The following is a 110,943-nucleotide window of genomic DNA, read 5'->3' as shown; positions in this document are numbered from 1 at the left end:
TTGCACTGATTTCTTGCTGTAGTGTCAGCTCAGGAAGTTTTGATTACAACTAATCTAGAGAAAAGGTGGGGCGGGGGGGGTGGGGGGGCGGAATCTGTGTTTGGAATGCGTATAACTCAAATATTTGGCTTGGAAGGGAAACAATAGAGCAAAATGAGACACAAGGGCAAGAGCAGAGGAGTTGTAGCTTGTGAAACAGCGACCACAGGTTTAGATCCTCTTGCATGCACTTGTCTGGTTCTTTTCCAGATCAGGTCTTACCTGATAATCAGCACCATTTTACTTGTGCTAATCTTTGTTTCACAGAATCACAGAATGTTAGGGGTTGGAAGGAACATTGAAAGATCACCTAGTCCAAACTATGTTTCTATCACAGCAACTTAATATTCCCCCTTCCTCTCCCGCAGGAGGCTGTTTGCTTTATCAGTCAACACACCTCACCCATGAAGGTCTCTCACTTCATGAACAGGTGGAGCACTGCTCCTCCACTACAGTGCACCCAAGACCACTTCATTAAAACAAGCAGAGCTTGTTCTACTGACCTTGCTTAACAGATTCAAATTAACCACTAAACACAATGTGAATTAAGTACAGAGCTACACTACATACAGCAGAGATGAAGGACAAATCTAGCAGCTTCTCCTTGATTTTACTAATGCATACAGAAGTTATTCCTTTAGCGTAATACTCCTAATGTGGTCTTGAAAGCGTATTATTTTAAGCAGAAAGCTGAGATGACATTCCAAGAATTAGTGAAAGATAAACTAGAAAAAGAGACACAGAGAACAAAATCTCCTCAAAGAGCGAGGACAGGTCACCTTTCTAGAATCAAAAATTAATAAGCATTTAAAAACTTCTAGTTGTTAGGGGCTTTGGCAGGAGCAACAAGTTCAAGAGCTTCTCTCCCAAATTCAGCTCCCAAAAACATAGCTAACCCAGCACTGTTTTCAGGAGAAAATTATGAGGAACTTGCTTTTGGAAATGTGGTGACAGGAGAAGCACAATATGGTCATGGTCTCCACCTGCCCCTTACTCAGTAAAACTCTGAACGAAAACATGGTAACAGAATCCCTTTTACCAGCAAATCATGGAAACTCTGACCTGGGCTGTGTTAGAAGAAACCACAGCATGCTGTTATGCATTATTTATTTTAAGTACTCTTAGGTCTGATTAGAAGAGGTAAAGGAAATTTTAGATTTAGAGTTTAAAACCAGTTCAGTATGTATATTATAGAAACTTTTATTTACATAAGGCATCAAAATTGCCCTTTTAAACAAAAGGGTCATTTCCCTTTTACCAATACTTTGGTGAAAGAAATGTCACATTTAGTACGCTAATATTCACTGGTATACTTGTCCTGAACGAGCAGGTATAATCTAACATACACGAACAAAAAACAAAGACAAAAGAACTAAACACACTATTTCATGAATGACTCTGTAGAACAAAGAATTAAGGCTTGTTTGCATCACAATGATGATCAACCATGCATCTTTTATTCCAATAAAGAATAAAATTCATTTCCAACTGGAGCAGAAATAGCAAAAGAAGAGGTCAGATATAATCCCCATATTGCCTACATCAAAAAAAACAGTTTGGCATCTTAGAAATCAGATCGAAAAATAAGAGGAAAGAGAGGAAACAGAAAATTGCCCTTCCTTCATAACCTTTTATAAGCATTTCCAGTGTTCATTTGCAGGAACGCCTCAGTTTAATAATGGAAAACCAGGACTTTCAAGGACTGATCTAGAAACATTTTCAGAAAAGACTTTCAGTTCCACTGATCATGAACATAAAATACGGAGAGAAAATACATTGGATTTGTGAATTCTACACTGAGATCCCCAAGTAAATGGCATATACACACTGAGCTGAGCCAGTTTAATAGGTCTGATTTATAAAAATGGTAAACCTGTATTATTTTTCAGCCTGATTTAATAATTCCTGAGGTTTTGATCACTGCTGAGCCACAGCAGACAAAACTCTGAATGATGTAGTGAAAAGTTCTGTAGTGAAAAGTTCTGCAAATGACTTTCAACATTAGCACAGATTTGGTTCAGCAACTTTCAGTCGTCGATAAAAGTCAGCCTTCCAGGTCCTTCGTTCTTCATCCACCGCCGGTATCTCTTCCATCGAGGATCCATAGCCATCTTCTTCTTCAACTCCTCCTCTTGTTCTCGTTTATAGACCTGAAAGACAGACAAAAGTTTTCAGTAAGGCTAAGGAAACACCTTAAGTAAACCTCAACAGGGGTATATGTGTTTGTAGTCCAACCATTCACCATTTTACTGTTTTTACAGAAGACTGAATTCCAACATAGAAGCAGACTTTGTCCAACAAAGTGCAGGAGTACCTTCAGCATAGGAGTATCTTCATCAGAGGCTACTGGTTGTAGTTGTGATGCTTTGCATTTTTGCTGAGAGAACTACCTCCTTGTAAGAGTGCTGCAAGCTCTAGAACTTTTTTTTTCCTTGCTAAAGCACTAGATGCTTATTTATTTTACAAAATAAAATTTACAGTAAAGAACTGATAATGCTCAGAAAGCTGAATTTTGAGTCCCTTCTCAGCACAGGTATTGCTCAATATTGTTAAGCCTCTCTGCTCGTTTCCACATTTCAGTCATCTTCTAGATAGAACACCACAGTGGAACTTTTTATTCCTAATGAAGTTTCTCAACTGTTTGCATTAAGTATTGTCAGTATAAAATGATAACTAACCACAATCTGTCAAGAAATGCTGCCACTGTAGTGAAATCTACAATTATTGGCAAACTCCAATATCTGGAGAAAGAAACAGCATCTGTGTTTGTATTCTAGAAGGCAGTTTATGCAGACACAGACAGCGTAAATCTCGGCAGCATATAGGTTTATGTCATCTTGGTGTCATCTGATTTATTCCTGGAAGGGAATTAAATTTACAGTTCTGCTATGCATGAACAAGATTCTAAAAATATTATAGATGGCTTTATAAATACACAGCTTGATGTTCAGTGATCACAGAGGTTTTAAGGTCATTAGAAAAGCAACAGAGGGGAGGAAAAAAACTCAGCCATTGTAGAGCTGCATGATATATCTGTGTATTGAATTCTTGGTCTTTCCAATTATAAAAAGATAAGACTCAACAGTATGCAGATAGGCATCTCCAGTGATCACAGAGCAGAGAAACTTTGGAGGAGAAACACCTAGGCATATTTTTCAGCCTAGAAAAGACATGACTAAATTTCATGTAAGGGTACAGTAGTGGTACACAGGAACACAGGTTGCCCAAGAGAAAAACCAAAACCAAACAAAACCCACCAAAACAACAATAACAAACCAAACCAAACCAAACCAAACAAAAAAAAAAAAAACACTCAATAAAGCATGATTATTATCCATTTCCAGTAATACAGGAACCAGCAGATGTCTGGGTGGTTTCAAAAAGACCATCTCCTACTTGGACTGCTGAACTTATGACCAGATGGCACAGCAGAGAGTGACAGTTTTAATGCACTCAAGGAGTGACTATATAAACCCATTATAAAAAAGAACTCATTAAAGAAAAGCTCATTAAAGCAATTACCTGCAAAGTCACCATTTCCTTTTCAGGAAATCACCAAGCTGTGAATTATACTGGATAAACACTGCTTACAAAGATGCAACTTTCATGTAGTCTTCACTAACAATCGACTGCTGCCTACGACAAATGAGTCCGAGCTCAACAAACTTCTGTTCACATAAATACAGCTCTTTTACATTCAGTGACCAAACCCTCACTAGCCAGAAACACCATGGTTCCCAAACCAGGTAATTCTTTCTCTACAACAGGATATCCACTCTGTCTCACTCTTTCAAGTGTAACATCAGCTTCACTTAGTAACATTGTCGTCTTTGGACTTCCCGACTGTTTTCTAGAAAATGTAGCATAATTCAATCCTACATTCAACCTGCTGGCTAATATTTTTCTTGTATTAGCATTGATTTCATTATTTTCCTCTTCAAGTTTCTAGATGAATCCACTCTTGTCTACCCTTAAAAGAAGCATTCTCTTATCTTTGGTGCCCTGCCAGCAGCAAAGGCAGTTCTGCCGCCAACCCATTTATTTTTCCAGTGTATGCAGAGCAGCAACAACATCTCCTTTTCCTCTTAAGCAGGCCAAGTTCATATTCTCAGCTTCTGCTCTATAAACCTCACACCCAGATGGCCCACAGACGAGCTTCTGTGGAACAATCAAAGTCTTTTGTCAATTTACCACCTCTCAGCATCCCAAGTCATTTTGGACTGCAAATTCCATGCTGTGGCTAACTTTCTCTCACTGCTCTCACAGAAAGTTTCAAAGAAAAATTTACATATTGACTGTCTACCCATGTCAAGAATAGCAGTTATGCCCATGGGTATTTCATATGCCATCTTTACTTGAATAGGCCTACAGCACAGCAAGAACAGCCTCTGGCACTCTGAAGGCCAAAGAACTACCAAGGGACAGATTAAAAATGAGATGTGCTAGGAGTTGATGGCTTAGAAGGCTGATAAAATAGGAGTTTCAGATGATCCAGGCAATTATTAATAAAAAATATTAATGTTCAAAGTCTTCAACCTACTACAACTTTGCCATATCACGTTGTTATAGAAAGCCTTTAATCAGCTTCGACTACACCTTGTACACAAAGATTCCCTAGCACAGGAGGGTGTTCCCTGACCAAGCAGAAGTTCCTTCCTATATCCATGGCATGATCAGGAGCTGCTGTCTACCATTCCATGTACATCAGCAGTTGAAGAAAAGACACCAAGTGGCTGTCAAACAGTTTTCAATTTAGAAAGCAACAGCTAAATTTGAAGCAATGCTTCACATAGCCCTGTCCCAAGCACCTTCACAAAATAGTTGCAGTCCACGTTCTTAGTCCGTGAGTGCTGGACAACAAACATTGGCTTTTCCACCAGAGCTACCCACCTCATAGTTCTCTCGTACCCACAGCTGCCGTTCAAGAAAGGTCTCTTTTTGATGATCTTCTAGGCTGTCAAACTGAGACTGAGACATTTTCATGTACCTTCGTATGATATACAGCTTCTCTTCTACACCATACTCTTGCCCTTTAATATGGAAGCAATAAATCCACCAACAGGACCAAGCTACGTATTTGCACAGATAAAAAGGAAATAGGAGGATCTGAAATAGAAGTATATCATAGATTTTGGGCTTCTGATATCCACCTTTTATATCTATTTTATTTTTAATAATGTCTTTGATGATTTCTTCCTCTTCTTCACGAATTTCTTCTTTAGACCGCCTGTTCTTGCCTTTTTCTTTAGTCTTGTTGAGTAAACCTTGCTGCCTGGCAATCTCAGTAGCTTGTATACGGTATTTTGGCACTGTAGCTAGGTAGTTGATAGCTTCATTGTAACTACTCCACCAGCTGAAGAACTGTAATTCAAAAACAGCAAAAGTAAAAACATAGAGAGCTTCATTGTAGCTACTCCACCAGCTGAAGAACCGTAACTCAAGAACAGTAAAAAATAAAAGCCATGTTTTTATACAGGCACATTCTTATCTGGAGGCTTCCCAGGAAAAAAGTAATAATGCTGTCATACACCTTTAACAGCAATTACATTACAGCAAGGATAAAACTCGAAGGTAATGGTCCTCCAGATGTATTACAGAAGTTCTAACTATTCCTCCACACTTAATAATGCACCTGGAAAATAGATGTATAGATCTCACATCAACACACAGTGATAAGGAGGGACAAGCGGATGCTGTTCACACTGGTTTTGTTCCCAGGAAGATGTTAAACTCCTGAAGCCACCATTTTCAGAAGCTTCTTTAGATTTATAAATAAAGTAGCGGGCATATGAACACTTTATTATGAAATCATTACCTATTTAAAACAGTTAATTAAACAAGGATTAAGTATGTAACAATCTCATTAGCCTGACAGGATTCACTTTACAAGATTCAACATCTCTCCATAATCTTCAGCTATCCTCTGAATGGATTTCAAATAAACAAGGAAAAAAACCACCAGAACAACAAACCAGAAATACATGGTACCCCTCTTAACCTCTTAATGGGGCAACTTGATTAAAAAAAAACCAGCATTTGACACCATTCACCAAGACAAAGGGTAGAGGTTTATGCACTGTACAACCTCAACAAAGGCCAAGAGGCAGAAACAACAGAAAGGGAGAGAGAGGCAAATCAGTTCACACAGACGTTTACACAGAATGTGCAGTCATCTGGCAGCTGGACTGCAGGGAAGTAGCTCCACATACAGCCAAAATAAGAAATGAGGTGAAATGGAAGTCTGTCATTAGAAGTAATTTTGACAAAAAGGTCAGTACTTGGCTGGATATGCCAATGGAATTTCTTATTTCAAGCTCTCAAATTCTGATCCACATATTTTAACTTCCAATATCCCACTAAAATAATGTGTTATTTGCACCACAGAATGAGCTGTTATCTTAATTGCTTGCACTTTTGGGTATTTTTAGTAATGTTTTGAACCACTAATCAAAGAGATCCTGAAAAAGAAAAAAAAGTTAACATCTTCTTCCACTTAAAATATTTGTCAGCAATAGCACAAGTTTTCTTTAATGAAAACATATGCTGGTTTCTTGACCTGGGATCTACCACCTCCTGAGCAAAATTTGCTGAACCAAATTCACTTCTCTCTTGACTTCTCCGTGGTGTTTAAAATACACTGCAGTGTAAGATCCAGACATTAATAAACTCCTGAAATTCAGTCCTGTCACTTGAATTGGGTCTTGAATTTAGCTTGGAATTAGTCTATTAAAAAAAAAAAAATCACTTCTGCAGCTTAACAAACTGACACACACTTATTTGGAGCAGGAGTCCTGTCTGTGAATCCGAACACACTAACCCAAGACTGCCATGAATAATAATTAAGTAACTTCTTCAGAAATTCTGCACTTGTCTCTACGAAATACCTACTAGCTAAAGAACCTAGTCTCTACCTTTGTCCAAGTTACCAAGGGCAGTCAAAAATCTGCTCAGTACATTCTGACTGCATATTTGTTATGGACACCACAGAGAATTTTACCACAGCAAATATGAATGGGCCTTCTCCCTGACACTGTTTAACATCTGGCATGTTCTAAGAGCTGCAAATGCTTCTTTTTCCATTCAGAAATTCACTGAGCAGTGTCATGTAAAGATGAAATCTTACCTGAAACACTGAGATGGCACATACTGTAACCAGAATCACGATTCTAACATCCACTTTAGGTGCCAGTCTCCTGCTGTAGTAGTGATAGTAATGCCTGTAATACTCTTCAGGATGATCTAACATGTAGTCATAATCTTTACGAGTCTCTTCATCCTGTAAAATGAGATGAAAAACATGCATAGGCTCAGATTCCTGTTTTCACAGATTCCTGTTACAACTGTGTTTTACAACCCACTAATAATCATGCTGCTATAAAACTGGCAATAGCTTGAGCAAGTACGAAGCAGAGAGGAAAATCCTTGGTCCTTTCCTCATATTCCCTGTTAATCTGTTGTCACATTCACCTGCCCACACACATCTGACATATGTGGTCTTTAAATCCACAGGATGCATGAAGACATTTGATACCGAAATAAAGACAGGCAACTGAAATACACATATTAAACTACTTACAGGTTTCCTTCTTCCACTCCTGAGTTTCATCTTTGCCAAGCCACACATATTTTGCCCTGATAAGCCTCCCTAACAGATCCCACATGCTGTTCCAGTCACCATTACTGCACTGTTTAAAGGTATAACTCTAGGATAAACCCCAGTCACTTTATTTTAAATAGGAAGGTATTTTCAAGAGAACACATTCTGAGTAAAAAGGGTTTTAAAGATAACTGTATCCTCCCTTCCACCTGCCACACTTTTGGACTGGCCTCTGAAGGTTTTTTTTTCCCCCTCCCTGACTGCTGGTAGGAAGTAAGCCGGCCACGATCACACAAAGGGATGCAAACCCCAAGAGGCAGAGCCCGCTGCGACGCACTCAAGTGTAAACCCGAGGCTCTGATCCTCCTCCAGGGAAGGGCCACCTGCGAGAGGGGCACGGCCGCAGGCGGAGCGCATCCCGGTGTTTAAGCCAGACCTCTTTTGAAGGACGCTACAGATACAGGTGCCGCAGACGAGTCGCAGCCGTAGAGCAAGATGTGGAGGGGAGTATGTACCCTGAAGCGCCTTTTCTTCTCGTAACATGTGATTGCTTAATTTTGCTGCCTGCTGTCAAGGTGCGGAGGGGAGGACGGGTAATTCAAGCACCGGCAAAGAAGCGGGGCGAAGCGTGCCCCCGACTGCCTCCGCCCCAGACTCGCCGGGACGCCGCCTCCGCTCCCGAAAACAGACGGCCGAGGGACGCGGCGGCGCGGGCAGACGCGACGCGGGGCCGGGTGCCCGGTCTGCCCGCTGCCTGCTCGCCGCCTGCCCCGCTCCCCGGCCCGCCGCCTGCCCCGCTGCCGGCCCGCCGCCGATCCCCGCGCATCTGCCCCCGGGGCGTCTCTTACCGGAGCGGCTCCGGCCGCGGCGGCGGTCCCGCTCTCTCACCTTGAGGGTCTCGTAGGCGGTGGCGATGAGGAGGAACTTCTCGTGCGCCGCCTGAGGGCCGCCGCCGCCCGGCGAGGCCGGCTCCCCGCGGTAACGGTCGGGGTGGTACTTGCGGGCCAGCTGCCGGTAGGCGCGGGCGATCTCCGCCTTGCTGGCCTGCCGGCTGACGCCCAGCACATCGTAGCAGACGCGGCGCCCGCAGTACAGGCCCTCTGTCAGGCCCCACGCCGCACGAGAGAGCAGCAGAAGCAGCGCCGCGTACAGCAGCCACCGCCGGCCCGGGCAGGCGCCGCCGCCCACCGCCATCTCGCTGCCGCCGCCAGGGCCTGCGCTCTGCGCAAGCGCGAGTAGGGGCGGGCAAGAACGGAGGGAAGAAGGCGGAAACCGAGTGCGCCGGCGTAGTTCCCTCTGAGGGGCGCGGCGGAGAGGGCGTTGTGAGGCACCTTGGGCTTCGAATTGCGGGATTGAATTGCGACGGAAAAGTGCTCGTGATAGAGCGCGGGTTTGAAGTTCCAGCCTTATGAATCGTGACAGAAAAGCAGTTGTGACAGAGTCTGGGCTTGACATTCTAACTTCCTTTTTCCAATTTCTGAGGAAAAAAAAAAACGCTTGTGACAGAGCTGGGACTTGACATTTCAACTTTTCCCCCCAATTTGTGACAAAAAGGGCAGTTGCAACAGAACCCACATTTGAAATTCCAGTGATACTTCCTTTAATAGCAACAGAAAACTGTGACAGAGCCTGGGTTTGAAACTTCAACTTTTTTTTCCCCTCCCAATTTGTGACCAAACATAAATTGTGACACAGCCTGTGCTTGAAATTCCAATGTTTTTGCTGAACAGCAACAGAAAAACCAACCATGACAGAACCTGGGCATGAAATTACAACTGGTTTTGCTAATTTGCATTAGAAAAGTGGTCATGACAGGTCCCAAGCTTGAAATTCCATCCTCTTTCCCAAACTGCAAAAGAAAAGCAGTTGTGACAGAGCCTGGACTTGAAATTCCAACTGTTTTACCAGTTTGCAACAGAAAAGTAGTCATGACAGAGCCCATGACAGAATAGTGATCAGGCTTGAAATCCCAACTTTTTTCCTGATATCTTGCAATCTGTTTCTGCTTGTTTGTTCTTCTTGGGACTATCCGTCTGAGGCACTCCTCAGAAGTTGTGGAAGTGCCAGAATGGATGTTTAGTTGAAGCTCCTCTCCTGGAGTTGGGGTGTCACTGCTTGTCTGTATGGGGTCCCATCACCTGAATGGTACCTACATACAGCTTGCGCTCTGTGGAAGGTGCACTGGGGAACACTCCTCCTCCCACTCTTTTCTGTACATCTGCCCTTGGTAATGGTGGCAAAGAAAAGGGAGGGAAAGTCCTTTAAAGGGGCAATTTGGCTTCACAGCTGCTCTGGCAGTCTTGCTGCCTAAGGTTGTTTGTTTACCCAAATGCTTGTTTTGGAAATGGAGATTACATCTATGCTTCAGCGTGACAGGCGGGAACTTCACCTCAATGTTGGACTTTTCCCAGAATAATCAGTTTTGATTGATGCTAGAAATAGCTATGAGAAAAATACTCAGCTCATCAAAGAACAGATGCTGTTCTTCTGCTAGAAATGAGAATGTGTTGTGCACTTCTGGCCTCCTCTGTCTTCTGTCTCTTCTTTGCATTAACCAATGTCTACAATTTCTTTGAGAGCTGGATGAGTCCCAAATGTGCTTCCTCAAAAATTCCATCTCTATACAGCTCATTGGAGTGCAGCCTCTCAGCATAGGAAGCTGACGTTGAAGCAGGCCTTGAGCTTAACAAATAAAGCAAAAATTTTCCACAGATAATTTTGTCACTTACCCCTGCCCCGCCGCAGGAAAGAAGGCAGTGTTGTAAGTGCCTTACCTGAACCTCATTTCTTGGCATGGAACTGCTCTGGAGTGGTTGGGAGAAGTCACCAGCTGTCCCCATGCCACCTACAAGGCAGTGTGAGAAATGCTGGCACTGCCTGCTGTTGGTAACATCCAGGGTGGTAGTGGTGTTTCAGTGTTTGTGCAATGTGCTCCTTACAGAGATCACGCATAGCACTGACGAGCTCGGGAGAAGATGCTGTGTATGGTCAGGTCTTTCTCCCACAGCCTTAGCGGGTCCAAAGCAGCACAGAGGGCATTAACAGGGCATCTTTCTCCATTTGGTGAATGACTTTGGAATACAATAGCTCAGCAGCCATGGCACCTTGCTTCTGCCAAAAGAATAAAAAGTGTTTCTAAATGTGTGTCTGTCATGCATGCTGATCCACTGCCACCTCAGTGTGGGAAACAGGGATACCAGGGAAAGTGCTTAGAGGACATGGTGCCCACATGTTTTTGCACTGGCACCGAAGCAGCCACAGTCTGGGAGGTGGGTGAGGAGGGCTGTCAGTGGCATGCAGCAGTGGGGGCACAGGGCTGCTCTGGGATGCAGGCTGGGATGCACCGTTATTGTGCCAACGCCCGCAGGGCTGTGCCAGGCTGAAGGTGGGGCTGCGCCAGAGCTTGCGGGGCTGGGCTGTGGGAGGAGCTGTGCCATTGTCAGGGCAGGGCAGTGCCGAAGCGTGGGAAGGGCTTTGCCAGACCCTGGGTGGGGCTGTGCTAGGCTGCAGGCTGGGCTGTGCCAGGCTGTGGGCGGGGCTGTGCCAGGCTGCAGGCTGGGCTGCGCCAGGCTGTGGGCGGGGCTGTGCCAGGCTGTGGGCAGGGCTCTCTGCCCACGAGCTGCTGGTGGCATCTGCGGCCGACAGGGGGCGCAGCTGCGCTGCCCGCGGCACCGGGTCGTTCACCTCCGCTCCTGCTGGGAGTGCAAACCGCGTCTCGGCCGTCATGGAGGTCAGCGCGGACTCCGGTCAGTGTGCTTTCCCTCGCCATCCCTCTTTTTGGCACCCACCGAGATCCACGGGCGAGGGGTGTGTGGGTGTTGGTAAAGACCTTTCCGCGCCCGAGAGGCGCCGACGGGCTGGTCAATGTGCGTGGTAGGGGCGGGCTGGCGGCGGGGACGATGGCTCAGCTCTTTCTAAATATAAAACGGCGGTGACGGGAGGGCGGGCGCTCCTGGGTTCTGTCGTCCCTCACGGTGGTTGGCGTTGGGGGGGAGCCGCAGAGAGGAAAAGGAGGAGGAGGAGAAGACCAAGGAGGCGGCCGCGGCCGCTGGCGGCGGCCTGCTGCCTGTGTCGTGTCGTGCCGTGCCGTGCCGCGGCGCCGGCGGAGGAGGAGCGGGGGGGCGGGAGCGGGAGGCGGGGAGCGGCTTGGGCCGGGCGGCTGCGGCGCGACTCTTACCGCCTCCTCTCCCTTCTCAGCTGACAACATGGCTGCGGCCGCCGCAGCTGCTCAGGACGAACTCAGTAAGTGGCCGCGGCGCTAGGGGCTCTCGATCGGGCGTTGTCGTGGCCGGGCGTGGGCAGGCAGGCGCGGGGGAGCGGCGGGGCCAGGCCGGGGTCTGTCATCGGCGGCGCCCCTGCTGCGACGGGGTCCGGCTCCCGGCCCAGGAAGGTGGTAACGGCGGCGGGGCCGGGCCCAGCCCTGGGCAGCCATGTCGGGAAGCGGAAACTGAAGGCAGGGGTGGCCTCCCTCAGCCCCGGCCCCACTGCGGGCAGGGCAGGCTGGCCGCGGCCTGCCCTGGGCCTGCGCCCGCTCCTGCCAGTAGCTGGCTGCGTGACCTTGCGGAGCCGCCCCGCTACTCCGTGGGGAGGAGGCGGTAGTGGTGGTTCCACGCCAAGGGAGAGCCCGCAGGGACGGCCACTAACGTGGCTGAGGGCAGTGAGGTGTAGTGGCAGCGGACCCTCAGCTGCCGCTGGGCGCACGCTCCCGTAAAAAGGGCAGCTCTCGCCTGCCGCGCTCGCTCTGCTTTGTCTCGGCACTGGGGTTTAACTACAGAACCGGTGTGAAAATAAAGTATGCTGAAACAGCACTGGATTCACGCAGACTGCTTACTACGTACGGACAGCGCAGTGCTGAGCCTCGCAGTAGGTGTGCAGGCACGTCCCCAGCCTCTGCAGCTTTCGGCACATGATCAGAGCAGCCAGGATCACAGGTGCGGCGAGCTTCTGCCGGGAAGCCTAGCGCTGCGTTCCTGTCACCTGCAATTCCCTTTTGCAGTCCAGTGCAGTAAAAAGATCAGCTTCTCTTTGGAGAAGCCTACGAAACTTTAAAAAGGGGTTTCTTTTCCCTGCTTTTCTTGTCTCGGAGCTGAGCTAGTTCTGAAACGGCCGTGAAGAGTTAATAGCAAGATTACGTATGACTCAGCCAAGTGAGAAGGGCCTTTGGTTGCCCTGAAATAGTACTTGGCAACCACCAGAGAGGAAGGGCAGAAGAAATACTTTGAGCATATTTATGCTATTGGCTTTCAGTTCTAAGGCATTTCTATGTGATGTGTCACTTGGAATTTTTTGTTATTCTCGGTGTGCCGCTGTGTAGAGGACATCCTTGTTCTGCTCTTTGTTAGGTGTTACTGGAACTAGGCTGAATGGAATAAGGCATATGTTAATGGTGGGGATATCTTTTATGTAGCCAAAGAGCCAGGGTCTCATGGTGAAGCGAGAAGAATCTTTCAGTTACCTGGATCCTTGAACTGAAGGACACAAATGCCAAGCTGTTTATTCCATTGACAACTGGGATAAATTGTAATGATGACTGTGCAAGACCTCACTGCTGCTGTCATCCAAAAGATTCTTTTGTCCATTTTACAATGCTAACATGATTCCCTTTGGTGAAACCAGTCAGTGTGAGATCTCTTGCTTGTAACTCCTTGTCATTTATCTTTGTGTAATCCAGCCTTCCAGCTTCTAAATCCTATCCAGCAAGAAATTGTTCTTGCTGTGCAGGCCTTTGTGTTAAGCTGCACTAAAGGGACAAATACCCTTAGACTGTGGTTCATGTGCATAATTATGTGATGTTGTTTAACCACTACATTCTACAGAATTCAGGGATTTTTATTTATGTGGTTAGAAATGTTTTTTTTGAGGAAAGAGGGGGGGTTTGTTTTGGTTTATCTTCTTCCTTAATATGTCACCTGTCACTGAGTAGAAAGTAATGTAAACTTAAATTAAAAAAAAAATACAGCTAATGTTTCATGCAGAGAAGGGGAAACTAAACAGCTTCCATGTGGTCTTTTAATAAATTTAAATAGTTAACATTTCAACATATTTGGAAAGAAATCTGTTCCTTTTTAAGATGATGAATCCCAAAATAAGAATTACTACTACTAGTTTTAGATAGGAAAACCTGTTCTCCTTGCTTTATATATGAAGGAAGCTTTGATCTATAGCTCCAGTAAAACAGATAACTCTTACTGTTTGTTTAAACTCTGTAATGGTGCTTTCCATTTCAGAGTACAAATTGCTTGAAGGCAGCTTAAGAATGGCAGTTTAAAAAATAATGCAAAATCAGTGAGTTGGCCCTGAAGCCATGAGAGTTCAGATGCAAAAGAAAGGAAAGTTAATCTGCAGTAACACTAGTCAGCCACTTGAATGGAGAACCTAAGCCTGGCATATTGCAGATAGTTGTATGTCAGTATGCTGTTCAAACTTCTGTATAAGCTTTTCTATAAAGTGGAAGAATAGGGTGAAAAAATATAACATACACCCCTCCCTCAGACCTTTCCAGCCACTTCCAGTCAGATCTTGTAAAATAACGTGGTGACTGGCCTACTTTTACAAATGCCCCCTTAAATGATTTGGCTGTAGGCACACAGTGGGTTACTGGTAGAGCCAGGAATAGCACCAGCAAATCCTGACTCACTGTTTGCTACTGTAATCATGCTATATATGTTTTTTTCTCAGAGTCCAATGGCAGTTCAACAAGAATGTGACTCCTATTTTAGTAGTGGCACGACAGACAAGAACTTTTATGTTTCTTCTGTGTACAGAGTAGTGCAGGAGCAATTGTTTAGCTCTGAAGGAACTGAAGGGTGCATTTGAACTTTTGCTCAAACCCTTGCCATGCAGGCAGTGAAGTTGTAACACTCGTGCATCCAGGATTTTTTATTTGGTATAGGGCTTTTTAGTGAAAATGGGCATGCTGGCGTAATGTAATGGTGCTGCAGAGGTCAGGTAATGGAGGAGAGGTTGGTTTGTTTGATTTATTGAAACAGTTGTAGAAATGCCTTAATCCCATTAACATGCCAAACAGACTCTTTTCAGGAAAGATACATTGTGGCTTTATGCACAGGACTTCGCTGTCCCACTCTGCTCTGTTTTGCTGGGGACTTGGGTTGTCTTTGTGGTTCGTGGGATGCTTTTGTGGTGATCAGGTAAATTACGAATGACAGTTAGCATGACATGTCCTAGCCCCAGTAGTTCAGTCAGTCAGTTTTCATAAAAAGAAGGGGGTGTGTTTTACTTGATACTCAACTACACAAATACATGTTGCTGCGGGATTTGGGCAGGACAGCTGATGTGCTGTGTGTAATACCAATGAATGCTAGAGGGACCTAATTAGTTTTTCTTGTGTGAGGATGAGAGCCTGGGAACATTCACTTAGCTGAACCAAGAGGAGATTCCTTTGATGAAAAGATGGATCAACAGTAAACTACAGTAAGGTTATTCAGAGTTCACAGATTTTAATTAAAAAAAAAAACAAACTCTGTTAATGGAAGGAAAACATGAGGCTGTTTATTTGTTTACTTCATCCTTTTCCTTTCTCTCCTTCCCTTGGCAAGCTATTCTACAGTAAAACAGGAAGAAGGGGCATGTTGTTCCAGTGAGCATGCTGGAGTTTTGCTGTTGGCTTGGGATACTGCAAGATCAGTTCTGAAGTAGAAGGACTTAGAAACAGCTCTAAGCCTTTTATTGCCAGTGTTACAGAATTTGGAAGTTTGTAAAACACAGTTAGAGCCTTGTTAATCTGACTTTCTTGTGATATTTGTATTCATTGTCTGTTTTGAATTCTATGCCTTTGCTCTTTTTGTGAGGCATGGTTGTAAGTGCTGAAACCTGTATCTCTCCTGTAGTCTTATGTGGAGACCAGAAAGAAACAGAAGTGAAACATGCATTTTCTCACAGATAGGTAACTGCATTACCATGGTAACTTGGGGATTTCAGATTCCAGATACACCATGCCTGTTGACACAATTGGACACTGCTACTGGGAACAGGGATACAAAGATGCTTTTTGTTTTCCTGCCACTTTGGTTCTTTTACATCTCTTCATATACAGTGTCTGTTGTTAAATTCTACATATTTGTATTCATCCTCTTACAAACACTTCATAATTATTTTTTAAAATTTATTTTTATTTTAAGAAAAGACCACAAACAATGAAATACCGTGTGAAAACACTACACCACACAATGGGAAGAAGTTCTGATTGTGCCAAAATACATGAATATCTGTTGCAGATTTTGCATGGACTTAATTGTATGTATTTTACAGATAAAACCTGCCTGGTGCTACTTTTTCTACTCATGCAGTTCATTCTTGGTTGTGGGTTGTTTTTTTTTCTGATCTGTAGTAAAATGTTGATTGTCGTAGCTGTGGCACACATCACATGTTTCTCAGGCTTTTTATTAAACCTGATAATTTCTCAGGTGCTTTCTCATGTAGAGGGCAAGTCTGACAGAGACTATGGTTGGCATGTAGCTCATAAGCAGATTCTGGGTGCCATAGCAATCATTTTTCGAGAACTTGTTGCCAATTTTCATGTTTATAAAGGGAAACTTACATAAGAGTATCTAAAAAATACTGATCCTAGCGATGTACTGGAGGGTTGTAGTGCCAAAACTGCCATAGCCCAATCTTATTTGGGTTATTCCTTTCAGTATTCCTTGGTTAAAGTAAGAAGCTCTCCCCAGTGGGATGGCTCCGGAAGGCTCACAGTGACATTGGTGTACCCTATACTTTTCCATTGCTTTCAACATGCAAGTTTGTTCCTGGAGCAGTTTTTGTAGGGCCCTGCAAAACTGAGCACAGTTTTCCAGTTGTGTTTCTAGTGAAGTCTCTGTACTTTCCTCCTTTCTCTCTTTCACTTTGACTTCCTCACCGGTGTAAATAAATAATGACAATCTTTTGGATTGTTGAGGTTTGTTTTAATGAAATCTCTGGACTGCATTAAAAGTTGTTCATTTGCCTCTGACAGCATTTTCTTTTCCCAGCCCCATGTTCGCCAGAGTTGAACTGCAGAAGATTGACTATAGAAATAATTTTCAATATACATATATATAAAATTAGCTAATATGGAGAGTGCTATAGGTGGGAACCACTACCAAGGAAATATCACAGTCCTAAATTTGAGATGAGGTTTAATGTGAGGCTGAGGAAGGAGAAGCTTTGTAAAATCTCAGGTCTCTTAAATACTAGTTTTTCAGATCAAGATAAAGATATACTTTACTAAATGTCAACCATTTCTTGCTTCTATCTTCCAGTGCATCCAGAAAACTTTAAAAATTCTCTTTAACTGCATTAGTCAAATTTCAAAAGGAAAAACTATAAGAAATGTGTCCTTGGAGATACTGCATTTTCAGTTCAGTGTTGGCTGGCAAAGGTAGAGACTGAGGTACATAAAGCTTTCTAATGGGAATTCAGTGCTCTTACTGTCAAGTCGTAGTAAGATTGTTGTAGTAGTCATTTCAGTTGCTAAGGCTTATTCAAACCAGTTTTTGTAATCTTTTTTTCCTATGGTATGTATCAAAGCAAAATTCAACATCTTGTTAATAAAAACAACATGTTTTAATTATTGTGTAGCTTAGCTGTCCCTCCCTCAAATCACAACTGTGCAGTTTAACAGCCAACAGCAGGGAGTGTAGAACTAGCTGGAGAAAGTTTTGGCTTCATTCTTAACAACCATGTGGGGATGTGAGATGGGCTGGGAGCAAACCCTTCATGTTGTGCTGTATCTGATGATGCACAGTGGTCTGCTTGCCGACGCAGGCTGGACACGGAGGCTAGATGAAGGCTGTGAGAAGACATAAGGCAGAGAGGGAATGGAGCTTGGCTGCCCCATGCCAGCCAGCAGGTCTGCAACACGCACAAAGGTAGGACACAGTCCCAGATACTGTGTCCCTAGCTCTTCTCGTGGACCATTGTGTGCGGTACTTTGTATCACCAGGATTTATGCTTTTCCATAATGAATGCTGTCAGCTTGAAAGATGGTCTTAATTGTTAGTAGAACAAAAACTTGGGAGAAACTGGTTGATACGCAATACTTGGGAGGGTTTATGGCTCTGTTTTTCTGCCCTGCTGCTATGGGTGCAGCCTGCATTGGCAGCACCGGAGATTTCTGACAAACTCCTCACCAGTTTCTTAACTAAAGCCAGGAGACTAGTCTCTTTGAATTTGCTGGGTTGTCATGTTGTGCTTATGGCTGGCAGCAAGATACCTGACAGCAATATTAGGGCTTAACTGACCAGGCAGCAGAGATTAAGGGGAAAGCAATAAATGTTACAGGCAGTATAAGCAAGGGGGTAGTTTTTTTCCTCTTGACCTTTATTACTATAATTCTGGTTGTTGCTTGTAACAACAAATGGAAGCTGCAGATGGAGTAGAAGCTTAGACTAGAAAATGGAGTAGATTCTTACACTAGCTTTGCTGCATGTCCTGTGGGTATGTGTGGAGTGGTTTCTGGGCTTTATAAAGAACAGCTTTAGAAATAATCAATCGTGTTTTCTTAAACTTGAATCTGATCTGTTGCCACGTGAAGGAACGTGTTGTTGGGGAGGTTTCTCAGTTGGCTGGCTTTGGCATGGTGTGTCTGCAGTGATCTCCTGGAGTTCCAGGTCTGAGGTCAAAGATTTGATTCATTGCTTGGGTTATTTTGGCTGCTTAGTGTGGTGATCTTTGCTGGGGCGGGGGATAAGTAAGACATGAAAAGGAAAGGTGAAGAGAAAAATCATTAAGACTTATTTTTAAAAAAATTTGAATACGAGATAAACACCATGAAGTCATTAACCAGCTGACAGCCTGATTGTTCCATGAAATTTCTCTGAAAAAAAGAAAATGACTCGCAAGTCAGTTTGCATTTTAGGTATTGCAGAGTTTTGGCTTGTAATTTCTCTGACAGTAAAATGTCATAGTCTGTCTTTTCAGATACCTGTCATACTCACTCAGCAGAAAATAAAATGTTGGAGCTGATATGTTCATGTTTAACCTGCAGCTGGCAGAGGAGAAACGGTGCTGTGAGAACTCTTAGTGCGGGAATAGCACAGATTTGAAAAATAGCACAGTATAGGCTTCTGCAGCCACATCATGATAGGTTTTCTAGCTAAAGCTGCATTTGTATTTTAACATCCTTTTTGTTTACTTAAGTTCCATCCTTATCAATTCACCCCAGCCTACTTTTCTGCCCTCTACCAGTGCTTTTTTCTTTTTTGGCTCTATAGTCCTTTACAACCAGCTCAGTGGTTCTCCTTGGTCTCCACCTTATCTCAGTTTGCAGCATGTCACTTTAGGGGAAGAGTGATTTCTTCCCTGTAAGGTGTCTGAAGAGCTGTATTTCCTGCAAAAGCCCTGGATGTTGCTCCCTGTGGATCTGGCTGCAGTGCAGAGAAAAGGCACCGCTGATGGTGTGCACAACTCTTGGTCAGGCCAGCAGGAATGCTGTTGTGCCAGTGATGCTTTGCTTTGGCTGTGGTTTAGCTGTCAGGGCAGCTACATACTGGCACTTAAAACATGGACTCTTCCAGTCTTTTTACAAAGACAGATGGTCATCTACCCTTGTGCTTGAGCTACTGACAGAAGATTTAGGTTTCTTCTGTTTCCTTGAAATGATCTGATAACTTACTGAATAACAGATATTACTGCTTCCCTCCTTCCCCTCCATTCTTTTGCTTTCCATAGAGTTGCAGCTTTCACCTCTTTGCAGGTGCTAAAAAATATATTCTTGTGTTCTTTCCTGGGTTGGAGAAGACCTGCTGGCTAGAAGAAGGTCAATTTATTACTACACTCCACTCTTTTTGCAGAGTGATAATAGGAGCTTTGTGTTTTAATTTGGAGCGGTATGTTGTGAGTTTCACACTTGCTGTCTTACTCCTGTTGATCGTAATGCTAGTTTTGGGAAAAAAAGATCCAAAAACTTGTAACAAATCAGTAACTGGTTCAGTCAACATTTGTACAGCTTTGTAAAGATTTTTCTGGAAGACCTAAGTGGCTTAAAGTTGTGGGCAGAGCAGGTCAAGATGTCCTATTTATACTCCAGTGAGTATCAAATTTATCCTGGAATAGTAGTTCCAAGCTTTCAAAGAACTTGTTTGTCACTTCATAGCTTGTTTCCTTGTGCTTTCAGGTGTGCAGCGTGTTTATTTGTATGCAGCTTCCATGGTGTGGCTTGCCTCAAGCTTTTAACGTGTGCTTTGCCTAGACTCTTGCATCTCTTCCATACTGTCTTGGGACTTTTGTTGTCTTGACGTAACAGCTACAACGATGGGATTCTTGTGTATGACTGGAACCCTAGGTTTAACAAGAAAGATAGCAAGAATTGGCCAGATCTTTTTGCCCTCTGATTCACTGGTAGAGATAGAGGACATCATGCTGATCACAGCAAACATACTTAAAAAAAAAATGGCAGCCCTGAAGCTGCACACCTTTGATGTCAAAGAAGAAAGGACAGGGAGGGACTAGGAGACCTTAACCTTCCATTTCACCTTTAGAGATGGCCTAGCCTCTATTTGAAACACAGCATGAGGCAAAGGATATTGTAATTTTTTCTGTCTTTAACAGGAATGATCTTCCCATCATTGTGGACACTAGTACTGGAAGCTCTCAGGCTGATTTCTGCCATCAACAGTTTGTTCAGCGTTAAAAATACTAGATGGATCTATTCTCAGTGCTGTTGAGGTGGAAGTACTTCAAGAATTGTGTGCAACATTTTTTACAAGCCCATTAGGGGATATTCAGAAAAAAATATTTTCTTGTGATGGCAATTTTGATGGCACTTTCTCTCTTTTCCTATTTTTTTTCCTCTCCTCCCAACTGCAGATCAACTTGAACGTGTGTTCTTGCGTCTTGGCCATGCAGAAACAGATGAGCAGTTACAGAACATTATTTCCAAATTCCTGCCCCCTGTTCTCCTCAAGCTGTCCAGCACACAGGAAGGAGTTCGTAAAAAGGTAAGGGTGCAATTTACCATGATGGTGTGTTGTCCCTGATCAGGGAGAAGGAAATGTTTCTGGTCTATCATGATTTACTACACTTTGATGTCCCCTCTGTAGAAATTTACTCTTTGAGGAAAAGTTGTCATGAGCCTGATAGAGAATGGGCTTATTACAACTGTTAGGGCTTAAAGAAAACAATAATTGCTTTTATCAGCAGGGTCTTTGTACGTGTGTGGAGGCTGCATTTGTTTCCCCTTGAGACCACCTAGTTGTGAGTGTGAGACTAAGACTTACTGCCACAGAGGCAGTTGCTGTCGCTGCCACGTTAGGGCTGTTCTGCATCCACCCGATTTGTAAGTCAAGCTTATTGTGTGCTAGAAACTATGAAGGCATGTTCATTGATGCTATTCACTTGTCTGGTGACAGAAATAGGAACAAGGACCCAACAGTTTCAGAGATATGAGTTTGATGCCTACCTGAAGGAATTCAGTTTTCTTGTACAGAAGGCAGCTTTATCATGGAATTGATTCAGGTACATATTAAATTGAACCTCCAAACCTGTTTGGTCGTGACCTAGTTACAGGTGTAGGAGCCAAGTACCAAGCTGTTTTGGAGATGGAATTCAGTATGTACCTGAGGAGTTCAGTACCCTGTATTAGGTTAAAGGATAAAAGCTCATCTTGAAGAGATGAAAAGGAGTACAGACGCAATAGCAAGTGGAAAAATCTGTGTAACACCCTGCTCTAGTTACTTCCAGACCCATCTTTGGAGCCATCAGCCCATCAAAGAACCATCTCCACAAGCCAGGGTAACACAGAGGCACCACAGCAAGCAGGAACCCAAGTTAAGGACTTGGAGGAGGTGGCACTCTCAGGGTGTCTCGGTTTGGAGAGGGAGAAAGACTCAGTTCTTTTTTTGAATATTCCTGTGTTGTGAAATTAAAGGCACAAACAAGGCCAAATAACAAAAGCGCAGCTATTTATTGACAGAGTAAAGTGGATGGAACAGAAGGAGGGAGACAGAGGAAAAACGGAGAAAGAGAGAGAGAGCAGGAAAGAGGAAGAATTATATTACCATCCCCTCACTCCCGCCTGGCCCAAGACGATTTAGGTCCAAGGAGGTCTGAGGAAGGGTGCTGCCGCTTTGGCCTGGAGGAGATGTCATCCTTGGCTTGTGCTGTCCTCCCTGGAGGAGGGCAGGGAGAGCCCAAAGTCCAAGTCCCTCTCTGAGCAGCCTTCAACATGTGGTATCTTCAGTAAAGATGTCTCTTTGTTTCTCCAGGAATTCTTCTTTTCTTCTGACAGTGGGCAAAACTTAGGGTATGGCTTTGCTGGTGGTGGAGAGGGTTCCTGGACTGCTTTCAGGCTGGATGTTCCATGGTGGTGGTTTTTCTCTCTGTCCCAGCTGCTAAGGCTCAGTGTCTTTTATTCAGTTAATCACAGCTTCCCCTGGCCCACACCCGGGTCACATTAATGCGTTACTGCCAGGTGTGCTATCAGTAGGTAGAGCTGACCCATCAGGCTGGTCCTTCACAGCAGTGTTATCTTTTGCTGGGGCTTTCCAGAGAGTCTTTTCACCATCCCCTCCCTGGGCAGCTGTTGCCTGGGCAGGGAGCAAAGGTGATTTTATCTTCCTTGATTCGCATCAAGAGAGACAAGATTTAGTCTCTTACATAGGGCTGGCTCAGATGCATTGTCTGGGACTTTTTGAGTGCTGAGAGATTCAGGAAGGGGGAGGACTACTCATTTGAAAACTGAATTTTAAGAGACCTCTCAAAACCACACAGCATTCTTACAATGTATTATTTTTGTGTTAGAACGAAGATTGAAATTAAGCTCATTCCTTCTTCTTTCTTCTACTTGTTTAAATTATAGATTTTTATCTATACAAGATAATGATAAGCAATTACAGCACTTCCCTGTACTTCTTAGCATTTGTTGGATCCATTGAAGCCAAGGATATTGACTTGAATTCTGCTCTTGCCACACCAGTGAAGGGAAGTTGACTCTCCTCAGTATTCTAGTTTCATAATAAATTCAAAATGGAATAAGAATGCTCTGTATGTATTAGTTTTATTGATGTTTGTATTTTTTACATATAGTACACAACATAAAATTTACAAATTATTTGTAGTTTTTGCCTTTAGAGAACATTGGTGAAGGTTTACTGTGGAGTGTGTAACTTGCAATTAAACCTGTACAATGTACAACGTCCCTTTTCCTGTTACACCAGAACTCAGGTTTTCCGTTTTCTACTTGCCCTTGCTTGGCCATTAATGTGGTCGAAAACTATCTGAAGAAATCTGCTGTACTTTCAAATGCTATTGACATCTGAACACAAACACCCTAACTTTCCAATACTAATTTTTTCCTGGTGGACCACAAATAATATGCCTGTTGTTCAGCTCCAGCCTGAAAATCATCTTCAGACAATCTAAATAAAATAAAAATACAGGTTATTTTTACATGAGCACTCAGATTTTCAGAAAAGTGTTCTAATAGAGGCTTATACAGTAGGTGAAACAGGGTGGAAAGAGAAGACTCTTTATTCACCCACTAACTGATCATAGGCAGTGACAGAGCTCTGCCACCCCGTGTTGTATTTTTCTCCCTCAATTATTGTATTGGTCAAAAAAACCCCACAATGGGAACAACAAAAAAAATATGCCAGCATAGTCAATTGTGGTTTGAAAACTTACACCATTTTAGTTGAACTGACAGTATAGCTTTTGATAGGATAGGTACATGAACAAAAATAAACACCTGTGTTAATAGTTTGCTGCTGAAGCAATCAATACAATTGTTCAGCTTCCTCTCACCCAGCTTTAGAAGCACAGTGTAGTTCAGTACATTCGGATTTTGCTCTGACTTCTCAAACTTCTCAAGATTATAGTGCTAGAATGAAAACGGGAAATGAAAACTCCATTTTTCTTCCTACTGCCTTAACATTGCTTTATTGGTCTCCTCTGTGCCCTTAATTTTGTGACTGTCAGAGCAATGTTACTGCAACATGCAGTAATTTGAGCTCCTTGTCCTCATGCATGCTCAAATGTAGAGTGCAGTATAGCTATGTGGATAAGCTTGTAATGTCTATACCTTCTTAATCCGTTTACTCTTAAAAGGTAATCCCCCTCAAACAGGTTTAATGTGTTAAATTCAGCTCTAGCATGTCTTCTGCCAAATCAGGTTCCCCTAACAGTGTCACAGAAAGAACTAACCCAAGGTGAATTCCCTCTGCTGGGTCAGAAGTGCTTATAGAAGTATTGATGCACTGGCATCACATTGGGCAGCCCGCTTGAAGCCAGCAAAAACATAAGAAGCAGTCAGTCATACTTGGAAGTGCAGGCATGTGCCTGATTCAGGTCAGAAGAGTACTGCTAGATGACATCTGGAGTGGACTGATGTTATATTGGTCATTAGAGAAGTGGGACATGAGCTAAGCCCTCACACATACCCAAATCCAGCTATGTCTGTTTTTCACCAACCACCATGGGTAATTTGAACAGGCTCCTCAAATGCTCTCATAGTCATGTGTTTCTCTTCCTTCACGAAAGAAGTGGGCACACAGATGGTGTTTGGTTTTTTATTCCTCCCTAAAATAATAGGAATTCTGGACTGCTATTACAGTAATTTTGCAGCAGCAAAATTTGATAGCTGTCAGCATGGCTTGTTTGTCATCTCATTGATGGTCTCAAGCACCTGCTTGTGGTCAGGTATGCAGTTTCTCTGTGTTATAGCTGGACTTTATTTTGTCCATGGAGGGAGCTTTTGCAAAGGTGATGTTGTAGCTCATATGCAGCTCAGCCAAGTATATGGTTCTGTGGTTTCCATGATTTCAGTGACTACAGTTTAGCTGCTTTTTTCTCCATACTGTCTATGAGCCATCAAAAGCACAGGACAGCATGCTTACCCTGGTCTTTTTGATCTAGATTGCTTGAAGCCCACATGCAGCTAGGACTGTTTCTGATTTTGCTGGAGCTGAGCTGACTCCACTTAATGTCATTTAGGTTTCTGCACCACCTTGTTTGACAATCTGATAGTTTGTTAACGAGATGTAGATGTTCAGTTCAGACTTTTCAGAACCTCTTGTTCCAGCGTGGAGATTGTAGTTTTTGAAGTTCCTCTGTTGAGCTATGGCATCTCGTTTACTGGATTTATAATTTATACTTTGCTGATGCTATGCTAGGAATCTTCTTCATAGGACTGTAGAATCATGGATTCATCTTAGAAGGGACCTCGAAAGGTCTCCAGACCAAGCTCCTGCTTAAAATGATCCAGTAAAAATTCAGACCAGGATGCTGAAGGTTTTACTGGCATTGGTCTTTTAAACCCTCTGAGCATAGAGACTGCACGAATTTTTGAACCCCCACTCCACTACTTGAGTCCTTGTCACAAGAAGGTACCACTCTGCACTTCTCTTATTTTAATACACTGTGGCCCCTGCTCAGTTTGCTGTCCACCAGAGCCCAAGACCATGCCCTTAGGGCAGGGATTCTACCTGTCCAGGACAGGGCTGCACTTTGCTCCTGCCTGACATTCACAGGACTCCTGTTACCTTCACTTGCTTGAAGGATATCAGGTCTGTATTGTTCCACTCCAAACACAGACTTGCTGTTCTTATTTGAAAAGCTGTTTAGGGGTGAGGCTTTTTTTCATTGCATGGTTTTTTTTGTATGTTTGTTCTGTGTTGCGAGTTGGGAGTTACTTGGCAGCCACAAGATAGAGCAACGATGCAGATTTCCAAGCCAGGCTCAAATTGAAACAACTGTGTAGAAAGAACTGGTCATCCTCAGTAATCATTTCTCTTCCTCATGAATTTTCTTCAGTTGATGGAGGTTATCAGTTGTGGCATGGATAGGACCTTCGATGTGATTGTCTTAACAGTGGCTTAAGACATGTCAGAACTGTTTCAAGGTAATACAATAAATTATGGCTATCGTGTTCTTAAGAGGTCAAATAAATAATCAGGAAACTCAGGCCTGATTTGTTTGTAATAGGCCAGCCTAGTGAACTGAGGGTGATGTGTGGAGTCCAAAGTAGTAAAATTAATAGTAGTTCTTTCACGTGGGTTTTTTTGGTTTCTTCCTGTAAGGTCATGGAGCTGCTGGTTCATCTGAATAAACGCATCAAAAGTCGTCCAAAAATTCAGCTTCCAGTAGAGACGTTGCTTGTTCAATATCAAGATCCTTCTGCAGTGTCTTTTGTCACTGTAAGTGTCTGGTCTTCCAAGAATGGTTGCTGATTTACTGGTAACAAGCAAAATACTCTTTAAAGTCCCTGTGTTTAGCTTTGTCAGTTTTCCTAGCTATGATGTTATTGTCAAGATGTTAATGTTGAGAGATGCTTTTAAACTAAGAATTAGTCTGCTGTGGGTGAAACTTAGTTTCATAAATGAAGTACAGTATTGATTCTATTCAAATTACTGATAGTTACTCATTATTGCTTGTTTTGTAGCGGGTCTGTTCATTGTTAGAAGCTCCATTTTGCAAGCAACTACAAGTCCTTGAAATGTGCTGGATCAGACTTTTAAAATATCTCTATTTCTCTGTACATGTGAGAAGCTGTGTTTTTATATGTTTTTAGGGTCAGGATCTTACTTGAGCAAGAAAAGATGAGAAAGCCTTGTTCGGTAGATGAAGAAACTTTAATAAATGTTTTCATTCAATGTGGTTTGAAAAGTGCAGAAAGTTTAAAAATGTTTTTGTGAAACTATGAAGTAAATTTTCATTCAACTGTGGTCGATCTATTGCAAATAGTCATTATTTAAGAAAGTGATAAAATCAGAGGGAAACTTTCTGTCCTTCTCATTTGACTACTCACTTGTGTGGCATAAATACAGGATTGTAGAAACTGATAGAGAAATATATTTAGACTTCAAGTAGCAGTAATATAGAAATAATCTCAAATTGTCTTTAATCAAGTGGGATTATCTGGAGTGCTCCCTTTAGAAGTAGTCAGGGGCTCAGAGAGTACATGTGTTCTGCAGAACAGTAGAAGAGTCATCTTGTTGGACATCAACTGTGCTATTGGCTGAGCACATCAAAACCCCGTGTATCTGAGTGATGCCTGTTGTTTTGTGCCACGAAGCTTCATAAAATTATAACAAATACAGTCTAGTAAAGTGTAATGCTTTCCATTTCAACACTTCTTTCAGCCAGGTCATTGAGCACATAAATCTTACTGCTACTGCTCTTGGCTGGATTTGACACATCATAGCAGTTAGTCCAGCATTCAGTATTGCTCTGATGTGCTGTCCTGTTGCTGGACTCCTGATTGCATTTGCAGCTTTTAATCGTGATTATTGAGAAACGTGCTTTCAAAAGAAACCTTGCCTATTGATGCTGATTTTGTATTTATTCAGTGTTGCTTTCTATTTTATTTCAGAAATAGGTAAGAGAGAACATGATATTTACTTTCCTTGAAGCTATTGCTCAGGTAAAGCTGCTTTTGGTGAAATTGGCAACAAATGAGAGAAGCTAGAGAGGTTTTTTTTTTTTTTTTTCTTCTTAAAGTAGAGCCTCAGCAAGACCTACTGCGAAGGGATTTTAATAGCTCCCTTTTAACAGCTGTCAGTCCAATAAGCCTTAGAATTAAAAAAATCAGTCTTCCAAAACATATGTTGTTTCTGACACCCAGTTGCATGCCACAATATACCACAAAAGTCTAAAGAACAGACGTTCCTTTTGCAGTGTGCTATAGTGTGGTTTTTTCCCTACTCCTTTAGAATTTTACCATAATTTATGTTAAGATGGGATACCCCCGTCTGCCTGTGGAAAAACAATGTGAATTGGCTCCAACTCTTCTCACTGCAATGGAAGGAAAACCTCAACCACAGCAGGACAGGTATAACTACTTATTCTTGGAATTCTGTTGGTATTGTTTTAGTCAAATTATTTTTACTGGTTTTCAAAGATTTTTATTTTTCTTAAGGATATCTTCATTGCTTAGAATGTTCTTGTCTTGCACAATTTGGATTAGTAATTCAAGTAGTTTGGATGGTACAAAGAATTCGTGTAGTCTAATGCTTTAATGATACGGAGGATCTGTAGCAGCAGACTCCCTGTATGATAAGAGGCCTGTGTTTTGATGGGTATACTTGTCCATATCCCCCATACGTCTTCATCAAATTCTGGTTTCCAGCTTAAGGACAGACCTTCAGTGAATATCCTCTGTCCCATAGCAGGAACAGGAGTAAATGTTTTATATTTAGCACTCTAAATAGTTAGATAACCAACATTCCGACTAACTTGAAACACTGAAATTGTAGTAAATAGATAAATTTTTACAAAGACTGGTATTGGGAACTGCTGTTTATTAAGAACTTCTAGAAAACTCTTAATAATGGAATTCCTTCTTATTTACATTGAAATGGGTTCCTCTGTACTGGCACTGGAAAATGGCTTTAAAATTATGTCTTCATTCATTCTACATCACTGTGACAGTGCAGAGATATTTTAAAAGTGCCTTTAAAAGTCTTAACAGTGAGGAGTTGCTTCAGTTAATGAGATCAGTGTGCCAATACTTGATTCTCTTCTCTGGGACCATGATTTTGCCCTGTCCAAAAAGTACATGAAAGAAGTGAGCTTTAGAGGGTCTGCCTTTACTGATACACATTGTATAAAAAATTTGTCTGTGTGCTCTCTTTGGTGAAGGTGAACAATGTTGGTCAGCTTCTGCTCTAGGCAGACTCAGATTTAAAACCTGAAATTTTTGACTGATGAGACAGTCCTGGACTATCTTTTGTGGTGTAATTACAAAACATTAAGAGTCTGGACAAAGGCAGTGACTTTATCACTCGAGATAGGTGTGTATACATGAACAGAAGACATTTATTTGTAAGTATAAATCCTAATTTGTCTTCTGGTTTCCATTTTTAAGTGCCTTCTGGGGCAAATAAAGGCCACTGGACTTCAGTTTAACTTTTGTTAATTTTTTTTCCCTGTTAAGGAGCAGGTTTGTTAAAGTTTGTTTTTTTTTTCTTGAATGTTAATGAACAGGTGTGTTGTTTGGTTTTTTTTAATGGTTGCAGTAAATATAATTGTTTTTCAGCCTAATGCATCTTCTAATACCAACCCTTTTTCACATGAAATACCCTGCTGAACCGCTGAAAGCAGCAGCTTCTCCATTTAATCTTGCTGAAAAACCAAAGACTGTACAGCTGCTTTTGGACTTTATGTTGGATGTTCTTCTTATGCCTTATGGGTAAGTAAGAGTTAATACCAGTGTTCTCTAGTACTTTACAAACTGCACTCTTGAAACTCATTTAAAATATTCTGTTATTTCCTAGTTTGAGTGAAGCCAGTTACAGGTATAAAGCAGGGTTCTAATTTTAAGAATGGGATTGCTCTCTTCCTTGTTTAACAAAACATTTTTTTTCCCCTACTTAATTAGGTGTTATGTTATTCTGTCCTTGACCTCTTTTGGGATCAAAGCGAAGCTATGAGACGTGTAAGCTATTTGTTAAATAACCAAAAGTTTAAAATAGAAGCCAGATCAAAATGTGTATTCATCTTCCTGCAGATGAGTTTTAAGATTTATTCCTCCAAGGTCGTAAGCAAGCATAATGTCTGAAAACTGTTACTTTCATGAATTGAATCATTAATAACAAGATTTGTCTTTCATCTGTCTTCTGATGAAAAATGTTTTCACTGTGATGGCATGTCTAGGTATAAGCACTGTTTCTGAGAGCAAGAACGATTTACAGAGCAACCTGAATTTACTGATCACTGCTTGTTAGGAGCCTTCTAGCATTTAAAATCAATACTTTCTCAAAATCTGTTTTTCACTATCTTTTTATTGCTAGGGAAGCTTTTGCTTTAAAAGCAAACAAATAATTTTAACAGTAGAACACATTTATTTGTTCTGACTGTTCATTGATTCTTGTAGGATTTTTCTGAGCACTTAACTCTCACTCACCCAAGTGGATTGTTAACCTAAAGGAAACATTACTCCTAAAATAATGTTTCTCCATATAGCTTTGCTGGAGGTCATGCTCCCATCAGATGTTTTGGGCACTACTTACTTACCATTCAAGTGTGTAGAGTCTTACAGCTTATCGTTTAAAGTGTCTAGCCTCCTCCCCTGTTCACAGATCACACACTTCAGCTGGCCCAGGTTTATGCTCTTAGCTTCAGCCCCACGTTGCTGTAGATGTAGCTTCAGCAAATTAATTCCTTGTGCTCTGCAATGAGACTTCACATTTTTCCATTTTTCTGTGCTCTGGCCAAACATATTTTAAATGCTGAGGCAGCAAAGATAGGAGTGAAGCTTTAATTTTCTTAGAAGGTGCTTCTGAGAGAGGGTCTTGAGCCATCCTGTGGGTCAGGATATCTTACTCCCTGAGGTGAGACCATTTGCAGTGGTTCACAGCTAATGTATGCCTGGTAAAACTTACCCTGTCATCATCCAGTTATGAATTAGCTTTGCCAGTCTGCATGCAGTAAAACACCCAGAAAGCCTAACTGTAGGGCTTAAAGCTTATAATTAAGTTCAAACGTTTGGAGTTTTAACTAGTGAGACGTGGGATGAACATTTATCCTTCTTGTTGAGTCTGTTTACTTCCTCTGTTGCTTCTGTGCTGAATGCAGAACAGATTATGGTTGTCTGGAACAAAGTAATTCTTGGTCTCTGCGCTACAGTTTTTGATGCATTTATGTCTGGACCATTCTTTGAAAAGACTAATATCTGTAAACTTAACCTCTGTGGTTTTTGCTTTCTTTCCCTGCCCAGCACTAAAACTGACATTTTCTGAGACACTTATTTTTTCATAAAGTTCATTGTATTGCATATACTTGGTTATTTTCCTTGCTAGGTTTACATTTTTCATAGAAATCAATCAAACATTGTTAAAGCTTTTAAAAAATACAAGTTTCTTGAATGTAATATTATCTGAGTTTTCACTTCTAATACAAAAGAGATCATTCTTTGTGGTTCATAATGCTTTTCAGAAGTTCCAGTGGATCCTTCCCTTTCCTGAGGTTTGTTTTCAAACAGATATAATGAGGTTTGTGTGGCTCTTGCAGAATATACTGGGATAAGTGGTATCTGAGTCTCAACTGAGTATAATTCTGTCTTAAGTCACCATCATGGGATTAATTAAAGAAGAATATGGGAAGTCGGACAGATTATGTTTATTGCTCCATTCCAGCATCTAATTCAGCTGGCAATGTGAGTTGGTAAAGCCTCTAATGAGACTTCTTTCCCACCTGCTTAGGTTTGTACTGAACGAGTCTCAGAGTCGACAAAATATGCCATCAGCCCAGGGCTCTTCATCGAGTAGTGTGGGAGGACCTGGAATCCCTCAGCCGCCTCCAGGGATGAGCTTTTATGCAGCCAAAAGGGTAATTGGAGATAGCCCATGGACGCCAGAGCTGCTAGAACAGGTACTTGAAGCCGCAGGGCTGATCCTCAGTGCACCAGGTGTGGTGGTAGTGACAACTAGGAACAGACGAATGGAAGGCTGGAGAGAAAATATGTAACTAATTCTGACCATGTCGTTGGTTGCCCCGAGGGAGTTCATACCATACTTTGAGGAGCTTTGCAGTGCCAGGAGGTGCCAGCAGCTCTCAGAGCTGGTTAGGAAGCAACCATGACTGCAGCCTAGTCTTGCATTTCCCTCCTAAAAAATAAGAGTGTTGCAAAACTCCTAATGTTGATGCGGTGTCCCTTTTTAGCAGAGAGATAATAGAGTATCCCGAGTTGTAGTGCTGGTAAGTTTGCTGCAAGTGACTACTTTGACAGAAAGCAAGAGTATGGTGCTGCTAAAGAGACAGCTGAACTCCTTAACAAGTTGAAGCCTTCATTTCAGACAGTCCAACTGCTACAGTTATTGTAATTTAGGATTTCTTGTCAGTAACACTTACCTTACTTTTCCCACTGTTGAGCAGTGTAAGCTGGGGATAGTGAAATTCATTGAGGCTGAGCAAGTGCCAGAACTTGAAGCTGTTATACACCTGGTTGTAGCCTCCAGTGATACAAGACACAGTGTTGCCACTGCAGCAGACCTTGAACTGAAGAGTAAACAAAGGTAAAAGTTTGGATGTTTGGAATAAGTGGCTCTAGTGTTCCTGACAGTACTAGCTGCAGTTAATATGTTGCTCCAGAGAGGCTGTGCTCTGAAAGGAGGACGGTTGTGACTCCCACGTGCTTGTGAAGCTTCAGTGTATTCACAGGGCTGGGGATTGTCTGGCTCACTGTCTTGTAGCTAGGAACATCATTTGGCTCCAGAGGTGACATCTTTGCTGTTCGTTTTCCATCATCTTTGGTATTGTTTTTTAGCTATTTTCTTACTCCTTTGGATTAAATTAATAAGGCAGGAATTACAAAAATATAGTTATCTTAATTTTCCCAAAAACCCTGCCCCAAAATTATGTACAAAACTACTTAAATTTATTTACAGGTTCTATTTGGTCACAAATTCTACAAGGATGCTTATGGACAGCTTTAGTACAATTTAGGTAATTCAGAAAATGGAAAAAAGGCTAAGCCACAAAATAGCTTTACCCCACTTACAAAATCAGAGGCAAGCCAGGACCCCAGGGAAAGCCAATGAGTCAGATTTTATTCACGAGGACAGAGCAGGAATTTGAAGATAGTCCTAGGTCTGCTCGGTGGTGGGCTCCAGAACTGGAGTTTGTAATCCAATTTATGAATCACGTGGCACAAATCCAAAGGTAAAAGGGACCCGCCAAAAGCTCCCATGAGGCAAAACTCATGGAGCAGCACTGTCTGAGCAGTGCAAGCTGGGTTCCATTTAACAGCCACAATTTTACAGCAGGCAGGGTAACTCCAGCACGAGTCAGGGAGCAGGACCCCAGGGTAGGCAGGTCAGGGGAGAAGCCAGGTCCGGGTGCTCTCCAATTTTGCCACGAATGTAGCACAAATCCCAGAAAACTGAGTCCAGAGTGAGTGCAGAGTTCCAAAAGTGAGTCCAAAAATGAGTGCCCAGACCACTTTCTGGTCACTCTATTTAAGATTTCACTAAACAATGTGTCCGGTGCCAGTATATAGTGGGTGTGAAGAACCTGGCCAATCACAATTCCAAATCCCAGCACGGGCTTCTCCCACAGGTGAGTACATGTGAGGGACTTCAGCTCCCAGTGGAAAGAATGGGTGCCTATTTTACGTTTCCCGCCCAAGCCTCCCAGGGGAGAGGAAGGCAATTTCTTGCCTTTGTCTTCCCCCATTCAAACCTCTGCTGATGGAGGTGGGAGAAGGGGTGTTTGGAGCACCCCGTAATACTTAGTTTCTTAATTGCCCTCTGCGGGTTATCAATGGTCAATAAGGCAGTAGTTAGTCAATCACAGATGGTTTATGTACCTATGTTGTCTTTCCCAGAAAAGTATTTTTAACTTGGACCTCATTAAGTTTTATATATATGTGAAGGGCAAGTGTCAGCAGGACGGAGCTGGGCTCTTCTCAGAGATGCCCGATGATAAGACGAAGGGCGGTGGGTGCAAGGTGGAGCATAAGAGGTTCCATATGAACATCGGGAAAAACCTTTTTCACTGGGAGGCTGACAAAACATTGGAACAGGCTACCCAGACATTGTCCTTCTCTGGAGACATTCAAAACCTGCCTGGATGTGTTCCTGTGTCACCTACTCTAGGTGATCTTGCTCTGGCAGGGGGTTAGACTAGATGATCTTCTGAGGTCCCTTCTAAGCCCTAACATTCTGTGTTCCTGTGATTTAATTTGTTCAGGGAGTAAAGACACAGTAATTGTGAACTATAATCTAGGAAGCATGGCAGCCACCATTTTTTGCATTATTAAATGTTTTGCTCATCTGCAGTCCACCTTTCATCATCTAAAGACGTTGCTTCTGTCTTTATCCCATTAAGAGGCCAGAGTAATTGCTGCTGGTACTATTTGCTGACTCATTGATCATGATAAATTTGCTAGCTCATGTAGGAGATTTGGTGTAACAGAGTCCTATCTCTGAAATGTGTAGGTGACTTCTGTTTTACTAGAGATGTATTTAACTTGAAGTCATACATGTAATACAAAACTTTCTCCATTTGAGTCTATTCATGTGCCTCAGTTATGGCAGGGCAGGTGATTCTAGCCAGTGATGACAGCCTGGTTAAGGAGAAGCTTGGCTGCTTCTCTTTCCTTTGTGTTGGTATTCTTTGCCTGGAGAGCAGAATATTGTGTAGACAAAATACATGTTAATATGCATTATTAAATGTCTTTTATGAGGAATATATGTATTTAGTAAAGCAGTTGCTTTACTAAAAGAAAGAGGTGGTTCAATCTCTTTCACTTTTCTGAAGCATGAATGTTTAACTTCATATGTTCTGCACTGTGTTTTTTGGGGATGTGTTTGTGTTTCGGGTATGTGTTCCAAACAGTCCCATCAACAGCTAGCGTTATGCGGTTATTGTGGGCAGACAAGTTTATCTGAGAGACCAAGAGGAAATAGTCCTAGAATTAAAAATACCCTTTTCTCTAGTGAAATGCCAAAGCACTAAGGTTGAAGAATGTGGAGAAACTTGCTAGCAGATAACCATTGTGTGTTCAGCTGGTAGACCACCATGGTTTGTATGTCTTATTTCAGTGTAGGTTTATCACAAATTATTTGCAATTTCATTGTCAGAATTTGTAGGTGAAATTTGTAATCACTTCGCATTCTTCATGGTTACACATTATGTGGTTGTGGGAAGGAGTGACTAGAAGTCAAACCAGATCTATTAATACTCTGGGAATAACATGAATATGATGCAGAATGCTGTAAAACATGTCTTAAAAAAATAACTGAAGGTTGGAATTATAACGTGTTGGTTTTCAATGTGTTTTTTTCTTTAGTTTAATTGACTGGAACAATCCTGCAATTGTCAACAAAATGTATAAAGTGTATCTTGGGGATATACCACTGAAAACCAAGGAGGTAAGATTTGTCATCAAAGTTGCATACCTGCTAAGTTTCTGAAGCTGTAATTATAGTTGCCATATTTTATTTGCAGAAGACATACATATCTTTTGTTCTTAAATACATCACATCCTTTGATCTTTGCTTTCAGTGAACATTTTTGCTATTGAATAGTTTTTCTCTCTGCCTCAGTATGTTCTACTTTGCAGTAGAAGGTAATTTAGCTAACTTGAAAGTACATCTGTCCAAAGTTGCACTGTATGATTTGAGCTCTGTTTCTGACAGGGATCTGTTCTGAAACCAGAAATGAAACGAGAGTCAGTCAGCACCCGTGTTAAACTAAAGATAGTTCCTCATCTTCTGCGATCCAGGCAAGCTGCAGAAACCTTCCCAGCTAACATTCAGGTAATGCTCGTGTTCCAAATCTGCTCTTCCTACTGAGATTGATAACATAGTTCCTTTGGTAGTTAGGGAAAGCAGAGCACTGTTACTGATGACAGTGTTTAAAGAAGAAGGGAAATTGGAAAACCTTTGAAAGTGAAGCCAGACACCCTCTGATCTGCTTTTTTATTTCTTTTGGCCAGGTGGTTTATGATGGACTCTTTGGTGCCAACACAAATGCAAAACTGAGAAGTCTGTCCTTGCAGTTTGTGCATCATATTTGTATCATGTAAGTAATTCAGGGTGAGCACACTGGTTTTTAGCTATTTGCCTAAAAGCCACTAAACTGAGGGCAAAGACAAAAACTCAGAGAAAGCAGGTTTAATCCTGGAATTTGCTTGTGTGTGCTTGCACATACAGAGCTGTACTTTCTCATCTTAACCAAACTGAGAAAAAGTACTGAGAGAAGGTACTTTGAAGGGATACAAAAGATAATATTTTGGTTTTTGGTGTCTCTGATTGCAGTTGTCCAGAAAGTAAAATAAAGCCATTAGGCCCAATGCTTTTAAATGGACTTACAAAGCTGATCAATGAATACAAAGAGGTAAGCTGAAAGTTTCTTTACTCTAGAGCTTTAATTCTTCATAGAATTACAAGCAAAAGGCACATGCCTTTATGATAGTAAAGTAAAAGTAAAACTGATAAATACCTTATTTGTAGTTGCCTGAGATAGCTATTAAAGGATACTTTTAAAGAAATTAAAAGTGGTTTATTAAATAAAACGGAATTGACTGAAACCAGAAGATTTAAATTTTGTCACCATTCCTAATTTTCTGTTTGTTGTGGAAAAGCATGCTCCCTCTGTTCTATATAATACTTTTATTCTTGGATATGATTTATGTTGCAGGATCCTTTATCCATGAAAGCCTGTTTGAGCATTTTGGAGACAAGATTTAAAGTCACTGTTTAATGTAAAAGATGTGCCTTTATGTATTTTCGTTTGCTGAATGTTATTTATTGTTTTGCCTTTCAAGGATTCAAAACTGCTGTCAATGGCTTATTCAGCGGTTGGAAAGCTCTCCAGGTAACTGAAGTGCCATTTCAGCAATGGGGCACTGAATAATTTTTCTAATGTAATCTGTTAATTTATCAGCAACAAGCTTTATGCTGCCTGCCAATTTTGCAATTAAGTCTTGTGACCTCTCTAGAGGTGTAAAAAGAAATATGTTTTTAGCCAATAGCTTCTCTAGCAGTGATTAACAGCAGCTCAAGAATTATGCACAGAATTTGAGATGCACTTTCTGGGTTGCCAGAAACATAAATTTAAGGAATGTATGGAAAAGACCAGAGGGCATGAAGCTAGAAAAGTGATATGTTCAGTGGTATGCTGGTCATCTAAATGATTTTTCCAAACTATGTTAAGGGGTGGGCTGCTGCTCCATGGTGGAAATGGATATGGCAGAGCAAACTTTCTGTTCTGGCTCTGTGTTGTTTGACAGTTAAAATGTGAGATGAGGGGAAAAGCAGTGAACAGTTAAGCATTTCACTTTAAACCCCCCAAAACTTCATGAATTGAAATATTTCATTTCAGCCGAATGCCTCAGCTCTTTACCAAGGATATAGCATTGGTTCAGCAATTTTTTGAAGCTTTATGCAAGGTGGGTGCTCATGGGGCCTTGGGAAATTGTATGTTGGTTTTATTTAATTTTTGTCAGTGCACATTGTAAGGTGAAAACTCTTGGTTTTGTACTGCAGGAAGATGCTGATACTAGGCTTGCCATTCAGGAGGCCTTGTCTATGATGGTTGGAGCATACAGTAACTTGGAAGGAGCTCAGCGTACCCTGATGGAAGCTCTTGTAGCTTCTTATTTAATAAAGGTATTTTCAGTGTAGAAAAAAAAAAGGAGCTATTTATTTTCTGGTTTGTGACACTTCCTGTTGTACACTTCTGGAACAGGTCTCCCTTTTCTTACTCAATGTACTGGCCTGTTTGGAAGAAGGGGGGAATGTATGCTCAGAAAAAATATTTTTAATGTGGTACAGTGCCTGCATGAAGAGTGACAAAATAGTTTTCTATTTGTGTTCTAGTTTACAAAGAAGGAAAGTTGTTGTAATTGTGATGCGCTTTTCTCATAGTTTCCTCCCAGGAAAACTCTGTCAAGGACAATGTCTGGTAAAAAGCTTTGTGAAGGCAAGAGGTTGGTAGGAAGGATCACTCACTGCTAAGTGGGGATTTCAGTGTGTGCTGTGTGATTTCTAAAATTACAAGGCACCAGGGAACCTTCCAAGGAACGCAGCCTCAAGACACAAATCCAGAGAAAACCACACTTCAGTGACTCTCTACTGAGTATCTTGTTTGTGTTCAGAATTCTCCAGAGATCTGGCTTTTCAGAAAGAGTGTTCTTGTTTACTCTGTGTTTGCATGGGTACTCAGGGTTGCAATAGTAATCGTGTAAGAAACTATATTTATGCTGATGACTCTTCTCCAGAGATCTAGGTCTCCAGGGAATAGTATTTTGGGACTATCTGAACCCAGCAGAGAGAATGACCTGGCTGTGCTTCTCCTAAGCACATCTCTGTTTTGTGTGGATAGGTGATGTGTGTTGTTCTTCATTTCAAATGTGCCTGGGTGGGGCAGTTAAGATGTTGCAGAATTAGTGATAACTCTGATTTATGATTCTCAAAAATATGCATTTATTTAGTTAAACATTTAATCTTCCATTTGTGTATGTATGAGAAGCCAGCTTTTTTTTCCCTGTCTCCCACTGTATGAAGAGTTAGCAAGAGCAGTGTCTCAAAATGTCTTAAATGCTTTGAGTCAGATGATGAAACAGATGACTTACGATTTACAGGTGGTGAGTGCAGGTCATTGGTTTGTTCCTTTAAAACTCAACCATATGTTTGTGTCTCTTCTCTTCAAGCCTGAAGTTCAAGTACGTCAAGTGGCTGTGAAATTTGCTAGCACAGTATTCCCTCCAGATCATATCCCTTCCAGATACTTACTCTTGTTAGCTGCAGGAGACCCGTAAGTTGTTTTCAAGTTATTTTCTTACACACACACATATGTGTTTGTATCCAAGATATATTCAGAGGAAATAGAAATACATCTGTATGTGCATAGAATCATAGAATCATATAATCAGTCAGGGTTGGAAGGGACCACAAGGATCATCTAGTTCCAACCCCCCTGCCATGGGCAGGGACACTTCACAATACATCAGGCTGGCCAGAGCCTCATGCAGCCTGGCCTTAAACACCTCCAGGGATGGGGCCTCAACCACCTCCCTGGACAACCCATTCCAGGGTCTCACCACTCTCATGGGGAAGAACTTCCTCCTCACGTCCAGCCTGAATCTCCCCACTTCCAGCTTTATTCCATTCCCCCTAGTCATATCACTACCTGATAGCCTATGTATGCATATGTATGTACATAAAAAAATACTGAAAATCAAGTATGATAATTTGGAAGTCAGCCTTTACATAGGGGCATTCTTGACAGCTCTGTGGAGAACTATTACTGTGCCTCACAGTAGATTTTGGCTTGGATTCTTCTGTTTCAAGTCAGCTAAAGCATTTCATGTTAATGATCAGTTAAAATTGCACAGTAAAAATGCATCAAAAATGCATTGACTGAAATCAGCTTTACAGTGGCTAGAAGTTATGTTTTCCTAGCAAATTCTATCATTGTTTTTAGCATGTGTTTGTAAAGAGGAACATGCACTTTTGAGATCTGCAACTTTCTGCTGAGGGGTGGTTGACTCATTAAATCACAGTAATCATGTCACTTGCGATTTTCTGTTACTGCAGTTTAAGTAGTGAGTTTTTTCCAGCTTTGAGTGCTTGATTCTTTATGTAAGTAGCCATTATAGTAACCAAGGAAAGCTAAATCAATTGCAACAAAAAGCTCTGTTACTGCAGCATCACCACTGTTTCAAGGGTTGATCTTCTGCTAACTATATAGCAATAAAGCTGATAGGTGTGAGCTGAAGCTTGAATATAGGAAGTGATGGGGAGGAGGAGCCAACAGGGAAACAAGGATGTGGGAACCAAGAACTGGTGGTGAAAATTAGCAGGATGTAAGAGGAGGAGAAGTGGGCTAATCCAGACTGTGAGGCAGAGGCCACTCATCACTATACTTTTTCTTCCCCCTCTGTAAAATAAACAAATCATTAAAGTTCTAGTGCAAGCTTTTTTTCATCCCTTCCTCTCAAAAAACTTAGTTCTCATTTAAAAACTGTTCATTCTCCTTCAGCTTTCCAAGATACTGTGTTGCTCATTAAAGGTCATTTATTCTGCTCAAGTAATGTCTGTCTCTCATCTTTTCCTCTGAAAGGCGAGAGGAGGTGCATGGAGAAGCCCAGCGGGTGCTAAGAACATTTCCTGGTAAAAATGAAAAGGAGAGCTCTGGGAAGCAGATGCCTTCCTTCCCTGAAATGGTCCATTATATTCAAGACAAGGTACAGTGCTTTTGTCCCAGTAACTGACAAATGTACCACTGGTACTCAGTCATGTAATAAGTGTGGTCTTCCCTTCCCTGTGTCCCTCGCCTCCCCCAAGGAGTAAAACTAGCTAAAATCACAGTGCAGTCCACAGGTACTATTGCATGGCCCAGGTGAGCACTCACCATTACCTTCTGCTGGAAGTGGAGATCAAACTGTTAAGTAACAAGGAGGCAGATGCTCTGAAAAGGGTTTATTTTGCTTTGATGCTGTTTGTGCATAAGATGTGGGGAGTGAAGAATCCAGTGTTCAAGCATGATACTCCAGCATGTTTAACACAGTTCTCTCACAAATGTGTTCTTGTAAGGACAGAAAGATCACTGCTGGGGCTGGTGAAGAACAGTCTCGTGTGTAAAATCGACAAAAGATTACAGCTTAGGAAAGGAAATACTGAACAAGGGAAGAAGTCTGATTTGTTGATTTGAGGGCTTCATTGTTCTACTTCGTTGCTATCTGTGGAAATAATGGCCATGTAAATAACCTTTCACAGGTCAAGGTGTGTTGTGCCCAAACCAGTATCACTGAGTTCACCCTTACTGTTTGCACCGAGAGATCATCTAGTCTGTGTACACATCTGTATTTACAAACTATTATGTGGAGGGTCACTAGCAATACTTTGTGGTTTGTTTTTTTTCCCTCCAGTACTCTGCTTAAAGGAAAAATGTCAGAAGTATATTATGTTGGAGCACATCTGGTTTTGTGAGAGCGGAACTCTTGTATCTTGTAAAGTGTGTACTCCACTGGTATACTCTGCTAATGTGCAGTGTTTGAAGCTTTATAAAAAAGCTTACTTTGTAAAAAATGCTGATTATTCAAATAGATGTAAAAAAATAAGAAAGTTTGAGTTTTAGATAACACTATTAAATGTGGTTTACTTTAAATTTACTTGTAGTAAATTTAAGTTTTCCTTGACTTCTCTAGTGTCACTACAGTGTAGCTTAATCGCCACTGAGAAAAATGAGATTCCCTCACTCCTTGATGAATTTGAGCACTTTTCAGATCTTTCTTACATGTCCTGAAGGACATATAGGTACATTTCTTTAGTTAGTTATCTCGAAGTGCCAATTTTCACCTGTTATAATAATCTGTGAGTACGGGAGGTGTTTGAGAGGTTTGTATGCATCGCTTGGCATAGCAAGCTAAGATCCAAAATAGCTTTCCTGCAGAAGTTAGGATGATCCTTCTTTCCCTCAGTAAGAAGGCATGTGTGAAAGAGTAGAATCTAATCTACTGGATATGGATGGGAATCCGCTCTTCAAGGGAGTCATCCTATTCATTAGTTTTAAATTTTCACTAGTGATTCTGAACATTATTGAAGTCACGGTGCACCAAAAGACCTAGGTTTGAGCATGTTAAGAGATGTGATGCTCTGTTGGCTTCTGTGCAACTGCCTTGTGTGTCTAGGTACAAGGCTGCTTTGATGAGTCCAGCCTAGCTTGCTGGATGTGCTTTTCTGAACTGTTTACAAAGGGTTTTACCAGAAACTTTCTGTGGGGATGTTTTTCTGTAGGAATATTCCTGCTTGTCAGAGCTAACATTTTCATAGAGAAGTGTTGCTCACTTGCTGCAGCAGCCTGCTGCGTAGCAGGCAGCAGGGTCTGAGAGAGTTCCTTGGTTTGGTTGGTACAGCACAAGCTGCCCACCTTCTAGTACTAGGGAGGCCTGGCTACTCTGCAGCCTCTCCAGGCACAGCTGCCATCTCTAAGCTTCCTGGCTGCCTGTCAGCTGGGATGCTTCTGAATTTGGAAGATTATGAGGTATTTTGTGTTTAAATTCTAAAGCACTTCTTTGTTCCCGAGGGGGAAGAAAGAATGTTGTCCTCCTTCAGCCTCCCCTGTAGTTCCCTCTCATGAAGTCAGAGTTCTCACTTTCTGAGTTGATAAGGTCATAAAGTTGATGGATCTAATCAGTACTATTAGCAAGTGCACTGTGCCTTCTTGTTATGGAACTGTTGTACATTTTCAGTTGCTAAGTGGAGGATAAACATAGTTGCATCAGCAAAATTTTGTTGACCTTTCCACCATCTCTGCTCTTCATGTGTCTGAATGTTCCACTCTTAATATACTCTGTTGTTTAGGCCTCTCACCGAATGAAAACCCCAGCTAAATATATGACTGGAACTGCTGCATTGCCTTTCAATCCTGCCACATTTGGAGAGGTAATTGTCTGGATTTAGTTCCTTGGGTATGTGTACCGTTATTTATTTAGAGGACAGTGTAAGAAGCTAACAGTTACCCTAAGTCACCCTAGATTCTAAAATTGCTCTTCCAAACAGATGTTTGGATTAATTATCCATCCTTTATCTGTCTGTCCTTAAAGAGCAATCTTTATGAACAGGATTTTCATAGGGGAAGGGCTTGGGAGGAATTTTCCTGAGAGGACTGTTCCACTGCTTTCTGCAGCATACTTAAAAGTAGCAGTTTGTCAGAGGGAGAAACTAGCAATCCGTGCAAGAGTCCTATTCTGCTTCCTGAGGCTGTTCTTTTCATAGCAGATCCCCTGGCTTCAGCCATCTGTAAACAAACACAGATGTGACGCAAGGTCTGCAGTAGCAATGCACTGAGTTGCATTTGTACTTGTGCCAAATTAGTATAGGGTACTACAGGCTGAACTGCCTGCAAGGAGGTTGCATCAGCAGGTGATAACCAGAGGTCTGTGAAGGATTTTATCTTTTGAGAGTGATGCAGGTGCTGGAAGGTTTTCTGCTTACACAGGCATGTTGCAGAAAGTGTTCCTAGGATTTGTTACACTTTGTGTTTGTTCCTGTCTTCACTTTTCTGGCTAGATGTCATTGAAGAGGAAACTGCCTTGTTTAGGTTACATTAAATGGAGTATATTCCCTGCTCTTCTGTCTCCTCCATGGCTTTCCAAGTGCTCATGCACTCGATATCCTATGTTTTTCTCTCCTTAGATAGTTCTGTATCTGCGGATGTGTCTTGCTCACAGTGCAGGTGTGGTGCCAACCTCACAGAGCTTGGCAGATATGCAAGATCATGCTCCAGCCATTGGACGCTACATAAGAAATCTCATGTCTGGCAACCACATATCTTTCTCTTCCTCCTCCTCTTCAAAAAGTGCAGAAACCAACCCTGTGCATGTATATATTGCCCTGCTTCAGCAGCTGTTAGCTGGTGTTGGAGGTAAGAAGTTTTGTGTAGCAGCAGCTTGAAGAAATAAAAAGTCTTGTCTGACTAGAAATGGGTTGCCACTCCCAGTACTTTGAAATTGGCTGCACTAATGAGAGTTGCATGATGGACTATATACTCTTCAGTTCCAACTTGTTCTCTTCTGTGCTATGGTGTAGGTGGGAGAAAGCAGGACAGTAAAATTGAAGCATCAGTTGACATATGCTTTAAAATTTGGAGGCTGTAGTTCTGTAACGCTTTTCTCACCAATGAATGCTGTGTTGTCCTTATCCTGATAACAGTGTATCTGTGATGTGTAGTCCTAAAGTACTTGAATGTCTTTAGAACAAATGGCTACCAGAATGCTTGATTCTATTAATTCTCTAATATTTCTGAGAAATACTGTCGTATTATTTTGTTTTGTTTGTTATCCCTACTGAATTGCAAATGAATGCTTTGAAATGCCTGATGCTTCTTAACCTCTTTTTGTCACTAATGGTTGGAATGTTGTAAATACTGCAGTTGTTTAATAACCTGATTCTTCATTACACTCTAGGTTTGCCAGTCATGTATTGCCTTCTGGAAGTTGTTTCAGTATATCCAGAAAAACTAGCCACTAGATTTGTAGACAAAATGGATTGGATAAAGGTATGCTAAAACCCTTTTCTTTGGTTTCTTCTTTGTTTTTTTGGGGTGGAGGGATTTTGACATTTGTAAAAGCTGGCATTTTGCCATGGTGAAATAGAGTGTTATTTCCAAGTAGGCGCCTAATTTAAAATCTAATGTTTCTACTTAGAGTCAACACATCATGTGATATGTATAGCAGAATTGGGAAAACTGTTTTTTGATTCCTTTATGTTAACTGATTTTTGTTAATTGACCTACATGTTCTGGTTAATCTGTGTTGTTGATCCTATTGGTATAGTCAGTCAATTATTCCCCTCAATCAGAAGACCTGTAAACAGCTAATGAAAAATGAAAACAAAAGTCTGCAAATCTTTTAAGGAATTGTTTAGCAATGGGAACATTCCACTGGGAAGATGTGAGTGGCTTCTCATAAAACAAGATTAATTAGATTGTAATTATTTTATTTTAGAGCCCCCTTTCTTTTTTTGTTTAATGGCCTCAAACAAAAAAAACCCCAAACCATATAAATGGAGCCTGCTTTGGAGTAAGACAAAGAGAATTCTGCTTTCCTTAGATTCTTTCCTCAGGCAGCTTTCTACTTTTTCAGTATTTGCTTCAAGCACCCAAGATTTTCTAAGCTCTTACAAGTTGCCTACCCTTTCACTAGGGAATCTGTCAAAAAAACCCAAAAAACAACAACTTGGTGAAGTTACAGAAAAACTATGTGTTCTGTTAATTTCTCCTGCTGATATCTGTGGTGCCTTACACTGTATACAGTTTACTGCATCTCATTTAAGTCCAGGTATGAACCTCAAAGGAGAGGGCTTCAAAACATTCTTCTTTTCAGTATTGTTTATCTGCAGAAAAACCTTCTTTGGCCTGTTGTCCATTTGCAAAATTAAGCCTCTAGGGGTTGCAATGGATACTACCTAGTTCCAGAAATACTGTTGTAATTTATCCTTTGTGTGATTATTGCTTTGCCAGGCAGAAGGAATAGGTCTAGAGGTTTGTTAAAATTCAGCTATATCATCTGATGCAAGTTGAGTTGGAGTTGTGTTTTATGAGCCTGACAGATTTTGTTTCTTGTTTATTTGGCTCATTTTTGCTGCCTTTGTGGTCGCCCAAGCCTTTAAAAGATTTGGCTATGGATTTTTCATGTGTTGCATTACACATCAAATCAATGGCAGAGGTAATACTGCATCTTAACAAATGATTTGAGGCTTCCTAAATTCAGCTTTTTTAATGATTTAAATAATAGAAGATCTCTGATATGAATTGAATAAATCTGCACTGAGAGCTGTGATTTCCTGGACATTTTGGGGGTTTTGCCCCCATTGGACTTAACTGGTTTAACCTTTTGAAGTTTCGGAGGGTTTTGTCTCTTTGATTAATAAAAAAGGAAATACAAGCTTCTATTAGCTCAAAAATAGTGTCTTTAGGGTTTTTATTACTTCAGTATGGATACAGAATAAGGCAGCACTTCTCTGAAGACAAAATTTGGCAAGTATTCAATCGTTCCGTTTAATGCAGAAGCAATCACTAGCCCACTTGTGAGCAATGATAATTGTACTTTGCTGAACTGAGTGCTTTGTTTCTTAATAAATGATGATGATGTTGAAGGGTGGTTTCTGAGTTAACTACTACTTACACAGCTGCATGACAGTTGTGATTGTATATTGAAGCTGTGTGTGAATAGACTGAGCAGACTGTATGAGAAGTTGCTTCATATTTTATGTTTCTTTTTAAAACATCCCTCAGAGCCTGATGAACACAAACAAAGAAGAAATGCGTGAGCTTGCAGCCCTGTTTTATTCTGTAGTGCTGTCTACCATGTCTGGAGATGAGCTGAAGGCCTCCTTGGAGCAGCTGATCAAGATGACAAAAGACAGCCATGTAACTACCCTCCTTTGCTGCTGCTTGTTTTTTTCATGTGTCATTTAACTGATAGGAAGTCCAAATCTTACAGTGTGTCCAGGATGTATGATCTTTAATCTGAGTGTAAAATTAACTGGCCGACTTCCAGTTGGACAGTGAGAAAGGATTTTTGTGTAGGTGAGTGTAACAGATCTTTAAATAAATAAATCCCCAAAGCAGTTAAGGTCAGTAGGATGGTTTCCTTGAGGTACTTCCCAAGCAAAGCCAGCACAGTCATGTATTTAACAGGGTTTTAGCCAGCTAAATTTTCCTCATCCTGTTGAGTGAAAACAGGCCACAGTATCTACCCTAAACTTATTAATGAACAGCTACAGATACCTGTGGAACCAAGAAAACGTTCTTCTTATTAAATCATGGAATCATAGAACTGTTTCAGATGGAAAAGTATTCTGTGATTGAGTCCAACCATCAACCTGACACCACCATGGCTGTTAAATGATGTCCTGAAGTGTTTTTTGAACACATGCACGGATGGTGGTTCCACACCTCCCTGGGCAGCCTATTCCAGTGCCTCAGCACTCCTTCAGTAAAGAAATTTTTCCTAATATGCAACCTAAGCCTCCTTGGCACAATTTCAGTCCATTTTCTCTCATTCTGTCACTTGATACTAGGGAGAAGAGACCAGCACACACCTCTCTACGACCTCCTTTCAGTTAGCTGTAGAGAGCAATGTCATCTTCCCTAAGCCTCCTCTTTGCCAGACTAAACAATCCCAGTTCCCTCATTAGATTTGTTCTCCAAGCCCTTTGGGGACTTTGTTGCCCTTCTCTGGGCATGCTTCGGTACTTTGATGTCCTCCTTTAGTGGGGGGCCTGAAAGTGAATGTGGCATTCAAAGCGTGGCCTCACCAGTGCCAAGTATATGGGCATGATCACTTCCCTGCTCCTGCTGACCACACTATTCCTGATACAGGCTAGGATGCTGTTGGTGTTCTTGGCCACGTGAGCACACTGCTGGCTCGTGTTTAACCAGTTGGCAACCAGCAACTCCACGTTGTTTCCTGCTGGGCAGCTTTCCAGCCAGTCAGCCCCAAGCCTGTAGCACTGCATGGGGTTGTTGTGACCCAAGTGCTTGACCTGGCACTTGGCCTTGTTAAGCCTCATACAGTTGTCTTGAGCCCACTGATCCAGCCTGTCCAGTTTCCCCTTCCCTTTCTGATCCATAGCATCCCTCTGGCTCGTCATGGTCTCACACTCTTGTCTGACCAGTAGGCTTTGCTAGGTGTGGGCTGGCTTCTTTTCTTCCATACCCCATCAGCAGCTCTCAGCTGTTGGTGTCACTATATGCTGGATTTGCCTACGTTTCATCCTCCCATTATCCTTATATCTGTAGTTGCCTCTAGGAGCATGGAGGAGTTCTGAAAACAAATTGGGCAGGTTTCTGGGCTGGTGAATCTTGAAAGGGAAGGAAACTAGTATTTTTAGATTGTATTTCCCAAGATGTTTTTTACAGCAGTCTTTCTGAAGGACTTGATGGGTCACTATGCTACATTGCAGGTAGCAGTCTCATACTGATTCATTCATGTTGTAATTAACAAACATGATTTTTTTGGTTTTTTTAATCTGTGAAGGATGTATCTGTAAGCCAAAGCCTTGTCATTGCTCAGTTTTATGGAGGGTGCACTTTATTCAGTCACAAAGCCAGCATGGACAGGTTCCAGCCCTGCACTGCTGCTTTTGCCCCCAGTCACCCCTGAAGCTATGATGGACCTTTTGCAGAGTCTGGCTGAGAATAGAGGGATGTGAACCATTAAAACAAATGAAAGCAAGATGTTGCCATGCATTTTTGAGTTTGAGTCAGTTAGTGCTCTGGTTTGCTGCAAATGTACAAGACCAGCTGAATCAGTACAGCTGCTGAGAGATCACAACACAGTCAGTTGCACTGATGTAACTTTTTTCACATACATGAACAAATCTGAGTTTTAGCCCTGGCTTTTTTCTTTTCTATTTTTTTTAAGGGAACATTTCAGTCTCAGTTTTATTTCTGCACAAAATCCTTTTGTTAAGAGTTTACCTGTGGGAATGAGTACTGTCATTAGATGGCTTTAGCTCTAGATTAGTGTTGGAGAAATCAGTGTTCTTGACATTTAATTATAATGGGATTATACAGCAGAATCATAGAACACATTGGGTTGGAAGGAACCTTTAAAAGTCATCTCGTTCAACCCCCCTCAGTGAGCAGACACATTCCCAACTATATGACGTTGCTCAGAGTCCCCTCAAGCCTGACCTTGAATGTCTTCAGGGTTGGGGTCTACACCACCTTCCTGGACAACATGTACCAGTGTTCCACCCTTGATAATTCTGTTTCACAGTCTGTGGCCTATCAAACTATGTAGACCCATTCTTAGCAGTGCAAATCTAGAGTAATTCCCTTTTAGCAAGCACTTCAGATAACTTTTGTCCCCTAAGTCTGAATACACCCAATTTTCAAGTAGAGACAGCATGGTATTATCTTAGTTCACCTTCATAAATCTGTACTTACAAATCAGATGAGTTGGAGAGAGACTTTTTACAAAGGCCTGTAGTGATAGGTTGAAAGGCAATGGTTTCAGCTAGAGAAGAGCAGATTTAGATTGGATGTTAGGAACAAGTTCTTTACTATGAGGGTAGTGGAACACTGGAAAATGTTGCCTGGGGAGGTAGTTGAGGCCCCATCCCTGGAAATGTTCAAAATGAGACTTGACAGGGCTCTGGGCAACCTGATCTGGTTGAGGATGCCCCTGCGTACTGCAGAGGGGCTTGGACTAGACGACCTTTAGAGGTCCCTTCCAACCCACACCATTCTATGATTTTTTTTTTAAATAGTTTTTTTTTTTTTAGGCTAGCTACTAAGAGGTAGACTTGAATGTGAATGCTGGGGATAGATTATCAAATCCTGCCTCCTAAGCCTCTTCTGAGTTTTGCTGATTTATATTAAAGGACCTCATCCATCAGAGAGCACTAGGAACACCCAGTTGTTCCCTGTTGTGGGATTACGTGTTAGAACTATGCGTGCTTCCGAATGTCTTCTCATCTGGCTTGTCCATGTCTGTTTTTAAGTCAGTGCTTTGTGCAAAGTGTTGCTTACTTTGAAAATGAGATTTTCTGCACTGTTGGTGTTGTCTGTAGAGCCCGGAGGTCCAGCATGGATCCTTGTTGGCTTTGGGATTTACAGTAGGAAGGTACTTGGCCAAAAAGAAAATCAGAACAATGGAGCTACATGACATAGAACAGCCAAACACTGGAGTCATGCCGGAACAGGAACAGCTCATAAAGTCAACGACAGAAACAATAGGTAACTACCTGCCTAAAATTTTGCTGCATGTTACAGTTGGTTTTTCAACTACCTCAGGCTGACTTTTCTAAGATACTCAACCCCTAGATACTGTAATCCTGACTTCACTTTCTGTAGAAATGCCATCTGGTTGGATGTGTGGATGTAAGCCTTTTCAACACGAATTAGGTGGACCCTTAGGTAATAGACCAACAGAGCACATTTAGGAGCACTGCCACTGCCTAGACCCCTCTCAGGGTCTCCTTTGACTTTGATTGTGTTCCAGCATAATGCTTCCCACTAGCTGTAGAGAACATAAATGCCTTGCTTCTTGCATGGGTAAAATAGAAGTGCGTGCCTGCTTGCTGCTAATTAATAACACCACAAAATCTGGTTTTCCTTTTTGTGGTAGGTTCTTTTCTGGACAGCACGTCTCCCTTCCTTGTGGTGGCTGCTTGTACTGCTCTTGGTGAGATTGGTAGGAACGGTCCCTTGCCAATCCCCAGCGAAGGAACAGGATTTACAAAGCTGCAACTTGTTGAAAGTTTATTGGCCCGAATCCCTTCTAGCAAGGAAACAAATAAGGCAAGATTTTATACTGCAACTATGATTCTTGTTCACTTTTTGAATGCTCCATCCCCAGGTTTATATATTGCCTGACAAACTCAACCTTGCTTTTGGAAAGAAATTAGGGTTATGTTTTGCTTTAGTGAGGCAGAATAGTGCTGAACATTTTCAGGATTAATCTAGGAGTTTTTCCAGTGTTGTCTAGCAGTTGATCTCTTATGCTTCCACAATCAAAAGTATAAGGGATGAAAAATATGAATAATTATAATTTTAATTAAAGAAAATGGTAGTATCATCTTTTACCTGGAAATAATCCTCAAAGGCAACAGGATATTCATTTCAGTCATGTCTTTTGGAGAAGAGGTGCACTGATGGGTTTAATAAGTCACTTGCATGTCTAACTTCTGGTATCTTAATTGAAACTTCCCTAACAGTGAGAAAGAGTGGTTTTGAAGTGTGTCTTCTGGATTTACAGGGAGGTTATGTGATGGTGTTGGTTTTTTCTTTATATTTAAGATGAAGGAACGAGCAATACAAACATTAGGTTACTTCCCAGTGGGAGATGAAGATTTTCCCCACCAGAAGCTACTGCTGCAAGGTTTAATGGATTCTGTAGAGGTGAGACACTCTGAATTTATTATTCTTTATACTGCAATGGGTGTTTCTATTTAAATGCTTTTTATATACTCCAGAGACAGGTTTACAGAGGGAGATGTCTTCTTGTAACAGTGCTTCTAGCTTTTTTAAAACTGCCTGGAAATAGAGAGGTGGTTTCGGGCTTGTAAAATGTTTTATGCCACATTTAAAAAACCTACCATCTGAGGTTTTTTTCCTCAGTCTCTGAGATGAATATATGTTCCCCTTCGAGGGTTACCTGTATGTGTAAGATCTTACGAGCTTAAAGTAATGAAAACATAGGTCTTCAAAAGTACCCTACAAGTAGATAAATGCATTTTCTTTTTCATCTGAACTCTATCAATTGATAAAACTCACTTGGAATTAGAAGCTTTATAGTAATATGTGTGTCTGTTGTCAATCTAAATGCATCATTGTAGTGCATTGCATTTTTTAGCAAGACTTCGGAGCTGCTACGCATATTGAAATACACCAGACAGCAAAACTGTATAGTCACAGAGCTTTTGTAGTGTTGTTCATTTACAGCTCATTTTATCTTCCTTATTCATATTGACATAGCTGCATCTACAATGCTGAATCCTAGTATCAGACAGGCTGTTTTTGCTGAGTCCTCCAATCTGAGGTGATCAAATAAGGAAGAATAGTAACGTTGTGTACACAAACATAAAATGTCTGAGTGCCATGTTTATCTCTTGTAGCTGTTTAGGGACATTACAGCTTCCCTTATGAAATACATGCTTGAAAAAAAGACAATTTATCTTAGATTGTAGGAAGCTAAGGACTTACTTCTCTAAATGCCTGAACATTTTGTGCTTCCAGCAAGTAAGGCAAGCAGTCTCGAAGGTATTCAGTAGGTATGGAAATCAGTTCTTATGCGTCAAGATTTATCATAAAAAATGCTGAAAATGTGGCAGGGTTCTGCACATTCTTTCCTGAGGGCCTAGAGAATAGTGGAAAGAGGACAGAGAAGCAAAGCAAAGTATAGTCTGAATCATTTTAATGTGAAAACAAATGTGTGTATCACTTAGAAATGATCAGTTTCTGGGTGGTGTTCTATAAGAATCTTCTTTCACTGCATACTACTATGCAGCCACAGTACTTTTTGTTAATGACTGTCAGTCTTGTTTTAAGTGTTTTATTTTCATCCTGTCTCTCCAGTTCTTTCTGTTCACTGAATTGAACTTTAGCAGAGACTAGTAAATGCATTGTAGGAGGAATACTTTATAAATAAGTGTGGAAATTTTAGCTCTTATTCATTTGAAAAGTTTGACATTGGCTCAGTTTCCGTCAATTTCAGTGAGTCTGAGGTGCCATATAGTCTCACAAGCTCACCAAAAGAGTATTCCTACTGCAAATTGGTACTGAAAATGGGGTTGGTAGAGACTGTGGTTTTGTGGAGTTAAGTGCCAAAAAATTTTGGTGTGTGTTTAATTAGTCCTGTCAATGAGGCTCTGTTATGTTTTGCAGGCCAAACAAATAGAACTGCAATTCACTGTTGGTGAAGCTATTACCAGTGCTGCTGTAGGAACCACCTCGGTGGCTGCACGTGATGCATGGACAGTCACAGAGGAGGAATATATTCCTCCTTCAGGTAGGACTTTCTACTACAGGGTCTGGGTTGAGAAACATAAACACTGGACTCCACAACTTTACTTCAGTGGTGTTTGATTTACAGCCGTAGAAGCAAGAGATACTTTGTTAATGCACTGCTCAGTGTTCTGCAATGCTGATTATGTACAGGTTGCTTCACATCTTCCAAGTCCATCTACTCAGGGCAGAAGGCTTTGTTTCATGTGCTGTTTAAATAGCTTATTGATGAAATCTTAACTCATTGCCCATTGCCACTTGGCACTGCATTTGTTTTATTTTTTTTATTTTGGTTTGTGTGTTGATTAGTTTCAGGTTTAGCATGCACAAACCTTTGAAAATAGCTCTTGAAGCCTGCGGTGAAAAATAAGGTTATAAAATCAAATTGCAAGTTCTTTTTCCAACAATTTGGACTGACATGATTAAGTGACATTTACATCCAGTAAATGCACAATTTTTATTTAAGGACTAGGATTCTATACTCTCTGAAACACATGCATGACTAATTGCAGTCTTCAGGACAGGCAGTTATAAATACCAGCCTCAGACCGGCAGACAGATGTTTGTGTTGTATGAGAGGTACCACTTTGATGAAGCGGTGGGGGAACTCTTATTAATTGTTTCTATTAGAAGTAGTATGTTCCCAGGGACTCCAGTGAAGGCTTTTCCTAAATAAGCAAAGGTTAAGGGGTTACTCATGGGCTGATTAGGTTTGTCATTGCTGCTGTACATGATATTGAAAGTAAAAATGGGTGTGGACAATTCTCAAAGCTGCTCCCCTCCACCTTCCTTCTTCCTTTCTTTGTCTCGTATAGATTTGAAAGCGAATGATGTAGTTCCCTGGGTCCTGGACCTTATTTTGAACAAGCACATTATCAGCCCCAACCCACACATTAGACAGGCAGCTTGCATTTGGCTACTGTCAATGGTGAAGAAGCTGAGCACACACAAAGCAATTAAGGTAAGAAATATACCTTTTCCTAATACAGGTTCCTTGTCCCTAGTTTTGCTTTTCACTTCCTTTTTGTTGTTTTCTTTCCTTTCACGTTTCCATTGCTCTTTTTCCCAAGTGCTGCTGCATTCCTTACTGAGTTTTTTTGAGACATGGGTTATCTTTTGTTACTTGGGGAACGTACTAGCTATCAGATGGGTGAAGCTGTTTGGCACCTTTGTAAACATCTCACATTCAGGTTAGAGTGAGTTTAGCCTAAACAGGTATTGTAAGATGAAGCAGCAGTACATCTTCCCTTGGGAAGAAGAGGTTGGTGTCTGTATAGTTTTTAGGATTTATTTTTTGAAAATACTAAAAGGAGATCTATGAGAGAAATAAAGGGGAGAACTGGATGGAATTCCTGGTACTCGTTTACGTCACAGAATTTATCACAGTTTTGATACCAAGGAGCACTTACGTGCATTTTGGGTGTGCTTTGATGAAAACCTTGTATTTAGGGCGCTTGTCTGTAGTGAGAGAATGTGAAAGGTCTTCTATCTATGAGGACTTAGTAAAGCAGTCCAAACCAAAATGTCCTCTCGCTGCATAGCAGTACTATAGACTCTGATGGGACCATGTAACCATTTTGTGCTGTCCAGGTAGTAATAAAGAGCTGTGAGACAGTAGGTGCTTTGAAGATGTAAGTTGTTACATGTAAAACCTTGCCACATACTACACTCATCTCAACAATTGACTTTGTGAGAGGTGGCAAAATCCATGAGTTTGGGGATGAAGGAATGACATCTCCACACAGAGGATAGCCTATCTGGCTGCAAGCCAGGTTTATGATGCTTTACTGCAACATATTAAGGAAAATGAAATATATGGTTTACTAATGGTAGGTATAGAATGGTGCTGAAGAAATAACTTTCATCTTTTGTGAGGGCATTCTGTTGATAAAATATCCTCTGCCCTGAGACCAGACACAGGAAACAAAACCTGAGATAAAAGTAATGCCTTTTTTTTTTTTTTCAATCTTACAGTCTCATCTCAAGGATATTCAAAGTGCATTTGTTTCAATTCTATCCGATAGTGATGGTAAGTATTATCTTAAGAGTTGTGTCTGTTGGTGAGCTTTTAGCAGAATGGAGGAAATCTGAACAAAGTCGTGTTCACCCTCTTCTGTCAGTCAGCATTCAAAGATGACTTGTAGAAAGGTCCCATTTCTGACATCGTAGGAGTGATTTCTTTTTTAGGAGATAAGAAGCACAGTTTTTTTCTCTGCTTTCCTCACCAAGGACAAATCTTTTTCTGCATTTGCCTCTCTACACTGTAATAACAGAAACCATACTCTGCTTTGGGCAGCAGAAGGCATATGACAGAGTTCTTAGCCCTCTAACAGATTATGGCTTAGGGGTCTGCTCATGGCAGCTAGTGGAAAGAGTGGCATCCATCAGCCTGTCCAAAGCTCACTAAGTTGAAGAGAATACTGCTATTAACTTTGCTGGACTTCAGGGGACAGCCATGTGTCAGAATACCTGTGGCTCTTGGAACACCATTTGCTATTTGAAAACCTGTAGGGACAATATTAGCATGAAGAGGTCACATAATTTGGTGGGATATACCTTCAGAACAGATTGATGCTTCAGAATGCAAAGTTTGTGTCTTGCCAGACTAAATCTGCTCTGAAATGGAGAGCTGTGAACTGTAGCATAGAGCTGTGTTTGCCAGATCATAATTTTGTTGACTTGGTTTTGAAATTTTTGTGTTGCATAATTACATGCTTATCTCTAATTTTACTTTGTAAAATGTCTTGCAGAGCTTAGTCAAGATGTTGCTTCGAAAGGTCTTGGGCTGATATACGAACTGGGAAGTGAACAGGATCAGCACGAGCTCGTCACCACACTTGTTGATACCCTTATGACTGGGAAAAGGTACAGTGAGCTCAGAACTCTGTGAAAGAATACTCTGAGCTGTGTTTCTGATGGAAACAAAAATGTGCCTCTCTTGTGTGTGGAAAGAGATTTTTGTGGCCAAGGGCAGGCAAATACCCATATATTCCCCATGGGTCAAGCTGGGACATTTCTTAATTCAGCTTAGAGTTTGTTGTGATTGATTTTGTTCTGATTTTGTTCCATTCAACAAAGTTTCAGAAAATTCAGTCCACATTCAAGCAGTTCAAAGCAGTCAGGGTTTGGTTAGAGTCCAGCTTGCTGCATTGTATAATTGAAAAGGACAATAACCTCTTGCAGCAACTCTGCACAATGTAGATGTTGCACAAGGGGACTTGCTTGTGCCTGAAATACACCTTTTGCTGAAAAAGTGTTATTAATGGTCCCTTGTCAGAGTTACTGTGAAAGATTCTGATGTTACAGGGCTTCTGGCTAGTAATTATGTCAATCAGTGGTGGAAATGCTCCTGACTAACCTGCTGTGGATGTGGCTACTGTGAAGGACAAAAACCTAGGCTGGGAGTGTGAGGATCCAGTGGTGGTAAATAGCAAGAGATTAGATGAACGGAAATTTGGAGGTTTTTAATTTTGAAGTGGAAATCTGCTGTCCATTATATGTCTTGTGTCTTGGAATAAATGTGTTTTGACTTTTTACCTTGTGACTGCACAGTCAGATGCTCACTTTCTGCTGTGTCTCCTTAACATGACACATGAAGCAGGTTAATGAGATTCCTTGCAGTGTGAGTAGCTTTGCGTGTCTCTGTGTGGAGCTGGAACTGAAAGAATGGGGATTTACAGAGTTGTTAGAACAGAAAAAACCCACTTGTTCTATAGCATTTAAATAGAGTTTGTTAAAGCTAATACTGGACCTCTTTTCTACCAGAGCCAAACATGAGATGACTGGAGAAACTGTGGTGTTTCAGGGTGGCCTGAGCAAAACCCCAGATGGGTAAGTTTACTTGACAGTCTTGATGGCAGACACAGTGCTGAAACAGTGTTCTCATGCTTGCAAATCTACTTCTTGAGCTCTTCAGTCCTTGTTCTCTAAGTTACCATAACTATTTTCTTGTAGTATAGACAGGGTATTAACTTCTCTTTGCTTTAGGCTGTGATTTGACTGTAGTTTTAGCTATTATGGCATTCACATAGGCTAAAAATAGTGATGCTAATTTCCTCTCTGCTTTCCAAAGTCAAGGACTTTCTACCTACAAGGAGCTTTGTTCGCTGGCTAGTGATCTCAATCAGCCAGACCTGGTGTACAAGTTCATGAATTTGGCCAACCATCATGCCATGTGGAATTCTCGGAAGGTAATTTGCTGCTTTCGTTCCACTTCCACTCCCGCTTTAAACTCTGTGAGGAATAACAGTGTTTCTTTAGCTCTGATGATGTGATCTATGGATAGCAGTACGTGAAGAGAGTATGTTGAGGCTTTGGTGTCAGGTCAAATGCAAATGTATCAGCTTGAGAAACTAATTTAGCATTACTTGAAATTCTTATAGCATTAGTATCACAGAGTTCATAACATTCTACATGTCCCCCTGAATCAGCTGGTATCCTTTCCTTTTAATTTTGAGTGTACTTACAGGACAGATCTGGCTGTGTTCAAACAATAAGATAATATTTTCAAAATTGGATGAATTTTCAGATGCCAGAGGAAGTGACCTTTGTTGTGTAAAAAGGGGAAGTGACCTTTGTGGTGTAAAAAGGGGAAGTGACCTTTGTAGTGTAAAAAGGCAGAACAAAAAGCATTCTTCAAGAAGTTGCTAAAAAGCTAGTTGACAAGTACAGCAGTTTAGTCACTGTTTTCAAAAGTGTCCTTTTTTAACTCAAGTTACTGAGGCTTTTAGCGAGGCCAAAATAATATTGCATCCACATCCTGCTGAAAAAAAAGTAGCATCATAGATTTGAAGATCAAAGCATAGTTTTCAGCACATTAACTGTGTGACTTTTTCACTGGGGGAACAGAACCAAGGAAGAACTTGTTTTGTCCCTGGGAGCAGCTGGAGCACCTTTCATGTGCTTTCATGCAGAAGAAACAAGCAGCAGCTGTATTGTACGCTTTGTGCAGTTTCATGTTTGTTACCTTAGGTTTAGGGTCTCTGGCAGCACCACTTGGTGTGAAAAACAAGCGCCAGCATTAACTTCCAAGTCATCATGTCTATCACTAATTCCATCTCTTTGCATTAGGGCTTCAAAAGTACAAGAACGTAGTTAGGTTCCTGGCCCTGGTGGAATTTCACCAGTCAGAAGGAGTCAGGCAAATCCACTCATCAGCCATAGGCTGAGCTTTGGCATTTGGCAAATTTGCAGAATCATGTAAGTTGAAGGGTACATCAGGAAGTCTGTGCCCCAGACAAGAGATAGACAGAACAAGCTGTTCAGGGTCTTGCAGAGGATGCCTCCAGTTTCCTTTCTGCAGGGTCTTTTGTCCTCACAGCATTGATCCTAAGTGAGAATGTCTTTATTGCTCTCCACTTTCTAGACTAACCCAGACAGCACATCCTGTCCTGTGAAATAGCTAGCGTGGGGTTTTGAGTGGCAGCTGTTGACACAGCAAGTCAGGAAACATTACAGACAGTCACTGCACTGCCAGTATTGAGCAATTTATTTTTAGGCTATGCTGCCAATCCTATGGGACTTCATGTGTGAGCATCAGTTCCACTGTGTTGGAACTGTCAGCCTGGAGGAATACTTGAGTTTAAAGTAAAGATGGAAAGATGCAAGATGATAATCCCCAGAAATTCCAGGTTGCAGAGCTAAGGCAGAGTTGTTTTAGTTTTTCAGCCATAAGATATTCTTGTTCTTCTAAATGCAGCAGTTACAGGGAAGCACTGGCCCGGAGTTGCCAGTTTTTCCAAGAAAGAACCTCTCTGAGGGACATACTCAGATCTTCAATTCTCCCCTGACACTTTTGCACATGGTGTCAATTGTTACATTGAAATGAAGGTTGGAGAGCAGAAAGTTCTGAAGCAGTATGTTGTCTTTTGAGTGTCTTTCTATGTTTTAGATCATTGTGGTACTGTTGAATAGATGGGGGGGCTAATTCTGGTATCATTCCAGTCCTTTTCATTAGTCTAAATCTAAACTATGTCAGTCATAACTCTGGTGTGCCCAGGACAAATACTTGAGTGAGTGAGCAGATTGTTTTGACAAATACTCTTTTGTCATCATTTCAGGGAGCAGCTTTTGGTTTCAATGTGATAGCTGCCAAGGCTGGGGAGCAGCTGGCTCCATTTTTGCCTCAGCTTCTTCCCCGGCTGTACCGTTACCAGTTTGACCCCAACCTGGGCATTCGACAGGCGATGACCAGCATTTGGAACGCCTTAGTCACTGACAAGTCAATGGTGAGTGCATAGCAAAGTGCATAGTGGTGGGTTTGCTGCTAGCCAGCAGCATCTGAGAGCTCCTTTTATGGGGTATCTTGTGAAAGGAGGGACTGTGTTACCCTATGAAGAAAGAGGTGCTTGAGTCCATGGATGAGCTGGAGGATGCACAGAGGTTTTGCACTGCCTTTTACACATGAAAGGATACTGCATACCTTCTTTGTGTGGCCACTGTTAGAGTTCATGATTTACTTTACTTAAAATGGGGTCTTTCTACACTTTGCTAGTGCTTTGAAATTGCTTGTGAAAAGCTCTTCAGGAATTTGTATGGCCTGAAAAGCCCTTCCTAGAGCAAGAGTATCTAAATATAGTTCCTCAGTTTTTAACTGGGAGGAAGACCATGAGAGGCCTTTCCTTCAGTATGAGGATGACTCCTCCCAGGCAAGTTTCAAGAGTAAGTGATTTTCATGAGACACCCTTGTTCTGGTTCTGAAATGTCTGGAACTGGGTTTACAAATCTATCCTCCTAGCAAAGCTGATCTTAGTATGAAGTCGTTTACTCTGATGCCTCATCACAGCACAGCTGCTCTTCTGAAAATGTGTGTTTGGTGCTGCATCTAAATAATTGCATTGATAAAGGGCTGAGGGACTTTCTTCTTTTCTTGTAGTCCCTGTCACAGCCTTGATGCAGTGTCTAAAACAAAGTCAGAGTAAGTTTGTGCTGGGTTGGCTCTGGCTAGGCTTAGTTCACCTGCTGTGGCTGAAAGCAAGTTGTATTGTCCAAAAGGACCTTTTTTTTTCTATAGAGTACAGGACAAGGATGCATGGTCCATGCTTGTTTCATGATTTTTTCCTTTTTTTAATAATAGGTTGATAAGTACATGAAGGAAATTCTTGAGGATTTGATCAGTAACCTAACCAGCAGTCTGTGGAGGATCAGGGAATCCAGGTATTGATAGGACAATTAACAGCTTTTTCTTTGAATACTCTTCTTTTCTTCACCATAAACTTGTTAACCTCAAGAAACTGAGGAGGTAAAGAGGACACATCCTTTCATGAGGGTATGCCCAGTCTTCTAGTCTGCACTTGAAGTGTGGTGCAGTCTTGAAGCTGTTTGCTTCATTGGCCCTGAATTTTTTTTATTGCATGTAGATTGAGCATGATACTAAACAACATTCTCTGAAGGAGGATTTTTCTGGGCACATAGTTGTTGCCTGTGCTTGGACCCAAAATACTGCTTAATGTTAGAAAATCTCGGTAGTCTAACTGTATACATACTTGATGGCAGCATGCCACTCAGTATGGCATTTTTAATAAGTTATTTTTTAGTTTATAACGGGTTTGTGGTTATGTTGTATCGAAAACCTCCATTTAAATTTCAATTCCAGACTTCAGATGTTTTTTTTTTCCCGTTGTTATTATTCTTTACTTACAGAAAAGAAACCTTGAAACAGTTTTGTAACTGAAATGTTTGCAATAGCAGTTTACCCCACAGCAGCCTTTCTCAGTTGCTGACACCATTTTGAGATTTCACCTGACTGGGTGAACACTTTTTGCTCTGCTAAACGTGATGTTCTTATGACAGATTAGATTTAGAGTTTGAGGACAGTAAGGAATGTGAAATAATTCTTAGGTTTTTTAACCATTTACTTACAAAAGTATCTGTATATACCCCTACAGCAAATAAGTATACCATGTGAAAGAAATAAAATTCCTTATTTGCAGCTGTCTGGCACTGAATGACTTACTAAGAGGAAGACCTTTGGATGACATTATAGACAAGCTTCCAGAGATCTGGGAAATACTTTTCAGAGTGCAAGATGACATTAAGGTAATGTTACTGGTAATTGAGAAGGAATCCTCATCAGAAGGTACAGTGATTGAGCTCTGAGATGTTTAAAGAGAGATGCTCTGAGCAGTCAGGCTGAAGCCAGTGGGAGTTTTAGGTACTAATCAGATTAGAAATTGAGGCCTTTTGTAGTTAAAATTTACACACTGCCTTGGAAATTCTTGGTGTATGTTTCTCATGTTTTTAAGTGTTGGTTTTCATACCTGCTGTGCTTGTCCTTGGTGGTTCAGCATTTTTCCCCTATATAAAAGAATTCCCAAGTATTTGCTTAATTCTCAAGTATAGAGACATTTATTGTATGCTGCTTGTGTTCTTAAATGACTTGCATATATGAAGTCGGAGTCCTCAAGTTCTCCCAGGTTTGAAGTGAATTCTCTTTGGATCCAAGTTTCTCTGCTCAAGCCTAACCAAGACTGAGCTGTTTTCCAAAGTGCGCTGTGCACCAGAAAGTTTGTTCCTTACTAGTAGATGCAGTATGTTCAGAAATATCCCTGAGCACTGAAACCAACTGAGTGGTTTTGCCTCAATTCAAATGAGCTTTATTAGCCTCTAGGACAGAGCAGCAGCTTGCAACTTGCCTTTTGAGAAGGGTCTAATTCCTGAATTTACCTGGATATGGTTTGGAAAGCTCTACTTGTGTCAGGGCATGTTTTTTCCATGAGTGTCCTAAGACCTTACAAGTCCAGGTCATTGTGTTTGAGTGCACAGGAGTATTGCTAGATACTGCTTAATTCGTCAATAAAGGTAAAGATAGAATCTGGTTGGTGGTGACGTCCTGTGCTACTGGAGCAGCTGCACGAATGGCTGCTTGTGGCCAGGATGAGCATACAGTTTGCTGGGTAAAAAATTGGCTGGATGACCAGACCTAAAGAGTGGTTGTGCGTGGAGTTCAATTCAGTTGGTGACCAGTCACGAGTGGTGTTCTCCAGAGCTCAGTACTAGGGTCAGTTTTGTTTACATCTTTATCAGTGGTCTGGATTGAGGAGATCAAGTGCACTCTCAGTAAGTTTGAAGGTGACCTCAAGCTGGGTGGAAGTGTTGATCAGCTTAAGGGTAGGGAGGCTCTGCAGGGGGATCTGGTCAGGCTAGATAGATGGCCCAAGACCAGATGTGTGAGTTTCAGTAAGGCCAAATGCCAGGTCCTGCACTTTGGCCACAACCACCCCTGGCAGCGCTACAGGATTAGGGAGGAGTGGCTGGAAAGCCGCTCAGCAGGGACTTGGGGGTGCTGGTTGACAGCCACCTGAACATAAGCCAACAGTGTGCTCAGGTGGCCAAGAAGGCCAACAGCATCCTGGCCTGTATCAGGAATAATGTGGCCAGCAGGACCAGGACAATAACCATGCCTACATACTTGGCCATGGTGACCCTGCACCTTGCCTGCTGTGTTCAGTTTTGGGCCCCTCGCTACAAGAACAACTTTGAGGTGCGGGAGCATGTCCATAGAAGGGCAACAAAGCTGGTGAAGATTCTAGAGAACAGGTCTTATGAGGAGGGACTGGGAGAGCTGGGATTGTTAAGCATAGAGAAAAGGGTGCTCTGGGGAGACCTTACTGCTCTCTACATCTACCCAAAAGGAGGCTGTAGAGAGGTGGTAGTTGAACTGTTGAACCAAGTAACAAATGATGGCACATAGAGGAAATTGCCTTGAGCTGCACCAAGGGAAGTTTAGGTTGGATATGAGGAAGAATTTCTTCACTTGAAAGGTTAACAGGCTTTGGAGCAGCTTGCATGGGGCAGTGGTGGTGTCCCCTTCCCTGGAGGTATTTAAGAGTCACATAGATACAGGTTTAGTATGGGATATGGTTTAGGGATATGGTTTAGTCAAGGTATAGGCAGTTCTGTGATTCTGTAATTTTAGTTTGCTTTTTGTCCATCTTTCTCTAAGACACTCAGTTGAGCAAAGCTCAGTAAGCAACAGACATTATATTGAGGAGGGAATAAAGCATTCCGAAAGCACTATATATTTGGTTTTGCAGTAAAACGTTCTGCTGGGTTTTGGGGATTTGTTTTTGGGTGTGGGTGTGTGTTTAGCTTGTTTGGTTTTGTTTGTTTGCTTTTAAAAAGAACAGCAAATAATGCGGTATCACAGAGACAAACGTGAAGAGAAGCACAGAGAACCTGGTGGTGTCAGGCATGATTGTTAGATTGTCTTTGTCATTGAATAGAGCAGATACTCAGGTATCTGCAAAAATTTCTTTGACAGATACTATATTAAGCATTAGCCATGAGTATAGCCTTGTCAGTACCAGTGTTGTACTTTCCAATCAATATGAATCAATCTGTAGAAGATACAAAAATAGTAACAACGGATTGTTGACTTCTTTTTTTTTTTTTTAGGAGACTGTGCGAAAAGCAGCAGAACTAGCCCTAAAAACTTTAAGCAAGGTAAAACGCTTAATTTCTTCATTTGCTAATGGAGACATGTTTGGCTTTTGATGTCAGGTAATCTCTATCTGCAAAGGTGACCAGCCTATTACTGTAGTCTGTGCTCTTAAAAAGATCTCTAGGGTAAGGCGCAGCTGTGAAAGATAGTACAGCCCCTTAGAAAGCAGCCACAGTAATCTTGACCACATATTCTTCTGTGCTTTTGTTGATGATGGTGAATTTCTGCTGCTTGAGGATGATATAATGTTAAGATCTATACAACCAAAGGAGGGAATATGATGAACTGGATTTTTTCCTGTGATGTCCTATTTTTGCCCCACTTAAGGGTGGGATTTAATGAAACTTTCTGTAACCTCATCAGCTGGCCAAGCCTAGTGGAACCTTATTGGTGTGAAACAAAATAACCCACTTCCTGGTGCTGTTACTGACACAAGAATTTCTGGATATGTAGTGACATATCACTTAACATTTTGTTTGGTGTTCCTCTGAAAAAGTCCCATTTGTGGAATTGGAAACAGATATTAAGAGCTGTGCTTGAGACCACAATCTTCACAATGCATACAGCATGATATTTCAGTGGCATGAGTGGTCTCAAAAAATGTTCTTGCAGTTGTAGAATCTGTTCTGATGAATGGTTGAATCCATATGGTTGAGATGGGCTGCCCTTAATCTGAGAGGTTGTTTGGTCCATCTCTCTCTTCTTCCAGATGCAGTTTAAGGCCTGCTAGGCCTACCTTTTCTGGAAGCTGACCTTAGCTGAAACTCCTTTTAGGAATTTGTCTCAGGGCTTAAGTACCTCGTGGAGAAGAGAAGGAAGCTGTAACAGAGCCTGGGTTTGCCTGTGAGCAATTGCTCAAGTTGGCTTCTTCTGTCTGACAGACAAAGTGCTTTAATGTAATCTGAGCATGAGGTTTGTTTGCAACACTGATTATAATTTGTCCCCAGGTCTGTGTGAAAATGTGTGACCCCTCTAAAGGAGCAGCTGGTCAGAAGACGATAGCTGTGTTGCTTCCTTGCCTCCTAGACAAAGGAATAGTAAGCACAGTTGCTGAAGTCCGATCTCTCAGGTTTGTTTTGCATCATGAAAGCATCCTGGGGGTCAGATCTTGGTTTATCCCAAAGAGACCCAGTTTATTCACCTGAGTTACAGAATTTTCTGTGTTTGAAGTGACAAGCTTTCTCCTCAAAATAGATTTCCTGCTGAGTCCAACAGCAGCCCTGGGACCTCTCCCGGTCTTTTGGGAGTAGCTGGCCTCCCTGCAAATGCCCAGGTTCAGTTCCCAGCAGGAAGTTCTTTTCTCCTTACACAGCTGGCAACCTGATCTGCAATCAGTTCGCTGTGCTTAAGGCTGTCCTCTTGAGGATTGGCATATCTCTTCTGCTTGTAAACAATATCCCATGGTAGTTCTTGAAACAACCAGGTCTCATTTTGTGATGGGTTGTGAATAATGACAATTCACATCCCAGAGGTGACTCTGTTTGGTCACACTGTTCAAATACATTTTACCTTATGTCACAGTTCTATATCACTTCATATGTAGGGACTTCATATGTTTGTCATTTTGTAGCCTTGTTTATTCCTTCATTTACTTGAAAAACAGACAAGCTGGAAAATTCAGATGTGGAGTGTAGCTTGCCTTTGTGAAAACAGTTTTATTGAGCGTGATTATCCGGGAAGGCTAGAAAGTGCCTAACAAATTGGTGAATATTTCTTTTAATTATTTTCTTGCCTTTGAAGATATTAAAACCTCTTACCAAAATGCAGTCTGAGAGATGTGGTCAGTCTTAAACTGACAGGTGGGATTTGAACAGATCATTGTAATTTGTTTTTTTCTCATGCAGAAACAATGCGTGTCCCTGGGGTGACTTATCAGAGCTTCTTTAAAACATGATACTTCTTCCTACACCTGTGTAATAGTACTGCCAGTACTAATACTACTGGCCTTTTTGTTGTTACTGTATTAGAGAAGACCAGCCAAGTCTTGTGTGTTTCTGTGTTGACTTCCCTTTTGATCTTTTTCCAGCATTAACACTCTTGTGAAGATCAGTAAAAGTGCTGGATCTATGCTGAAATCTCATGCACCAAAACTTATCCCAGCCCTGCTGGAATCCTTGAGTGTGCTGGAGCCTCAAGTCCTCAATTACCTGAGTCTTTCTGCAACTGATCAGGAGAAAGTAAGTGCAAGTATAATAGGAAAGTATCAAAAGAACAGAGATAACAAAGTATAAGCTTCATTCAGTGAATAAAAAAACAGCAGATTTGATTGAGAGGTATCCGAAGATGCAAAGAGAAATAGCTAATAAGTGGTCATTGGAATGTGACTGGACAAATGTGTTTGTTTTTGTTGGTTTTTTTTGTTTTTTTTTTTTTTTCTGAAGGGTTGGGATTTTTTATTCACTAGACCACCACAGATTTCAGAAAGTGAAGAACAATCTTAATAAGGACTGTTGCTATTGTCACTTTAGCTCCATGTACTGCTTTGAAACAGGTGAAGAGAGAGTCTGTAACAATTTCCTGGAATGCACCTGTGCTGTCAAACTTTGCTGCTGTTTTTCTCAGGGGATTTACTCCAGGACTTGTAACATAAACTAGAAAGTGTGCCATAACACAGTGCAGACCACATCCATCTACAGTTCACAATGTCCTATGTCCTTTAATCTCTCTCATAAAACCGTATTAGGCAGTAGCAGCCTTCTGGGAAAGTGACTGAAACGTGCTGTTCAGAGGCAAATTCAGCTCATTTCATTGTGGGGGAGGGAAAGGAGTCAAACTCTGCCCTTTAGCTCCTGTACTCCAGATAGAATACCCTTCTGCCTCTGAAAGGGAAACATTCATAGTCTGTAGACAGGCCTGCTTTCTCTTTACATCTGAAATGGCTTTTGGGTTGAGTTTGTGAAGTAGTGAGTGAAAGCTAATATTGCCCTTTCCACTGGTTTCTTGTTTAGTTTACACTTGGTTTGGGGTTTTTCTTTGTTTCTTTTTTTCAGGCTGCAATGGATAGTGCCAGACTTAGTGCTGTCAAGTCATCACCCATGATGGAAACAATTAACATGGTGAGTAATTGATTCAGAATGGTTCCAGTGTTAGGTATGATTTTATTGTCACATCTCCACGTTATTACCACATCTCCGCATGGATGTCCACAGCTTGCTCCTCAGATCAGTTGTGAATAACCTTGGCTCCATTTGGTGTCAGGCAGATAGTTTCTCCACCTGAATACTGCCTGATTTGATGAAGGGGGCAGTTTTCTTTTGAAGTGCTTCTCTTTGGATGGGGGCTTAGCTGGCTTTGGATTGTGCTGGCTGCTGTTTCTGTTCAATTTTGGACCTATGATTCCATAATCAGCTTCTCATCTGGGTGGTGAACCAATGATAATCATTCTTAAGGTACAGTGCTGTCCAGCTCTTGCCTGGTTCTGCCTTAGATATCCCTACCTGGGCCTCAGGCACTGTTTTGATGGCAGAGATTTTTAGAGAAAATGATGATAACAGTGAAAGCACAGTCAGCAGCTGGTGTTTAGGACCGTAGTTTCCTCCTCCTGGAGGACAAGTTGCTGATGTCCAGACACTGCTGTAGGGCTTGTCTTGGCAGAGCTCACTGCACTCTTGTCACTTTCTCAAAGAACAGACCTTTTTTTTTTTTTTTTTTTTTTGCTTAGGCACTGCACACAGCTAGGGGCATGGGAGCAGGCAAGGACTGTGGACACTGAGTAAATTTTAGGAGAGGCATAGCCACTAGAGCTGTTCTTTGTTTCCTGCCCTTATGGAAGTGTAACAACAGCAAGCCCTCCTGCATATAATGGCATGGGGAGCTGTGTTTTGGTGTCAGGTGGAGTGCTTGCTATAAATAGTGTGTAAGGCAGCTGGGAATGAAAGGCTCTGTGTAAAAGTGTACTCAATGCACCTCACAGGCTGCAGCAGCTGCTGCTGTCCCTTCTGCAGGCCATGCCTCCTTTGATGACAGTCATGCTGCCCTGATCAGCTCTTGGGGTTTCCTAGGGTAGGGGAGAGACAGTATGGCTTCCCTGGAGTAGCATGAAAATATCCTGGCTTGTGAGCTTGTCCTCTTTATTCTGGGGCTAGCTGGGCGATGATATGATATAATGGATTGTTCCCTTCCACCATAATGGTGCAGGAGGGGGACGTGACAGCAGATCTGATGAATGAAGCACAGAGAGGGTTACCTTCATGTGGTATATGATCCTTGAATTTACTGGAAGATGGATATCACCTCTGCAAACAGAGTGCTGATAACATGAGGCTTTCTGGTTTGCCTACTGGCATTTTAGGTGTAAGAGATAAGAAATGATACCAGTAACATTGCTCTTGTACCTTTGTCTTTTATACCACTTGTTTGTCTTGACCCCTTTACAGACTGTCTCAACTAGTTCCATGTTATTTCCTGAAGTAAAGGACTCTCAAATCCTTACAGAGAGGAGACCTGGCTTTAGTAGGTGCTGGGTGCTAGACGGTATCAAGAAAACGTTAACCCATGTGTACTTTCATTTTTCTGCACTGACAAAACACTTAACACTTGCACAAGGCCTGTGATGGTCATCAGGTGGTTGTTTGGTGAGGTATCCCTTTCCCTACGTTATCCTTCTGTGGAACTGAGTCAGCTCAAGCCACTTAAATGTTTATCCAGCTCTGCTGATTTCCTATATAAAAATAAGGATGGTCCTTGAACAATCATTAGGTTTTTCTTAGATCTGACATGGGTACCCACTCTTGATACACAGATGGTCCTTGAGCTGATTAATCACTTGCCTTGTTTTTCTTCATCCTGATTTACAACACATAGTTCAAGGTTATAAGGCTCCTAACTAACTCCCTAGATTGTTAAAACATTCCCAAGGTTTTAGTTAATGAACAAAAAGAAAATTCCTAACTAAGTAATTCCTAACACTAGTAAGTGTTAAGATATTATCAAGGTTTCAGTTAAGAGAAGATTCCTATCTAACTTTCTAGATAAATGTTAAGGCATTCTCAAGGTTTCAATTAATGAAGTAAGGGACTACATAATTGCTCAACAATTCGTTCAAAACCACCAAGGCCTTGCACTCTGAAATGCAGCTGCAGGGTAGCAGTGTCATTGTCTGCTTTGGATATGTTACTGCTTCAGGGTTTCACACAGTAGAGGCAATACTGAGTTTCGTCCTAAGATTTATACGTCTTTGCATCTCTTTCCCTTCCCAAAAGAAGTTCTTGCTAGTATGTTGCGTTCATTTTCTGAATATCTGGAGTGAAGCAGAGTTAGCTCAACACAGAAATGGACCAAGAGAATCTGCATGTGGTTGAAGCCACTTTGTGGTGCTTTTTTCCCACCAATCAGCAAACTCTCATGATTCAGCTGAAGACCAACCTGCAGAACTGAGGCAGGCCTCAGAGGAAAGTCTGATGCCATTACCTTTTTTTTTTTTTTTTTTTTTTTTTTTGGTGTGTGTGCTTTTTCCTGACCCTTGCCTTTCTCTAGAGCTTGCAATATTTGGATGTGTCTGTCCTGGGTGAGCTGGTTCCTCGACTGTGTGAACTCATCAGAAGTGGAGTAGGCCTTGGCACAAAGGTATGTCTGTGATTTTAATAGTTTCTTTGGAAACAGAGAAGGGAGCACAGACCAGTGTCACTGTCCCTACAGTTCCTTTGACTTGTGCTCATGCACACTGGAGACATTTTACATTTGAGTCTCAATCCACCTATATTCCTTGTGATTTTCTGAATGCATGCTGCCTTAACCTTTCCTGAGCTACATGGCTGTGGTGCTCTGTGACACTCCTGTCCTCAATAGCTGTAAATCTTCCAGGACCATCTATCCTGAGTGTGGTTCCTGGTAACTTTTTTGGTTCCTTATACAATTCTTGTCATTCATCTGTTACAAACTGTCTTCCTGCTTCTGCCCTTGCCTCCTGGCTCATCAGGGCAGAGGCTGGGTGAGCCTAGGTCATGTCTGACAAGTGCATGCAGCAGTTCAAGTATTAACAGTACCAACCATGGGCTAATCCTGTTCTATCTTACCTTTGTTTTCTGTTGCAATCTTCCCAGGGAGGCTGTGCCAGTGTAATTGTGTCATTAACCACACAGTGTCCTCAGGACTTAACACCTTATTCAGGTGAGATTTGTTTCTGGTGTCAGGCTTTGAAAGTGTTTCTTGTTTTAGTTCCTCAGATAGTATTTCCTTCTACTGGCCCTTGATTTTTTTCACAGGAATGATCTCTACAGGTGTATTTTCCTTACAGAGCTTTTTGAAGTTTTGTTGTGCATATGAGAGTGGCATGCTGGGGGCAGGTCCTGGGTGTATTAAATACCTCACCAAACTGGAAGAGGCAGAAGGAAGAGTTGAGGGAACTCACTGGTAGGAACAGGTAGACTTCCTTGGAGCAGACTTAGCACTTGTTACTTCAACTTGAGCTATGGGAGAACCATAAACAGAGACTTTGCTGCCTTGGGTTTTAGTCTTCTCTTTACAATTTATTGTGATTTGATAGTAGAAAGAAGGTCACCTTTCTGCTGCAGAAACAGAAATAAAGCTGAAAATGTGATCAGCTGGGGAGCTCGCATACAGGAAGAAGGTGGGCAGACTGAGGCTGGCAGAGAAGCTTCTGCTGGGCTTTGCTGTGCACTTGTTTAGACATGAGGACCAGACAGAATATAACCTCAGAAATGTATAATGGGGAAGAATGCTTACATTTAGACAATCTCATGAAATGCAGGCTATTGTAATTCTGGCCACAGCAGTGAAAACGTGATACTCATAATAAGGCAACATCTCTTCCAACAGGCAAACTCATGAGTGCTTTGCTTAGCGGCCTGACTGATCGCAACAGTGTGGTACAGAAGTCTTTTGCCTTTGCTATGGGACATCTAGTCCGGGTGAGCTGGGGTTTGAGGTGGCTTAAGCCTTTTTGTTGGTGGGTTTTTTGAAGTGTTAGAGTGATTTGAGTCTCTTCACTTTTACAGACTTGCCGGGACAGTAGCACTGAGAAGCTGCTGCACAAACTTAGCAGCTGGTACATGGAGAAGGAAGGTATGTTGCTTTTGGAGGGTTCAGTTACAGACTACAGTGCAGAAAATGTTCCTGTTACAGCCAAAGCTGGTAGAGAGACATTTCTGTATTGTGATGTGTGGTTTCACTGACTGAGTAATTCATTATATGATACTGTGCAATCCTCTGCTTCCCAAAAGGCAGACCAAGCTGTTGAAGGAAAATAACTGCTTCCCAGTAATAACATATGGTTATTTTGCTTTTTCAGAGCCAGTTTACAGAATAGGCTGTGGTTTAACTGTGCATGCTATGGGACGCTACAGTCCAGATGTAGTGAAGAACCATGCCAAACATGTCCTGCCATTGGCTTTTCTTGGCATGCATGAGGTTCCTGATGAAGAGAAAGGAGAGAAAGAGAACTCTACGCTGTGGACTGAAGTTTGGCAGGAAAACGTACCTGGTAAGTTACTGTAAGAGTGGCAAAAGGTTTCTGGGAATCATGGGGCAAAAATAATCATTCTTTCTGGAAATTAATTTTGGAAATACAGAGTTCTCATGGAAAGGGATCTGGGAAACTTGTTTCCATTTTCTTCTCTGCTAAAGATGTCCTATATGAGTTTCAGCAGGTTATTTCCTCTGTGGCTATTTAAAATACTCACAAAGGATTGCTGAGGAGACACAGGAGAGTCAGGAGAAGTATTTTAAGATTGTGAGGCACTGAGTGCCACTGTAATACAGACCTGATCATGGTGCAGATAGCTGGACATCTTTGGAAGTTTTGATGACAGCCATTAAGGCCTGCTGCATGCTCTGATGCTAGCAGGGGCCTTTGGCCTGTGTATCAGGTTGGAGATGTCCGGTAATGCCTGTGATTTCAACTTCAGTGAATCAATTTGTGCTATGGAAGAGCTATTGTGCCATGCTTTCTGTCTGTAGAGGAAGGTCTGGATGCATGGTGAAATGATTTTGCTGTTTTGTCTCTAACCTGAGTTTGGATCTGGTCTCTATTTTGTAGTTAGTGAAAGGTGCTGCTAATAAGTTTTTCAAGGACCTGTTCTTGAAAAAATGGTTAAATTCCTTAGAAGCAGACTAACACAGGGTCTAGTGTCTGCCTTGTAGAAGGACTGAGATGATCTACTTGTCAAGATATGTGATAAAGGTTTACTTTGGAAGCACCTAGAAAACAGAACTCGTCTTCAGTCAGACTAGCAGGAATTCAGTAGGATTTGCTGATAGATTTCATGGCCAAAAAGAGAAAAAAAAATTAAAAAGCTGTTAGTGCCTTTTTTCTTGTTTGGTTGGGAGGTTTTGTGTTGTTTTGGCTGGGAGTTGTTTTTTTGTTTTGTTTTGTTTGTTTTATTTTTTGTGTGTGTGGGGGTGTTGTTTGTTTTCTTTTCCATAAAATAAGATCAGATTTTTTATTGTTTTGTGGCAAAATTACAGTTTTCCTCTTTGACACACAGGTACTCAGGGTGGCATCAGACTGTATCTGCAGGAGTTGATAACCATCACCCAGAAGGCTCTGCAGTCCCAGTCCTGGAAGATGAAAGCCCAAGGAGCAGCTGCTATGGCATCGATTGCCAAACAGACAGGCTCCCTTGTACCGCCACATCTGGGAATAGTGCTTTCTGCACTGCTGCAAGGACTGCCAGGGAGAACATGGACTGGGAAGGTAACAAAGGAGCTGGCACCTAAGGGATCACTGTGAGCACAGCACTCAGCTCTTGAGCCTGGAAATGCCACATTCTGTGCCTCACGTCAGAGCCCTGATTTAGGCAGTCTGTCTGTTGCCCTGCATTTAGCAGGTATAAAAATGACAAGGAGGATGAGTAGGTAGAGTTCAGATTACTTCAGGAGCTGGGTTCTCACTTAGACTACTTCCACTGCACCATGATATTTTCACCTTGAGGGGTACCAGCTTGGGCTCAAAGATGCTGCAAAGCCCCTTTCCACAGCCTGTGCAGAAGGAAAACCAAGTCTTCTGCAGCTTCTACAGCAGGAGCGTCAGGAGCCTGATGCTGCTTTTTAGGCTGGTGTCACAGCTGTGTTTCCCCACTGCCTCACAGCGAGTACAAAGGTCTCCCCTGAACAGCAGGATGGTGTCATTTGGCTGTGCAGCATTTCTCAGCAGTGTCTGTTCTACTCATTACAGGAGGAGTTGTTAAAGGCCATTGACAGTGTCGTCTCTGCATGCAGGTAAATGTCTTGAAAGAGGTGATACTGTCAGGATCTGGGATATCAAAAAGGAGGCTACTGCACAGTGTTGTTGCTTGTCTGGTGCTAAGAAGAGTCTAAACAAGTTGTGAACACCATCCTGATCTTCTATCAGCATATTCTTGGGGAGAGCTGGGAGGGATAAGTTTTGCTTCAGAGGGACCTTGCTTGATTTAGGACAGGGGCAGAGTATATTGAGAGGCCGGAATTGCTAAGAAGAAAGAAGAGATTAGGGAAGGATTGAGACCTTAAAGGGGAGAAGAGAGGAAGAGGTAGAAGAAGGGAGGGGGGAAAGGGGAGAAGGTATGTTGGAAGTGTGTGAGGAAAGATAGGAAAGAAAAATAGGGAGGACAGAGTAAGAGAGAAGAGCACCAGTTTACCTCCAGTTACAACTGCTGGTAGACAGTCTTGTGCTTGCCATAGGAACTCACTTCTATCTGTGGGAAGAGCAGTGTTTGGGAAGGGATTATCATGGGTCTGTAGCTTCTGTGTGTTTTGTGTTTCAGTGCAGAGCTACAGAAGGCAGTGCCTGGCCAGCCCACCATTAGCGATGTTGTCCAGGCTGTCCTGAAAGAATGCCGGAAAGAGAACCTAAAATATAAGATGGTGGCACTGCGCTGCACAGCTGGGGTGCTGCAAGCCACGAAAGAAGACCGGTTCCAGGAGCTGGCAGATATCGTCTTTCCCATGATAAAGAAGGTGACAGCTCAGCTTCTTGAGTTTTCCCTCTTTCAAAGCAAAATACCAAAGTGGTGACAGTCCAGTAGACTGTCCCCTTGGTGGGTCCAAATGCTAGACCATAGGTGAGTCCTGGGGAGATTGTACCTGTGCTGCTGAATTAGCCCACAGCAGAGTCCTCCTTGTGGTGCCCAGCACTCCCCTGATACAGCATTAAAAGTTTGCTCCTGGCTGCTCTATAGAGAGTCCTAGGAAGCTGTGTAGAGTGCTTCTGCCTGGCATTTGCTGTGCTTTGCAGCTCTGCAAGTGGGACTCATAGCACAGGCAGATGTTTGGATGCAAAACCAAGGAGCCTCTGTGCACTTCTGCAGGCTGCCGATAGTGTGGAGCTGCTGATAGCCAAGGGGGCCTGTGCTCCATCTGTATGGAGGCACTGAGAGGGTACAAGGACTGGTGTGCATGGGCTGCGAGGAAGGACTGAAGTGCTCTGAAGTATGTGGCTAGCCTCTCTTCATCCTTCTGTCGATCATTCCTCCCATGGCCTCTGCAGAACACTCTTGAGAGCATGGGCACCGGCTTGCCAAAGCGTGACGAAGAGGATGAGGACATGGGTGAAAAAGAGGTGCAGTTAGAGTCTCTGATCTGTGCCTTCGAGACCCTGGGCAAAGCCTGGCCGAGGAGCCCAGAGACACAGCGTAAGTCAGCTAGTGGTGTACAGGGCAAACTTTCTTCACTCTCAGTGTTTCATCTTAAAACAAAAATGGGGAGGAGGAAGGGATCTGGAGATCATGTGGGGAGTGGGGAGGCTTTTGAGGAGGTGGAGTATCTCACCACCTGCAGCTTGCAGGTTCTTCAGTGAGAGAGCTGCCCCAACAGCTTCCCACAGATTAGGTCATCCTTGGGGAAGTTCCTTTACTGTTGCCTTTAATTCACTTCACTAACTGTTCTGAGTTTGTGGAGACATGCAAGATGCCTGATGTGGGTTGCCTGCTCAAAAGGAGCCTAGCTCTGCTGAGTGCATTTATATTTATATCAGAGTTGGTGCCAGGTGGAGGAACTGGGTATATCTGAAAAAAAAAAGTTTGCTTTTATGAGCATGTCAGAAGGTGTGATGCAGATGCTTATCTTTCAGTGTTTGTTAATGAGGGCATTGATGGGATGAAGATTTTCAGGACCACTTGTTGACTAGCTTGATGTCATTTGGAGATGAACACCTGGAGACAGAGCAGGAGGTGTTTCTTTTGGCTTTCCCTGCAGTAACACAATCACTTCCTGATTTTTCTGTAGGTTGCTATCGCCAGGAATTTTGCAAGTTAATGTGTGACCGTCTGAAACTCAGCACATGGAAAGTGCAGCTTGGAGTGCTACAAGCCATGAATGCCTACTTTCAAGGGTAATTCTCTCTTTCTGAAATCCACTTTGGTGATGGTTTTCTTCTTTGTTACTTTAAGCTGTTTAATGAAATTGAGGATGACACTGGATTCTCAGAGGAAGTTGAGCAGACTTCTGTCCGAGTGATGAAGGGTGTGTGACAGTGCTTTTGTGTTTGACAGGCTAATGCTGTTTGATGAGGAGCACTCAGACCCTGGGGCTTTGACACAAATACTGTTGGAAACATGTTCATCTATCACTCATTCTTTAGGTAAATGGACTTTTCCTCGTCTATGGTTGATGTTGAGTTGCTTGTTAGAGCATTCCTCCTCTGGGGGTTGGCTTGTAAAGCGAGTGCAGAACAGGCATTAGCTATAGAGGTAACGTTTGCTCTTCCTTGCACTGTGCTGTGATAATTCTGATGTTGCAATAGCTGTTCAATACATTACTAGATGTTCAATACATTACTAAATGCCTCTGGTGCAAGAGAGCTTAGAAGGAGGAGAGGCAGGCAGAGAGCACGCTGTGTAAGCACTCAGGAGTGCAAACTGAAAACAGTCATTTTCCTCACCTTGAAAATGGGCCTCATCTAATTGAGCTATTACTGACGTAAACAGAAGTTTTTCTCCTCCACAGTACAGACCTCTTGGATACATACGCATTGGAGAGACCAAAAATACTCTGTTCTCAGATAGACAGTGCATGAAGCTCCAAGATCTTGTGTTCTCCCTGGGGATATAAGTGCTATCTATGTCATGTAGACAGTTGTGGGTCTGTTTATTCCCACTTGTCCTGTGACTGTAAGAGTACCCTAAGTTTCCTCATACCTGCATGTGGCTCTTGGTTCTGGTAAACCCAAAGGCAGCACCTACTTTAGAGCTAGCTGCACATCCAGAAACCTATTTGTGGAAAGTTTCTTTTACCTATCAATCATCCTGGAATAAGACTTAAACAGGATTTTAGCTCAGGAGACCAAAAAACCTTTTGTGACAAGCTTGTGCATGATGATGTGGGGTTTAGGAACTGTCACTTAATGCAACTTTTGAAAATTTGGATGGTTTCTAACTCACCAAAAAGATCAGTCTTTTATACACAGGAGTTGCCTCTGGTCACATAGCACCTGTGCCACCATTGTTTCCTTCCCACACACGTAAGGAGCAGCTGTAGTAATAGCAGAGGTGATGCACAAGGTTTAGTCAACCTCTAGCTGGTCACCTTCTGCCATTCCAGTGTGCCCAGCTGGGGAGCAGTGCAGACTGGCAGCACAAATGAGCTCAGTGAGTTGTGCTAACTGTAGTGGTCTGGAGACCACAGTGGTGACTACTCTGTGTACAGTCACTGTGCCTTTGGTTCTCAGTGTGTTTGTGAGGTGTTTTTTTTTTTTTTGTTTATTTTTAAATCCCTTAGAAAACAAAAGCTACACATCCATAAGAACGGAAGCTTTGTCTGTGATACAGCTGCTGCTCACCAAGCTACAAGGTGAGACTTCTTGCTTGCTGCCTGGCAGAACCACTGTAGCCTGTGCGGCCTGGAACCTTGGGAAGATGGTGTTACCTTCTGCTTGGAGCACTGGCTGATTTTGGGGTGGTTCTCAAGGTCCCAGCATGGTAGAGGTTAGAAGGGACCTCTGGGGATGTTCGAGTCCAACCCCCCTGCCAGAGCACGACTATAGAATCTAGCACAGGTCGCATAGGAACACATCCAGCTGCACCTTGAAAGTCTCCAGAGAAGGAGACTACACAACCTCTCTGGGAAGCCTGTTTCCAGTGCTCTGTGACCCTTACAGTGGAACTTCCTGTGCTGTAGTTCACACCTATTGCCCCTTGTCCTACCACAGAGCACAAGTGAGAAGAGGCTGTCCCTTCCTTCCTGGTTGGGACTTGGAGTTCTGTGCTGGGTGGCTTGGGAAACATGGGGAGGGCTTGAAGTAACTGTGGATAAAATCAAAATCTGTACTACTGTTGGTTACATCTTGGGAGCTGAAAATGCCCAGCAAGGAGGGTTTCAGGGAGAGCATACTGGACTGAGTGTGTAGTCAGATTCTGCATTAATGCAAGCTCACAGAATCACAGAATGGTAGGGGCTGGAAGGAGGGACCTCAGAAGATCATCTAGTCCAACCTCCTGGCTAAAGCAGGTTCACCTAGAGCAAGCTGCACAGGAACAGATCCCCAGGTGGGTTTTGCAACCCACAGCCTCTCTGGGCAGCCTGCTCCAGTGCTCTGTCACCCTCAAGGTAGAGAACTTTTCTCATGTTTAGGTGGAACTTCTTGTGTTGTACTTTGTGCCCATTGCCCCTTGTCCTAAGCTTTGTAGAGGGGAAATGTCCTGTTGTGAAGAAGATGAATTTTTCCCCTTTTATTGCCAAGCTTATTTCCTCATAGGTAATTTGGGATTTAAGCCTTGCAGGATTCACCTGAGAATAAACCTGCTTATGTCTCAAGGTCACACGTGTCTGCAGTTGTTCTGAGAGAGATGTTTCCTTTGGGTTTCTCTTACCCACTCCCTGTTTCCATCGGGTAGCAAAAATCTTATGTTACATGAAGTAATTGTGAAGTGTGAAACATTTGGTTCTTCAGGCCCTTGTTTTCACATTACAGGCTCAGGCCACAAAGCCTTGTCCAAACAGGCATGTCTCCCTGTGCAGGAGGCAGCACATGCACCTGAGTGTCCAGTTGTATCTGCCTTCTCCTGGAAGAGAAGTAGCGAGTGTGAGTGAAATGTGGAGGCAGTTGCCCTTTCAGCCTGTCTGGGGATGGAGATGGCCTTTTGCCAAGTGTTTTTGTCATTCTGATAGTCACATCCTGCGTGTCTCTGTCTTAACACAGAATCTCAGCAGTGGGAAAGCCTGACACCAGAAAGCAGAGAGCACCTCATTCGTTCACTGTCTACGATGGCGTCAGACAGCAGAGCTGAGCTACAGGAGAAGGCATTTATATTGAAGAAAACACTTGAAAATCTTGACTAAGCTGTAAAACACAAAGTGCCATGTAAAACAAAAACAAAAAAGTGCAGTGGTCTGAAAACCGAGTGGGAAAATGACGATTACTCTGTAGCATGCATCATTCCTGGCCAAAATAAAATTGCCTTAAATTATTTTCCCCATTAATGTTATTTTTAGTCTTTTAAGCTGATGGGTAGTTGTTTTATCATTAAATACCTCTAACAATCTGCCCTAGAATGTTTATAAGTGTGCAGCATAAAAGATGTTGAGGGCAAGATGTTTTTTTAATTTGTTTTTAATCGGCAAAAGAATGTTACTCAGATCCCCTTTGTCCCTCAAAGGAATTGTTGAAAAACCACCAGCGCAGGAAGTGAAAAGCTTCTTTGATTTTCACTTGTGTCGTGTCTGGAGATTGTTAACCTGGTGTCTAAGCAGTAAACCTTTGGGACTCTGCAGTAGGGCTAGTGTTTGTTATCTGTAGTGAGATGCTTCTCCTGATGAAGCCTGTGTTAAACTCCCATGGCTTCCCAGGGGCAGGATTTCACCTGACACCCACTTCTGTTTCCCTTCCTTGCTCCTCCCTTGCAGCCTGTTATCTGTGAGTTATGAAAGGCAGAGCACTGTTAACTTCGCTCCTTCCTTCTTCTCTGACCTCAGCATGGATTGACCGAGACTATGCCTTCCCCAGCTAGCACCCTCGGCCTCCCAAACTTTAAATGAGAACTTTTCTCCTCAAAGGATGCACAAGAGAGCACTTTACTGAGCTGTGTGGGACGAAGTTGGGCCTAGATGGTGCCCAGGTGGAACACTGCTCTTCTCAAAATTGTTTTGCATGGACACTCCTCAGCTGCAGGAAGACAAAAACAAAAAACAAAGGAAAACAATCTTTTCTAGATATGTTTTTGAAGAGTGTTCAAAGTTTGCAATGAGATGTTTTTTTAATAGTGGTAATGTTTTATTCCCTTCCTATTCGTATCCCTGTTCTTGCTTTGGAGACCTGTAACGATTTAGACTTGTCAATATTTGTAAGAAACTGAATCATCTGTAGTTTCTCGGCAGCCCAAGTCATGCTGGTTTCTAGCAAATACTTTTTAATTTGCACTTAAGAGGAAAGATTATACCTGCATTAACGTGGAGTAAAATTGCTGTATGATGATGTGGCCATGCTGCCTGTCTCCTTTTTTTGCCCTCATCAGATAAGAGTCAAACCTGACCACTATAGCAACAGACTTTTAACAATGTAAAGATAGCACTGCACCATAATCTGACCAGTGTGTACAGCTTTTTGGGGATAAATGCTTTGCTGACGGTGAAATAAAATCGTTAGTGTGGGCAATACCATGTCCATGGCTTTCAGCTTAGGAAGGCTTGTTTGTTTTCTTACAGCCTGCAGCTCCTTTCAGATTTGACCTGTTAGGGAGAGGGTTGCTCGGATAACGTCGTGTTTCCCCATGCCCATTTGTTTGGAATCAGGTATGCAGTACCTACTTTTCCTTCAGGTTTCCTCCCACTTCCCATTCAATGTTGTCTGGTACTGTAACAATCTCGTTGTTGGGCTTGCTCTCCACTGGAAGGGAGGGCTGTGACCTGTGCACACCTAAGAAACTGTCAGAGGGGAATGGGCAGAGCTGTCCCACTGTGGCTCCCGTATAGCAGAAACCTCAGCGAGCACTATTGCATTGTACACTCAATCTGGTCAGTGGGCAACTCCTTGGTGCTGGGAGCTGGTGCTATAACGTTTTGATTTACACCTTGTTGCAGGGAGCTGCTCTTTGTTTACGTGTATTATTGAGCACAGTGTACATTTTAAAATTTTACAGGGCAAATTACTTTGCAGTATCCTTGAAAACTTGCTTACCATGACATGCGGTGTCATGGCTGCTCCTTGTTTTTTGGGTGGGTTTCTTTTTTGGTATTAGGTGAGTATTACCAGTGATGCTTTGCTGTAGCAGTTTCATTGTCTGACTTGGGTTTTTTTCATATTGGTGGGTGACAGCAACAGAAAAGCAAGAGCCTCCATGACTCTGATGGTGTGAGTTCTCACTGTGGACTGGAGCATTCAGAGGCAATGCCTAATATGGTCAACTGACCATAGGTAGAATAATTGTAACCGTTGTCAATAGCAACCAGAACTTCTCTATTGGGGATTTACACTAGAGGGAAGAGCGTATTCTAGGAATTCTACAAAGAGCTGGCTGAAACAACTGGCTAAGAACGTTAGGAAGGTTAGAGATGGTGTAACATGTTCTGAATTACAAAGCAATATGTCTTTCTCGTGATGACAGAACAGATTCAGAGCTCCTCTCTAAAGCATGTGCCTATACACAAAGCCTACCTGTACAAAAGTTAATTCAGTCAGAGGTTTGATTTCTACCCCCCTCGCATTTGTAAACTTGACAGGATTAATAAATGAATAAATAAATAAATAGATGTGGCCTTCCTAGAGTTTTTCCTCTAAAGGTGATTGCACTATGTAAAACACACTGTACTTTGCCCAGCGTGGGCACCCCTTGTGCTGCTGCAATGCTTTGTATACCTGGAGCGCAGTGCACGACTTGGCTCTAGCACTCGCGGTCTGACCCTACAAGCTGTTGCTTAAATGGATGTATATTGAGAAACATTTTCTAATGTTGCAAGATCTCCATCCAATTCACTGCGATCTGTACTGTCCAATTATGTGAATGGTCTGACTGAAAGAAAACCCTCCTGCTTACCAAAAAAAAAAAGAAAAGAAAAGGGAAAAAAAAAAAAGAAAAGGTTAATAAAAGCTGCATGTCCTGTTCTTTGAAGTGGCTTGTAGTGTTTTGTTCTCCCATTGCAAGTATTTCAGTTCTTGCAGACTCAAATCCAGGTGCATCTTTGTGCTTTTCTCTGTGGTGACCACCCTGGCCAGCAGCTGGTCAGAGGTGTCAGCTTGTTAGGCATATGACAGTGTCCAGTGAGGAAGAGTGGTTTGAATTTAGTTTTTAAAGCAAGCAGCTTGGTTTCCTGAAACTAGGCAGCAGATACATATACAAAAAAGCAGGAGCACAGGTGGTGTTTTTCTCAGTCCCTTCTATAGCAGGGGAGAATACTGAAAGGAACAATGGAACACGCCTGATGAACTTGTGAGTCAGAGGCTGGTGCTATCAGTGGCATTTTGGGTTCTTTGATCATGGGGAGGCTTACATGGCACTGGGGCTGCTGGCAACAGAATGGAGTCCAGCTGTCTTAGGGGGAAAAAGGGTTTCTTGCCCATGAGTTGGTGGGGCTCATCAAGAGCGCTTTAAACTAGGTTTGAAAGGGGAAGAGGATAAAACCAGGCTGACTAGAGAGGAGCCTAGAGGTGGCATGTCAGCATCAGGGGTGAGGTAAGAGCCCAAGTGCACCTACACCAATGCATACAGCAGGGGCAACAAGTAGGAGGAGCAAGAAGCCATCGCACAGCAGGAGATCTAGGATTTAGTTGCCATCAGAAAAACATGGTAGGATGGCTCTCATGATTGGAGTGCTTCACTGGATGCTTATGTACGTTTTAGGAACTACAGGCCAGCAAGGTGAGATGGTGGAGTTGCTCTTTACGTAGAGAGCAACTTGAATGTATTGAGCTTTGATAGGGATGGTGGAGAAGAATGAGGTGAAAGTATGCGGGTAAGAATTAAGGGACAGGTTAATATGGGTGATATTGTCAGGAAGAGTGTGGGAATTGAAGAGACGAATTAGCCACTTTTGAGCCTGGAACAGAGCCTTCTGATAAACACACATTAAAATGAAACCTTGGGAGGTGATAGGGCAGAGAGCAGACAAGATAAAGGACATCTATTGTTGACCTGTGCAGTGCAAATGTTTGAAATGTTTGACCAATGACCATTTACATTAAGTTTTGTGTGACTGAAGTGGTAAAGCACTGCTAGAAAGAGGGTTGCTTTCAACTGCTGCTAAGAGTATATAAGCTTTGTGTGCTCTCACAATAAACCGATCATTTCTGGGTTATCTATGGGTTTTGTCAAGTCATTGTCGATACCTCAGGGGTCCATGCCCTTAATATGCCACATAATGGCACCCTCCCTGTATCAGGGACTGAATGACTAGCTGTCTCTGGTGGCATAGCTCAGCCAAACTCTGGGGGATAGGTGCTGAAAGGAAGCGTATTTGTGCACATAATTACCTCTCACTGGACGAAAGGTAAGCGGCTGAGAATGATCGGAAATAATTTAGCTCAGGAACTGAAAACTGTTCTGGAAGCCTTTCAGAAATTCTCTAAAAGTCAAGGGAAATCAATTAGCAATACGGCTCTTCAACAAGTGCTTGTCCAGGCCATTAAGAATGACTCCTCTATTACTAGTCAGACAATATATGACCCAAGGGTCTGGGACAAAATCGAGGTTAAAGTATGGGACTCTGCTACAAAGGATGGTAGATGGCAGCAGGGCTTTTGAGTATATGCAATCTGTCTTTGAAGTATTGAAGATTCGTGTGGGCTCACAAGAGCAGGCTTCTGAAGGAGCTCAGGGTGAAAGTTTGGTTTCTGCGCCATCAGGAGAATCTGTGGGCACTTCTCCCATGGGATCAGCATTACAAGTCTGAGCGGTCCTTCTGCCTAATGAACCTGATGATCCTTTCAATCCAGGAACAATAGACCCTGAAAAAGAGCCTGATCTGTATCCTCCTGATCCTCATGATAATGGGGCAGCGGTACAGAGGGAAGCCAAAAAAACAGGCTGCCAAGAACTTCAGAACTCAGTTATCTTCCACTCCCCCTGCCTTTGGTTTTCCTTTGCACAGATCTGGTTTAAAGGAACCCAAGTCTGTTTTTTCCAGTACCAAGAAGCTATCGAAAAGGGGACTTTGGAACCAAAAGCAGTATTCATGCAGTCGAAACCTTAGTTCTAGTGCTTGAAAGCCTGCACGTTTCTGAAGACAATGGATTGTAAACAACGGAAGAAGGTTGCTGTGTCCACCATCATCTGCTCACTGCCCCTTTCCCTCTTATCTCCCTCTCTCTCCCCCTTGCCTGCAGTTTTTTGCAGTTTGCAGAAGGTGTTTGGGGTTTGAAGTGAGAGTGCTGAATTTGTTTGCTAGCTACGAAGGATATTTTAACATTTTGTAGGTGCAGACCTGGTATGGATAATGACGTTGGAGTTGTTTTTTTATTATAATGGATTTGGAGATTCGCTTTTTCAATGTCTGTAATAATGCATAAGTATTCAGTAATTATAAGAAGGTATGTTAAGTAGTAAATAATTGTAAAATACAAGTAATTATAATGTGATAAACATTTGGAGATTATCATAGAATATTATCATGAGTAAGTAAAATATGGTAATAATTAAAATATATGTAATAATAAGTAATAGAATTATATGGGAATAGTACAGGATAAATTACCTTGAATAGTAAGAATGAATAATAGCAGTAATAATAGGAGTGATACTAATGTCAGTAAAGGTGATAGCAACAGGTATCGGTAAAATAGTGGTAATGGTAGTCATAAATAATTTTTATGGTTGGAGAAATTGTAATTAAAGAAGTTTGGATAAATTTTATTTAGAATATTTTTTTAAGTCCATAGGTTAATAGTTCCTTTCTGCTATACACCATGCTATTTCAAAGTGCACTATGTAATATAGAATCTTTTTTTGTCTTTTTTCCAGAAATTAATGGTTTGATGGTTTAACATAGTCTTTTAGTTTCTCATAGCTTTCTACTATTAGCATAGGTAAGGTCAAGAGTTTAAGGATATTATAGAATGTTTTCTTGTCTTTATATTTATATTCATGGTAGTGCTTTACGATAAGGATTCTAAAAATTGAAAAAAAAAAGGAATTTTTCTGATGCATCACAGAGTGATTTAGGTTAGAAAGGCCAGTAGATTTGTTAGTGTAGGAAAGGGATATGTGTGTGTGTATTTTATCACCTACAGGTTTTCAGTGATAACAGCAAGAAAAGTCAAGCCATGTGATGAGCTGGTCTGCAACTTGGTACTGCAAACATCTCAGCTGACAAGGCAGGAATCAACACATGGGTGGAACACCACAGCCAAATGAAGGCAAACTGCAGTAACAGCAGTGCCCATGAAGCACTGACCCAAGATGGATCACAATGACTGCCACGCTGAACTGAAACTGATGGCTTCGCTGTGAGGCTGTTCACACGTAAACGACACCAGAAGACATCTGAATTAGGACTGAATGCCATGATTGCTTAATTACTATGATTAGGGAACATGTTCACATGGTGTGTTAACTCACTAGAATATCAGAGTTAAGTAATAATCTCAAGTGGTTAAATCTAAAAAAATGGTTTAGTGGCTTAAATTTAAGCATATGGGTATGTCCACTCAGACTGCCAGCTGCAGGCAACTTCATCAGCACCGGCTGTGCTGAGATCTTTAGAAGAGAAAAGGGGGCTCCCAAAGACAGGGAGACCGAGAGAGAGAGGGGAGGCAGGAGGAGAGGGGGAAAGGTAACCCGGCACAACTCGGCCTCTCTCCGAGGGTGCCTGAGAGGGCGGTGTGGCTGGGGGCGTTCCCGGAGCAGCCGCAGGAGATTTAAACCGAGCGAAAGAGGCAGAGGCTCTCCGACGGCGAGCTGCAGGCAGCACTCTTCCTGCTCATTGGAACCCAGCGAGTGGGGTGCCCCAGGGAGGGATGTGGCCAGAGAGCTGGGAGCAAGTGGCCATTGGTACAGGCAGGCTAACAGGCACAGGGAGAGCAAATAGAGACTGAGCGTGCCCCAGGGGCTCCTTTTGAGTCAGCTCAGCAGTTGGCAGGAGCAGGGTGTTTGGGCAGGACACAAGGTGCCTCAGTTTTGCTGAAGGCATGATGGTGGCCACTTGGAGGAGGAAGACTCTGGTCTCTGCACCCACCAAAATGGAAATTGGCATCCAGGCCATCAGTTGTGAGCAATGCCACAGCCTTTCACAGGCAACAGGGGGCAACACTGACTAGGGGTGTGTATGGTATGAGCAGGTTTTGGACCTGCTCATCCAGCTGGCACAGCTCCAATATGAAGTGATGGAGCTCAGGGAAGAGGTGAGTAGGTTAAGAATCATCAGGCAGAGTGAGAGGGAAATGGGTAACTTTCACAAACTGATCTTTACAAATACAGAACAGGAGTCAACTCTTAGTGGGGCAGAAGATTCGATATCCTCTCATCAGCAAGCCCCCAGCCCTCCTGCAGTTACTGTAGTAACTCACCTGTGCAGGGTCAATGGGAACAGGTAGCTACCTGATGAAACAAAAGATACAAATGGAGCAAATGTGCTCCTTTTAGAAGCACACCACCCACAGTGCCCTTGCAGAACAGGTATGAGGCTCTGCAGGAGGAACTGGTTGTGAGCAAGGATGAGGGCTCCCAAAGGCCAGAAGTGCCACAAGGGCCAGAAGTGCCACCATGGCTGACTCGCCTCAGGCCAGCCACAAAAACTGACCCTGAAAAGAAAAATTGAAGGGTGGTTGTTGTAGGTGACTGCCTGCTGAGGGGAGCAGAGGGCCTGATATGCAGACCAAACCCACTTCACAGAGAGGTCTGCTGTCGATTAAAAGAGACTTCAGGACCTTGGGGCGACTGTTAAAGGGATCAGGAGCTCAAGTTGTGTTCTCCTTCATCCCTCTGACATCAGCCATGGATGAGGGAACATTCAGGAAGAGCCAAGAGGTCAATTCATGGCTCTGGGACTGGTGTCATTGACAGGGGTTTGGATTTTGTGATCATGGCACAGATTACAGGGCTCCAGAACTGCACGAAGCCAATGGGATGCACCTGTCCCAGAGGGGGGAAAGGATTCTAGGACAGAAGTTGGCAGGGCTCACTGATAGGGCTTTAAACTAGGTTTGAAGGGGGAAGGGGTTGTTAATCTCATGCTTGCCTGTGACAAACATTGGGGCAGCTCACCAGAGGCAGAGGGATGGATTGCCAGCAAGGGCTCTCAACTTGTTGCCCTGAGGCAAGCCAAGGATGAAGCACTGGTCACTGTTTGGGCAACAAACAGGATGAGTTAAGGGCCACTGTGCTACTAGGATGCTATGACATGGTGGCTATTACTGAAACTTGGTGGGATGATTCCCACACCTGGAATGTGGGGATAGACAGGTACAAGCTCTTCAGGAAGGACAGGCAGGGTAGGAGGGGAGGAGGTGTTGCCCTCTACATCAGTGAGCAGCTGGAATCGGTGGAGCTCCAACTGGGGAAAGATGATGAGCTGGTTGAGAGCATATGGGTGAAGATTAAAGGCAAGACAGGGGAAGGAGATGTTCCTGTAGGAGTCTGCTACAGGCCACCTGACCAGCAGAACCAAGCAGATGAGGCCCTCCACAAGCACATAGAAGTGGCTTTGTGTTCACAAGCCCTGGTCCTAGTGGGGGATTTCAGCCACCCTGACATCTGCTGGGGGGACAACACAGCTAGGATGTTCCTGGAATGCATAGATGACAACTTCCTCCTCTTCCAAATGAAAGGAAGGTTCCTCCAAAGAGGAACCCATGAGAAGAGGTGCTGTGCTATTCTGGACCTTGTTCTCACCAATAGAGAAGGTTTGGTGACCAATGTGAGGCTCAGGGATAACCTTGGCTGCAGTGACCACGAAGCAATAGAATTTAAGATCCTCAGGGCAACTAGAAGGGCACATCCCAAGCTTACAACCCTGGACTTCAGGCATGCAGACTTTGATCACTTCAGGGATCTGCTGGCCAAAGTATTATGGAACAAAGTCCTAGAGGGAAGAGGGGCCCAGGACAGATGGTCAGTATTCAAGGATCACCTTCTCCATGCTCAGGAGCAAAGTATCCCCACAAAGAGGAAGGCAGGAAAGAATGCTAGGAGACCTGCCTGGAGGGGCAAGGAGCTCCTGGACATGCTGTCACATATAAAGCAACTCTACAAGGCGTGGAAGAAAGGACAGTTAGAATTGGGGGCATATAAGGAAGCTGCCCAAGCAGCAAGAGACCTGGTTAGAAAAGCTAAAGCTCGGTTAGCATTAAATCTAGCCAGGGAAATCAAGGAAAATAGGAAAAGTTTCTATAGGTACATTAACAGCAAAAGGAAGCCTAGGGAAGGTGTGGGCCTCCTCAGAAAAGAAACAGGTGAACTAGTGACAAGTGACATGGAGTAAGCTGAGGTTCTCAATGACTTCTTCACCCCAGTCTTCACTGGCAAGGGCTCCAACCACATCCCTGGAGTAACAGAAGATAATGGCAGAGACTGGAAGAAGGAACTGTCCATTGTGAGTGAAGATCAGGTTCATGACCATCTGAAGAACCTGAGAGTGTTCAAGTCCAAGGAACCTGATTGGATACACCCATGGGTGCCAAGGGAACTGGTGGATGAGATCACTAAACTGCTCTCTATTATATTCCAATAGTCATGGAAGTCCCTTTTTCAAAAAGGGAAAGAAGGATGACCCAGGGAACTATAGACCAGTCAGTCTCACCTCTGTGCCTTCTAAGATCATGGAACAGATGCTCTTGGAGGCACTGCTGAGACAGAAAAATAATGAAGAGGTGTTCAGCACAGCTTCACCAAGGGCAAATCCTGCCTGACAAACCTGGTGGCCTTCTATGACAAGGTCACAACATTAATAGATGAAGGCTGAGCAACTGATATCATTTACCTGGACCTGAGCAAAGCCTGAATGCCAAAACTGATCCAAAAATGAAAGCCAAAACGAGAGCACAGACTGCTTTCTGGTCACTCTGTTTAAGACTTTCCTAGATAATGTGTCCAGTGCCAGTTTATAGTGGGTGCAAAGAACCCAGCCAATCACAGTTCCAAATCCCAGCACGGGCTTCTCCCACGAGTGGATACATGGGAGGGACTTCAGCTCCTGGCAGGAAGAATGGGCACCTTTTTACCTGTCCCCCAGGGGGAGGGGAAGGCAATTTCTCACCTTTGTCTTCCCCCATTCAAACCTCTGCTGATGGAGGTGGGGAAAAGGGGGTTTGGAGCACCACATAACATTCAGATTGGATGTTAGGAAGAAGTTTTTCACCATGAGGGTGGTGAGACACTGGAACAGGTTGCTCAAGGAGGTGGTAGAAGCCCCATCCATGGGTGTTTTTAAGGCCAGACTGGATGTTGCTCTGGGCGACCTGATCTAGTGTGAGGTGTCCCTGCCCATGGCAGGGGGTTGGAACTAGATGATCCCTGTGGTCCCTTCCAACCCTAACAATTCTATGATTCTATGAAAGAGTAGCAAAAGCATGTTATGTTCTCAATTTTTTAAATCGTTGGACAGATGATGGATCCCCAATTCAAAAACATTTTGGTTATAGTAATCTGCAACCAGTAAAAGAAAAAGCTCATGTAATGATACTTAAATTCAGACCAATGAGAAGGGCCATAAAAAAATCACCAAAAGGGCTCCTTCAAGTACATCAGCAGGAAGAGTAGCACCAGGCAAAATGTGGGTCTGCTGCTGAATGACCTGGGTGACCTGGTGACAGAGGGTACAGAGAATGTGGAGTTACTGAATGCCTTCTTTGCTTCAGGCTTTACTGCTAAGGCTGGCCCTCAGTCCCTGGAGGTAAGAGACAAAGTCTGGAGGAAGGAACATTCTCCCATAGTCTGGGAGGACTGAGTTAGAGATTATCTAGATGAGATAGACATTCACAAATCCATGGGCCCCAAGGGGATGCACCCACGAGTGCCAAAGAAGCTGGCTAAGGTTACTGCAGAGACACTCTCCCTCTTTTTGGAAGGCTATGGAAAACTGGGGAGGTCCTGAGGACTGGAGGAAAGCCAGTGTCAGTCCAATCTTCAAAAAGGGCAAGAAGGAAGACCCAGGAAACTACAGGCCTGTCAGCCTCACCTCCACCCCTGAAAAGGTGCTGGAACAGCTCATTCTGGAGATCATCTCTAAGCATGTGGAGGAACAGCCAGCCTGGATTCACCCACGGAAACTCATGCTTGACCAATCTGATAACCTTCTGTGATGGTGTGACCAGCTGGGTAGATGAGAGCAGAAGAGTGGAAGTTTTCTACCTTGACTTCAGCATGGCTTTTGACATTGTCACCCATAACAATCTCATAGGGAAGATTAGGAAGTGTGGGTTAGATGAGTGGACAGTGAAGTGGATCGGGAACTGTCTGAATGACAGAGCACAGAGGGTTGTGATCAATGGTGCAGGGTCTAGCTGGAGGCCTGTAGCTAACAGCATTCCCCAGGGGTCAGTACTGTGTCCAGTCTTGTTTAACATCTTCATCAATAATGTGGATGAAGGGACAGTGTACTCAGCAACTTTGGTGATAATACAAAACTGGGAGTAGTGCCTGACATTCAGTGAGACCTGGACAGTCTGGAGAGTTGGGAGGAGAGGAACCTCAAGAAGTTCAACAAGTGTAGGGTGCTGCAACTGGGGAGGAATAACCCCCTACACCAGAACAAGTTAGGTGCTGACCTGCTGGAAAGAAGCTCTGCAGAGAAGGACCTGGGACTCCTGATGAGCAAGTTCACCGTGAGCCAGCACTGTGCTTTTGTAGCCAAGAAGGCCACTTGTATCCTAAGGTTCATTAAGAGTATGGCCAGCAGGTCAAGGGAGATTCTCCTCCCCCTCTGCTCTGCTGTAGTGAGGCCACACCTGGAGTATTGTGTCCAGTTCTGTTCTCCCCAGTTCAAGAAGGACAGGGACTTGGTGGAGGGGATACCAAAAAGGGAAGGGCTACAAGGATGATTAGGGGACTATAACATCTCTCTTACAAGGAAGAGCTGAGAGAATTGGGTCTTTTTAGTCTGGATAAGAGAAAACTAAGGACAGATCTCATAAATGCTTATAAATAAAGGGTGGGTGCCAGGAAGATGGGGCCAGTCTTTTCTCAGTGGTGCCAAGTGACAGGATAAGGGGTAACAGGCACAAACTTGAACATAGAAGTTCCACCTGATCATGAGGAGGAACTTCTTTTTAACGGTGATGGAGCATTGGAACAGGCTTCCCAGAGAGGTTGTGAAGTCTCTGTCTCTGGACATTCATAACCCACCTGGATGTGCTCCCGTGTGACCTTCTCTAGGTGAATCTGCCTTGTTGGGGAGCTGGACTCAATGTGCTCCTGAAAGACCAGGCAAAGTATTCATCCAAGGAGTACTGAGAAAGGTACCTGTACCAGAGTCCTGCCTACTTCGAGGAAAGAAAAGCAGCAAGTCATTCTGCATCCCAAGCAAGCAGCTCAATGCCTGAGGGCATGAAGAGCACACAAGCCTCTTACAATAAACCCTTAATGCCCTTATAAATGGAAAATTCCAAGCAGACCCCAGATGCAGCAGGCATTGGTGCAACAACCTACACTTCAGCATCCTCCAGCACTGTGACTTTCACAGCATGCCACATGATACTTCTATGAAGACTTTGGTGCAATCCTGGTTGCTAGTTAGGCAATCTGCCAGCACGGGGCAGGGGAAAGGGAAAAGGAAAAGGGGAGGGCGAGAGCTGAGGAGGAAGGGCCCCTTCAGCACAGAGGGGCAGTGGCCAGGGCTGGGCAGGAGTGACAGGGTGGGTTTGCTAGCAGAAAAGAAAGGAGCTGCAGCTCCTCACCCCTGAGAGGAGAACATGGCGGGACTAGCTGCTAGGAGGGAAGGGAGCTGCAGCTGTGTAGGAGAGGTGGGAGTGGGTGCAGGCGCTTGGGCTTTAGTGTGGGGCTATGTCCCGTCCTTAAACGACATTCAGATTAAGAAAGGGTAGTTCTGCACCTCAGCCTCACCCCACAGCTCTCCGTGCCTGTTCAGCAATCTTGGTGTCACTCGCAGAGGTGTTTCCGTTCGAGCAGAGTAACAACAACTCACTCAAAATCTGTTAGCACCTGGCGCTGGAAGAACAGTAGCTGTCCAGTGCTGCGCTGGTCAGCGTGGAAACGCCACGTCAGCTGCAGGCTTTTGCTCTTCCTTGGCACTGCCGTAAGCCAGGCTGTAAAAGCAGGCAGCAGCATGCTGTGCCTTGCAGTAGGGCTGCTGTGTTTTACGCACACTTGGACACGGCGCCACACTGTGGTCTGGGGAGCTGCTGTAAAGCTCTCTTCAGCGGTCTATATGTGGGCTAGGGGTATTGCAGTAACTTGAAATAATCTGCTGTAAAGCTCACTGTACTGAGTTCTGACTAGCTTATAGGCTAAGGTTATTGCAATAACTTGAAATAATTCAGATGGCACGTCTGTGTTACAGGGAAAAGCTCTGTGTGTCTGCTCAGGAATGACATTGGATGCAGCCTGATCTGTTTATGGAATTGCTGTGGCAGCATTACTGCTGGAGGTACTATAGTCGGGAAGCATTTGATGAAGTCCTATCAGCTCTTCATCTGCTAACCTCTGGACACCATACTGAGCGAAATTATTTTGAGGGATAGAAAGAATCAGACTGACACCACATAGCTGTACAGCTGTCATTAAATACACTTTCTACTCGGCAAATTGAAAATCCTTCTAAATTATTTTTTAAATCAGCTTTGATAGGCAAAACCAATCTGATCTGTGGCAAACGGGCTGACAAGTTTCCTGCCTGAAGGCGAGATCCTGACGAATCCCTCGGAGAGGTGACTGCTTGGACTGTGCTGCAGGTGGCGCCTGGGTGCTCTTCAAAGGACCGAAACGGTCACTGTGCGGCAGATGGAGCTGGTGGCTGAGTAGCCAGGGCTGTGCCAGGTCCAGATGCTACTTTTCTTTCTGTCCAGGCTAACTACAGCCTGAATAAGAAAATTGAGATAAAGAAGAACTACTTCTGATGTGAAAAGTTTTCCACTATAAAGATAACTACATATGTTCTCTATTTGCACATGACATGAGGGAAATGGATAATTCCACCCTTCCTTGAGTATATATGTAAAAGCTTTGACCTCATAAACCTCTTCAGGCAGCCTGTTCCAATGTCTGACCACTCATAGTTTGCAGGGATGTACAAGGAAATCCCACAGATTTGCATGCCACATTGGAAAAGTCTGTCTTGCAAACTACATTCATCATCCCTTACTCTGCCCTCAGATGAGCTGTTTCCATTTTCTTACTAAGCAGCTGTAGAAAGCAGTAAATCAGCCTGTCACTTTTGTTTCTGGAGACTGAACGAAGCCATTGCTCTCCAGTTTTTCCTTGCCTGTTAGACTTTCCAGTCCCTTTATCATCTTGATGACACTGGACTTGCTTAAGTATGTCAGTGACTGTCCTGTACAGCAGAGAACTCAGTGTGGCACTCTGGATGCAGCTGGGTCCAAGCTGAGGGTGGTGGAGGAGGACTCTGTCCTTCCAGGTCATGACTGTACCTGTGCTTTACAAGGACATCAAACATCATGGCTTCCAATATCATCCCTGAGGGATGCCTCTAGTAATGAACTGCCAACTGAACCTTGTCCCACTGAGAACAATCCTACAACCCTCTACCTTTTCACCTCTTTATGCACCAACTTATCTCACCAGTTTGGCTGTAAAGATACTACAGGAGATTGTGTCAGTGACCTGTTTATATCTGATTCTGTGCTGGGCTAATGCAGCTTTGTTTGCTGAAGTGTTCTTGATGCAAAAGCCTTCTGCTCTCACTCCAAAGCAGGTAGATGTCCTTGCACCAATCAATAAGATGTAGGTTATGGCTCAGTTTCATGGGGACCTTTGGACCACAGGCAAAATGTCAAATCCAATCAGTTACTCAGTTTGATTAGCACATTGAAATTCACTGATCTTACCATCTGGGAAGGGAAGCAAGAACAAAGGTGAAACACCAGACCAAGTGTTTAGCAGGTGATTTAGAAATTCTGACCTTCCTTCTGTCAGTAACTGAGACTGCATTTCTAATCTAGACAGGTCGATGCTTTTTCTGTGGTGACACTGCAGTCTCTTTGCGTGGTAAAGGTTTATGCTGGCCAAGCCTATACCTCTCATGAGCTGATATTCCCATCAAGGTTTCCAACCCTTGACAAAAAGGGCCTTGAAGGAGAGAGTGGCACCCTAACAGGCCATGGATTGCCCCTCAGTGCCCAAGGATGACAGGGCAGTGCATGCTCAGGGTTCCCAGACAGGAAAAGCTTTAGCCATAAAAACCAGAAACCTTGGAGAAAGACTTTCTCCTGAACCTCTGTGTAAAAACGTGAAGCATCCCTCAGGGATTCACTATGACAAGTCCTAGTCTTGCACAGTTGGAGAGGTGCTGATCTTCACAAAGCACCAGAGGAAAGGCAGGCAAGCTAAGAACTGGAGGTGTCAGGAGGAGTTCAAGGATTCCTAAATGCTTGCAGATTTAGTGTTTCAAACCCTGGTCATGGATGTAATCTTTGCTCTAACTCTTGCAAGTTTTCTGGATTTAAATTTGAGAGAGGGGCTATGCTCCATTCTGGTTCTGCAGGGGAGGAAGGTCTGTGCTGTGCACGCTATGTGTGTGTGCATTTCACTTAATGCTGTCTGTGGAGGTGGAACCCTCAAATCATGTTTGGCACACAGAAAAAGGAATGAAAGAGAAACCCTGCAGGTGCCTTGATGGCAGAAGACACAGGAGAGCATTTTCTGAGGGAGCAAGCAAACATCTGGAGGGAAGGAGAAAAGCAAGAAGGAAAGAATCAGAGCAGTTTGTGTTGGAAGGAACCTTTAAAGGTCATCTAATCCAAACCCCCTGCAATGAGCATGGACATCCCAGGAGACAGTCAAGGTCAGACTTGATGTGGCCCTGGGCAGCCTAACCTAGTTGGAGGTGTCCCTGCTGACTGCAGGGGGGTTGGACAATATGACCTTTGAGGGTCCCTTCCGACCTCACACAAGCTGTGAATCTGTGAATCTTCAATTAGATGTGGTTGCACAGAGCCCCATCCAACCTGACTTGGGATGTTTCCAGAGATGAGGCAACTACTACCTCTCTGGGCAACCTCTGCCAGTGTTTCACCACCCGCATTGTAAAATATCTCTTCTCTCTATCTCATCTCACTCTGCCCTCATTTACTTTAAAATCACCACCCCTTATAATGTTTCAACAGGCCATGCTTAAATTCTCTTTCTTCAGACTGAACATTCTGGAGAAGAGAAGTCATCCACCAGTACCCCCAAGTATTTCTCCACAGGACTGCTCTCAATCCCTCATACCTCAGCTTCAGGTGCAGCACTTTGCACCAGGCCTTGTTGAAGCTCATGAGGTTCACACAGACCCACTTCTCAAGCTTGTCCGGGTCCCTCTGGATGGCTTCTCATTCCTCAGGCATGTCAACTGCATGGTGTCATCTGCAAACTCACTGAGGGTGCACTCGATCCTGCTGCTTATGTCGTTGATGAAGATAAGAAACAGCACAAGGGTGAGGCCGGCAGGTCAATTGTTCCTATGAGCCTCTTTTCTTTTTTAAACATGGGGACACCGGTTCCCTTTCTGCAGTCTCCAGGGACTTCACCTGACTGCCAGGACTTGTCAAATATCATGGAGTCTGGCAACTACATTAGCCTGTTCCCTCAGGACTTTGGGATGCTAGACTTATGTATGTTCAGGTACCTCAGGTGGTTACAAACTTTATCTTTTCTTACAGTAGGAGGGGGTTTGCTTCCCCAGTCTCTGTCCTGTGTTCTGTCCACTCGGGAGGAGTGGGAAGAGAGGTTGCCAGTGAAAACTGAAGCAATGAAGTTGTTGAGTAACTCAGCCTTCTCCTTATCTCGTTACGAGCTTGCAGTCTTTCTCATCACAGGAGGTAAGCTTTCACTGACTTTCCTTTTCGGGTTGACATACCTGTGCAAGTCCTTTGTATTGCTATTCTTTACATCCTTGCCAAGTTGAGCTCCAGCTGCCCCTTGGCCTTCCTGACCCAATCCCAATACAATGAGGCAGTGTCCTTATACTCTTCCCAAGATACCATCCCTACTTCCACTGCCTGTGAATTTCCTTCTTGCATTTTAGTTTGATCAGCAGGTCTTTAACTCATCCATGCTGGTCTCTTGCCTTCCTTGGCTGACTTCTTACACCTGGCTCTTATGAGAGCTCTTATGGTCTATGGAGAGCACCCTTTTAGATCTTCCATTGTTGTTCTGCTCCCTTGTCCCTGAGGGCCATTTCCCACAGGGCCCTATTTACTAACTCCTTGAAGAGCTGGAAGTTTGCTTTCCTAAAATTCAGGGTCTTGATTTTATTCTTTGCCTGACCCATATCCCTCAGGACTGCAAACTCCACCAGTGTGAATTGCACCAGCCGTTGATCAAAGCCCTTCTTCCCTCTTTGAGAAAGGTGAATCCCTCTTGACATCAGAAAGCCTTCTGCTTTGTAGGTCACCCCATTATCAAAAAATCCAAAACTGTGGCTGTGACACCAGCCACAGAGCCAGGTATCAGTAGACTGGGTCCATCTCCTTCCACCTACTTGCAACTGGAAGGAGAGAGTCAAAAATATGCAAGTGTTCCAGATTCTCTCACCAAATGTCCCAAGGCCCTGAAATTATTTTGATTACTCTTGGACTATGGGTTGTGGCTTCATCTTTACCCACATTGTAGACCAGTGGGTAATAGTCTGAGGACTGGACAAAGCTAGGAAGTTTCCTAGTGACGTCCTTAACCAAGGCCCCAGGAAGACAGCAGACTTGCCCAAGAGGAGGGTCTGAATGCCATACTGGAAAGGAGTCACCTACAAATACAGCTCATCTTTATTGCTGGGGGTGGGCCTTTCAGACACCTCCAGTGTAAGTGGACCATCATCCACATCTTTTATTGCCTGTCCTTCCACATCCAGAGTGTCATACTTGTTGTACAGAGGGACATGGTAGAGGGTGGAGGACAAGGAGATGGGTCACTGGCCGTGCCAACTACGGACTTGCCTCCTTTCGCCCCTTTCATTTAAGTCACTGTCTTCAGCCTGGCAGGGGGGAGATATAAAGCCCCCTCATCTTGTATTTTTTTTTCTGTTGGGTGCTTCAATCTCTTTCTCATCCTCTTGGATGCTCCTTAATCTTCCTACTAACTAGCAGCTCTGCGACCAGGCTAAGCAGGTCATCCATCTGGTCACACTACACACAGGTGTTCTCCCTACTGTCACCTGTAACCTCTGAAAGGCTCTGAAGCTCCCTGCAGCCTGAGACCTGGACAGCTACATGTTTTTGAGGGAGATCATTTTGCTGATCCCCAGCGCCTTGCTCATGGCTGATTCTTTGCATCCCCTGTGCCAATTACGTACCTGCGACGAGCAGAGAAGAATGAAAGAAAGATCTAAGGTGGGAAGCAACAGTTCACTGTTTCCGTCAGCTGCTCTGGTATTCATTAGGAGCTGTGGTGTGCAGGCAAAGAGAAAGTCATGCTGTATTCCAGCAGGATCTACCCTTCCCTTCCTCATCAATTAACCTAGAGAAGCACTGTCTTCACTGACAAACCACATGGAGGATTCCTTGGACTTAGACAGTTTTATAAATTTTGGACATGCAAATGTCCACACAAGAAAGTCAGTGAAAACTCACAGAAGAATTGATGAGATCACGCTGCTGCCCAAAAACACTCTTCTCATATAATTCCAAAGCTTCCTTATTCTGTCCTGTATCCCATATTTCCCATAAAAGTTACCCTGAGCCAGGAAAGCTGCAAGGCAGTGATAGAGAACATTGTAGGGTTCTTGGCATTCTCTGTCCTAATGATGTACCTGTGGTGAGTAGAGAAGAATGAAAGGCAGAGCTAAGGTGGCAAAGGCAGCCTTACAAATTCAACAGCGAGTTTTCAACACCTTTTATTTGCACTTAATAAGAACAGAAAGAGTGGCAGTAACAACAACAAAAACAGTGATTATTATTGGGGGGGTTTGTGATTTTGTTTTGTTTTTCCAAAATCAACTGTGCTTTCTTGCCAAGAGATGTCTAGACGTCCCCTTAATTAAAAATTGCTTCTTGAGTAGAATATGATAATATGATAGCCCCAGGGCTTCAGGCTAGAGGACTTGTGCTGTTGTTGTAAGAAGCAACAGAGAAACGCTTAGAGTTCTGTGACTGGAAAATGACAGTCCATTGGATGCCAAGGCAGCAGCAGGAGGAGACAGCAGGGACAGAGCCGTCAGTCTGGGCTCTGCCAGCCTCACAAGTCTTCAGGAGAGGCAGCACGGCAGATGGTCAAGAGGCATGCACAGCCCTGCCCCAAAAGGTTCTGCATCTATGCACACCCACCTGGGAACACTTCTAATTCATCCCAGGAGACTCGGCAGCCTGGGCCACCACATGGCTGTGTAAGAACAGACAGCAGTTCTCACTGCTGCCACCCATTTGCCCACGCCGGTCACCCCTGTCCTAGTTGCTGGTGCTCTCCGGATTGACTCTTACAGGCATGGGGATGACTGCAGTGGCTCTGGGCAGCACCACGACTTTGTAAACCTCTTCTATGAGAGCTGCCAGCTTCTGGCAGGTCTCTCTGCTGCCCTGGAGTTGCCCTGCCTCAGAGAACCCTCCCGGGCAACAAGACCTACAGCTCTGTTGGAGGCTGGCCCAGCTCCTGAGCAGCTCTGCTCTGCAGCTGCCCCTGCTCGGACCCTACTGCTCTGCGAATTGTATCGATCAGTGCTACTGCTGAACTTTGCCGCTCCCACTGAAGGTTCTGCACCAGCTAAAGAGCCCTGGCAGAAGCCAGAATCCTTCTACTCATGCTTCTTTCTGCTTATTCTTGCATCTCAAGTGTTAGGCAGAAATAAACTTCATCGCCCTGAAATTATTGTGGATTAGATTGTGGGACGATGACTTGAAATACTTTTATTTGGGGTTCCAAGCGCGCACATCTACTCGGGAAAGAAAACTGGCACGCCGTGAAAGTCTCCTGCAGCGACATCCCTTTACTGTGATGAGGGAGGAGGTTTTTGGCATGAAGATCCAAGGGCCTCCCCGCCCGAAGGCTTCGCCGTCACAGCCCTGCTCTGTTCGGACGGCCGCAAGGAGCGGCTGGCGCACCCCGAATGTGAATAGCAACACCACCCCCACCCTTAGTGACACCGAGACGCCTCCTGCAGGCTTTGCTTTCTACCTCTGACATGTAGATGGAGTCTACTAACGCGAGGGCCTCCTGCCCCTATCAGCCCCGCCTCAGTAGCCGTTGTCTTTCCCGCCTAGTGCCGCCGGTGGGGCGGCCTCTTGCGGGGCTGCGGACAGTGGGTGGTGGTCGGGGGCCCAGCGGAAGGGCGGCCCCTGCCCCGTCTGCGTGCGGGTCCCTGGGCCGAGGGAGCTGCTGCCGCCAGTCCTGGCGCCTGCTGGAGCTGCTCGCGCTGTGCAGACGGAGGGCGGCCGAGACCCCCTGCGGCTTGCGGCCTCCGGAGGACAGGAGTCTGAGGGGCAGCTGGAGGTGGCCAGGTGTGGGGCAGGAGTCTCCCCACGGGAGGCGGTGTTGGCTGGCGCTGTCTGCGGGGCCCTTGTGCTCCTGAGCTGCGCAGGGCTTGGGCTGGCCGGGGAGCCGGTGGACATCCCTGGCCCACAGGGGCGGTGGCCATCAGCTGGCGCACGAAAGTTGTCAACCTCTTTTCCCATGAACATCTCGGGGCTGGACACCAGCATCTGCTCGCCCGGACCCCAGAGGCGCACGTAGCCCACAGTTGTCTGCTCCATGACAGCTGCCTTCTGCCACCGATGGCTGCAGACACTCCAGAGCTCGCATCGCAGCAGGGGCCTGGTGTTATTTGTGTTGCTATTCAAAAAGCCTGCCCAGACCTCACAGGGGAAGCTGTGTACCTGAGCCCCAGACACTGGGGCCCCTTCGTGCTTGTCCTTGCTGTCTTCATGCAATGTCCCTTCAGGGCCTAGGATATGGACCATGAAAGAATATGACTGCTTGGAAAACATGGCCTCATCCTGGTTGTCTTCAGCTGGATCTGTGACGCCTAGGGGTATTGATTGGTAAAGAATTGGCATCCAATGACTGAGAACAACCTGGTCTCCTCCTGGCAGCTCTGTGGGGCCTAGGACATTGAGCATCAAATAATAATCATCTGACTCCCCTGAGAACAAGATGTCCAGCATCTCTGAACTGCACAGTGAGCACAGTGCACAGTCTGAGCAAAGCTGGTAGAGGCAGGGTGACACGCAGGCAACATCATCTTGATTTTTGCAACAGATAGGGCTGCGCCACCTGCACTCAGCAGCCGTGTTCTCAGAGCACTCTGGTGAGCTGGGAAGCACTGAGGATGATTTGTTGCTCATTCTCCCGGCAACACAGCAGCAGCTGTCATATGCTGCAAAATGGAGAGAGGTCCTGGTAACTTGATCGCCCAGGAGGCAAGGAAGAAATGCCTAGGCCCCTCAAGAAGAATCCTGACTCCCTGAGGTTCATCCCCCACCTCACAGCTGCTCCACTGGGACATTTACCCAGACAGCTCGCCTGTGCTGCTGGAGGCATGTCCTGCCGTGCCCAGCTGCCTGAACCAGGCAGGGCTAGGAAACACAGACAATGGCTTTGGGACAGACACTCAAAGCACCACAAGAAGCCTTGCTCAGCACTCCAGAACTTGTAGTCACATGCAGCAGGCATCCAGGTATGAGCCAGGCCGGCCTAGGCTCTGCCAGTGTGTAATGAATATTAGGTCACAGTCCATTGCTTGCTGACACGACAGCCCGCTGCTCAATGATATCTCAATGTCCCATCTGCCCCTGTAAACCTTGTGCAGGCAGTGATCTGGCCAGATTCCAGAGAATGACTGTTTTCACTGCAAAAAAAAATCTGTCAAAATTAATCTCCCAGTACTAATGGTACCCCTTGCCCCTACTCATGTTCAGTGGAATGGGGTTCAGTAGATAGACAAGGCTAGGATACTCTTGGCCTTTCTTTGTTGCCATGGCTAATTAGGTTGCTGGTGTAGAGAAGAGACAGAGAAAGGCTCAGAGGACAGTGACTGCAGGGTGACAGAGTCTGGATGCTGAGGCAGCATCACGAGAAGACAGCAGAGACAGGGCTGTCAGCATGGCCTCTGCCCATGGCACCCATCTTCAGGAGTCTTGAGGAGAAGTGGCACAGCTGATGGTCAAGGAGATTGCACAGCTTTCTCCAAAGAGTTCTGCATCTTTATGTGTTGCACACAAGAGTCCAGCACCCCTGCAATCAGTGCCAGCAGGTGGTAGTTGAGGCCAGCTGCATCTCGTGTGCTGACTGGATTCTCCCCTGCAGGCTGCTTGGCAGAAGTGTTAGAACTTTCCAGAGCTGCATTGTCCTGTGTCCCTTGCAGCCTCCCAGCAGGCCCCCTTCTCCCAGCAGTGGAGTCATTGTTGGTGGGCCAGGGGCACAGATTTGTACTGCTGCTGTGGGGATCTGCTGCGCCCCCTCTGCCTGGCTGTGGGCCTCTGCCAATGGGCAGATGAAGCGACCACATGCTCCTGGTAGTTGTCATCTGCTCTGACTGTGTGCAGGATGTGGTCAAATGGCTGCCTGCGCATTGGCACACAGGTCTCATGGTGGTGTGAGAAATGAGCTCACTGCTAAATTTTAAGTATAAACGGTTTATTATAAAATAAAGGCAAACAGCGCTGGGCGCATAGCAGAGTCACTAGAGACTCGCCATGTAGCAGCACAAGCTGAACTTATATAGGAGCAGGATTTCATCAGACTCTTACATGTTCATGTATTTCCACGAATCCTTTTACATTTTCCAAGTATGTTCCCACCCCTCAGTCCCATCTTTCTGCACTTGGGCCATTGTTTGAGGTGGTTGCGTCAGGACTGGAATGGTGGTCCTTTGCCAGATTGTACTCTTGACCTCGTCATTCTTGGTGATCTTTCAAGACCCTGATGTTTCTTTTTCTATTCTTCTCTTAATCCAGTTGCATCCTGTTACATACATATCTTACACAATATAGGTTATAACTAGCCAATCGGCTTAAGGGTTAAACCTTGTAGTTTCCAACAATGTTCTGTACCTACATCCTCCATGTGAAAGCCAAATAGGACAATTTCTCACAGTGGCCCATTGCCAGATGCAGCCAAAGCAGAAGGTGTGGAAGTATCTATCCACATGGGCTGCCTTCTTGATTGGGCCCAGGCTGATGGTGCACTGGTTGCCTTCTGCTGCTTCAAATCGCCCTGCCAGCTGCTGCTCACTTGCGATGTTGATTGGATCACAGCCACTCTGCTCTGTGCCTCCTCAGCACCTGATGTTATGTCCTGAAAAAAACAGAGGTTGAGAGTGCCTGAGCTTTCCTGGTGCTAGCAACAGGAAATCAGTGAGCGATGGGAGGCAAGAGCCTTCCAAAGGGTCTCCTTGAAGGCTGAAACATGGCAGCAGAAGTAGCCCTGTGGGACAGCTAGCCCTAAGTGAATCTCTCCCCACCTGTATGTCTTCCTTGGGCCCACACAGGGATGCTTCCTTGCCCCCAGTCCATGAACCCTTGTCACCTCTGCTGTCCCCAGACAACCAGCACAACTCAAGTCAGCACAGGTACCTGAAGGAGGCTGTTAGGGATGGTGGAGAAACTGGCTGGGAGTCTTCAGTGGTGCCCACAGCCACAGCACAGCCACTGCACAAGACCTGCAGCACTCCTGCCAGCCAAACCACTGCATGTTGAGGATCATAGATCTGCTGGAGCTTGCACACTGTGCATGTGCACTTGCAGGAGCCCTGGAACAGAGCAGTGTCCCAGGGTGACATCCAGACATTTCTAGGGCTGATGATACAGCAGTGCCTAGCCCATTAATGGTGGAAAACCTCAGTGCCATACTTGGTGTCAAGTGAGCTCCCTGACTGGGCTCCTTCAAGGACTATCAGGGAATCATAGAATGATTTGGGTTGGAAGGGACCTCCAAAGGTCGACTAGTCCAGCCCCCTTGGAAGAAGGACTAATCCCTTGTCTGCCATGAAAAAACCTTCGGAGCTTGGAGGGACCTCTGGAGGTCATCTTGTCAAACCTCCCTGCTGAACCAGTGCAGCTTTGAGCCAGCTGCATAGGACAATGTCCAGGTGGCTTTTGGAAATCTCAAGGGTGGAGACTCAAACAGCTCTCTGGGCAGCCTCTGCCATTTCTCTGTCACTCTCACAGTATCTACCAGTGCTACAGCTGAACTTTGCTACTCCCACTGAAGGTTCATCACTAGTTAAACTAGCAAGATGCCAGCACCCTTCCACTCATGCTTCTTTCTGCGTTTTAAATATCAGGAAAAAATAAACTTCAGCATCCTAAAATTATTGTAGATGAGACTGTGGGAATATGACTTGAGGAACTTTCTAGAAAAGCTTCCATGTCTTCATTTACAAGAACTTTATGGTGACGTCTCATATACTTTTATATTAAGGTTCAAGCAATTCTTATAATACCTTTTGAATCTTCCCAGAATGGAAAACAATTCAGATCTATCTCAGAAAAATCTGTTTCCTTTGTGAACTGTAATCTCAGGGGCTGCAGAGAAATGTCTGCTTCAACATAATCTCTCCAACATAATCTCTTGACTGGCTGCCTAGGAATCTCTGCTGCAATGCCTGGAGTATATCCTCCTCTTGTCCTTCTCTGACCTTGGTGTTCACAGAGCCATTCCTCACACTTCTCTGTGATGTTTTGCCCTTTCTTAACTGTATCTTGCTAGAGGTGCTACCATCTTGGCTGATGGGCTCAGCTTTATCCTGCAGTGCCCCTCCTGGCTGGCACTGCCTGTGTCCTGTTCTCACACAGGGCAGCCCTGCCACCCACCTCTGCCAATCCCTGGACACTGAAACCAGCAGAAAAATACCAGAAGTTCTGCACAACAGCCTGAATTAATAATATTTAGTACTGCAAGATAAAAGGAAAGTGCCAGCCTCTGAAATCACCTCCAGCCCTGCAGCTTTCTCACTGTCTCTGCCATCAGCAAACACAGCCATGACTTTTGCTGTGGAAAATCAACAGCTGCCACAAGATGGTAGCACAGACAGCATTCAGCAGCAGCAAGGATGAAACGTCTTCTCGGTGTTTGAAGGCAATCTGTAAATCACTGATGGAGTTACACCCACACTGTCCACCATTTGCTTTATAGGAGTCTGCTGGATTCCCAGCACTTCCTTTTCCATTCAGGCTTTGGACCTAGAACAGCAGCAGAATATGGCTTCCATAAGACTGACAGCACAAACATCCAATGGTCTGTACTGGTAAGACACTCCAACCCAAAAGATAAACTTTCTGTTTGTCTTATTGCTGTACTCAGGTTATGGCAGAGCTCACTTTACGTTGATGGAAGTCCTGCTGAATTTCTTATGACCAATTGTTCTGTCTAAGAACAACCCTCATAAAATGCATTTTCTGGCTTTTGGGTTGGGCTCCATTTTTGCTGTTTGCTTTACACAAAAGTTTGAAACAGTCTGTGGATATATTTCACATACTACAAGACTGCAGGGCAGCTTTAGGGAATTACAACTTGCTGAGAAAGTGACATACTAGCAATAGTCTGTCTGCTTTGACTGAACAGTGCTGTACACGTTCAAAGGTCTGACACCTTTCCAGACATCTTTAGCATATGCAAATCACATCAGGAGGTTTTGTTCTCAGGGGGAAAAACATTGTTCAAAGAAATTCACCATTTTAAGTATTCCATGCAAAGTGTGCTGCATTTTTTTTTTATTCTGGGACATCAAGAGGACCTGTTGACAAGTCTCTTTGGCAGTCTCAGGAGCAACAGTTTACTTTCTGGACAATCTACAAAAGAAATGTTGGGGGAAGGCAGTGGCAGGAGAATAACAGCTTGGCAGTTTAGCAGCAACTGCTTCCCAACTTGAAGCATCACTTCAAGTACTTTTCTTTGAATCCCATTTCCCCCACCACCCTTAAGCCTTTCAGTAGGAGGCAATGAACATTATAAACATAGTTTTTAGTCATGGTGAAATGGACTGCATTTAAACTGTCTCCTCTCTGGATGTTTTTTATGGCCTGAAGTGATGAGTATGATGGACTGTGTCCTACCAGAGAAAAACAGTGCTGTGGTAAGAGAATTTTTCAAAGTAAATTTTACAATAACCAAGCTATTTATCAACAAGCTTGGATTTATTTTTTTTTCATTAAAAAAATCAGTACAAATTTATAGGGAAAAGTTGATTCCATTGATTTTATCTTTAAATATGTTCCATGCTCTTCTGAGAACTCAAGGGTTATGACAACTTTTTCTCTTCCTACTGCCTCCAGGTCAGAAAGAGTCTTAAGGAGAATGCTAACCTGTCAAACTGAAACTCTGCTAGTGACTTCTCCACCATAAGATGCTGGAGTTCAGGGTCATGTGAGGAAGTAGCAGGGTAGTAAGTAGCATTGCAACCATGGACTTCAGGAGAGTCAACTTTGATCTCTCCAGAGACCTCTTTGGAAGATTTCCATGGGTTAGGGCTCTAGGATATAGGGAGGGCAAAGAGAGCTGTTTAATATCCAAACACCATCTTCTCCAAGCTCAAGATTGATGCATCTGAGTAAGAAATCAAGTGAGGCCTGCAAGAGACCTGGTGACAGAGGATACAGAGAAGGTGGAGTTACTGAATGCCTTCTTTGCTTCTGTCTTTACTTATAAGGCCAGCCCACAGTTCCCTGTGTGAGAAACGAACTCACTGTTACGTATTAAGTATAAAAAGTTTATTATAAAATAAAGGCAAAAGTGCTGGATGCATAGCAAAACACAGTTGCTAGAGGTGCAACCACAGCAGCATGGGCTGGGCTTAAATAGTTGTGGGATTACATCAGGATCACAGCTCCAGGAATCCCTTTACAATTCCCAAGCACTCCCCTGCCCCTGTTGTTGTTGTTCTTGGCGGTTTCATCTGGGATGGTAATTTCGCTGTTCCCGATGATCTCCAAGGCTCTGTGGCTGGACAGCCCTCCAGTCAGGCTCTGATTCTTCCCGTCCAATCCCAATCCAGCTGTATCCCACCATTTACAAGCAGCCAATCATCTTAAAGATGAAACCCCACAATCCCTGGCCACATCCAAAACTCTCCCTCCCCCATGCGAAAGCCAAACATGACAAATTATTTCTCACACCTGGAGATAAGTGAAGAAGTCTAGAGGAAGGAGGACTTTCTCTTGGTTGAGACAGAGCAGTTTAGAAGTCAGTAAAATAAACTATATATCCATAAGTCCATGGGTCCTGATGGGATGCACCTACAAGTGCTGAGGCAACTGACAGAAGTCATTGCTGGGCTGCTTTCCATGGTCTTTGAAAGGTCCTGGAGAACAGAGGAGGTGCCTCCAGACTGGGGGTATGCCACTGTCAATCCAGTCTTCAAAAAGGTCCAGAAGAAAGACCCAGTAAACTGCAGGCCAGTCAGCCTCACCTTCATCCCTGGAAAGACGATGGAACAGCTCTTCTGGACATCATCTCAAAGCATGGAGAAAATGAAGGTTAGCAGAAGCAGTCAACATGGATTCACCGAGGAGAAGTCATGCCTGACTAATCTGATAGTATTCTATGAGGGCATAACTGGATAGATGGATGAGGGGAGGGCAGTGGGCATTGTGTACGTTGACTTCAGTAAAGCTTTCGACTCCATCTCCCACAGTATCCTCATTGGCAAGGTTAGGAAGTGTGGGTTAGATGAATGGACAGTAGGGTGGACTGGGAACTGGGCGAATGACAGAGCACAGAGAGAGGGTCGTGGTTAGTGGGGCAGAGTTTAGTTGGAGGCCTGTAACTAGTGATGTTCCCCAGGAGTCAGTACTGTGTCCAGTCCTGTTCAATATCTTCATCAACAACCTGGATGAAGGGACACAGTGTAGTCTCTGCAGGTTTGCTGATGATACAAAACTCTGATGGGTGGCTGACACACTGTAAGGCTGTGTTCCCGTTCAGTGGGACCTGACAGGCTGGAAACTTGGGCTGAGATGAATCTCATAAAATTCACCAAGGGCAAGTGTAGAGTCCTGCATCTAGAGAGGAGTAACTCCCTGCATCAGTACAGGTTAGGTGTTGACCTGATGGAGAGCAGCACTGCAGAGATGGACCTGGTAGTGCTGGTGGACAAGTTCACCATGACCAGCAATGTGCCCTTGTGACCAAGGCAGCCAGTGGTATCCTGGGGTGTTTCAGTAAGAACGTGGCCAGCAAGTCACGGGAGGTTCTTTTTTCTCTCTCCTCTGCCCTAGTGAGGCCTCACCTGGAGTACTGTGTCCAGTTCTGGGCTCCCTAGTTCAAGAAGAACAGAGAACCTCTTGAGAGGGTACAGCAAAGGGCTGACATCCTTCTAGAACCTCTGATAAGGCATCATGGCTTTACTAAGGGCAAGTCTGACCCTGCCCAACTTTGTGGCTTTCTACAACTGAGTGACTACCTCAGTGACCAAGGGACGGACAGTGGATGCCTTTTCTCGGGACTTCCCCTTCTAAGATACAAGTGTGATAGGTGGATGGTTTGGTGGATAATGAATTGGCTGGATGGTCATGTCCAGAGGATAGTGGTATCTTGTCCCCTTGGTGGGCAAGGAGCTGAGGTTGTTCAGCCTGAAGAAGAGAAGGCTTCCAGTACCTGAGAGGGATTACAAGAAGGCTGGAGAAAGACTGTTTCTAAAGGCCTGTAGTGATAGGATGAGGGGCAATGGCTTGAAATTAGAGAAGAGCAGATTTAGATTGGATGTTAGGAACAAGTTCTTTACCATGGGGGTGGTGGAATACTGGAAGAGGTTGCCCAGGGCCCTGTCTCTAGAGATATCCAAGGTCAGGCTCAACAAGGCTCTGAGCAACCTGATCCAGTGGAGGATATCCCTGCTGACTGCAAGGGGGTTGGCCTAGATGACCGTTGGAGGTCCCACCCAACCCAAACCATTCTATGATTCTGTGTGAATCTTTGTAATCCCCTGAATGGCTTCTTAACCAGTTACATCTCAAGTTTTTTGAGACAAAACAGACCATTCCCCTTGTCAGTCTTAGACAAGTTGTCAATGGCACAATGTCCAGATGGAGATGGTTGGCAAATGGTGTCCCTCAGGGGTCCATACAGGGACCAGTATCTGTTTAATCTCTTCATCAGTGACATAGGGGAATTGAGCACACCCTCAGCAAGTTTGCAGATGATGCCAAGCTGAGTGGTATGCTTGACACGCCTGAGTGATGAAATGCCATTTTTTTTCTGCCAATATGCCAAGTTTTCTGGCAGGACCTGTGACCAAGGGTGGGACCCACACTGGTGCAGTTCATTGTTGTAAGGATTGCACTCTGTAGAAAGGACCCATGGTAAAGCAGAGGAACTATGCATGGAGGAAGGTGCAGCAGACAAGAGCATTATGGAATGACCATAACCCTATTCCCCAACCCCCTGCCCTTCTTAAGGAGGAGGTATTAGAACAATCAGGAGTGACGACATGAAGTTGAGCCTAAGAAGGGAAGGGAAAGCGGATTTACTTTTGTTTCTCATCCTCCTACTCAATCTTTAATTGGCAATAAATTTCTCTCAGTATATTTGGCCTGTGACAGTAACTGTTAAGTGATTGCCCTCTCATCTTAACCCACAAGGTTTCCTATCTTACCCTCCTCCATATGATGCAGGAGAAAGTAAGTGACAGACCAGCTGGTGGTTATCTGGCAAGCAACCAGCCAAGGTCAAAGCCACCACTCATGGAGGTAGTAATATAGGAGAGACAGAAGGCAACTTCCTTGTTCAGCCCCAAGAGCTGTGCATACTGAGAAGGCCCAAACCTGAAGAATGGGACTCTGTCTGAACCCTGTGTGTTGCAAATACACACAGGGGGACATCTAGGGTGAGCTAACCCGGGTGAATGTTGCCTAAACGAAGGAGGTAAGGAGATGCTGCTCTGGGGTCAAGGCTACAGAGTCTTCGAGTATGTAGTGGTAGGGCATACACAAAGTAGGACTCCTTATGAGTTGTACAGCAACAGGACATGAGGTAGAAGACAGATGTGGGGGAAAAAATGTTACCCAACCACTTAGAAGTAGCAGCACAGGGACCATCCAGCTTTGTGAGTATTCAAAACAGAACAAACCCTGAGCAACCTGACCAAAATTGTTGCTGCTTTCAGTGAAGGCTGGGCCAGATGACCTGCAAAAGTCCCTTCCAACCTGGAGTACTCCTAACAGCACCCGTATCAAGTGTAGGAATGAATACATGATAGCTGAAAGGCCACAGATCTTGTGACTGAGTACATGCTGAAAGACTGCAAGTCTAGAGAAACCAGGAGATAGGAAAAGCCTCAGAAGAGGTCTGTCTATCCATCTTGCTAAACCAGACATATAAATGCGGCAGAGTGGTTATAGGCTAACTATAGATGAACTTTGCGCAAGTTGTGCTCGTTATAATGATTCACATCTAAACAACACATCTCCTCACTTGAGATACTCACCTTCTTGAAAAAGACTCCCCCTCCACACTATGCGCCCTGATTTCTTTGAACACTGTATCCTTGAATTCAAAGCAAGGAATGGACCGACCGATAAAAGAAACATACTATTAATATGTATTAGGTAAGGATTTACTGACACAAGATACATAAATGACAGATTTGGTGCTCTATCAGGTGAGTATCCCCTTGCTTGCCCGTATTTCCAACAAAAAGTAATAAAACCACAATACCTTGGCTCTGTGTGTACATCGGTGTAACAGACACTGGGCAAACAACCCCACCTGAGGGACAACACCAACATCCAATAGTCTGTACTGGGAAGACACACAAAACCTAAAGATAAATGTTCTGTTAGCAAAGTATATAGTCCACTCATTTAATCTAGAAAAGCAAAAAGGCAACTTATTGCTTTATTCAGGTTATGGCAGAGCTCACTTAATGCTGCTGGAAGTCCTGCTGAATTTCTTAAGAGCTGAGCAATTGTTTCACTAAGAAGAGCAATCCTCACAAAATGCATTTTCTGGCTTTTGATCTGGGCTGGTTTTGCTGTTTGTTTAACACAAAAGTTTGAAATACTCTGTGGATGTATTTCACGTATTACAAGAATGCAGGATGGCTTTATGGAATTATAATTTGCTAACAGTCATCTGAGAAAGCAACAGTCTGCTTTGACTGAACAGTGCTGTACACGTTCAAAAGTTTGACACATTTCCAGACATCTTTAACATGCACGAATCACATCAGGTGGTTTTATAGTCAAGGGCAAAAACACTGTTAAATTCACAATTTTAAGAATTTCTCTGTGGAACACGTGCTACATTTTTCTTCTGGGAAAGCAAACCAAGAAGATCTGTTGACAAGTCTTTTCAGCAGTCGCAGGATCAATGGTTGTCTCTCTGGATATTCTACTAAAGAAACCTTGGAGGAAGGCAGTGGACTGGAAGGTGTTGCTGGTGCTTCTTGAATACAGCTTGTCACAATTTTTTGTGTGAGAGGTGTTACTGCTGGTATTGACCATGATGGGGCTCTGATCAGTTGATGTTTCTTGAGGTTTGACATCAGCATTTTCGTTGTCACTATTTCGTTGTCATTCTTGTTGGAATGCTTTACTTTTTGGCTGCTCCTCCAGTTTTCTCACCAGCTTTGTGAAAATCTTCACATTCTGTCCTTTCCCGATAAAAAGACAGAGACTCATTTTCCTTCTCATTTATCTGAGTTGTGCCTGTCCAAGTAACACTGCTGTCACATTCCGTACTTTCTGGCTCCTTGCTACTGTCACTGTCAATTGTAATCACCACTGGAGAAGAATGCGCTGAATTACTCATGCGGTGTTTCCGGTGCTTCTTCTTATGCTTTTTCTTTTTCTTTTTAAGATGCCTTGTTGTGTCTGTGGCTTTTCCTTCATAGACTATCTCCACGCTTGGGCTCCTCCCCCTTTTCTTCTTTTTCTTATGCTTTGTCTCGCTGCTCACTTGATTGTCTGAAAGGCTATCTTCATTTTTGTAGCAGTCACTGGACTTTGAGAAACTTCTCTTGGGGTCATTTTGCCTTTCTAGACTTGTGGTCTCTGTTAACGTATTCTCCAAGTGTCGAGTTTTGTACTTCCTTTTTCCACCAGGTTTTTCACTTTTTGTTCTGTCAGTTCCTCCAGAAGGGGTCCTTGACCTGTTGCTTGATCGACTCCTTGACCTGCATCTTTCATAACAGTAGTAGTGTCTCTCATGGAGTCCCCTCTGGCTATGTGGATCTGTCCTTTCAATAAATGATCGTATCCTGTATTCTGGACTAGCAGATTGCCTTGAGTAGAGAGCATCAGAATGAGTCCTTCTCCTGCTGGAGGATTCATAGCTCTCTCTGTACACCTTTCTACTGCAGAAAGCATATCCCCACTGGTATCTACTTTGATAATGGTCTCTGACGTAATAGCGATCACTGTCTCTGCTTCTTGATCTCCTTTTGCCATGACCGTTGCTACGTGATCGTGATCTGCTTACTTCTCTGGATGGAGTGCTCTCATGACTTAGAGAGCCTCTCTGGCTTTTAAGGGAAGCTCTGGTGTCATGAGCTCTTGACTTCTTGCTGCTTCTTTTGCTTCTATGTTTGCTGCTATCTCTGCTTCTTGATTGTCTCCTTTTAGGTTGGCTTTTGCTACGATGCTCCCTTCTAGCCCGATGGCCACGACTGTCTCGACTGTTCCGTGAACAGGGTGGTGGGCTCCTGGACTTTACTCTTCTAGATAATCTGTGAGTCCAAAGGGAGCATGCTGTGTCACTCCCTGGGGAGGGGCTCCAGCTCAAATCCCGTGGAGACAGGTCTTTTACCTTACATTTGTTCTTTTCATCATCTCTTAGCTCTGCCTTCTCAACTGCAGGAGATAAGCAGCTCCTACAACTACCTACATCCTCCTTATATGTGAGGGAATGCGGTGAGAAACTCCTGCTTCGTTCACTATCACTCCAGCTGCGACACTGGATTGGCTCCTGTTTATTCATATCTTCTGTTTCCTCTTCTCTGGTGGACTCCTCAGAATCAGAGGACAGCTCAACCACTTCTGGTGTCCTTTCAGCTAAGGGCTTAACATACCCAACAATAACACAGTTGTCTGAGGAAGACTCACTGTCATTTGAGTCAGCATTAGTCAGTAACTGAGTTTGCAGTTTGGCTCTTCCACTCTTTGTAGCAGAGTCCTCATCAGAGCTTTCTGATGTCTCCAGAGGAGAAGCTATGGTTGTACGAACCTCTTCTGAAATGAAATAGGAAGGTCCTGGAGTTTCATCGTCCCAGGGGGCTTGACCAAGACCAGTCACAGACAAACCGTTATCTGGCCGTTGAGAATATGCCATATCTGGAGATATTGTAATAATTGATGAGTCCGAGTGGCTTCCTTCATCATATGATGGAGCCGGACAGTCGTAATTGGCGTGTTGATCATAGGCTTCTAAGTTAAAAGGACAACGGGCAAAACTGATGAATTCATGTAAGAAATGTTCAGTCCGATTCAGCAGAAATGGCTTTAAATTGTCAGCAAAGGCCTGGCTTTCCAGATTGTACCGAGTCACGTTACTCATAATAAGGTGCTGTACAATAGTGACCAAAGATCCATGGGCACCAAACAAGACTCTGAGTTCTCGCTTCAGCCAAGGAACCAACCTGTGAAGGCAGGCAGGGTTGCGGCGGAAGAACTCTGCTGAGATATCTCGATAGCGGCCACCATCCTGAATGCTACGGATGCGCACACCGGTCCGGTACAGAGCTCTGCGGAAGTTGATCATGTCCTCCTCCTGGATCTGCCGCATGGCTCTGCCCTCTGCACTAGCCCTTCTCCTGGAGGCCAGCCTCCTCATCATCTGCTGAATCTCTCTCTCTTGCTGCCGCACAGGTTCGCTTGATAGCCCTTCAAACAGCATCCCATTATCTGGGGGGGACAGCACCCTTCGGGATGGGGAACGGGCCATGAGGCGTTCCCTCGTTAGGGTGGTATGGTAGCGAAACCTCTGGCCAGCAGGGCTGGCAAAGGATCTGTTCTCTGAAGGGCTGAGTATGTACTCCTTAAAGTCATCTTCAGCACGAATTGTATGGAAAATGGAAAAGAAAGGTTGCTTGCAGAGAGGGCATTCTGCTTTGTTTTTGGACCACTCCTGGACACAGCGGAAACAGAACCTATGCAAACAGCGATCCAGATATGCAACATTGTCAAATCTATCCAAGCAGATGGGGCATTTAGAATCTGGAGATGTATCCATTGGCAGCTTGCTGGTGCTGGCTTTTGGTGAGAAGCTGCTGCCTTCTGAAAATTCCTTATCTGCTGAAGTCATATTCTACAGAAGAAAGAGAGAAAAGACCATTGCTATCTCAGAGAGCCAAAAACATTAAAGATGAGACACACAACCCTGTAGCAGTCACCTTTAAGGTTGCAAATCCCATCACTAGCACTGAGAGAACACCAAACTGAGGGGCAGCACAACCTAATGACTTTGCTTGGCCTCTTCACAGTGAGACCTGGCTCTTCAGTGGTCCAAGTTTGTTTTAAACAGGTTTGTTTTTATCATGCTGGCCTGTATGGAAGTAACAGGCCAGACTCTCTCTTCTTCCCCACTCGGAAGTATAAGGGCTTTGATATGGTCAGTAAGTGCGTGGTTACCATGGTATCCTCTGAATACACACTCCAAAGCAGACCAGCATTTACATATGAAAACCTAGAGAACACTTATTTCTGTCCCTTAAGGAAAAAAAAAAAATCAGAACAAATAATTGCACTCAAACTAAACTACCAGTTTCCAAGTGCTGCTGGACCTGTCCTGCTTCTGCACCCTCTGCCCATGTTTTGCTGGGTACTCATGCTAGACCACATACAATTTGTTGGACTAGACAACCTCCAGGGATGTTTTCCAGCCTAAATTAATCTTTGTTTTTATAACTGAAGCAGAAACACCCAGGTGGCATGCCTACACCTACCCTCCGGCACATGCTGCCTTTGTATCTAATCATGGTTTGCAGTAAGTACATTTATTTTGAAGTTATTTTGGGTATCAGCATTCACCTAAGGCAAATATGCTGGAAATAAGTTACCGTGCTGCTTCAAAACTCCCCAGCCACCCTTTGCAACAAGCACAGGAGCTGGTCGCAATCGCCTGCGAGCCACCGGGCAAGACGTGTACCCTGCAGATTACCCACACACACAGAGATGCGAAAACGCGCGTCCCGAGAGGCCCAAGTGCAGTGTGGCTGCCGGGGTGGACATGCACTTACGTGGTGCGTGTCACAAACGCACACAGGGCGCGTCACAACCGAACGGGGCAGGTGGGGGGGAAGCGGATCACGTCTCCCCCCCCCCCATGCGACACGGCCCGCCGAGAGACGCCTCCCGCCCAGCCCGTCTCGGGACGCCGGCAAGGCAGCCGCCGCCATCCACCACAGAGGCCCGGCCCCGCTCTCGGCCCCAACGCCCGCACTTACCGCTGCCGGGCTCTCGCTTGCCGTGCGGGCTGAGGCCGCGGCCGTCTTCAGCCTGTGGCGCGTCCAGCAGCGCCCAGAGACGGCAGTCTCCCGCCGCTCCTCCGCTGGCAGGCAGCGGCGGCGGGCGCCATCCGCCAGGCGCCGTAACGGCTCTGCCATGGGCGGCAGCAGTGGTGTTACTACGGGAACGGTCGCC

The 110,943-nt window shown here is 43.8% G+C and overlaps 3 protein-coding genes across 4 annotated transcripts; 1 reads left to right on the top strand and 2 right to left on the bottom strand.

Moving 5' to 3' along the window:
* Positions 1–2,039: 2,039 nt before the first annotated feature.
* Positions 2,040–11,362, bottom strand: DNAJC25 (DnaJ heat shock protein family (Hsp40) member C25). Its single transcript, XM_054397624.1, has 5 exons — positions 11,253–11,362; positions 8,525–9,113; positions 7,163–7,315; positions 4,930–5,400; positions 2,040–2,189 (listed from the first exon to the last, which is right to left on the bottom strand). The coding sequence occupies exons 1-5, from the start codon at positions 11,360–11,362 to the stop codon at positions 2,067–2,069; spliced, it is 1,446 nt and encodes a 481-aa protein (XP_054253599.1). The 3' UTR covers positions 2,040–2,066.
* ECPAS (Ecm29 proteasome adaptor and scaffold) lies at positions 11,352–76,845 on the top strand. Of its 2 annotated transcripts, none has more exons than XM_054398260.1 (49): positions 11,352–11,382; positions 20,441–20,571; positions 25,648–25,764; positions 27,280–27,398; positions 28,605–28,757; positions 30,769–30,937; positions 31,442–31,581; positions 34,359–34,440; positions 34,708–34,827; positions 35,007–35,092; positions 35,329–35,407; positions 35,838–35,887; positions 36,395–36,461; positions 36,559–36,681; positions 37,725–37,828; positions 39,137–39,260; positions 41,380–41,460; positions 42,214–42,442; positions 42,984–43,075; positions 44,813–44,947; positions 48,100–48,265; positions 48,657–48,829; positions 49,328–49,429; positions 50,915–51,038; positions 51,850–51,995; positions 53,009–53,063; positions 53,785–53,899; positions 54,800–54,865; positions 55,107–55,224; positions 57,094–57,261; positions 58,110–58,189; positions 58,966–59,071; positions 61,430–61,477; positions 62,423–62,544; positions 63,502–63,652; positions 64,466–64,531; positions 66,951–67,040; positions 67,517–67,583; positions 68,253–68,344; positions 68,432–68,498; positions 68,725–68,916; positions 69,920–70,128; positions 70,609–70,652; positions 71,177–71,369; positions 71,899–72,043; positions 72,636–72,741; positions 72,902–72,990; positions 74,127–74,198; positions 75,547–76,845. In XM_054398260.1, the coding sequence occupies exons 1-49, from the start codon at positions 11,361–11,363 to the stop codon at positions 75,684–75,686; spliced, it is 5,535 nt and encodes a 1,844-aa protein (XP_054254235.1). In that variant the 5' UTR covers positions 11,352–11,360; the 3' UTR covers positions 75,687–76,845. The 2 variants fall into 2 exon arrangements, with proteins under 2 accessions (XP_054254235.1, XP_054254236.1); XM_054398261.1 differs by lacking the exon at positions 11,352–11,382 and adding an exon at positions 11,842–11,878.
* Positions 76,846–105,929: 29,084 nt separating this feature from the next.
* On the bottom strand, positions 105,930–110,764 carry TOPORS (TOP1 binding arginine/serine rich protein, E3 ubiquitin ligase). The gene is made up of 2 exons (XM_054397403.1): positions 110,748–110,764; positions 105,930–109,609 (listed from the first exon to the last, which is right to left on the bottom strand). Exon 2 carries the CDS (start codon positions 109,604–109,606, stop codon positions 106,898–106,900), a length of 2,709 nt encoding a protein of 902 aa, XP_054253378.1. The 5' UTR covers positions 109,607–109,609; positions 110,748–110,764; the 3' UTR covers positions 105,930–106,897.
* Positions 110,765–110,943: the final 179 nt, after the last annotated feature.

Source organism: Indicator indicator, chromosome Z (assembly GCF_027791375.1).
Source record: "Indicator indicator isolate 239-I01 chromosome Z, UM_Iind_1.1, whole genome shotgun sequence".
Taxonomy (NCBI): domain Eukaryota; kingdom Metazoa; phylum Chordata; class Aves; order Piciformes; family Indicatoridae; genus Indicator; species Indicator indicator.
The sequence above is the reverse complement of the archived record's forward strand: the minus strand, read 5'-3'. Positions and strand labels throughout refer to the sequence as shown.

What these genes read in the sequence shown, in the direction of transcription:
- DNAJC25 (XM_054397624.1), bottom strand. Translation starts at nt 11,362, where the DNA reads ATGACGGCCGAGACGCGGTTTGCACTCCCAGCAGGAGCGGAGGTGAAC. An exon ending in GCAGATGCCACCAGCAGCTC is followed by an intron (nt 9,114 to 11,252) that starts GTGGGCAGAGAG and finishes TTTTTTCCTCAG; the next exon opens with AAATTGGAAAAAGGAAGTTA. An exon ending in GTGCCATCTCAGTGTTTCAG is followed by an intron (nt 5,401 to 7,162) that starts GTAAGATTTCAT and finishes TTTGAATTACAG; the next exon opens with TTCTTCAGCTGGTGGAGTAG.
- ECPAS (XM_054398261.1), top strand. Translation starts at nt 11,842, where the DNA reads ATGGCTGCGGCCGCCGCAGCTGCTCAGGACGAACTCA. An exon ending in CCTCAACCACAGCAGGACAG is followed by an intron (nt 27,399 to 28,604) that starts GTATAACTACTT and finishes ATTGTTTTTCAG; the next exon opens with CCTAATGCATCTTCTAATAC. An exon ending in TAGCTTCTTATTTAATAAAG is followed by an intron (nt 36,682 to 37,724) that starts GTATTTTCAGTG and finishes CTTCTCTTCAAG; the next exon opens with CCTGAAGTTCAAGTACGTCA.
- TOPORS (XM_054397403.1), bottom strand. Translation starts at nt 109,606, where the DNA reads ATGACTTCAGCAGATAAGGAATTTTCAGAAGGCAGCAGCTTCTCACCA.